Source organism: Vigna radiata, chromosome 11 (assembly GCF_000741045.1).
Source record: "Vigna radiata var. radiata cultivar VC1973A chromosome 11, Vradiata_ver6, whole genome shotgun sequence".
Taxonomy (NCBI): Eukaryota; Viridiplantae; Streptophyta; class Magnoliopsida; order Fabales; family Fabaceae; genus Vigna; species Vigna radiata.
Genome location: NC_028361.1, coordinates 4,117,073 through 4,223,065, shown reverse-complemented (window position 1 = coordinate 4,223,065; position 105,993 = coordinate 4,117,073). Strand labels below are relative to the sequence as shown.

The following is a 105,993-nucleotide window of genomic DNA, read 5'->3' as shown; positions in this document are numbered from 1 at the left end:
AGTTTTATTTTTTAGGATTTGTTTTTATTAGATTTTTATTTTATTAGTTTTATTTTTTAAGATTTGTTTTTATTAGTTTATTTTGTTAATAATGATTATTTTATTAACTAAATTAATTTTAATTTAGATATAATTAAATAATATATTATAAAATTAAATTTAATTTAAATACTTTATAAATTAATTATAAATACAATAAACCAATAAAACAAAAAAATTAAAACAAACGTAACAAAATTAATTGAAAATAAAAAGTTAAAATATAATTACTTATAAAATAAACTAAAAAAATAAAAATAGAAAACGGATGTCGACATCCGTCGACGGATATCAACATCCATTTCAGTGCCTGGACGTCTTCTTCTTCAATGCACACAGCACAGAGATGACACAGAACTCAACAGAACTCAATAGCAGACCAATCTCAACCAGATATCAACAAACAAAGCTACCCAATCCTACACATTACATACGTTTAAAAAAAAAAAGAAGGATTAAGAGGGTGAGAGCATTTCAAAAATGAAAGCTTTGGTGGGGGTGGGGGTGGGAATACGAAGGAGAGGAATCTCTGTGTGTTTTGACTGAGGCAGAGTGTAAAAGAAGTAGGGTAGGTTAACTTTAGTAAATAGGGGTAAAACGGTAAAAATAAAAAATACATAAAGGTTAATTTTGTATTTAAAAAAATATCCAAAAAAATTGGGGGGTGGGGGTTGGAATTGGGGAGGTACAGGGAGTAACCCCCATGTTTTTTTTTTTTCTTTCATATTAATTTTTTCTTAAACAATTGTGTTAAACGGATTCAAAGATCATTCACTTAATTTGATTTATGGTAAAATACATTTTTTGGTTCCAGTTTTGGTTACGAATATTCGAAATGGTCCCCATTTTATTTTTCTGTTCAATATAGTCCTAAAAAACGTAATGATGTTCAATTTAGTCCTTTTTTTGTTCAATGTAATCCTAAAGAACGTAATTTGTGTTCAATTTAGTCCTTTTTACAAACTCCGTGAACCACAAACAAGGACTAAATTGAACACAAATTACGTTGTTTAGGACTACATTGAACATAAAAAGAACTAAATTGAACATAATTACGTTCTTTAGGACTATATTGAACAGAAAAATAAAATGGGGACCAGTTTGAATATTCGTAACCAAAACTGTGACAAAAAAAGGTATTTAACCTTTGATTTATTTAATGAATTGTTGTATATAGGAAGACGAAGACATTATTTTTGTCTTATCAATTGCAATGCATATATTTTGCTTTTAACGATAATTTTATGCATGTCTTAATATAAACTCTTCTTAATCCCTTATTTATGAACAATTTTATTGGTGTCTTTTCTAACATTCTAAAAAATTTCTTCATTAAACCTTCTAATGCAAAATTGAAAAGGAAAATTATATAAGTGAAGTCACTTAAGTAACACTAGTGTAGAAACGATGTTTAACGTCGGCTAATTTGGGCTTTTAACGTCACTTACACAACAGACGTCTATAAGGGTGACGTCCATGGGATGTCAGAAATCCTCTTAACCGATGTCAATATAAACGTCAGTTAACGATATACATCGACGTCCATATAGACGTCTACTTATACCCACACCAAAGTCTAATTTTTCTATATAGACGTCCACCTATGCATAAAACCGACGTTTACATGAATATATAGAGGTTTAAAATGACATTAACCAACGTCTATGTTTTTTATAGATGTCGGACCTGGCACTAATTGACGTCTAACAAAGGCATTGTGTTTTAGTGCAGTTTTGATCTAGACTTTCGGTAGCATAGTGCAACACTCTCCTCTCACTAGTTTCCCCACAAAAAAAGCTTGCGTCTTTTGAATCTTCTATGACATTTCAACCCAAAACCGAACCTTGGTCCATGACTACTTCCCATTATTCAACCGCAAAAGAAAAAAATTACGATGACACGAGAACTAGACAAGGACCCAAGTTCCATTTTGGGTCGAGAAGCCATAGAAAACTCAAAAGATCGTCACTCTTCTTGTGAGGAAACCAGCAAAGGGAGAATGTTGTATTATGTTACCCAAAGAGAGGATCAAAACTGCACTAAAACACAATACAAAGAAAGCAAATTTTAATCAGTTCAACCACAAGATAATAGATGAAAGACTAAATAAAGTTTAAATTGTAAGCATAAAAAAAACCACGCACCTGAGAAGCAAGAGAGAAAAAGGAGAGGAGGAAGATGAGAAACAACAATAGAATGCCGAAAAAAGAAAAAAAGAAGAGGTGTGGCAAGAGAAAAAGGAGAAGAGGAAGACGATCGATATCAGAAAATGAATGTCGCGAAGAGTTGCAGTGTATTTAAAATGGAATTGGGCGTCGGTTATTCTCCAGAAACCGACGTCGATAGACGTCGGTTTTCGTACTAATGTGACGTCCAAGTGAACATTTAAAATTGACTTTTTGAATACCCATTAGACGTCAGTTTCTGTCAGGGGAAACTGTCGTCTAGGAAGCTGAACCGATTGACGTTTGATATCCTATCAGGGATGTTCACAACTATTGGTATGAGCCACCGACGCCTATAATAACATACACGTCGGGGCCCTAAATAGCCGACGTATCGAGTTTTGTAAACATAATCGTTACAGGTATTATAGACGTCGCGTAGTCCGAAACGCCGACGTCGAAATTGAAGATTTTTTTGTCTTTCCCGCCTTCCATACATGCCTTAGATGTCGGATTTGGACTACGTGACGTCTAAGCATTTGAGAATTAGGTGAAAAACATTAAATGCAGCCGAGTAGACGTTGGGGTGCTGCAGTGCTGACATCTTGAAATTAGTAGACGTCTGTTTTTGGATAAAACCGATGTCTAGCTTACCAGGCTATTTACGATAATGCCACCGTCCGTTCCTATACGTTGGATTACACGTAAACCGACGTGATGTTAAATATCATTTTTGTACTAATGTAAACTTGAGAGATTTTAAGAATAAAATTCTTTTTACAGCAACTAAAATCTTGGCTCATTGAAATATATATTTTTTTAATATCTTAATTGATTATTCTATGATAGTTAGAGGTGGTTAAATATTTTTTACTCGCAAACATGATGTTCAAAATAAAGATGTTTTTTTTTTTATTATTATTATCAACATATTTTAAATGTTTTGGGTGTTAATATGTTTTAGCATGTTATAATTCCTATTGAATTATGAAAAACATTTGAATTAAAATATAAATACGTTGATAAAAGGTTTATCTATATATTAATGAGAAATGAAAGAATTTCAAAAAATTAATAACATATTTATTTTTTATGATTGTGATTTTTATTATTTCAAAGTTATCTCCTTCACGGATGGTTGTGCTTGAAATTTAAAATACAAGTTCAAAATATCCACTTTTAATTGTAAGCTAACCTATTAATGTTCTATTCTTAATGCGGGGTGTGTGACGATAATAAGATTACAGTTTTATTTACTAAAATTTTATTAAAGAAGACTTAATTGAAAAAAAAAAAATAAAGTCTTGGGTGAAAATTTATATACATTATGTATTACACTCAAACTTAAAGGTGTCCATGCATGATTTTTTTTAAAAAAATATATTCTACAAGTTTTTTCTTAATAATCATATAAATCGCTTGAAGATTTTGTAGAATGCAAATAACCACTAAACTTCGTAATGATAAGAGTCTCAAATGGATGACAAAATTTGGTAAGCCGGATTAGAATGCAAATAACCACTAAACTTTGTAATGATAAGAGTCTCAATTTAGCAATATTTGATGATAAAATTTATTATAAATATAGATTAAATTGATATCATTTTACACACCAATTAATGAACTCATAGTATTATACATACCAAAACCCCTTCAAAGGAAAATATGGGTTAACAACAAAGAAAAACATTACCTAAACTTCAAACAAATTTACTTTGATATATTTGAAATGTTTCGAATAATAAAATAATAGAATATTACTTTTTGTAAATTTATTCATTTTTATTATCAATATAATTATTTCATCATATACTGTAAAACTTTGCGAAGTTTTTATTTTGAAAAATTGTTAAAAAAATAGTTTAAATTTTCATCAATTTTAAATATTTCAACACCGAGAGTAAGGGTTTACTATAAAGAAAAACTTCATCAGCTTTAATTATTTACTATATTTTAATTGTATACTATTGAGTTTTTTTTGTGCATTTCTAAAATTTATTATGAAAAGGTAATAGGATAAATTTTCATTAATTTTATATATTTTGGTATTATTGGAGAATATAATATGAAAATTGACATTATACTCTGTTTAAACAGCAGTTAAGAGAAAAAAAAAAACATTCAAAGAGTGAATTTCTTAAAAAGAAAAACAATAAATAAAATTGTATAGAGATTTGTCATGGCAGGGCAGCAAAAAATCCACTAGAAAACCCACTTAAAATGCTCTTGCCGTAGATGCATAAGAGCCTAAATTTATCTTTCCCTTCACACTGTCCCACGCGACCAAACCGGAGTTGAAATTTTACACTCCTACGGTTCAGCTTTTTTTTTTTTTTGGTTAAGGCAGAATTCACAACTAAAATAAAATAAACTGTTTGTTACGATGTCAAGTTACTCCTAATATCTTCAAAATTTTCTTCAGGTTTCGTTCGATAGTTGTTCTAATTTTTTTTTGTCTTCTTGTCGCTCAAAGATGTTTAAGTCATCGACTGTCCAGTAATAAATGTACAAAAAAATATAAGGAAAATGATATTTTGACACCAATTTTTTTGACACAATTTGGCACTAAAATGTGGTTGGACGATTTCAAATTAAAAAAAAAATGGTTTTTTTCTTCTAAATATGCTCTTGTTTCAATTTTTTTAATTTGAAATCGTCTAACTACGTTTTGACACGTGTGCAGTGTTAAAATAGTGTCAAAAATTGGTATCAAAATATCATTTTCCAAAATATAAACACTTATCTCTTATCTTTAACATGTATTTATACTTTTTGTTATGAACTTTAGATTAATAAAACTTTAATCTAGGCCAATCACTCGTACTCAATATTTACCTTAATGATAGCGAGAAATTTACTTACTGATCGTGACTGGTAGATCATGACATCGTTTATCGTCTTGTCTCTTTGGTTGTTTGTCCTACTTCGTTTACAACTCTTTATTCTTTCTTAACCGTCTGGTTTGCTCGAAAGTTGATTAATATACAATTTGTAATAATATGACTTCATTAAAAATAAAAGTAAAGTATGTATTATTTTTTAATTCTAAAAGAAAAAACATTACCCGCTGATTTATAAATAAGAAAACGAAGTGTTATACTTGCATTAAATTCTTAATCAAAAGAGCGTTCAATCAACGACAATATGTCATATTTGCATTATATCGCATGATAATATAATAAGAGAGAAAAACATTAGTCTTGTTTGTTAACGAGAGATTTGGTAATTATCCAACGTGGAAGAACTTGTCGGCGGCCAATTGAATACTGTTTTAACTGCTGAATGTGGATAGTTAGAAGACGATTAAACTGAAAAAAAAAAAACAATTGGAGTTGAATTGAGTTAGTACTTAGTTCATTGATTGCATCTTTGAATGAACTAAATAGGTCGAAACTTAAGAAGATGGTGATATTTAAAAAGTGTATGGATATGGTTGGTTTCCAAAAGAACAGCCATGGTAATGATAATATTCCAACTTACAAAATTGTCCTTGGTACTCTTATCACTACTTTTTGTTAGTGTATGAGTGTGGGTAATGGTTCTGTTAACAGTTTAAGATAAAACTGAATAATAATGACCAACTAAGCTCCCAGAATTGAAAGGATTGTGACCCTTCACCAAACCACACCACCTAAGATAGGGGAGACTGGGCTCCACTCTTTGACAAAACACCCATATTATTGGAGGACCATCATCTCTCTACTTTTCTGCATTCCAAATCTTTCTTTTAACAGTTTTATCATAAATAATTTTCAGTGTTATACAGTGTAAAAGAAGGATTGGTGAAGAGTTTATATACACATAGATATTTTTAATGGTAAAAAATTTTTTAAAATAGTACTAAAAACAAAACTGTGAAGACTTTCGAACAATGTCTTGTCGATCCTCCCCCAACACTCAGGATTTTTCGGTTATCACAACTTGATTATTTTGATAAGTTAATTTGACTAGATTTACTTATTAATAAGTTTAAAAAATTTGTATTTGATTTAATAAAAATATGATTAATATTTTCCTCTTAAAATTTAGCTTCTTCTTTTTTTTTACACGTAACCTTCCATTTTCACTTCACCCGCATAGACTTTAGCCAGTGTCAATTTTATGAACTATATTAAGTATAACATTTAATGCACATTTTTACTTTTATAATCCAAATTGAGGGGTTGTTCTTTAGTTTTGTTTTCTTTGGCCATGCGTCTATAATTAGCTCCACACCCACTGACATGTATGACGTATCAAAAATTATATCTTCATTTTAATATCCACCGTTTTAGTTCGATGTGTCTATGATGGCCCCTCTTCTTTCAACAATCATTGCAGTTTTAGGGTTTTCATCCCCTGCATCAGATTGCATGTTCTTGGTTAGAATTAAATCTACAAATACACTCCAATTTAGCATAAAAAACCTCTTCATATAACATAAAACAAAAGAAAATTCTAAACTCTTGTTTTTCTTTAAAAAGAAAAATAATGAAAAAAATATAAAATGCTAATAATTTGCAAAAGTAGCCACAGAATTATATGCAGTGTCGATGTACTGTATTATCTATACAAAGTGCATTATATCAACCATAGTAAGGTTTCGCTAGAGATGAACTTAATATAATAATTTAATGAACGAGCATAGACTTAGGTGCTCCTTATGTTTTTTATTTTAATTTAAATCGTCACTTTAGTACGACTCGTTTTAAACTGATATTAAGTTTCCACGTATGTTATAATGTAATTAAAATAAAATCTCAGTTTTGCAACTGAAATTAATACTATAAATACTTACAATGTTCCCGTTACTTTTTAATCATACTATTTTAGAAATTTTTAAAAACTATGTAATTTAAATATTCAAAAACTTGATATATAAATAATAGTATCTCAGTATTAAGTATTATAAAAATAAAAAATTTAAGAATAAGGTACTACACAAGATCTTGAGAGCTTAAGAGTAAAAAATAAACATTTTAATAATTACTTTTCTTTTGGTGTTAAAATTTTGGAACACAAATAAAAAAGAGAAAATATATTTTCGATATCTTACTTTTAATTTCTTAAAAATGTTTGTAATACTTAATTTTTTTATTTGATACTAGTCTTAACTAAATCTATATACTTTGAAGTTAAAATATTAATTAACCAATATTTAACATAAAAATTGCTAAAAAAAACAAAGAATATAAACTAATATATCATCTAATTAAAATTGTAAAATCTCATAAAACCTTGTTATTAAATAAAAATCTATAGAAAAATATAGGATAAATTAGTTAATTGAAGTGAATAAAAAGCTTATAGAAAATTGATAAGAATCTTGCATTATGTGGTTTAATGGAACGGAGAAAGGTGGAAAAGGAAACGTGTTAGACTAAAATATAAGAAGAAAAAGAAAAAGGAGATTGCGGATATCGAGAATGAAGGCGATACAAGAACAAAACGATGCCGCATGGGGGCAGTAGGCTTTACGATAGATAGCGGGAATCGTGGGATATGAATACGAGGGTGTCAGTCTCACCTATCATCACACTATTCTACTCTGCAAATCCCAAACATAACATTAAAGTATTAATATTTTTTAAAACATGTTATCTTTTTCCAGTTAAAAAATAAATGTTAATTACGAAAGATATTATAATTTAAAGCAGATAAAATTACATTAAAAATGATTAAGAAAATGGCAGCATATGAAAACAAGTTATTGCAATGCGATATAGCTGGCAGTGTGGCCCATGACGTTACCTCCCGAACGCTTAATATCATTGACGGTTCCAAACCGGACACAAGAACAGTTTCCAGTTTCCACCAGACAAACCAAACCTCTCTCATACACAGACAACCTCAACAAATAATTGTAGACACACAAACCATAACCACTTCCTCAGATTGAGGCTACTAATCAATCACCTTGCCGGTGCCCTCACTTCTAAAGTCAACTAAATATCTTCATGCATCTGCAAAATTAAATCACTCACTTTCCCATCAAAACCACCCGTATTCTTTTGCTAAATGAGGGAACATTTTATTTTATTTTTACAATTTCCTTTGCTACGCTGAAATGTTTTCAAGAGCTTAAAAGGTCAGATCAACTTATTCAGAAATTTTAAAATGAAACCGTAATAGAAGTATAAGATGGACAATTATCTTAATACTTTTGAAATTGGAATACAATCATTTTGCTAAATAAAAAGAGTATTGACATTTTATATTTAGTATGAATGTTATATTATTAATATACTTTTAAATTTATTTAACATTCATTACAAAAATAAAATTACATTGCATGGTCAGACGGTCATTCCATTAAAAAGGACAATTGATGACGTATGTTTAAACCTTTGACAAAGGTCATATATGGACTGTTCCGGTGTGAAGCCGAGTATCAGACCTACACAATTTCCTCTCCTTAGACCGTCCGTTAATTCTGAAGCCTCCTCCCTAATAGTCTGTTTTCTCTCTTCTCCTATGTCTGATGTGTCCGGAGGATACCTGTCAAAGGTACTCCGATGCTTAAGTTAGTTGAGTTGTTCGATCGGGTATCTGAGCTCAAAAGTAAATGCGTAATAAATGAACCTACTTACTTGGTACTCCTAACATGTATTTATAGTGCTGGGTATGGGCCTAGTATAAAGACAATCTTAATCAAGGCCCAATCACAGCCCAATCACGTCCTAATTACCTTGGCTTCACCTTGACCCTTCAGACTATTCGTACCTTACCGTCTGGTTCCTTTTATTCAAGCTGATCGGACGTCTTCAAGGGACAGTTGACCGCTTCCACTTAGATGTCTTTCACAAGCTGGTTCGTCTTAAGTGACCGGCCGTCCGGATATGTTTCAGACGACCGGCCGGTGATCCCTAGTACATGGACGATGGTCGAAGAGTCAGTCTTTTGACAATAAGACGCTTTTTAAGAAATACTACAAATAAAGGTCAAAAATAAATATCAATTATTGAATAATGAACTCATGTTAGGTTGAGATTAAGATTTCACTAAAACTCATCTCAAAAAGTACAAATAAAAGTTAAAGATAAAAGTCAGATAATCGTATTTATTGTAGATTTAAGATTTGACTTTGACTCCCTCTGAATAAATTGTTAACTTAAGCATTAAAGTACCTTTGGAGACATCCGTTTCAGAGCTTTAACGAAAGAGAACTTGAATTAAGACAAACACAATTAACTGTACAATGAAGAAGTAAAAATATAAAGATATTTTATGTAGAGTTACTTAACACTAGACATGAAACAAAAATAATATAAAAACAATATTTTTATATTTAAAAATAGAAAATAATAATAATATCAAATAAATATAAACAAGTTATATTGTCATATAATCATTTTTCATTAATTATATAATCGGTGTAGAAGTTGTAAACATAGACAGCTGAGACATTATACATATTTTTTAAATTGTTTTAAAAAAAAGTTACAGAAAAAAACTATATTATTTTCTGATATAATAACATATTTAAAAGTTATTTTTGAAACAAAATAATGTTAAATCTAATAGTGCCCTATAACAAGGTAATTGAAATAATTATAAACTTCCAACTTTATCTAATGATATAATTAAATTTAATCGAATAACAACATAAATTCAACCTCTACTGATTAAGGGATTTTAAATCTTATCACTAGCTAATGTTTAATCTCTAAGTAATAAATTTTGAATAATTCTAAATTTTTCATTACGTAATTTATAAGTAAATTAAATAAATTGTACGAAAAGACTTTCGTACAGGAGAAATTACTCTAGTTCTCATTCTTTATGTTACAAAAGGAGCATATTGTTTCCTCATTAAAAAGTAAAAAAAAATGTTTTTTTTATTTTATTTTAGTGTTTCAAAGAAAAAAAAATCAAGAGAAAATTAATTTTTCACTTTTAACATTATCTTCTTTTTTATTTCTAAGAAAAGATGTTATTATTTTGTTCTTCAAATTAGAAAGAAATGAATGTAATTTTCTTTCTCTAAGTAAGATCATATTATTATTTATTGTTTGTTTTGTTCCTCAATCACACCAATTTTTTTAGTTCAAACAATAAATCTAAAGCTATAAGGGAAGGGATGACAATGAGAAACTTAGACACACGATTGAATAGTATTGTTTTCTCTTTCCTTTCCAATGATACTCAAAATGCATTTGAAAAATAATATCAACATCTTAGATAATGACAAGAACAATAACAACTATTCAATCAATAACAAAACGAGACTGCACAACACAAAAATAAAAATCATGATTATATTAATTATTGAAAACTTAAAAAAAATCTGACTTCGTTTTGATTATGTTTAAATATTTTTGTTATATTTGGATTATTTATCTTAACTTTTAAAACTTATATTGTATTTCAATTTGTTTTGCAATTTGAATGGTGTTTTAGTTTAATTTCACTTTGACACATGTTATATTTCGTTTTTGATTTTTGATTATGTTTGGTTTAGATAGTTTTTGAAATTAATTTTAAATTATTTGTTATGATTGAATAGATGTTGTCTTTAACGATGTTTTGATCTTAAAATAAGTGTGGCTCTTAATTCACTATAATAATAACAATCAATACATTGATTTTTTTACGAAAATGAATACTGATTAATTGTAGCTTTAGGCCATGTTCACTTAAATGGATTTGAGGGAGAGTAATTGAGTGAATTTGAAGGTAATTTTTTTTGTTGTTTATTTGAATAAATTTAGAGGTAAACGACAGTGGATTTGGAAGTAAAGTTTGTGAGAATTAGTGTAGGATTTAATTTATGTGACCGATTAAAAAAATTTATTTCCAAACCCACTCTCACTTATGTCCAAATCTATTCAAATAAAAACAAAAAATTTATCTTCAAATCCTCTCAATTACTCTCCCTCGAATCCACTCAAGTGAACAAGACCTTAATGATTTCCTGTTGATACTTTTGGATTGAAATTAATGTGTAATTTTATCAACGGAAAGTTAGTTAAAGGAAATTACCCTTAGAGTAATTTTCTCTAGAGTTTTTTAGTGAAAAATTATGGATGAATGGTGGTTCGTAGGGATGGCAAAACAATTTGCGGGTAAAATCTGCGGCAGATAGCTAATATCTGCGCGGCAGATAGTTACTCGCAAAAAATAACGGTAGCGGATATTTCAATACCTTCTTTTAAACGGATTGGGTACGGTATCTGACTTGTAGATATCCGCTACTCGTTACTCGCAAAAAGTAATAAATTTTTTTAATTTATATATTTTTTAATTAAATTTAATTAAAAATTAAATTAAATTATATTTTATTAGGTTAAATTTAATTGAAATTAAATTTTAATCTAATTTATATTATATTATATATATTTTTTGTAAATTTATTTAAATTTTATTTTAAAATGTATAAAATATATTTTTTTAATTTTTGCAGGTATCCCGGGTTCCCGTAGGTTTTAAAATACCTACAAATATTTTCTAAAAGGGTATCCGACAGGTAGCGGATAGAATTTTATCGGACAGGTCGGGTTGGGGATAGACACTATTCGTGTCCGACCCGACCCATTATCATCCCTAATAGTTTGTATGTATTGATTACGAACATTGATCTATTTATATTACCCATAAATTTATATTTTACATAAAAAAAATTCATCAAAAGTTTCCTTACACCGATATTTACTTAAGATCTTTGTCGCGAATAAATTTAATGTAAATCATTTTCTTTGAGTTTTTAAAAAGATTGTTTTTAAAGATATTTATACATGATGATTTTGTTAAAATCCAACACATTCATTTGGTGAAAAATTTATAATAAACAAGTAAAATGTCTCTAAAGAAAGTATATTTACTTTTATTCGTATACCAATGAAGTTACATTTGTTTTTGCTGAAGAAAAATCTATTAAAACAAAAATTTTGAGTTAAAAAATAGTCTCAAAAATGGATATCGTGTCTTGAATTTTTTAGTGTCACTATCACTTTTCAATTAAAATTGTTTCTTTTCAAATTTATCATAGTGGAAGACTATTTATCTCTAATCATTTATAGATTATTATCATTTCAATTTAAAATATTTTTATCTATTTTTATAAAATAGTTTTATTAGATTTCGCACTTTATCATATAAATATTTATTAAATCGCATGATCATTCTCTCAACCATGTTATATGAATTTACTAAAATATATTAAATTCACTCATTTTAAATGAAACTAAAATTGTATTGAGACATTTCAAGACATCGGACTTACTATAAAAATAAAAAAAGTTTATTTGGTGTATATCGTTTCATCCAAGTATAAACTACATAAGTTGAGATAGACAAAGAGTTAAATATGTTTTTAGTCTTTATATTTTGGGATCATTTTGGTTTTAGTCTATTTTCAAACTATGGTACAATTTAATCCTCTAATTTTAAAAAATTCTGGTTTTAGTCTTTTTTATCAATTTTTTTTAACTTTATTTATTGTTGTTTCAAACACGTTTCTTAATTAACATTGAAACAAAAATGTGTCAAACAGTGTAAAAAAATTCAAATACTATAATAAAAATGATTTTGTATTATTTAACATGGGTGTATTCTCGAAGAAAATGATTTTGAATTTAGGAGGACTAGAAGGTGATTTTGAGTGAGGCATTATTCCTGGATAGGAGAGAGAGAGAGATGAAGGAAGGGTAGTAGTAGTAGTACATGGATGGATACGGATGTGTGTTGAGGGTAATAATAATATATTTTGGGTTTGGGTATGGAAAAGCAGAAGGTATCCGACAATGTTCTCCTTCGCCCTTTTCCCATGGGTTTCTATAATCACCCACTCCTACATTACCATTTAATTAATGTTTATTAGAAGGAAGGGAGGAAGATGAGGGGAAAGTGAGGGAGAGGGTTCCGTACGAGAGTGCAGATGTTGTTTAAAAGGAATGGAAATGTGAGGGAGTGAGTGAGTGAGTGAGTGAGTGAGAGTGAATGAGTAGGGAAATAGAATAGGCCGTTATAGGATGATATGGTGGTGGGGTGGCAGGTATAGAATACAGCCTGGACTGACACAAAAGCAGTAATGATTCGCCTTCTGATTCGGCGATCAATCTTGTCGTTTTTTCCACCTCACCCACAACAGGACGAAACTTCAAAATCCCACACCAAATGCTCTACAGCCTGGACTACTCAGTCAAACTCCCTAACCTTTCATTATTAACTTCTATAATATAACCCTTTTTTTCATAAATTTAATAATATAAACCAAAGGCTCTTCTCCCCAGGAGGCTCAGAGGTGGAAGGTATAATTAAGTGGAGCGTTGAGACTCTAACTTATGTTTTCATCAGACCAAAAAAGAGGTCACTTAGTTCTGTAAATGGGAGCACCTCAGAAGGAGACGCGTGTCCCATGACAGCTGTATCCCAAATCCCAAGCCAACCGCTTCCCTGGAAGAAGCGGTACCGATTGCCCATAACGCTCGCTCACAACTCCAAAACCTAACTTGCCAAACCGGTGTCCTTTCACCCTCTCCCTCTCACATATAAGGAATTCAAGGAAGCAAATACTCCACGCCACAGGAGCCTCTCTTTCTTTTCTCTCACCACCAAAACATATTTATGAACCCAGGCGTTGTTGTATCCAGAAAGGACATGGACCGGATCAAAGGCCCATGGAGCCCCGAGGAGGACGATGCTCTGCAGAATCTCGTCGAGAAGCACGGGCCCAGGAACTGGTCCCTCATCAGTAAGTCTATCCCTGGCCGCTCCGGCAAGTCCTGCAGGCTTCGCTGGTGCAATCAGCTCTCCCCTCAGGTCGAGCACAGGGCCTTCACGCCCGAAGAAGACGACACCATAGTCAGGGCCCATGCTCGCTTCGGCAACAAATGGGCCACCATAGCCCGCTTGCTCCAGGGCAGAACCGACAACGCAATCAAGAACCACTGGAACTCCACCCTGAAGCGCAAGTGCGCCTCATCCATCATGGACGACCATCTTCCACCGCTTAAGAGGTCCGTCAGCGCCGGTGCGGCCATCCCCGTTTCCACCGGACTCTACATCAACCCTCCCACCCCGGGTAGCCCCTCCGGATCCGACGTGAGCGAGTCCAGCGTGCCGGTTGCATCCCCCTCACATGTCTTCCGTCCTGTGCCTAGGACTGCCGTGGTTTTACCGCCAGTAGAAACAACCTCCTCCTCCAATGACCCTCCTACTTCCCTTTCCCTGTCCCTTCCCGGTGTCGACTCTTCTGAGGTCTCCAATCGGGTAACCGAGTCTGCCCACCCTGTACCACCGCCACAGCCGTCGAACACCATCCCTTTGCTGCCAATGATGACTGCTCCGATGTCGGTTGTGCCCCAGTTGAAGCCACCCGGATTGGGGGCTTTCAATCTAAGTGCAGAGTTTTTGGCGGTGATGCAGGAAATGATAAGGAAGGAGGTGAGGAGTTATATGGAGCGGCAGAATCCGAATGGGATGTGTTTCCAGGCAGCCGATGATGGGTTTAGGAATACTTCCGTCAAGCGAATTGGGATTAGCAGGGTGGACTCGTAAATATGATCAGAGCATAGTTGGGATGAGAGAAAATGCTGGTTTGCTCCTCCTCCAAATGGGAAAAAAAAAGAAGAAGCAGCTTTTAATTTTTTTTCCTGTCTTTTTTTTATCATCAAAGTTTCTAGGAAATAATTTTGGTCAATGTACAGTCAGAGAACTCGATCCATAAGCGGAAGAAGCAACGAAGAAGCACGGAGATACATAGATTCTAAACGAGTCTGAGAAATTTCTGTAACTGGTTTTATCGTCTCTTGGTCCTGTTCTCCAGTGAAACAAAAACAAAAAAAACAAGCTTAGAATAAACAAAATCCGTCAAATCTATTTCCTTGCTTGTGGAACATAAATTTCAATCTGGGTTGGTTTCGGATTAAAACAAGTTAGGTTTTGGAAAACTTGAGTAGCCGAACTTTGAAGTAGTTAAATTAGTTTAGCGAGGGGAATATTACTGAATCGATGCTGGTTTCAGTCTGTGTGTAGTTTCTGTGTCGGGACCTAAAATAGACAGATATAATTTTATGGTTTTTATGTATGCATGAATTGAAGGAGCAAATTTGAACAAATATATAAAACTGGGAGAAGACAAGAATAGTGAGAAATCCATAGGCATGCTGATTAAGTTAAAAAGTGATGATCTCAAAGGAACAGTTTAGTAGAGCGTGGCCCCCATGTGTTCTCAGAGATAAGAATGAGTAGCTGGTACAGTAAGAAGAAATCCTTCTCATGCGTCAAGGGTTGAATTGTTCAACTCCGCCATCAAATTGATTATTGCTTTGAAATATAATGCATCAGTTGAAAGAGGGGTTATAAAATTGCAGAAAAAAATAATTTAATAACCGATGATGTGTTAATGCATTTCGTTATAACGGTTTCAAAGAATGTAAAAGCTGAATCGGTATATCCACACTATATTCCAGGTATAAACAATTCCTCACCTGATTCTAAGCCACTACTTTCTTTCATTTCTATTATTATATTTTCGTATCAGTGACATTGATTGCCAATTTAACCCATCATATATTTTTCTCATCTATTGCATGACTCTAATAATTCAATATGACTTTGTTTTCCATTTTTCTATTATTACGCTACTAATAAATGATAAATTATATAAAAATATAAGTATTTATAATAAAAAATATTTTTCTCTGAATAACAATTCTTGTATCTCATGCTTATTTTTTTTTTTTTTTCTTTTGAGCATTAGTTTAAAATGGGTATATTCAATTTTATTGTTCACCCGTCAAAATTGATCTTGATAAAGAGAATAGTGACGTTGACTCTACCAACGGTAAGCAAAGAATAACGTGCCTGATATAACCAACCATTGGTAGTTTAGCTGGCAACTAACGGATTAACAGATAAAATATCTGATTTTCAAGATGTTCCGGTGGCAGTTAATTAACCACTAAAACTTTAGCACAATTTTTATTTAAAGTAAAAAAAATGTAATTAAATTATCTAATGTCAAAAGGGATTCTGTATTGAAATATAAAAATGTTATTTATAAAAATGAAATATTTTAAATTAGGTTATAAATATGGCCTGGGAAAACTGCTTGATTATTATGGGGAGGTAGGTCCATGCTCTTATTACCTTTACAGCAGGCAATTAATGAAGCCAAAATATAGCAGTGAGACATTATATTACAGGTCTGGAAAACGATTACTTTGAAACGGAAGAAAACTGAATTAGGATTTGGTTTATAGATTTTCGTAATAATTAGGTAACTGTCCTATATTGTTGATGATGTTCGCAATAGTCCAAAATGCTGGCCAGTTGATAAAGAAGTACACGAAGGAAAAAGTTCTTTTTAATAATACTTTTTTAATAATTTTTTGACATGATTGTTTGTAATTGGTTTGTTTTAAATATTTTTTAAAACATAAATTTAAATAGGTCAGTAAAGTGATAACACATATACCGTTGTCAAAAAAATTGTCAAAATGTATTGTGAAAATATCATGATCCAAGATAAAAATAAAAAAATAAAACTAATTATGCGTTATGTAACGAACCACTTTCGGTAAGTAGTGGAATTTCGCTCATCATTTACAGTACAATAATAATATGTAAAGCCTATCAAAATTCAATGGATCAGAGACACTGCATAGGAACTTATTATCATCGCCGTTTTCAAATGTCTCTCTAATTCAATTTTATTTCCAATAATAAAATTTTGAGTTTTCATATCAGGAAATGATTAACTTGGATGCAAATGATTAAATATTTCTTCTTTGATGTTCACCTGCCGAAATCTTGCACCGGAGATTTTTTTTTTTTTTTTTTTGAGTTGGATTAAGACACAAGCCAAGATGAATTAGTTATATGTTTAGTTTAGATCTGAAATAAACCAAATTAATAAAATCTTCTCTCTCTTTTTCTTTTTTTGTTGTTGTTGAAGTCTTAGTTTTGGGATATGGTATATGATTATTCTAATTAATCAATATCGTTTTTCTTTTTGTATTTTCTTTCCGGTTACTTCTACGATATTGTGTTACTTCAGTTAAAAATAATTAATGTTTTTAATCAATTGACTATAATATCTTGCGAGTTTATTATATTTTAGATAATAAGTGTATTAACCAGTGTAATAATGTTTTCGGTGCCAACTAGTATATTTTACGAATAAAGATGTACATATACACATTATTTGCTCAGGTAAATGAACGCTATTATTGCAATTATGATATACAAAGAATAAAAAATAGATATGGCGAATATAATAACAATGGTTTATACCTTCCCAAATTAATTTTATTTATATATCTTATCTTAAATGGATTATATATGTTCACGGAATGTAATTGCATGATACGAGTCCAGCCGTTTTAGTGACAAGTGGTTGGATTGATCTTCATACAAGATTATCAAACTCATCCAATAAAGTGATTGTGAGATAAATAAAGTCATATAATTTTATAAAAATAACATAATCAGTACATGAGAATATACATAAATTCGTACATATTAATTAATTAATTGAGGTGATTGTACCATATTTAAGTCAATAGTAAGTAAGTCAATATAGTTGTAATAAATAAGTAGTTTATGTGAAATAATTATGATGATCGATTATTACATTTAATATCAGTTGACTGAATGCTCTCAATCTTAAATATCACATTATCTTTTGTAAGTACCATTGGAGCAATTGTAAATCGAGCGAAGACTGCATCAAATAAAGAAAACAAAAGAAATAGGTGAAGAGCAAGAAGAAAGTTGGGATCAAAACACTTCGAAGTTATTAGCACTCAATCGATTTTGACACCCACCGTGAGACCAAACAAGCACTTATAAACTCACATGGTAATCACAAAAAAATGACGAGCAACATTGTGTTAGAAGAAGCTTCAAACGACTAATTGAACCCAGGAGAGGTGATGAGGAACCTAAATAAAAGAATGAATGAAATGTAGAGCATATTTGAGCAAGAGTTAAAAGCCTTGCATGTGGAAAGCGCAACCATGTGACAGAGTCGGGATATATTGAGAATCTTGTGCCCTCCATACCGACTAGACAACTGCATGATGAACCTGACTATATAGTTCGGGAGAGTAGCAAAGCCATCAAGGATCATAACCCATCAAGATTGTCAAGGTTGAACGTGATGAAAGAAGTCTTCCTCACATGAGTAGTCGATCAAGAAGTCATTCACTATAAAGGAAGGTCGAAAATTTGATCAACATAAGAAATTAGTCTACCGACAAAGTCATAATAGGAGTAGAAGCAAAGATCACCCTTTTGAAATAATCAACGCGAACACTACAAAAAATTTTGGAATTATTAACAAATTTTTTTGGCGAAAATACATCTGTTGATAAATTTGAATTAATATTTTTTTTAAAGGTTTAATTATCATTAATTTTAAGCCACGAATCCATTTTCGTTAGTAAATTTGTCGATACTTACACACTTTAAAATTTGTTGCTAAATTTTGTTAGTAATTTAAGATTCTTATTACGAATAGACTAATCCATTGATAAATTTGTCGTAAAAAATAACAACAATTTTTTTTGCAAAACACATAATTTTCTCTTAATACCCATTTCGTCTCTTTCCCAATTGAATCCTAAGTTTCTTTCTATCATTGTAACACCCGTGATGATAAAAATCTTAAGCCACTTGTGTTTGGATAAATGACTTTTAACTAATGGGTCTACACATTCGTTCCCTTTCCTCCTAGGTAATCTAGACTCGACATGTTCCTCACATGAGTTTTTTTTTTATTCTCTATGATAACTTTCATCACCACCCTTATACCATGGGACAAGGTTGCATTCAATGACATTGACACGTGATTATCAACAATATTGTTACTATTTGAATCCTTTCTACAATTAGAATTTTTGTTTAAACCAATACTAGATATGCCTTTGAACTTATAAGTAGTCGGCCTCCAAAAGTATTCTACCTTTGAAGGGATGAACTATTCTTACTCAGATGGTGACCTTAGCGCAATCTTTTGGAAGTTGGTGGTGAATTAGGTCGAACGAAGCTGTCGTTTATAACAATATGTCTAACGGTTTACCATCCAGCAAAATGGGCCAAACAAATTACATTCATAGGCCAATAGTCATGACTTTTCTACTTCCAAATAGCACATCGTGTCACGTGCAACACATCACTCATGCCCCTGCACCTCCCTCCCCACATTAGCCTTCACATTTAACCGTTGCATCCTCTTCGTTTTTGATATTCCTTATGGGTGGAGGTACTATACCTTTTACTGTTATAACCAAATATACAATTTTTTTTTTTTTAAAATAAACTTTGCAAGACGACTACCAAATATTGACATCATGTTTGACAAGTTAGCTATGGATTGATTACTACTATTTTTTTTGAAGTTCTTTACATATTGTTATCATGTCATGAAAAGACACAGGTTGGTGTACTATAAGACCAAGTACCTAACCACCATAACAATATTAGTCTTGTCTTAGGACGATGTGACACATAACACAATCAAACACGTCCTAAGTGCCTACACTACGTGCAACTCCCACGGTGACTACTACTTAGCGACGTGACTAATTACCTGTCGATTTATTGAAATTAATGTTGCATCGACTACTTTGTAATTTAACATAATATGATCAAACATTGACTCAAACAAGGTAAATGGAGCATCGATTCCAAGCTCTGACCATTCTGGTAAGAGCGCACAAACATAATAAATTATGTTATAAATAATACAATCATCGATATATTTTATTTACGTTCTCATAATTACACACTTTATACTCTGTTAATGTTTGATACCCACTTTAACGTCAGAGCATCTTATGTAAACACAATCATCTTTCATTTGATTGAAGACAAGTATAAAAGAGAAAGAGGCAAACACTATTGACAACCAAAATTGAAGCCGCTTAAAGTTGAAGTCTTTGTAGGATACCGCTTCAACTTTGTAAAAACATTTAAAAAAATTATTTCAAATTATATTTTATGTATTATTGACGTTCAGTTTGTTTTTAAAATTCTATTCCATTATTTTTATTTCGGAAATCATTTTTGAAAAGTTCCTCTTGATTTTGCACATCGTGAGGGTGCTTTTATAAACTAAGGGTGCAGAAAGATAAATCCATATCGTTTTGTTTCTTTTGAGCAGTGCTTGCCCGTATTACAAGAGAAGAGTTATCTGGGAACAATATAAACATAAGAAAAAAACCTATTTGAGGCCCAACGTTATTTTACAAAACAAACTCACGTATGTTGTTCTTGAGTATTCACATTTACAAAAATCTTAGACACATCTTAACTATTTTTTTCAAATATTATTCACATCGTGGTTGATATGAACTGAGATAGAACAACAAGAGAAAATTTAAAAATTTCTAAAATAATTACTTACGTAACATATTTTTCAAATGTTTTAAGAAAATGCATTCGTATAGTTTGTGTATCACAGATTATAAGCACTGTTAGTTTTATAATTAATTTTGTGGTATTCTTATATGAATAATTTAATAATAATAATAAAAATTAAATAAATAAATAGTATTCTAGCTCTTTAGTTGAAGCAATATAAGGTGTTGAGGAAAAATAAATGTAACTTTCGGCGAAGAAAAAAGGCAGATTCGTAAAGGGGAGGCCCTTTCCTTTAATTTTTGAAATACGATTGAGACCACGAATGAGGATTCTGCGTGTCCTGAAATTGGATACACCATTTTGTCGTCCATCAATTGTCGCAAAAGAAATTCAATAAATAACCATACAAACTATAAATTCAAAACAATTTAAATTAATATATCGAATTCGACTAACAACATCCAAAAACAATTTAGATATTTTTATAATTTTATTCGCTTGATGGATTGAATTTTACTATAGAAATGAACCATGTCTAAAAAATAATATCTTTAGTCTAATTTTTCAATTGAAAGGGATTAAAATGTTTGTATAAATGTGCATAAGTAAATAAACTATTTACAAATATTACTTGATTAATTGTATGTATATAATGCGTTTAATTGATAAGTTATAAATAACTCAGTTTGATGAAAAAAATGTGAACTGTTTTTAATAATATGTCGTGAATGAGAATATGTGTAATATTAGTTTAATGTTCACGAATGTCAATAATAACCAAAAAGTTAATATTAAAATGTAGGAGATATCTAATACAAATATTCTAAAGTGTAGAATTGGCTAGTTGCAGTATTCTATTTGATGTAGTTGATAATCCTTTAATAAATTTTGACCAAATATCTATCCTTTAATTTTAAGAAATCAGTTGTAAAATAAAATTTATATTTAATTATATATTATAAATTGATTTTATTTGATGTGATAGTTTTAAATATTATAGAACAATAAAATAATTGATATTTGACAATGATTAAATATTAAAATGCAGGAGAACCAGTGAAATATGATCTTAAAACTGGGCATCCACGTGAGAAAAATAATAGAGAATCTCGCAATCTTTTTGATTGTTAGGGGAATGTGAACCCAAGTACAAATACTCAGTTTACTGCTAGTCGCTAATGACCCTTCCACATTGATTCCACCGTTACTTTTGCATCTGCTACTCACTTTTCCACCCTTAACATTCAAACATTTGCACTCAAATCTTGGAACCAAAGATCCTCTTTGTTTCCCAGCCAAATAGAAATATTCTCTACTCACATTTTACACTGTCAAAGGTTTAAGTCTCCCCACCTTAAATAAAAAAAAATACATCATTAAACCTATCTTTTAATATATGTGTTTCAGATGTAGGTCCCGAGATAAAACTCAAACCGACTACTTTGATTGGACACTCCGATCGATCTTTCTTCACGTCTGAACGGGTGCGACTTGCACGTTAGTACTCCGACGCTCAAGTTAGCGAGATCACAGTAATATCCAAGGTGAAAGTAATTAGATCCAAAGTAGTTTACCTGGTCAACCATTTCTGTATTTATAGGCTTTAGACATAACTCTGAACTGTGAATTACCCGCAACCGTCAACCCATAATCCCGGATATTTCGCCCGCTAAGTGCAACTGCCACGCATGCATCCGAGATTATCGCCCCCAAGATCTGTCTGCTACTCCACGTTGGATTTCTTCCCTTCTCTTTCATGGTCGATGATCTCAGCCTCCCACCCGATCAATCTCCTTACGCCACCGATCGGCTCACTTGACCAACTGATCTTCCCTCCTACCTAATCGATCCTCATACACTACAATATGTATAGTATGATATCTGAGTCGAACGGTTAACATCTAAGACCGATCAGTCTATCCAGGTTAAACGCTCGTCAAACCAGATTAAACGATATTGACTGCAATTGGACCATTATTTAAGCAATTAGGCTAATGGTTCACCAAAAAATAAAATAATTAAGAATATCTAATTAAAAGACATTTATAAAACTATTTACAAATAATCAATTGGATTTTCAGATAAATCTGTTAAAGTAAGTCTGTTTATGTTTTATTAAACTTTCGATAACCTATCAATTAAGAACCAAGGCTAAAATTTAGATTATATTCATACTTCAATCATACTTAAATATATTTTATAATGAGCTGCAATTTCACTGTATTGACTTCCACAACATGAATTTTATTCATTAAAAATATTTGACATTGATTTATTTCCCTTATTTAATGAGTGCTTGTTGATATTTGAAATAGTGAAATATTTTATTTATTTAATTTTTCTTGTTTTCCCATATCTTTAGGAATGTCCATGAATAGTGATTCATTTTGTATTCAGAAACTCTTCATCCACCCAAACATCCCTTGACGGGTCCCACCCAAACAAAGCCCTCCACCGTTCATTAACTTCAAAAGCAAACACCATTGGTTTGGCTCGGTCGTTCAAGATGCCAAAAGTAATATTTTGTGTCCCCCCACGTCTCTTTATTTGGGTATAAACACTCATATGCCACTTACAAAGAGTTTTGAAGCCAACAATTCAGCCAAACACAAGAACATCAATGAGACTCTCTATTTCACTTATGCTACTTCTCACAGTGTTCGTCGTCACAATGCCAACCCTTGTAAATTCTAGACTCCTTCCATCACAACAAAACCTCACTCATCATAAACCTATCAAGGATCAACCACAGTTTACACTTTCACTCACCAAACACAAACCCAACACTATAAGAACCCGTCTTTTGATTCAGACTCAAGTCACCACCATGTCTTCAGGGCCAAGCACCAGAGGTTCCGGTCATTAATCATCACCGCTACCGTCATTTTATTTCTTTACCCGCTTATGTAATACATATAAGTTGTATATATATCAAAATTTCTGTAAACTTTGTCAATATCATATTTAGATGTTCGTGTATATTTTCTCACAACAAAAATATCTTCTTCTTCTGCACATGAAATAACAACTTGGACATTCTTTTAACTTATACCAGCATCCATGGCAATAATGCAGAAACTAAAACTGAGTACGTAAATTCACCAAATCAAGTGATTTCTATGTGACTCGTGCCGAATGCATGTAAGTACGCTATTTAAGCGAATGATATTGTTTAGTTTAATTAATCATTTTGAAATATTTTACAGTGTAAATATTTTCAGTAAATATTAAAATATCGTACTAGTATTCCAGTGCATATATTTATGTTAATCTGATTAAAGGATATATATACTATACTTGACTAATTCAATAAAATTATTATTATTATTATGGTATAAATTAATATGATAAGACTTACGTGTCCTCCATTGGGAGTCGTTTTTTGAAGCCCATTCAAAGCATGCCTACGAAAACGGTGGTTTGATGTTTGAAGGCCCATGGTTTCATCTTTGTGCTGTCGATATCATATAATATTGTTGTGTCACTATCTATCTACATTCAACGTTTTCATTGTCCTTTCTACCCCTACGTTCTCTCTTTAACACGTATATAGCATTCACCACCCGATTCTGTGTTCGTTTTGGTAGAGAAAAATAGCGGAATGACGACGATGGCGGAATTGACGACGACGAAGCCCAGCCGGAGCGACGAGATTTTGGATACGGAAGAGCAATTGAGGATCTCTTATGAGATCAAAGCCCATTTCGATGCCTTGCAACCCGACCGACCCATCAAACCCAACAGAAGCGAACCCGGATCGCCACGCGCCGTTAACCACTCCCTCTCTAAGAACGATATTCCGGAGCTTCATAAATTTCAATCTCTTCAATCTAGCTCTCATGTCTCTAACCTCTCTCTCTCTGTCTCTCTCAACCAATTATCAGAGAAAAATAAGTGTTTTTGGTGTGTTTTTCTGATAACTGCTAAAATTGACAGGATATAATTTCAACAGAGGGGGTGGTGAACGCACAGGATGAGTTTGTGGAGACGAAGTACTATAACGAATTGGCGTCCATTGACAAACAGCATCACACGGTTTGTGAACAATCCCTTTCTGGATCCACAATTAATTAAATCAAACTGAAGCATCTGAGTTTTATTTTTGTGACCTTTTTGAAAATTTTCTATGCGATTCAGTTTCTTGGACTTTTTCTTTTCTTTTTGCTTTCGTTGTTGAACAGACGGGGAGTGGATTCATAAAGGTTGTAGCAGAAGGTGAGGAAAGTGGGTATAAGATTGCGTTACCCGGTAGCCATGTTAATGCAGTTGAAACAGAAATCCAACCCAGAGGATATAAAAGCAACCCTGCCACCAACGACTGGGTTCCTAGCAGTGATGATTATCAGGTAGAGAGAAATAGTGTTTATTATATACACGCGTAATATGTATTATGTTATTTATGTAGGATGTTGAATTGAATAAATAACCTGATGTTCTTTTCATATTGTAAGTTGTAACAGGTTTTCGTCTCCTCAAAGCCAAATAGAAGCGAGTGCTCTTGATCTGCTATTGCTAGGTGAAAATGCTGTATTTTCTACCGGCTTTTTCTATTATATATGTCTATTTCTTTATAAGAGATGAGGTGTGGTGGTACAACTGTTGTTGTATGGGAGAAATATCACTCATATGATTAAAGATTATGAAAATAATCGAAGTAGTTCAAGTGCACTTGCTAGTTCAAATAGACAATCAATCTAATTGCACCCATACATTTGTTCTCATACTTGAATACACATTAAATTTCACTCTCAAGTCCCTTTTATGGAAAGTACAGACATAATAATTATACTTGCATTCTGGATATTTTTCGAAATGATTAATTAATACACACCAATGCATAATTCAACGCGATAATGTGATTGTACATAAATGAACAATCAAGGGAAAAATCAGAATATCTTGCTGATGATTGGACGCGTTTTGCATTTGGCCTCCAATGGAATGGCCTTGGGCACCAGAGTTCCCCGTCCTTCGGTCATGTCAACTTCCTCTTCTCCGATCCTTTCCCATTCAAAGCATTGAATCAACGAACCCAAAGTCAAGTTCAAAGTTTTTTGTGCCATGGCTGCACCGGGACACGCTCTCCTCCCCAACCCAAAAGGCATTAGCTTGTTTTCGTCTATAGGACCATCCTCAAACCTCTCCGGCTTGAAGCTTGTTGGGTCAACCCACAGCTCCGGATCCCTATGTATGGCCCATGCATTCACCATTAATATGGTGTTACCTGGTACATCATACCCTCCCACAGTGCAATCTTCAAAGGAGAAATGAGGCAATAGCATTGGCGCTGGAGGATGCAATCGCAGAGTCTCAGTGATTATATTCTGAAGGTAGTGCAATTTGCTTACATCCTCTTCCTTCATCAAACACTCTTCTCCAATCAGGGTGTCCAATTCAATCCTTGCTTTTTCCAACACTTCCGGATTGTTCAACAAATTCGACATGGCCCACTCCAATGCTATGGCGGAAGTCTCTGTTCCAGCCACAATCAACACCTGCAAAAAAGAGTCTATAAACTACGAATCATGCAAAAAAATCTAAGAGTTATGAAGGTACCATTATAAGGCCTTTGATAATTTGGTCGGTGTAATACTCAGGCTGTGACTCTTGTAAATGCAGCATACGTCCTATCATGGTGTTTGAATCTTGATCTTTGTTCCGATGTTCGTCAATGAGTCCTTGAAACAGGGCGTCCATCTTCTCTCCAACTTTTCGTAACTTCGTGTGGCTACGGCTAAAATCGAACCATCTGAAGATAGGGACAAATTCTCCGAGGTGTGATCCCAACCCGAACTGAGCCATCTCATTCATGAGGTCTCTGAACTTCTTAGCCTCCTCAGCGTTGGTCCCCTCGTATTCGGAGCCGTAGTAGCGTTTTCCACACACCATTCTCATGATTGTGTTGAATGTGAGATCCGCGAACATGGACCTCAACTCCACTCTCGTGAACTCTTCTTTGTTGGAGGTTCGAGCCAGATTTTGGAGCAGCTTCAGAGTCTCGTCGATTCGGATTCCCGAAAAGGAGTTGAGACGGTGAGAGGAGAGGATCTCGAGGGAGCTTATACGTCGCAGGTTCCGCCAGTGGTCGCCGTAGGATGCTGCTAAAAGAATGGTGTTGTCGTAGCCGAGGAACTTGGTCTTGATAGAAGGGAAACGATTCGCGAATATGATGTCGTTTGTGGTGAAACATTCTTCGGCGGCGGATGCAGATGAAACGACGAGGACCGGCTGTGAGCCGAACCGGAAAGAGAAAATAGGTCCGTATTTTTGTGAGAGGACGTGGAAGGTGCGGTGTACCGGCTGTTTCAGCTGGTGAAGGTTGCCTATTACCGGAAGAGAAGGTGGACTTGGTGGTGGGTTTTTTTGTCTTTCTCTGAAGAATACTAATTTTATGCCTATGAAGATAACAAGGAAGGAAATAATCTCGATAAGGTGCTCTTCCATGACTCCGGTTTCTTTAGCAGAATCTCTACCACCTTATCTATGTGTATATATCCATATATAATTAAATCCTTTATTTAATTATTTTAAAAACAAAAATATGTAATAAAAAGTACATGTTTTCGGTATGGATAATGATACTTAGACAATATTTTTTTGACAACATTTGAACATCATCTACGTGTCATTCTATGATTGGTCCATGACAACATTTATGATTATTTAAGGTCAAGTTATATCAAATATTTTTATAATTTTTGTTTTGATTGTGAGCTCGAGTCACTACTACCTTCATAATTTATCTTTTAACCTTGTTCAATTTTGTTTTCTGATCTCCTTCGATATCCTTCAACGTCGTCCAAAGGTACGCTCAGTGTACAGTTTGTACAGTCATTTTGGAACAGTAATAAATGTGTAGTAAAAGTGAACCACTTACTTCATACATTTGACATGTATGTATAGTTTTTGTCATGGGCCTGAGATTAGTGAAATTTTAATCCCGACCCAATAGCTCTAATCACTCCTCACCTTAATCCTGACATAAATCACAGATTTTGACTAATTGTTCGTCTTAAGTTGTCTGGTCATGTCTTTACAAGATGATTCCTTGACCATCCGGTCCCTAAAATTGGAATAATGGAGACTATCCTTAGGTGACGCACCCAAATCGTGATGGTTCAGTGGCCATCGAGCCCATATGGTACAATTTCTATTATGATGCTATCCGGTAACTGATCATTTAGTCTTCGTCTTCACTCTAATGTCCGAAGGTACACTTACCTTTAACCTGTATTTATAGTTTTTGAGATGAACCTGAGATTAGTAACTTCTTAATATCGATCAAATGTTCAATCTCAATCCATTACCATTAATTATTATTTACCTTATAATCCTTGTAAAAAAACTTGTCTATCGAACACAAGCGAACGTCCCTAGTTCTGGACATTCAGTATTACTAGTTGGTCCAGCCATATTCAATGTGGGTTATTTTGTAAGGTTGTCTGACCCCTCCGATACACTATATTTTTGATTAAATGCTACACAAAAGAAGTTAAAATAATAATTGTATGATATACATGACCTAAAGTGAGTGGTTGGAGTACTATGTTGATCAATCCAACGAAGCCTCATGTTTACATTAGGTAGTTAATCGACCTAATAATTTAGCAAGGTAGGACTAGTGGTGTAATTCAACAGGTAATAAAATAATACCTGAAAGATCTAAACAATTCTAACTACGTCTGATTAAAGATATTGATAGACCATTCATCTCGTAAGTTTGTTTTTATTCTATTCGTTAGACACTTATAAATACAATACAAATACTTAAAAAGTCACATTGAACTATATCCAAAACAATCTATTGTGATAGACAAATCATTAATTCCACGCCTAACTAACATGAGAGTATATTTTGTAAGTCCATCCCTTGGTCAAAGTGTGAAGATAGCAAAGAAGTTACGTAGAGAAATGTTAATCCTACGAAACCTTACCAAAACAATAATAATTAGAATTATGATGTAATTGTATTGTAAGAAAAGGAAAGGTCGGCAAGATATAAATGGCAATCTAACTGTATTGTAAGAAAAAGAAAGGTCGGCAAGATATAAATGGCAATTACCCAGCGTCCTTGAAAAAAAAAATTCTCTGCATTACGTCCAACTATTTTTACAGCTATCCGCAGATTTTAAGAAATAACTTTAATTTCATATATTTAAATAAAAATATAAATATATCAAACCAAATGTTAAACAAATTTTATATGATTAATTTTTTATATAAAAATGTATTATTTATCATTAAATTTTGTTAAAAATATTAAAATAAAATTTTGCTAACGACTATTAACAGGTAATATCAAGTTAAATACTATATAACATTACCCACTCTATGAAGTGAATACTTAAAAACTGTACTCCATTACTTTTGGATATCTATTAAATATATAAGTGTCTATTTTTCTCTTCCTAAAGTGTAAAAATATATATGGAGAGGTTGTTGGTTGACAACCGTTTTGATGTTTCAAGTACATTGGCAATTTCGTGTTAATCATAAGTAATTATATTCAATATATGTATAAGTTTAGCAAATTGTGTTTCATAATTTATATTGTTTAGAATAGTAGAATTCGATTATTTTAATATTAAGAATTTAATATAAATAGAGTTTTTATAAATGAGTTTTACTACTTTAAAAACACACTATTTTTTTTTAAATATTTTTTTTAAAGGTCTATTTTCTTTTTAGATTTTCAGTAATCATCTATTTGTTTAAAAATCAAATATCATTAGAGTTATTTATTTAATACAATAAGTTGTTTTTTCTTCTGTTTTTATGGTTAGTTCATTCTTTCTTTGCATTTAGCTTTTAATGGTTCACATGTAATGTTTGAGTTTTCTTTGTTAGTCTATGATAATAAATGAGTCTAATAGTGAGCCTTGGTTGTGTTTGTGTTGTTCCTATGGATAGATTGAACTTCCTTTTAGTTTTAAGGTGTTTTAAGTGTTGTTGATTAGTTTAGTGTGACTCTGGGATAAGCAAAGCTAATTGCACACTCTTAATGTGATTGATACATTGTAATTATTAATTGTTTGCTTGTATGGTGTTTTGCTTGTATGTTTGACATGTATGAATAAAACTTAGAGAGTGAAATTTAAATTAGGGTTATAAATTTATTTACTTGGATTGCGTGATGAAATTAAGAATGTTGCTTGTTTGGTATTGCAAATGTTGTTGTTTTGAATCATTGAATGCAGTGTAATTTCAATTGGGCATTTGTGTTGGTTGTTGGACTAACATAAATTTGCATAATTGTACTATGTAGAGTTATGCTGACTTGTTGGGGAAGAATATACTAATTAGGAGAAATCGAAGTCAAGGAGCTATTAAATTGGTAATCGTTGGATGAAACCAAAGTCATAAAGTTCACTTTATTTGACAATCATTGGTTGAGAATATACTCGTCGTTAGACAAGATTAAGGTCAGATAACTATTGACTTAGTGGTTGTAGAGAGAGAAAATTCTCGTTGAGCGAAACCAAAGTTAGAGAGCTCACTAAATTGAAAATCGTTAAGCGAATAAACTCGTTAAATGAAGACAAAGTCATAGTGCTACTAAAATATTGGTCGTTGAGCGAGACCAAAGTCAAAGGGCTCATTGAGTTGATAAGGATTAGACCATACAAGTATCGCCTGACGAATTTTTGTGATAATTTAAGCTTGTGAGTTCCAATGATAATCTCACTCTGCCAGTTATCTGGTCAATGGGTGATTATGCTTTTAGGCACTACTCATTTAGTGAACAAATAGTCTTGTTAAGTGATATTATTCGAGTCTAATTCTATTTTTATACATTCTGTTATTGTATATTTAATATGTTATTTTGTAAATATTAATTTGATAGTTGATTTATAATATTGTGATTTTGTTAGTATATGACAAATCATAGTTTGGAAATAAGATAACTTTAATAATTATTCACACTCAAATTTAAAAAATTGTAATTCATTTTAATCAAATTATTAATATATATATATATATATATATATATATATATATATATATATATATATATAAGTATCAAAAAATTCAATTTTTGAAATAAATGTCCTAAAATTTAAAAGTATATCATTATATAAATATATTAAAAGTATAATAAATTTAGAAATCCAATTGACCAAATTAATACAAAATAATATAAAATGAAAATAATATATTTGTATATCTTACAATTTTAGAAATTCTGAAAAAAATAAAAAGAAATTTAGGAAAGAGAAGTCGTGCCTCTCTTGTAATATTTCTATATAATTAAAAATTAATAAAGTAATAAAAAATTAATAAAATTGTTTAATAAAATGGGCTTAAGAATTTTGATACAAAAGTTTTGATCAAGTTATGTTACGTTATAGTTTAAATAAATGTGTAATGAAGTTTTATTCTCATTATAGGACTTAAAGTCACGTTTTACCCTCACACTCTATCACTAACATGGAAGTTTTGTTTTGTAAACACAACTTCAATTTCATAAATTAGATATGTTGTGTGATTTGATAGTAACTTTTTTCACAATGAAGTAGTGTCTACATAGCACAACTTGACTCCATCTGTAATTTTTTTTAAAAAAAGTAATTCAAATTAGTGATTTTCAAATCAAATTAATTGAGATCCTTCAATTTATCGATTTTGATAACTAATAACAGAACGATCTCTTATTAATAACTAGTTATACCAAAACATACTATGAAAAACAAATTAATACATGTTAGAATTACATTTTAAATGCTTAGTCATACTTATTTATTTTACCAATAACTGTTTGTAATACATGATCAAATTAACTAAAATACAAATTTAATAATGTTTATGTAAATTTTTTCATTTGGGAACTTTCCAATCATTCTTAATGAAATAATATTCTGTTTAATGAGAGATTATGTAATCACCTTAGAAGTCAACACAATGTATGAATATGATAGAAATCAGTAGACCGTACATGATACAAGTATAAGTATCTATTAGGTTAATTTCTTATTAGGTCATCAAATTTAATTCTAAATATTAGCCTGAATTTTGTTATCTTAAAGTTACGAGAAAAGATGTAAAAATAAAAAAAGAAAAATTGAGAGAAATGTATTTAAGTGTAACGACAAGTTGAGAAAAAATTGTTTTAAGGAGTCTTAAATACTAAGATGTTAAAAACTATATAATGAGAAATAATAGGGAGAGTTGTTATCCTCTTATGCTACAACAGATTCATATAATATTTTAGAAAAATAGTTAACTAATACGTATATGTATTTTTTAATCTTTACAGAAGATTATGTATATTTGTAAAATAATTATAGATAAGATTATTCCAATTTATTTAATTATATTTTCAATACCATAACAGTACATTGTCAATACTTTCGTACCCAGCCAAATCTTATCTTCCTCCTCCCTTAATTTAGTTTTTATTTATACACTTCTCACAGTAGCAATACAAAAGAGTTTTTTATTTATACAGTAATATAAAAAATAAAGACGTAATAACTAATCAGGTTTAAAGTAATTTAAGGGGATTTAAGTGAAAATAAGAAATTGTTGGTGACGATTTGACGAGGTTTGCATTGAAGCTCCAAAGGAATGGCCTTCCGCACTATATTTCCTTCTCCTTCACTCAGCTCAACTTCTTCTTCGCTAATTCTCTTCCATTCAAAGCATTGAATCAATGAGCTTAAAGTTAAGCCCAAAGTTCTTTGGGCCATGGCTGTGCCAGGACACGCCCTTCTTCCCATCCCAAACGGGATCAGCTTGTGACCATCCACTGGCCCATTCTCAAACCTCTCGGGCTTAAAACTCGTTGGGTCAGCCCACAACTCCGGGTCTCTGTGTATGGCCCACGCATTCACCATTAACACGGTATTACGTGGCACGTCATAACCTCCCACGGTGCAGTCTTCCGATGATAAATGAGGTAATAACATAGGAACCGGTGGATTCAATCGCAGAGTTTCTGATACTATATTCTGAAGGTAATGTAATTTGGGAACATCCATTTCCTCCACCAAACGCGCTTCTCCAACGTGCTTTTCCAATTCAAGCCTTGCTTTTTCCAACACCTCTGGATGGTTTGCCAAACGGGACATTGCCCACTCCAATGCTGCAGCAGAAGTCTCTGTTCCAGCCACAATTAACGCCTGCAAAAGCCATAAAACATGCAGAAATGAGTCTTGAACTGTGTTAAAATGAAGTATATGTGAGATGTGGAAATTAACGACTCACCATAATAAGACCCTTGATGATTTGATCAGTGTAATACTCTGGCTGTGACTGCTGTGAGGAGAGTAGATGGTCTAGCATGGTGTCCGAACTTTCTTTCTTCTTCCGATGTTCATCTATGAGACCTTGAAAAAACGCGTCTAGCTTCTCCCCGAACTTTCGTAACTTTTTGTCAACGCTAAAATTGAACAATCTGAAAAAAGGCACAAAATCGCCGAGGTTGGATCCCAATCCGAACTGCGTCAACTCGTCCATAACCTCTCTGAATTTCCTAGCCTCTTCGGCGTTGGTATCATCGTGGTCTTCCACGCCGTAATAACGTTTTCCACACACCATTCTCATCACAGTGTTGAACGTTAGGTCTGCAAACAGTGGTCTTAGTTTCACTTTGGTGAAATCGTCTTGATTAGAAGCATCAGCAAGTTTTTGTAGCAGCCTGATGGTTTCGTCCTTTCGAATTCCCAGAAAGGAATTAAGGCGGTGATTGGAGAGGATCTCCGAGGTGCAGATGCGGCGTAGGTTGCGCCAGTGGTCGCCGTAAGATGAGACTGTGATGAGGGTGTTGTTAAAGGTGAGATACTTGGTCTTTGTAGAGTTGAAACGATTTGCAAAGATGATATCATTTTTGGTGAAACATTCTTCCGCTGCAGATGCGGATGAAACTACAAGAACGGGTTGATACCCAAAGCGAAGAGCGAAGATAGGACCGTATTTTTGTGAGAGGGTGTGGAAGGTGCGATGAATTGGGTGTTTGATCATGTGGAGGTTACCTATCAGAGGAAGACAAGGTGGAGATGGTGGTGAGTTTTTCAACCCTTTTCTGAAGAACAACAGTTTCAAAGTGACGACAAAAATGAAAAGGAAAAACATGTTGATAAGATTGTATTCCATGTTTAGCAGCAAAGTTCGACGGAAGAGTGAATTCGATACAAATGTTATTGTTATCCCTATTCTTTATACACTCTTTTCGGTGTACTTTTCAAGCTATCAATACCTCACAATAGTCTTATTCAAATTTGCATGGTTGCAATACTATTCTAACTCAGAAAAGTAAACAAATAGGGCTCCTCAGAATGAGAAAAAAAATCCAGAAAATTATTTTTTTATACACCCAGGTTTCTAGAAATACCTGTCCTTAGGTATCTTGTGTGAAAGGTCGCAATGATATTATAGCTCCTTTCAATATTTCATCACTTTTTATAACTACGAAGGGAAAAGGAATGTGGTGTCAAAGGTGCACTATATTAAAAGTGAAACTGCGATCACTCAAAACACCAGAAATTTTATTACATATGGTGGACTACCTAATGGTTCATCCTAGAATTTCTCATTTTCTTTACATTATAAATGTATATAGAAACAAAAAATATGTTAGAGGCTACTAATTCAACATGATAGATGATTTGAACATCCACAACAACTTAAATTTAGACAAATTTAGAAGATCTTGCTAACGATTGGACGTGCTTTGCATTGGGCCTCCAATGGAATTGCCTTGGCCACAATAGTTCCTCGTCCTTCAGTGAGGTCAATTTCTTCCTCACCAACTCTTTTCCACTCAAAGCATTGAATCAACAGGCCCAAAGTCAAGCCCATAGTTCTTTGGGCCATGCCAACACCAGGACATGCCCTCCTTCCCAACCCAAAAGGCATTAATTTGTGTGCAGCCACTGGGTCATTCTGAAACCTTTCGGGCTTAAAGCTTGTCGGGTCAGCCCACAGCTTCGGGTCCCTATGTATGGCCCATGCATTCACCATTAACATAGTGTTACGTGGCACGTCATAACCTCCCACGTTGCAATCTTGAGAGGATAAATGGGGCAATAACATGGGCAGTGGTGGATGCAATCGTAGAGTCTCAGATATAACATTCTGAAGGTATGATAATTTGGGAACGTCTTCTTCCTCTATCAGACGCTCTTCTCCAACTTCCATGTCGATTTCAATTCTTAATTTCTCTAATATCTCTGGCTGGTTCAACAAATTAGACATTGCCCACTCCAATGCTACAGCGGAAGTCTCTGTTCCAGCCACATATAATGCCTACCAAATTAAAAAACAACATTACTACAATCATGTTCCAGAAAAATGAATCAACATAACATGGTACAAAGTAAATTAGCAACGTACCATAATAAGTCCCTTGATGATCTGGTCAGTGTAATAGTCAGGTTGTGACTTCTGCGAGGAAAGCAAGTGGTCGATCATGGTATTTGAACTTTCCTTCTTATTCCGATGCTCATCAATGAGTCCTTGGAAGAACGCATCTAGCTTCTCTCCAACCTTTCGTAACTTTTTGTGACTTCGAAAAATTCTGAAAAGCGGCACAAAATCTCCGAGGTTGGACCCCAACCCAAATTGCGATATCTCATTCATGAGCTCTCTGAACTTCTTAGCCTCCTCAGCGGTGGTGCCGTCGTATTCCTCACCGTAGTAGCGTTTTCCACACACCATTCTAATCACTATGTTGAACGTGAGTTCTGCAAACATGGGTCTCAGTTCTACTTTCGCTGATTCTTCTTTACCAGAGATTCTAACCATCTTTCGAAGCAACTTCATGGTCTCGTCCTTTCGTACTCCCAAAAACGAGTTAAGGCGGTGATTAGAGAGGATTTCTAAGGAGCTGATACGACGCAAGTTGCGCCAGTGGTCGCCGTACGATGATGCCGTGATAATGGTGTTGTTGAAGCCAAGATACTTGGACGTGGTGGAGTGAAAACGATTCGCGAAAACGATGTCGTTTTTTGTGAAACATTCTTCCGCAGCAGATGCTGATGAAACGACGAGGATGGGTTGAGATCCGAACCGGAGAGAGAGGATAGGACCGTATTTCTGTGAGAGGTCGTGCAAGGCGCGGTGCAGTGGCTGTTTTTTCAGCTGATATAGGTTGCCGATTATTGGAAGAGACGGTGGAGCCGGTGGTGGGTTTTTCAACCTTCTGGAGAACAACAGTTTCAAAGTGATGACAAAAACGAAAAGGTAAAAGAGGTTGATAAGGTTGTATTCCATGTTTAACAAATTTCGACAATTCGGTTAATTCGATACAAATCTTGCGGCCATTCCAAGTCTTTATACACTCTTTTCAGTATACTTTTCAAATTTTCAATCCCTCGCAGTGGTCTTATCTCCATGCCTGCAATACTATTCCAACCCAGAAAGGTAAACAAATAGCACTCGGCACTTTCAAATAGACTAATTATAATTTCTTTATACTTTCAAATTTTTAGATTGGTATTAATATTCAAAGAACACTTTAACGTTCAAATCACATTACACTGTATTAATGTTACTGAAAAATTTGTTTTAAGAACATTTTTTTAATAACTTTTTAATAAGGCATACAGCGTGTGATTAGTTTATTTTAGACATTTTTTAAAATATAAATTTAAATAAATCAATAAAATGATGATATGTATCGTTGTAAAATAATTGTCGAAAAAGTGTTCTCAAAATCCTAATATTATATAGTGGTATTAGCTTATATGAGTTATATACTTTTTTTTATTCGATTTTGAAATATTTTCGAAGAAATTTATTCAAAAAGGTACTTAGAATAGTTGTGGTGCATCACATTATAAAAGATAGGGACATTTTGAAATTTCAACTCCAGAATTCCAGTCCTAAAAGGCTTTGATATGATGCGTAGGTTTATTAAATGTTGGTGAGAATGTAATCGTAATCTCGAACGCTCGAGAAAATTGACGGAAAAATCGCAGTCAAATTGAATGGTTTTCCACACTCTTCTGGAATGAATCTTTCAATTTGATTTCAATGTTTCTTGCAGAGAAAGAAAGACATTTCACAAACAGGATGAATGAAATTGCAAACTCTGCACTTCAAATAAATTCAACAACCATAAGCTGTGTTAGAAATTGTGACAGTATTGGGCCCGACCTATCTGGAGATAAACCCAAAACTTTCTTGGCTGCTACTTTCTGCACCCCGCTTTTTTCTTTCAGGTTCGCTTTAGCAAACTAAGCCCAAAACTCATAGGAAGTGTATTGTTTAATTGAAGCGAGATATTTCAACAAGTACATATCCAATGTGATATCTAAAATATAACTAAAAAAAAAACTATGAGTTGACAAAAACTTATAACTCACTGCCCGATTTGACTCTAGTTAGCTAAATATGTTAAAACATTTAAAATAAAAAACATTAAATAAATAATTGTTTAAAGAAATAAACAAATAAATAAATATGATTTCTTTGAAGCATTTCGACACCAAGAGATAAAAAAGCATATGCACAATTATTATGAACTATCGATATCAGTCCAAGAAAACATCCTTACTTTATATAGTTTTAGGAAGTTTGGCTCGATCAAATTATAAAATAAAAAAAGTAAAAATGCTCTACGAGAAATAGTAAGAATGGTATCACATTTAAACAAAGCAAATTCGCAAATACTACTCGAATATTTTCAGCATAAGAAACTAATTACATGTATAGAAAAGAAGAAAGAGGTTAACTTTTCACATCACGTTATTGATTGAATATAAATTTTTTGTTGTTTCTTTGAATATAAATTTAGAAAAATTAATATAAAATTTAATCAGTGTAACATATTTAAAAAAATTGTTTAATTAATAAAAATTAAAAATTAACCTATTCTTTCTAATTACATATTGGTTCTGTAATTCAACTAGAATTATATATATATATATATATATATATATATATATATATATATATATGTGTGTGTGTGTATGTATGTATATATATATATATAAAATGTTGAAAGGTTTATAAAATGAAAACTAAAACAATATACATTTTTAGAAGATTTATAAATAATAATACAATTTTGAAATGGCAGGTACTGACGGTTTTTTTTTTTTTTCAAATTATTACAATGTATATTTTATTGCCACTTATCTTTTTTAAGATAATATGCAATTTTGGAAGGAGTATAAGATAAAAATAGAAAAATGTAGCCCTTTATATATATATATTTAACTTTTCAAAATGATATTGGCAATGTTTATATTTTTCTGAATTTGGAAAATAAAAATAATCACGAGGTATCTAACTCAAACAAAATAACAATCAAGTTATACCTATGTCACTTCAAGTGGTTTTCCTTTCTCGATTCTTGATTCTTGGACGTTATTGTCTCAAGTTAGTTATTTTAGTATTTATGAGTAATAAATGTTTTTGAATTCAATTTATATTTATGTAATGTTAGATCGTTATGGGTATAAAGAGGATGATACGAGTTGGTTCGTCCTGTTTGTAAAATGTGGAATTAGTTGGTTCATCATTTATTCAATTAATACACGAATATATCATATTTGATTTTCTTAATTTATTAAATAAATTGACGTATAATAGGTAGTGTATTTTTTATAAAACTTTAATTATATGTAAAGTTATTTAATTTTTCGCAATTATTATTTATTACTCTTTCTAAAAATTGATATTATTTTGAACTTGAATTATTTTCTGATGCTGCATTTTATTTAAAGAAAATTATTCGATAGTACAGATACTCCATAAAAATAAATATAATTTTTTACATAATAAAATTTGCATACCCCCGTGATATCATGGGTGTATTTCTTAATTTTTAAGTAAAACGAGGTTGAGGAAAGGAGTATATATACATTGACAAATTGCGGAAAAGAAAAAAAAAAAGAAAAGAAGCTACTAACTACCCAGACACCGAAGGTTCTGCATTGTCGAGCAGAGAGTAACGTTCCAGTGGCGGGTGCTGTGGTTGCCGCTGTCACGTGGCCGGTGCGTAGCGCTCATTGGCATTTATAATTAAGAAGCTACTCCTTCCTTTGCCGTTCGGTATCCTCTATTCCTTTTTCTCTTGTTCTTGCTTCCGCACACGCTTCCTTGTTGTTTGCGAAACCGTTTCTTCCCGAAGGTCACCGGAGCCGTTTGCTCAGGGAGCAACATGTCCACCATCACCTCCGTTGAACTAAACTATATCGTCTTTCGATACCTTCACGAATCAGGTTTCTTTCATTTCCTCCGTCATTCGTATTTTTTTTCTTTCTACTGTTGTGAATTTCCTTATTATATACTATGCCTTTCGTTTTGCTTCCTCGCCCGCTCTTATTTTTCTCCTTTGCGGTTAGTGAAATGTTGGCGGTACAGATTTTGGGCGAATTTCGAGTTTTGGAATTCTTACTGTTTTGACTGGTTGGTTTGACCAAGCGCTGAAAATGTCGTGGGTAATTGGTTAGGGTTGGCGACAATTGTGGTTCGAAAATGGACCTTTTAATTTTATTTTGGTTTAAGACAGAAGGAGTGAACATTGTTTGTTATGTTGCTGAAAGATTGTTCGCTGGTTTTGAGACTACAATGGAGCTCTGAAGTTTGCTTGGTTAAAACCTTTTCCTCAGAGGTGACCAAACCGTCATTTGCAACCAAATATCACCTTGAGATTGCAGTCTAGTTCCACTGCAATCAGACATTGTTAGGTTTTCAGTCACGATTGTCATCTACTAAAATGCATTCAAAATATCACTCTAGTCCCTTGAATTACATGCAAGAGCAAGGTTTACTGATCTAAGTTATGAAGGAGGAACCAGTAATAATTAACAAATGATATTTTAATCGTTAATATAATGTATCAAACAATATTAAATAAAACTTAAAAGAAACATACTATTCATTATTTTTCCAGATCCAAACCTGTGATCAATAGCTAACAAAGGGCAACTTTACAATTGCATCGGACCAATCCTCATATCTTTCGTGACTTTATTTTATTGAAAAATAAATTTCACCTACAAACCCTTTACTCTCATAGCATAGAATATTCAAATTAATATTAAAACCACGTTAAATTCCCACGTTAAAAATTGTTTCTTTTAATTTTAATGCAGCTTTCTATATTGATGAGAAGGGAATAACGTGCAAGGAAACTGAATTGGATTTTGTCATAACCGCAGGTTTCATACACACTGCTTTTTCGTTTGGAAATGAAGCAGGTATTAGCAAAAGCTCCATTGATGGAACGCTTGTTCCAATAGGTGCTCTTATTAGACTTGTTCAGAAGGGGCTACAGTACTTGGAGATGGAAGCCAACTTGAGTAATGTTAGTATTCTTTATTTTAACTCTAGTTTATACTATCAGCATAACATCCACGTGTTTGAATAGTATTTAAGCTTTTTGTACCCTAGGATACATACTGATCAATGTTCGTTTGCCAGTGTGATATGAGCCTGGATGAAGATTTTTCATTCTTACAACCTTTGGATCTTATCACGAAAGATGTGCAAGAACTTGGGAAAATGGTTAATAATAAAAGGAAAAAATTACACAAGGATAGAAATAAGGAATCTGAAAAGGAGCATGAACGTGGGCGAGGATGGGTAAAAGAAAAAGGAAGACATGAAAAGGCTAATAAAGAATGTGAAAAGGATAGAGATCGGACACAAGATCTTAAAGAGCTAGAACAGAAGCATGGCAATCAGAGTATTAAAGAACTGGTCACAGATCAAGAACACATGGTTACTTCAATGCATGAACAGGATAAAGCTTTGGAAGGTACTCACCTGTATATTTAGCATTTCATGCGGTGTAACTACGCTTTTTTTATTAATGATCTCCCCTGAATGTAAATATTCCTTGTAATCCTATGTTCTTCTGTTATTTTTAACCGTTTTCTGCTCATTTAAACAAATTTTTTGCTAGCTTTAAGGTTTAATCCTAGTAAAATTTGTAGAATTGTAGTATATTGTCTTGCATGTTGTGATTAATCGATCAGCTAATGAATGACGTTGGACCTTGGTGCTATGTTAATGTTACTGCTCTGTGACCTGAAGGTGACAGGTTCAAATCCTGGAAGCTGCCTCTCTGCATAGGGCAGGGGAAATGCTGCACGCATCTTCCCTCCTTATACCCCATCTAGTGGTAGCCTGATGCTCTGTGTCCCTTGTTGTGATCAGTTGATGAATGGAGTAAGGACTGATGATATAATAATTAGCTATATAGATATTGTAGAGAGCTATTAACTCTCCACTTTATTGCCATCCAGTGCTTGTTTTATTATGATTCAGTCTGTATCAGTCACACTTTTAAAATATTGGCTATCTGGTTTGTTTTATAAATCCACTAAAAATCACTCATCTAGGTTGCTGTTATAATGAGTTTCGTTGAATTATTAGTTTATTAGTAGCCAGTTTTTTGGGATTTAGGATTAGAATTGTTCTCTTTGATATCATGTATTTCTACCCTTATGTCCTTATTCTATTTCCTCATTATTTATAGAAGAAGATTATTAACTTTTTATTTGTTTTCTTTATTTTTTCTTTGGGAATATTCCAATGAAATTTGTAATTTAGTTGCATATTTTTACAACAGTGGAACCTGCATGTTTTCTCTCCAATTAATATTTTCTCTTGAACAAATGAATTAAATGTTTTCATTCATTTTTGTAGGACTAGAGCCGATGGACATTTCTACAGTATCAACATCGCAACCATGTGAAATCCGTAGTTCAGACGTGATTGTTTTGGAAGGTCATACTTCCGAGGTGAACTATTTCATCAGTATGTTTTTGTTTTGTTCACTTTTAACATTTGCTTTCATCTGCTGTTTTTACTGTAAAACTCTATTAATGGGCCTGTTTACTGTACACCTAGGTGTGTGCCTGTGCATGGAGTCCTACAGGATCTCTTATAGCATCAGGGTAGGTATCTTCTTTGTGTTTGATTTAGAATTTTGTGTTATATAAACAACTGCATTGAAGGTATCATCGAGTCAGTTATGTCATAAATAGCAATTGCATATAAAGTATCTTGCGGATAAGACACTTTGAATCATCTGCAACTGCATTCATGGTGTCACTAAGGTATTTATGTCATAGATATCAGTTAGATAAGGCAGTATCCACAGGTAAGTTATCTTTCTCATTTTCTGGAGCTTTGGAGAGGTATCTTTGAATGATTTGGGTTTAAATGGCATCCGAGACATTCACCGATCTTAACTGATTTAAATTCCTTTTTGCTTCCATGCTCATTAAACTAACAGTGAAGGGTGTTTCTTTGGGAAGATCTCCATTTTTTCTCAAATTTTCTTTTCTAGCCTCTTTTCTTGCCAATTGATCCTTTACTTCAGTAGTTTATTAGATGCAAAAGCAGGCTTGAACTCTATGTCTGCTTGTCTATCCCCACTTACACAGGTTATGTGTCGCTTCAGTTGAATCATGACAATTGAGTTTCCTGAGTAACATGAAATATTGGAAACTTACAATAGATGGAATCACATTTTCCCCCTTTATTGAATTGATTGCTTTCTGATTTTCATAATGTTATCTCATTCCATTTTGCTAAGCCCATCCCGTCCTATATTATGTAAAACTCTTTTGAAAAAATTTAGTTGTGTACATATTTGTTTTGCTCTAACTTTGAACTTTTTTTAAAAGGACATGGAATAGGGTCAAAGGACCTTAAATTTTGTTCACAGTAAATTTCAAAAGATATGTCATGTTAGTTGGTGGACATGACATTTACTCTATGATATTGAATTCTGATTCTACATGTCCTTGTTATCTATATCTTTAGAAAATGATAAGTGAAAAGATTTACGTAAGGCACTAATCTTTATTTATTTTTTTCTGAAATATGTTTTAAAGAATGCTTTTATTGTTTTCGGAGACAACTTTGAAGACCATAAATTGTTTCAGAAATAGGGACCTGATGAATGGCTTCTTACAATATCTTTTAACTTCTCTATCATCATTTCAACTTAGGTCTGGGGATTCAACAGCTCGTATTTGGTCAATACCAGAAGGGAGATGCAAATCTGCTTTGCTGAATGACCCTCCAAATGTGTTTGTGTTGAAGCATGTTAGGGCTAAACCAAATAGGCAGAGTAATGATGTCACTACACTTGATTGGAATGTGAGTTTGATTGCATATTCTAATTTGAACAAAAGATGATTACTGATTGTGTCTTCACCCTCTCCTGTTCTTTTACTCATTTTTTACGTACATCTCTGTGTTTTTCAAACCTATACCAGCCTCACTAAAGCCGGGAAAGTCTGTGACAAGGAAATTGTACAAGAGGTCATGTTTTATATGTTCCACTTTCAAGGGAGGTTTGTGTGGGTCTGTTGTGTGAAAGTCAAGAAAATAGATAGGAGATTAGCATATTCTTTTTAAGTATTTTCCTCAACTTGTAATGATGCTTAGGTATTTATTTATGCGAGTGTAGTTTTTGTATGTTTAATATGTTAAGCAATAATTATTTTTTATTTCATGAAAAGCTTGACCTTAGTTGCCATTGTGCAGGGGGAGGGGACACTACTTGCAACTGGTTCATATGATGGGCAAGCAAGAATTTGGACCACCAATGGTAGGTCATTTCTTATAATGTTTTTCTTTTAGAGTCTGTCTAATGAATCTCAAAACTAAATGATTCAGATGATAAGGAATATTATACTTTCACAACTTTTATATGCTGACATGCACCAGTTGAATGTGTCAGTCTATCGTGTAAAATCATCACTTTTATGGTTGTTTGCTTTACCTGTTGGAAAGCTGTTGCATATGTTATTGGGGAGGAAATGTGAGTTTAATTTTGAGTTGGGCCAAACGTCCACTGGGATCTGTTGCAACAGAAAATTAAACACTCAATTATTATTTTGAATTTTGATCATGCACTGTTTTTTTTTTACTAGGTGAACTGAGAAGCACTTTAAGCAAACACAAGGGACCCATATTCTCTTTGAAGTGGAATAAGAAAGGTGATTATCTTCTAACGGGAAGTTGTGACCGATCTGCAATTGTATGGGATGTGAAAGCTGTGAGATGGAAACAGCAATTTGAATTTCATTCGGGTAAACTTTTAAATACAACTTTCCTTACAAGGTGGAATTTTATAGTATTAAAAGTACTCTTTGCAATAATATTTTTAACGTTTTTTAAAGATAAGTTTTAAAACTTGGGCTTTCTATTTAGGTTGGACACTTGATGTTGACTGGCGCAACAATGTGTCATTTGCAACAAGCTCAATTGACACTAAAATACATGTGTGCAAGATTGGTGAAAACCTCCCAATTAAAACTTTTGTTGGGCATCAGGTTCGTGCACCTCTCATGTTTTTTTTTTTTTTTTTCTTTTTCCAGATTATGCTATGCACTATTACTTCTGATACTGATATTACCTATGGGAGGGAGAGGTTAAAAGTGTGAAGTATGGTAAATTGTACCCATTGATGGATGATCCCGGGTAGTGCTTTGAAAATGAATCCATTCCCTACTTTATTGATAAGACGTTAAAAAGGCCTCGCCTGGTTAACCACCCTTGGGGTGGTGTTTTGAAGATAAATCCTGATAAAAAACAAGGACTGTCTTATATAAATCTAAGAAATTGCAATGCAACGGGATCTATTTTCACACTTATAAGCATTCCCTGCACACCCTCTTTTCCAGCTGGCTAGTTTGAGGCCTTCTCTAACGTGTAGCTTCTAGAATATATTTTCGGTGAACCTGGGGATATCGAATATGGCTCGACATGCTGGACTGGGAGAACCCAGTCTGATTCTAATATATTGTAGTGCTAACAAAACCTGATTTTCTAAGTTGTCACGTTACCTAGGTGATCTTCTTGTAAAAGTCTGCAGCTCCACCTGAATTATTTGGACAGCGAAGTCAGTAGTTAATGACCTGTTTGATTGTTGAATTCTGTGTAACTAGCTTTATAGGCCCTTCATTAAGTTGGCATATTTCATTAAAATGCAATATAGTGCTTGGATAAGCTTTTGATGTCTAATGACGGCCTTTCACCATTTCAGAGTGAAGTTAATTGTATCAAGTGGGACCCCACTGGTTCATTATTGGCCTCTTGTTCCGATGATATGACTGCAAAGGTAAATATCACTCACTGTTATGGTTTAACTTATCATCACATAATAGTTTCTTTTGTTGGTACTGGATTTTGCAGTCAGACCTTTTATGGAATTTCTTTTATCAGGTAAACATGTATTCTTGCTGAACTAATTGTGAAATTGTTGTCTTTGTGCTCTGTATGTTTGCCATTTATTGTTTTGTAGATATGGAGTATGAAACACGATAAATATCTTCATGATTTTAGGGAGCATTCCAAGGTACCATTTATGAATATTTCTTTTAGTGTATTTATATTTCTTTTTGAATTTTTCATGTACTATGCAGATAGTTGGAACAACTGAATAATTATTTTGTAGGAGATATATACTATCAGATGGAGCCCAACTGGTCCTGGTACAAATAACCCTAACAAAAATTTGGTTTTGGCTAGGTATGTTAGTTGCTTGAAGTTAGATATATTTCTTTTGAGCTTTTAAAATGCATTTGTTAAGAGCATAACATCATGTTTGGTGCTCTAAATAGCCTTGTGCGGTGCTTACTATAGAATATATGCCACCTTTATAATGTTACCGATTCCTGTTGATGTGTACATAATGCTTGTATTTGTTTGATGACGGGACATTTGTGATTATCTGAATATAAATTGTGTCAGATCACACAAAAATATAGCATTTTATCTTGCTGTGCCAGTTTCAGAAACTCCTGCAGAAGATTGTGATGCAGCATGTGACCACTAATTTCCTACTTTCCTATAATTAGTTTATATTTTTTATTCTGTTTCTAATGAGTTTCCTAATTTCCTTTTTCAAGTTAAGTTTCTTAGTTTCCTTACTTTGATGCATTCTATTTAAAGCCTGAGGTGTAATTAATTGAGATTGAGACAATCTTCTGGTTTATTATCAAATCTCTGCGTGTTTGGAGTCACATTCTTGAAACAATCTTCCACTAAATCAAAATAGACATCAGAGTTTGGACTAAATCAAGATCTGATGGCTATGAAATAGTGAAAGAGATGAGGGGAAATCTCCCTTGTGTTGAATATACACATAGGGTCCTTTATTTATAATAGAAGAAATATGGGCTAAAGCCCAAAATACAAATAAAAAAATATAAACAAACTAAATAAGAAATATAAACAAACTAACTAAAGATAAGAGATAAATATAAACTAAATATAATATATCTAACACTCCCCCTGAGCATACAGATTGTATGTACCAAGCTTGTTACTAAAATAATCCATAAAGACTTGGTGAAAATATCTGCTTCTGCACTCAAGAGACACCAAATTGCTAATGATTTGCAAGACGACATAGAAGACAAAATACCAACCCAAAAGACTTGCCCTGAGCAACAAATATGGGAGGTTGCTCCATGTAAATCTCTTCTTGCAAATCGCCCTTGAAGAATGCCGCCATTGGATAAAGAGGTAATTGTTGGAGAGCCACCACGGCTATAAATAAACTAACAACAAACCATCTTTTCCATGAAAAAAGCATATATGGACGGGTCAAACGCAACGGTGAAAAGAGAGGTCAAAAGAGACCGCAACGGAAGAAGCCATGGATAAACAGGAGAGAGAAAGAAACCCTAAAAATTCAACATGCTCCGATTGCCTCAACGACCACAAGAGGCGATTCGGATGGAGCGGTCGTCAGTTGATTCTGGAACTCCGGCGAGATTCCGGCGAGATTCCGGCATCGATCCAGTGGCTGAGTACCAGATTGAAAGGGTTGAACAACAACTCAATGGCCCCAGTGATGCTCCTCGTAATCTAACACAGATGATGGTTGTATTTATTGTCACTCACACAAGTTACACGTTATATTCTGTGTACACCATACGTAACTGCCTACTCCTTCAACGTCTACAAAGACATTATTTTTTAAATACATAATTGCCTACTCCTGTAACTGCTACATGACAGATTTTGTTCATAGGGCATCTATCTTCAACGCAAGAATTGATTTGAGTTTTTAATTCTCGACAAATAAGATTTAAGACGACTAACTATTTTTTTTATGTCTCGTTTCATCTCGTTACTCCCATAATAATTCTCATTTTAAAATGGATTTAGTAGTTAAGCATCTTTAGTGTTAGACTACAGTTGCTTATATAAACAGCTTTTATAATACTCTATCAGAACCCATTTATTCCAATGGTATTTTCAATTCCTTAATTTTAAGAATCAATACGTACTACTCCAACGGAGTTGCATTGGTACAACAACCTATGATACAGGTGCTTTGTTTGGTCCTAGGACTGGAGGGCCTTACCCAGTAATTGCCCCTCTAACATGTTTAACTATTTAAAGAGTTAAACCCAATTTGCATACTGTATGTGGCAAAGTTTCTAATAAATTGACGCTGTTTGTCTTTCCTAAAATGTTGCTGCCTTGCAGTTTGCTTATGTTGATCAATGAATGTGCAGGTGCATATATACATGCAATCATGTTTGCTTGCGTTTTTTTTTATAATTTTTTTCAATACTAGACGAAAATTTTGTTTCTTTATAACGACCTAGTCATCTTTATGTGCAGTGCATCATTTGATTCAACGGTAAAGCTTTGGGATGTGGAACTTGGGAAACTTGTCTACAGCCTGAATGGACACAGGTATAGTTTCTTTAGCTTTGCTTTATTTATGTATGGGATAAAAACCATTAAATTCCTCCTTCCAGCCTATTTCCTTTTGTTTGAAAATGATCAATTTGATATGCGGACTCATAAACTTGAAGCTTGCAGCTTCCATTTTAGTTTCCACCGAGCTCAATTGAATTTTCTTACAATCCAAACTTCTTGTTTATCTGGTGATAATTCTACATCCTAGGTCCTGCAAAATAAATTCTTTTGGTAAAAAAATTTCAAATTTAGTAGAGAATATTACCTCTTCCATTAAAGTCCTCCTCCCAGCCTCTTTGAATATTACCAATCCCTTTGATTCCACTTTATTTATTTGTTTCTACAGAGGTCATGTATATTCTGTTGCATTCAGTCCCAATGGTGAGTATTTAGCCAGTGGGTCTCCTGACAAATCGATGCTCATATGGTCCTTGAAGGAAGGCAAGATCGTTAAAACCTACTCTGGTAATGGAGGCATTTTCGAGGTGTGTTGGAATAAGGAGGGTGACAAGATCGCTGCATGTTTATCCAATAATACAGTATGCGTTTTGGATTTCAGAATGTAGATCCTGCGAAGCACCAAGTTAATTTGCCTAGTTAACTTTTTTTCTCTCCTTACTTTTGAAGAGATCTATGGAAGTGTACTACGCCTATTTTTGGTGGATAGGTTTCCCGTCTTAACCATATTTGTAGGCATAGCTTATGGTTCTGAGATCCTGTAACTGTATTTTTCCACAGAACTTCAGTAAGAAAAAAATGTATAGATTGAGTTGGAGACATCGTGTTTGGTGTGCAATTCAAAGTTAAAAGCATACTACAGATATTTGTGTTACACCTGGAAGTATTCGTTTGACACGATAAAGGAGTTTGACTTTCGTTTTTCCTCAAATTATTTGATAAATTTCATGGTAAAATTTATCAAACATAAATTTACAAAACTTTGGCAGAAACGAATTACAGATTAGACGAGAGTCACCAATAAACTGTACCACATCACATTAGTTGAAATTTATACAGGTCTTATAGTCTTACTAATTAAGGTTGTGTAACATGATGAATTAGACTTGTTAACAGAATTTCATGAATTTTATGTAAGGAAAGAAAAATTAAGAGAAGGCTTATTAACAAAGTGATTAATTTACATTGGAGCCTATTTTGTACCCTCTTTAGTTCAACCAGAGGGTTTATGCTGGGACCCCTTATTCTCACTCGTTTTATTTCTCACACTTCAACGTTTCTTTTGGGAATGATAGTTAAAAAGAAATACGCTTTTGAAGTGCTTATAACACAATGAAAACTAGTTGAACAAACTCTCAGTTGTGTTGAACAGACTCAACTTTATTTTAGAAAGTCAGAAATCCTATTAAAATAATACAACTTTTTTCCAATGGAATTATACCACGCTAGTATAGCTTTCCCACATAAATAATTATTTTAAAAAGTTGTCCATTTCATTAATTTTCAAGTAAAATTATACCACATTGATAAATTGGCTGTGACGGGTCTGTATATATTAGTTATAAAAATTTAATGTTTTTTACAAAGTAAGTTTGATATTTTATCATAAACAAGTTTATAAGAATGTGTTTATTTTTTTTATGATGATAAAAAATACAATTTAAAAATTAATGAATATAATCAAGCTAATTAAATATATTACTAAAATTTATATTCGTTATAAAAAATGTCTATGCACGAAAAATAAGAAAGTTCTTTTTATTAGTTTTTATAATGTCATAATCATATAATGGGAATATATAATTTAATATATATTTTATAAATGTGTTTTGAAATATATATTTCGAAACATTTTTCTAAAAATAGTTTTCAAGCATAGTGGAGATGCAGAATAACTTCTATTATAATTTTAACTAGGAATAATCTAGAGTTTAGATTTTATGGGATGAAAAAAAAAATAGTGCGGAAAAAAAAAAACAGCTGTTCCTATTAGTATGAAACCCCCCAACTTGCCAGCGATTTCAAGGCGCAATTGATCAAAGAATAATTCTTCCTATACCGCATCAAATTTCTCATCCGCTCCATCAAGAAGCTTTCCCAAAAAAAAACAAAATTGTAATAGAAGAGGAAAATTACTTTAAAAAAAATCCCAAATTGTTTATTGTATTTAGAAAAATAATTTTCAGAAGTGATAGGGTGCTGGAAGAAATCTGACGAGGTACATGAAATAATAGCCATCTTTCTGGGCCACAGTCCAGTTCAATTTGGGCTTGGTGCTCTGACAACAACCACACTAGGGTTAGTTTGTTCCTTACGCCTTGCCTAAACCCAATCTCAGGTGTCATTTCCGCACAGAGCAAAATCAAAGAAATGGCGTGGCGCGGTGGCTCTCTCTCGAGGTCGTTACTCTCCGCCGCAAGAACCACACCAAGTCGTTGCTCCGTGACTCGCCTCCAACGTTCTTCTTCCCCTTCACTTCGCTCCCACCTTCTTCACCCTCGCCGCCCTCTCTTTACACTCCCCAGGTAAGGTAACTTGTGGTTATTTTACTTATGACCTGTTTTGGTTGTTGTAATTATTCAACATTTTTTCTTCTAAACAATAGCTTTTTCTCTGCAGGACAATTGGAATTCTCGGGTGCACGCAATCGCTGATGCCTCTGCACAGCACTGATGCCGCCGCTCGTCTGACTTCTCACATCTCCGTCGAATCGCGCGCTTGCTGCGAATTGTCCCAGGGTACTCTTTCCCTCCGAAGTCGTATTTCCTATATTAATGTTTCATGCTTCTCTCTGTGCTTTTAATTTCTCTGTATATTCTACACTACGGTTACTCGTTGATTTCCGAAAAAAGTTTACTAAAACTAATTTGAAATGCCTACGAGAAAAAAACAATTCAATATTGTATTTATTTAAATGTCTTTGTTTCCAACAGGTACTTGAACAGACTTTGGAAAATGTATCAGTTGTGATTATACGTTTGACTGAACGTGAAATGGTGGCTAATGCTGTGAGGGAGGAAGCTTGTTGGAGGTTTGGGTTGTTCGATTGAGAAATATTATCATTTGTACGAAATAAATAAAGTATACAGCGTATCCTTCTAATTGAAACTTTTCAGGTTAAATTGATCGGCATCGACATTGTTTGGGAATGGAGTTATACTGAACATAAGTTTTTTGTAGATGTTAATTGGTATATTGGCTTCTCATCACTGGATAAAGTAGTTGCAACGATTTCACTTCATGCTTACATAAAATTAGAAAGTTGTATACTGTTGGTGATATGTGTTTCTGCTTAATATTATCATCAGGCAGGTAATATAGAACGCAAACGCTACTAAGAATTCGCAGCTATACTCTTCCGTATTATTTTGGATTCCATGCATGACTAGTGGAGGTCTCACCTTTGCTATAACTACATGGCTTCTCCAGGCAGGGTTTAATACAATGCATACTTAAGTACTACAACTTTGTCCCATTTTGTGCAACACCTAGTTATTATCTTCATTGGATGATAGGACTAACTAATCTCAATCTGTGCTCGATTATTTAACAAAAGTGATTGGGTTAGTTTTATCTAAATGATCTCTTGGTTAGAGACAATTTCTCAGCACCTAGTTTGGGTGGTTTTGGAATGAGTACATAGTTAGCTATACTTGAATACTATCTATACATGTACGTATGATTCACATTAACTGTAGCTATATGACTCTTAAGATACATATATAGATATGTACAGAAATTCATAAAAGAATTAGTATATTACTACAATTCTGCATATTCAAATGCAGAACACAATTTTTTGACATTTCTTTTAAAATTTATAAATATTTGTTATCAAAGCTAGAATTGTATCGATTTCATTCCTTTGTTGGAGTCATTCCTAAAGAGGGTAATTTTCATTTTTGGTTTACCAGAGGACAATGCTTCTATGTTTTATATTATAGATAGATGAATGCTTGACTGTTTCATAGTAGCAGCTATATAGGATTTTACTTATGTAAAGAGGGATTTTTACAATTTTGTCATAGGTCTATATACTTCATAGATAACTATTGGTGAAATAAGAGAGTATTGGTTTTTGATATTGGATAGGTATAGTACAGCTAATTGAACCGCAGTATTGGATAAGTATTGAAGAATTGGTTTTGGATGACATATTACCAGTATTGGATAAGTATAGTACAGAAAATTGAAGTATTGGTTTTGGATGACCGATTATCAGTAATGGATGAGTATAGTGCAGAAAATTGAAGTATTGACGATAAGATACGATGTTAAGACAATTTTGGTTTTTGGTTACTGGTTTTTGTCAATTTGTTCTTGTCTTTTATTAAAGTCCATTGGGTCATCAAGACTCATGAGTGACATTAATTTGAATACTAGTGAAACAATACCGTGCTCTTTTTTTTTTACACACTAGCACGCATGTTAGAGCTGTTAAAAAAAATTGAACTGCCCAGTGGTTGACTGCATGCACCGCAACGAGAGACAAGCAACGAGGAACAAAAATCTATGTAAGGATTTTTAAACAAAGAAATACGTTGTACTGGTTCTCTTTGTTTTCTTATCCAAACAATTTTTAGAATTTTGGTACATACATTATAATAACTGAATCATTTAACAGATGCTACAAAAACTCAAGTTAACAAATTAAAATCCAAAATGCTGGTTCACTTTTCACCAGTCCTAATATTCTTACTGATAAACAATGTACAAGGTAGCGATCTAGAAATATAATTACAAAACTAATTTTTCAAATTCTAATTTAAGGTCTTTAAATTTTTTTGAAGTTTTCAATTCTAAAGAAATGTATTTTTAGGAAATACTGGAAGTGTAATTGTTTGTTTTTTTATCGTCCAAATAACATTTTATCAGAACATCTTCATTTCTTTAAAAATTGAACTACTTCATGTTTCTACTCGATGATAATTTTTAAAATTTTAGAAAATTTGAAATGCTAGAATTTTTTTTTTTTCATTTTATACATATTTTATCCTCAATTTTAAGTTGCTTAAGTCGTTGTTAATTTGAACAAGGTAGTTTAATTTTTACCGTCTATTAAACTTCATTTTTGTAGTTTGTGTGTATGTTTATGTATTTAAAAATTGAAATCTGATTAATTATAAAGGAATATATTGATTACACACAATTTTGATAGATATAGAAAGGAGCTGTCAAGGGAAAATTGAGAGGGAACAAGATAGGAATAGAGTCGAGATAAAGAGAGATGAAGAATATGATAAGAAACATATGAGTATATTTCAGATGTTTACTTCTTAGATCTAAGATTTTATAATTTTAAATAATTAAAATATTTTCTAAAATTACCAAAATATCATTTCTTTTTTCTTAACACTATATATCGTTACAAAATCATTTCAGATTATCTTAAAAAATAACGATTCTTACAATTCTTCATGTAAACTAACTACCTTACTAATAATAATATGTTTATTTTCATATATTGAAGTTTAAAAAACAAATGCATACTCTACTCAATCAGTATATTCTTCATCATTGTTTCAGAAGGAAAAAACTTATATTTATATATATATATATATTTTTGCTTTCGCTGTTAATGCATTTAAAGTTATCTTAATAATATGTAATGGTAAATGTAAAATATAAAAATAAAGTAGAAATGTAATTGAGGAATACAACAGTAAAGTTTTATCCTATTCAGAACTGGTCATTGTTGCTTGTACATGTTTGATTATTATTAGTCCTCATGACTTGTTAGGTTCGCCGACGGGTTTGAATCTTTGATTTGAAGTTGGAAGTTTGAACCAATTGTGGAATAATATAGAATTTCTGTTCTTTTCGAATCTTAAAACATGGTTTGATTCGAAAAGTTTTCAACGATCATGTTTTCCCACAAACACAATTGATTATTGTACAACTTTTTTACTTGTGGGCATCAATCAATTAAAGTTCTCACTATTTCCCCAAAAACATTTTTTTTAAAAGTTCAAACTCAGTATATTGAATATTCTTTTTAAAATACGCAATTTATCTATAGAATTAAGTACACTAAAAACGTTTTCAATTTTGGGTGAATATAAAGGAGATTAAAATCACTTGTCTCCATTTTGTGTTTGATTTTCTTATTTTTTGTCTCAATTAATATAACAAACGACCAATAAATAAAATCAACAGTGTTGATGGACGTGACAATGAACACATCACATGAGCACTAAATAGAATTAATAGTGTTAATGAATGACAAAGAATTACTAAACGAACAAGAAAAGATACACAAAAAGGGAAATACGAGTTTAATCAGACAAAAATAATCTCAAATATAGAACACTAAAAACCATGAGACAACAGCTAAAATAGTTTTAATGGATCAAGGAAGAACAAATAAAAAATCTTAAATTAGTTACTCAAAGACACTGCAAAAATCTATTTAAAAGCATAAATAAAACAATATACGTGTGTGTGAAATTGGCTAGATGAATAAATAATAATGAAAATATCCTGAAATACTAAAAAGCATAATAAAACATTAAATTTAATACGTGTTTTGAACCTTAATGAGAGTTTTGGGACAAAGAATCAACCTCATATTTCACAGTCAAGTAAAAACTACAGTTTTATTAAGATATAAACAAAACTTTTATATTGAATAAAATAAGAGATAACATGAATTTGCATATCTATGAGACATATTAATTAATAAGAGATCTTCTAAAATGATATCAAAAATAAATTTGTAAAGACTTGATCCAAACTCACCATATCCCTAGCAATTGCAACCTATTTTCCTGCCAATTTATTGTAGGGTTGACTAATGGAGAATGTCAGAAGTTGTAAGAGGAATAGGCTGCGGTTCCCCAAGCAACCGCAACCTCTTCTCTTAGCAATTTATTATTTTTCTGATGTGGCGTGAAAGGCAGAAATTAAATAGGCCGCGGTTCTCAGAGCAACCGCGGCTTATAAGTTCGATTTATTTTTCAAAAATGTCACTGCGCATTATTATGCTGCGGTTTCTGGTGAACCGTGATATAATGTGCGTTGTAAAAACTCAATTTTTACTAGTGAAACAACTTTTTGTAAATAAAAAGTAGTTCAATTGAAACTAAAACAGATGAAACTAATATTTAAGTATGACTAGATTGATTATATATGAGATTTATCAATAGTTGAAGAATAAGTGGTTTTTCGTAAAACAATTCTGCCTGTTGGACCCCTAGAAGGAACTTTAAGGAGCAATACCATATTTTTCTCTTAGTTTATTGTTAATGTTTAAACACTAAAATGGTTTGGAATCAAAATAACATTAATAATGTTTTGTTTTATTGTACTATAGTCCACAATATTGGGATAACATGTATGCTAAATATTTTAAGTTTTAGCGGCTTCTAATCATTGATTTTTCTAATTACTATTAAATTCTGATTCCGGATAAGCTCTCGTATCCAAATCACCTAAGATTTCCAAAACCCCTTTAGATCTATTGCATTATAAAAATATAAACGAAAGAGACAATTACATTTTCTTTCTTTACATTATGTTTTATATTCCTTTCGTTTAGATTTACTATCATGTAGCATGGTGGCTTATGTAAGAGATATGATATTACATTATATATATATATATATATATATATATATATATATATATATATATATATATATNATTATATATATATATATATATATATATATATATATATATATATATATATGTATGTATATATATATATATATGTATATAAAATCTTAAGATTTTATGTGTTATTTAATTTTTTCCTTTAATTTTAATTTAATATACAATTTTCAATTCATATTTAAATCTAATTGTCTCTCTGCTGAAAGTAAAACTTTATAACAAGATAACATATTTATACCCTACTCGTTAATCTCAACAATAGTTTTTTTATACTTAGCCTATTGTGCAAGTAATACCTAGCAGACGTCACGGGTATAATTAACAAGCCCATTTCATTTAATTTAAGTTCGTCTTGTGTTGTGTTGCATGTGACGCATCTATACTAATAGTTTAAGAGTGGAGAGAGGCATTAATTTTAATTTATTAAACGTAGTTCAAATGTGAGTTTAAATTAATTTGATGTGAGATTTTTAGGGAAAATACGAAGGATAATGATACTTTGACAATATTTTGTTGACAACATTTTAACATTATTTATGTGTCATTATGTCATTGTTCTATGATGATGTTTATGATTATTATTATTATAGACTGTGGAGTAATTTTGGATCAGATGATATTAAAATGTTGTCAAAATATCATTATCCTATTATGAATCACTTAGTGGTAAACAAATTCATATAAGATATCAAGATATTATTTTTAATTCAAAACATAGAAAAAATAACTTAATGAATTTTTCTTTTAATTTTGTAAAAATTGTTTGAAGTGTAAGCTTCTTTACATTGAAGCACCTCTCTCTCAAGCATGTCTAAGTTGAACCAAAATGAAACACAAATTAGTGTGTGATTTATTCGAACGAGAGACATAAGAATGTTTGAAAAGGTTTATACAATAAATAAAGGAAAATATTACTTTCAATCCAAAACCTCAAATTACTACATAAAAAATCGTTTTTTTTTTCAATTTTATCTAAAAATATCGAACTCCCAACCCTGAAATTTGAATAAAATGTCAAAGTTTTACTTTAAAATATTTTGCGATGAAAATAAAGAGTAAAATAAAGAGAAGGAATATCCAAACATGGCTTAAGATTTAAAAATAGTGAAAGTGATTCGGAGTGTGTAGCACTTAGGAAAGAATGACCGATTAAAAAAACATAAATGATTTTGCCAAGTGACAAGGTGAGAAAATTCTACACTCATGTTTCATGCATCATACTTTTACAACTCTACAATTCTCGTGCTCCATTTTTTTATTACTTTTACCAAACCACATGGATTTGATTCTTCACGGAATTTCTTTTGGATATCTCATTAAACCAAGCCCAATAATACTTTAAATTCTCTTAATCAAACTGACCTTAATTACTTCTTATTCACTTAAAATTAAACTAATGACATTGACGTCTACTTTTTTTTAAAAAAAATATATAAATATAAAGTAAAGTAAAAAAATAAATGATTGTATTTATTATAAATTTAAGATTTTATTGTAATAACATTATTACGTGAAAGAGTGTTTTGATTGTGATAATCGATTTTACACCCAAAACATTCAATAAATTGCATGCAATAAAAAGAAAAAAAATTATGACTAGCTAATATATTAACTAATTAATGAAATTCTATAAATGTCAGTATTCTGATTAAACAACGTACTCCCTACAGTTTTTTTTTTTTGTTTCCACTGCAAAGAACCTAATTTACCTTCTATCTGAGATTATGTTATCGGAATTCATAATATATTAATTCTCTATTTATCATTCTGTACAGTATAAAAACCACACAGTCTGCTATCTATCTGGAAAAATTGTCCTGAATACAAGTTTATTTATTTATCTTAGAAAATTAATAGCGTAATATTTTAATTTTTGAAATATTGTATTAGACTGATTAGTAAGTAATATGGAGACATATGTATGAAGGAAAACTTTGAAGATAAGAATATGAATACATAAACACTAGACTTAACAAGAAATCTGAAGAAAGTTGTTTGAATGAGTATAGATTAAAGTAGTGAAAAGGGAAGTTGGCAACGCAGAAGGAACTGAGTATCTTTTCTGTCAATTCTTAACTAAAAAGAAAAATAGCACGGCCATCATCACGCGTGAAATCTGTCATTGCTTCACTAATTCAAACCCTAGTCTTTTAACCTACATGTATAAGCCTCGTAGAGATTGACATCTTTGGCAAAACATACATTAGTTGTCATGACCGACATAAAAACGTGTTGCTGGTTTCCACTCTCACCACTTTAACGCAGGACCACGCCACTCTCACCTTTAACACACTTACTTCCTTCACCTTGCTTCAAACCCACAATCTCTACTCAACCAATTATATCAATATTATTATATTACACTCCAGATCTATATCAACCAGTAATAACATTAGTTTACATACTATTTATCATCTTAAAGTCAATTGCATGATTCACATAATCAATCATTCATTTCATACCCACATCACTTTTCTTCATGTCGCATATTTAATACTATTCATGCACATTTCTTCCACGCACTTGCACTTGCACTTGCAAGCTGAACGCTCTATTTGCATTTTTTTCGGCTTTTTTAATTGCATGAGCAATACTGTCACGACATTTAGCCCACATCAGATTCGATTCCAAAGTCTTGAGACTGGACTGCGAGTCTGCAACAGTTGAAAGTGTGTGAAGGAAGCCTCCAGGAACCTAACAACTCATCATCGTAGACACAACGAGGTTACGGAAATGGTCGTGTGGAAGAACTGGTCCAATTAATGTATTTTACGATGCATATTCAAACTAGGTTTCTTGACGGCACCACACTCTATAGTACCACGCAATGTTGCTAGAAAAAGATGCAGTTAACAATATTATAGAGCCATTTGGGTTTGACCATTTCTTTTTATATATTGAACCATGTTTCTTTTGTTGCACAAGAGGAAGTTAAGCCAGATTACTGTTATGACATTGTTGGACATGATGTTTCCCGGGTGGATACTTGCTGGGATTAATTAATTAATTACTTAATTATTTATTATATATCAGTTGAGTTTTTTTGGTGGCTGTTTTTTTTAACATTGCAACTCAAAATTTCTCTTATTGTGACTGCGGACCATTGCACGCAATCTGTTGTCTATGACACTGAGAATGATTACGTTATGCTAAGTGATGTTTTCTTTAAGGAAAATGATACTTTGACACTAATTTTTGACACTATTTTGACACTGTACACGTGTCAAAACGTGGTTGGATAATTTCAAATTAAAAAAAACTGAGATAAGAGCATATTTGAAAGAAAAAAATCAAAATTTTTTCTAAAATTAAAAATCGTCCAATCACATTTTGACACGTGTGCAGTGTTAAAATGGTGTCAAAAAATTAGTATCAAAATATCATTTTTCTTTAAGAAACTTTGGAAATCAATGTTGGAAAATGCAGCAGTGCATTCATTGTTATTCCCAAGAATCTTTCGGCGAAGTTTCTCACAGACTTGAAGTTGTGGTGACTAATTTGGTGAGAGTTAAGTTAGGGTTATGAGATGTAATTTAACTGTTATTTCTTATTCTGTGTGCAAACATTCAAACATGTACGAATGCAAAGTATTTGTGTGGTCAATGTCGTAGAACTTTTCTTCCTCTTAATGCCTAATCATTGTGACACGCACTAGGAGATATTTTTTTATCAGAAAATGTAGGGCATTTCTCACTCTTTGAAGGCATGCTAAATTAGCCATGTTTGGAATAAACGTACTGGTAATCCTTATAATCTTGAACATAACATAGTTTGAAAAGACCACTTATCTCTGCATAAAAGGCAAAAACCACAAAAAAAGAAAACATTTCCTTTAAATTAAGCAAATTTCTTGAAGTGATTCTGTGGTAAAAATTTCTTACAAACATTTCAAAAAACAACAGTAAAAAATAATTATTATTTTTTTAAATATTGATATAGTTATATTTTAAACATTATTTGTATTATGGCATTTTAGTTATTATGTGAAAAAGTCTCTTATTCAAGAACTACACAACTAATATTCAATTTTGTATATTTTTTTAGGAATAAAGAATATTTTATAATTATAAATTTTTACCTGTTTACATTACATGCAAACATATAATCTTAAAATGTTGAATATGTGGTCCTTGGAGTGATTAGATAGCTCTGACATTAAGATTTTCTTGTGTGCTTTCAGCCCAGAAAGACAGCAACTACACATAATATGTGACAAAAATCAGAATTCTGCTATGCTGCATTCACCGCCAGTCATGTGGTCCATTCCCAGAATCCATAGAATCATTTCCACATCAAGTTCAGCAATATGTAAGCGATTCTATCTTCTTCTACAAAAACAAATGTTCCACCTTTTTCTGCGTAATTAAAGGTTAGCCAATTTCGTATAATACAAAGTTATAATTCATCAAAACTATAATCTTCATATAAAGTAAAACCAAAAGTCCAAAGTGACATATTTATCTCCCCTCCCCCACTTTTAGGACATATCCAAAAAAATTCTATAAATTACAATTAATTTTATTTACTTTTTATTTTTTATTTTATGTTACTTTTCATACGTTAATTATTATATTTTTACTACTAAAAAAATAGTATTTTAAGTTTATTCGTAAAAAATATTACTCATATGTGAACCACACTGTGCATTTAAGTTCCTATTTTTCAGATCTTGATTCAATTACACTGACAAAAACATTTGAGGATTAATAATAATTGCACTGAATATCATTGTCAACTCACTCAGTGATTACTAATTACATTATATAAGTGAGTTCCACAAAACTTTAATTCATACGTAGACTTGCATTAGTGTTACAGACTCGCAGAATCTAACAGTTATAATATATATATATATATATATATATATATATATATATATATATATATATATATTACAACATTTTAATATAGTATATATTAAATTTAAAATATATTAGTATAATTATAAAGAAATAAATAAGAAATCAATTGAGTTATATGTTAAAACGTTGTAAAAAAATCTGGTTTAAAAATATCTTTTTCTTGTCAGAAAAAGCTTATCAGTGTGTTGGGAGAGAAGAAAAAGAGAACCGAAAAGCAAAGTTTGGTGGTGAATCGTGATGTGCAAAAGACAAATTTTGAGAGGAAAGATAAGTAATAAAAAAATATTGGGAAAATGAAAGTTATGCGTATTTACTGACAACATTTCCTTTATATAATTAAACAGATTAGTTTTAAAAGATGTTCTAAAATTTTGTGTTTGACCCAACTCATTTTTCAATATAACTGTCTTTTAGAAAATAAAGAAAAACTGAAACTCAACTAAGTGACACACTACATTAATCAAAATCATTTATTATTCGTGAAAAAACTATTTATTAATAGACAAAACAAAATTAATAAGTACATTACAAAAATAATTACCAATGCATAACAATTAAAATTATAATATATATATATATATATATATATATATATATATATATATATTTAGAGATTATTTGTAACGCTTAAACCATTAATTGATTATCAGGTCATCTTTCGGTTATCAATTGTTTGTTTAATGCAGTGGTTTAGCAATGAATTGGAATTGGAAATTTGTATTCAACTTCAAAATCCTAGTTAAGAAATTTGAAAATATTTTTAAAATTGGAATCACAATTTTAAAATGGAACATTGATGAAATCTGAAGTCAATTTGTGTCTCTCATTTTACCTTACTCATATGACTCATTAAATAGCATAATAAACTTATGGATCCCACACCATAGTGCAATCCGTAAATAAAAATTTTATAATGATATTTTAACGAGTAAGTAATGGAGTAAAGAGTTCTTAACTACTAATGTTGATTATCAGCAGTATAGTATTTCTACGTACTTCTTGCGTGTCATTCTCGTTGTCCTATAATATAGTCACCATCACTAATCAATTACATGCTAATACATAAAAATAAAAATAAAAAAATCTATACAGTAATTTATAGTGTCAAAAGGAAGCTAGTTTTATTTATTGTATTTATTTAAAAATAATAATTTTTTTTGTCTTGGATATACCATGTATTATTTTTATTTTCAAGAGTTTTAAATGAAAAATGAAACACAAAGTTGGTAATTTTATTATTAAATATTTAATTTCTAATCTTAAATTATATTATCATTACTATTATTATTTTACTTCATTTTCTAAGCCGAAAGCCATGCCAAATATTACATTAGTAAACAAAATTTATAGAAATGATAAAAATGTAATTATTTATAACTCAATTATGGGAGAAGATTTATATTTTAATATGATGAGTTAAAACAGAGGTTAGGTGAATGGTTTGGATTATTTCCCTTTTTAATTTCCATGACACGTGATGACGTTGTTCTCTTCGCCATCTTTGAGGAATCATTAATTAAATACCATAATAGTATTATATGAGTTATATATCTTACAATGACGATGGATATAAAACGAAGGCAATCTAATATTGTATATGTCGTTATCCAAAGAATCCTAAACCTTTTAGTGCGACCATACTCACTGCTACACTGTAAATGAACCTATTAAAAGTATGAGCAGTAGTAGAATCTGTGATTAGAATTCACATATAGTTTGTATAAATGAAAAGATTGCGATTTAATCTTTGATCAGCATCCAAATTCCCATGCTGTAAATTGTAATTTAGTGTGATAATTGTGCAGTTGAAGAGGTGTGAGAAGTGTCGAGTTTGTGAGGTAAATGAGTTTTGGCTGTCTCTTAGTGAAAGAAATGGGTTAGAAGAGGGTTGAAGCCGGCACCCATCGCTTTCGGAGGCCAACAAACCCTGCAAAGAAATGGTCGCGTGGTTTGGCTGACGCGTAAGCTCGCCCAACTTTTTCTGATGACGTGGCGATACATGTCGGCCATGAACCCCTCATTCCTACGTGTTCCCTGGCCCACATGTCCACCAGCCAGGTGTACAACAAAACTTGGTTTCGTCTTTTGTCCCCCAGCTCCGGCATCAGCCCCTCCCATACAACTATTTGGCCCGCCTTGCCTACGTGGCTATCCCTTACCTGAACATGACTAACCCTTATTCGAACATGACGTCACTCAAACCCCTATAAATACCGTCCCCCTCTCCTTTCCCTGCACCGTCTCTCACCCTCATCACCTTACCCAAAACCTTCTTCTTCTCTGTCTCTCTCTCTCATTCTTTCCCTCTGTTACTCCTCAAAACTCACCATGGCCGTTCAATCCGATTTCCTCTCCTTACCTCGTGACCAGAATGGCCAAGATGCTCTTCAGCTCATCGAGCACTTAACCAAAAACACTGATCCTTTCCAGGAGGAAGTCCTTCGCCAGATTCTCTTCCAAAACGCCGACACGGAGTACCTCAAACGCTTCCGACTCAACGGTGCCACCGACCGTGACACGTTCAAGTCCAAGGTTCCTGTCGTCTCATACGAGGATCTGCGGCCTGATATAGAGCGCATTGCCAACGGTGACCGCTCTCCCATCTTGTGCGCTCACCCCATCTCTGAGTTCCTCACAAGGTACACGCTTGTTATCTCTCTCTTTCGAAATTTAAGGATGCTTTGATATCTGTCATTTGAGAATATTCATGGTTTGTATCATGTGGATCGTGCTGTTGATGAATACATAGTGACATGTTGTGCAATGAAAATATTTTTACAGTTCTGGAACGTCTGCTGGCGAGAGAAAGTTGATGCCAACCATCGATGAAGACATGGACCGTCGTCAGTTCCTGTACAGCTTGCAGATGCCAGTGATGAACCAGTAAGTTAACTGTTAACGTTAATGCTAACGTATTTTCTTCATTGATTGCTAAACTCATATTCATTGCATTGCAGTTATAGTAATTACTGTTACTACTACCTTTAATTTATTGACTAATTAACTTGGTTTGTTTGTTTGTTGAAGATACGTGTCCGATTTGGACAAAGGGAAGGCGCTTCATTTTCTGTTCATCAAGGCAGAGAGCAAGACACCCGGCGGGTTACTGGCTCGTCCGGTGCTGACCAGCTACTACAAGAGCGAGCAATTCAGGAAAAGACCATTTGACCCTTACAACGTCCTCACCAGCCCCAACGCCGCCATCCTTTGCCCTGATTCCTTCCAAAGCATGTACACTCAGATGCTGTGTGGCCTTATCATGCGCCATGAAGTTCTCCGTGTCGGAGCTGTTTTCGCCTCTGGCCTTCTCCGGGCCATAAGATTCCTGCAGCTCAATTGGGACCAATTGGTTCATGATATCCAGACCGGAACCCTAAACCCCAAGGTCACAGACCCTTCCATCAGGGAATGCATGTCCAAGATCTTAAAACCCGACCCCGAACTCGCAACTTTCATAAAAAACGAATGCTCCGGAGAAAACTGGGAACGTATAATCGTGAGGATTTGGCCCAACACAAAGTACCTTGACGTCATAGTCACGGGAGCCATGGCTCAATACATTCCAACTCTTGATTACTACAGTGGAGGCCTACCCAAACCTTGTACCATGTACGCTTCCTCCGAGTGCTTTTTCGGCCTTAACCTTAAACCCATGTCCGAACCCTCCGATGTCTCCTACACCATACTGCCAAACATGGGTTACTTCGAGTTCTTACCCCATGATGATGAATCTCCTGTGACTCTCTCCAGGGACTCGCCTCCTCGCTTGGTGGATCTAGCAGACGTGGAACTTGGTAAATTCTATGAACTCATTATCACCACCTATTCAGGTCTTTGCCGTTACAGAGTGGGTGACATCCTTCAAGTAACCGGGTTCCATAATTCGGACCCCCAATTCCGCTTCGTGAGGCGTAAGAACGTTTTGCTGAGCATTGATTCCGACAAAACAGACGAGGCGGAGCTGCAGAAGGCCATCGAGAATGCCTCGGAGCTGTTGAAGGAGTTCAACACCAGCGTGGTGGAGTACACGAGCTTCGCTGACACCAAATCAATTCCGGGGCATTACGTGATTTATTGGGAGCTGTTCATGAAGGACTCCTCTCACTCTCCCACGAGCGAAGTGCTGAACAAGTGCTGCTTGGCGATGGAAGAGTCGCTGAATTCAGTCTACCGACAAGGGAGGGTTGCGGATAACTCCATTGGACCGTTGGAGATACGAGTGGTGAAAAATGGAACCTTTGAGGAGTTGATGGACTACGCCATCTCGCGTGGAGCATCGATTAACCAGTACAAAGTGCCCAGATGCGTGAACTTCGCGCCCATAATGGAACTACTCGATTCCAGGGTGGTTTCTTCTCATTTTAGTCCTGCTGCACCGCACTGGACCCCAGAACGTCGTATTTGATGCAATTGTATAACGTAGCATGTAGTCGTCATGCATAGGATCTTTAATAAGGAGAAGAAAAAAAAAGTAAGAACAAGATGGATGACAGAAAAGGGTTGTTAATGGTTGTTGTTGTCATCACTTGCCAAACCCAAAACTGTCTGTATTTGTTGATTTGATATTTCCAAAGTAGTTGTTTTCTCTGCTTTTCTTTCTGGCCGTGGCTTTGTTAAACAGTGATGCGCTTTTTAACTTTTCTTGTCTGTGAAATATAAGATAAATTTCAAATGGGTGAGCCGTGTAATTAATAGTGTAAAGAAACTAAGGGTTGTTTTATCCCAGTGTGGAAACCATGTGTTTCAGTTTCACCCTGTATTTTGACGATTTGAAAAGACGTGGAAAGGTGAGTGATGGAAACAGTTGATTTTTGTTTAGGGTAGGTTGATTTGGTAAGAATTGAGCTTGTGATGTGATGAGTGATCCAAGTAATAGCTTGAAGTTATCTCTTTCAATAGGCACTATGCGGATGTACTTTTGTGCACGTGCTACATATTCTGTCCGCGACACTAGGTTGGTTTATAATTCGCAGGTAGATTATGAAATGTGTCAAGTGCGAACCCTGGTTTCGGCTTTAACCTTTTAATAAATAAAAATGTTTTATTGAGGCATTATGTTCTTGGAAGCATCAGAAGACCCTTTATACCGCACTGTTGTTGAGTGCGTGGCTGCGTGAGGGACCTTATTACTTACTGTCTGTCACAATCGACAGCCTTAAATATAAAACACATTCCATAATTTTCAATTATATTTAATTACTTTTAGATTAAATTTGGTAGCCTTTCTAACTAACATCTTTGACTATCTTTACCCCATCTCATCTCATTGAACAAGGGTAAACAAAGGAAGGTGGAACGCACTCCATCTCTGCATTCTACGGAATTTGAATTTCTCCAACTCTTTTAAAAATGAATACAAGAGTATAAAATTCCTCATCATTTCGATGGTTAGTTAACATATTTGACCGTCCTTAACGTATTTGACTTACACAACTTGTGTTACTGTGAATATTGCTTCGAAAGTGGCAGTTATATGATTCAATGTTGTACTTGAATGAATGCCCATTAAAGCAACTAAAAGATGAGGGAATAAAAGAATAACTATATTTAAATATTAAAATCTTTAGTGGGGATTAAGTTATTTGAAGAAATAATTCTGACTATGTAGAGAGGTACAAGACTCATCGATTCAAGTCAGAGGAATAATAAGCTTCAACAAAAATAGTGGAAAATGTGATGCATGAGATCACACTTCAGCATTTTTTTATACTATTATCACGATATATTAAATAATGTTATTCTAAGAGTTGATATTTTTGTACTTGTTTCCTTTCACCCACATGAAAGTGTATTAGTATTAATCGAATATTCCAACATTGTCTATGTGTTGGGATTGGTTTCTACGTTGTGTTTTGGTATGGATGTGAAATGGTCAAATGGTTTCTGATGTGGGTTGGTTGGTTCGCTTAGTTTGATAAATCATTTGGATTGAATTATGAAAATTTAAATGAAAGAATCCAAATTTTTAATGGTTCGGGATAATTTAGTAAGTTCCTTAGCCTATATATATATTTTTTATTTTAATTGATAAAAATTTATATTACATATATTGTTAATGCATATTTGAAGATTAACATGTTACGCATATTGGCTATTGCATTAAAATTCAGGGTACGTAGATATAACTTCGGTTTCTCAAGTTAAATAAAAAAAATAGAATTTTAGTCACCAAGATCCAAAATTCCAAAATTAAAAAATATTTTAAAACCATTTTTAATATCACTAAAGGAATTTTGTCTTAATTTGAGAAAGAATGGATCGAACTAATCGGAATTAACAACGCCATCATTTTGCCCACGGATTACTTTCAGCATAGAGGGTTGTTGAGAAGGAAAAAGTAAAACAAAGTCCATGTTACTTTGATATGTGATATGATTTGAACTTTGAACACTATAGTTGAAGAGAAATAATATTATATTACGAAAGACCTTTGAGATGCATGTCTCGTTGATTTGACAAGTGTGAAGGCAAATTAAGACTTTGAAAACTATAGTTGAAGGCAAATTAAGACTTCCGTTGCTTGGTGGCTTTAAGTTAAGGTTGAGGGAGCACATATATAACTTTAGTTATGTTTCCATTTTATTTTTTATCTGAATATTCAAACATAATTATATATCTATAATTCAAATTTAATATCATTAATTAAATCAAAATATTTAATCATCCCACTAAATATTCTTGAAAGACGACACTTGACTTTTGCCAATACGTTTCACACTCACACACAATTATTAACATATATATCTAGAACAGAATTTGCATACTATGGTTAGATGCTATATATTCTGTAAGTTTTAACTAAGCAATATTTTTTATAAAAAGACAATATACTAAATATAAATAAATGTGATGTAACCCTTTTTTAAGCTATGTTGTCTCACCCTTAATTGGGGAAAACATATATAGGTTGTGCGAAAGTGAGGCAAAAAAATGTGACAAAATGGTTGCTTTTTTAAGTTAATTGAATGTAAACATAACCACCCTCAATGTAGTTGGTGGTGGTCGGAATAAGGTTTTAAAGTGGTAGGACGCTGTTAAAGTAAAACCTTTGGTTGTCTTCCTGTCTGATGAAGCTCATCACTATTCTCTGCTTATTTTTAATCATAGGTTTGAATGTACAACCAGGAAAAAGCTCTCAATTTTTGTTTTTTTTTTTAAAGTAAACAATCATAGCACCATAAATTATGTGTTTAGTTTTGGTTTATTAGCAAGGAGCTGATAACCAATAAATACATTACGACATTATAGTTCAGCAATCACAAAATGAAAATTCATGACATTTCAAACTTCATCACTTCTGCCACATATATACATGCAAATAAATGGAAAAGTATTGTTTGAGATCTCACAGTGATAAACTTTTTTTGCAAATCAATTCGTAAGATTAAATTAGAATTAAATTCACTTTTTATGATAATATTAAAATTATTTATAATTTTATCTTAAGAAAGTTTATTATTTGTAAAGCTGAAATTCACTGTGAACATGGCCGATAAAGAAAGGACAATGATATTTTAATAACTTTTTTTTAACAATCTTTTGACAACAGGACACGTGTCACTATTTTATTGGTATGTTTGAATTTATTCTAAAAAAATATTTGAAAAAGACCAATTACAAATTGCCACGTATGCGTTGTCAAAAAATTGTTAAAGAGACTTTTTCCATAAAGAAAAGTTACGTGAACATGAATACTAAGTAATGAATTTGATAAAATTTACTTGGTTTTCTGAGCAATGAAAAATTTAATTTGCTTTGTAAAGTTAATCACTCTTTCCATTCTAAAGTGACTTCAATTTTTTTCATATATAAAAAAAACTGATTCATATTTTTACCTTTTAACATGATACTCCTTTTTACACTTGTATCGAATTGAAGATTAACATGTTATTGAAATAAGTTAAACAAAACTTAAATAATTATAGTGTTTGAGAAATGAAAATATTTTTTGTTAGAAGTGGACTTTAAAAGTAACTTAACACTGTGTTAGAAATGAATTTTATATTTAACTCAATTCTATAAAATCTACTTATAAAATGAAATATACATCTATTTATATAATATAAATTGATCTTATCAAAATTTTTACTTTAGGGTTGTGTGTGATGGACATTAAATAATGATGAATGAAGTTTTTGGGCTTTAAGGAGGAATAACATGAACGATAATGCTGGGGAGATTGTTTCGTAGGTTGCATGGTTAAAGGTGGAGGGTTAGTGGAGGTGCAACTGTGTAGTGATAAAGTAAGAAGATTAGGTTAGATTCCAGGTCGATCACGTGCATTGTTGTCTTCTTCTTCGACAGTTCAACATATCTCTCTCTCTCTCTTCTTCTGTGCTTTTGCTTTTCCTTTGAGCATTTGTCCCTTCTTTCACTCCCATGATAACTAGTAGAAGCATTGAAAGAATGCTGCTCTTTATATTATTTCTCATCACTCACTTTTCTATCTTGAACCACGATACATATCATCAAAGTTTCTGCCAACCTTTATGCTTGTGCTTTGTCTTCTAGTGCTCCAATATACTTCATTTCTTTCTCTATATTCCTACCATTCAACACACAAACTATTATTATTTTGTACAAAGAAAAATATACTTTTATATACATTATTCTTTTTATAGCTCACCCTGTTCTTTCTTATTTTTTTACTTTTTTTTTAAATATAAAAATTCACTTTTTTGTTATTATTTTATTTTTATAACATGTATCTAATGAATATAAAAGTATGTTCTTCTATCATTATTCTTATACAAAAACTTAAATGATCATTTCTTTTACATATAAGGGTAAGTCTGATAACAAAATTACAATTTCAAATCTTTCTTTAATGTTTTTTTATAAATTTTCAAACCAATTTTAATTTACTCAATTTCATCAAACTGACTTAATAAAAAGATATTTGTCTTGATTTAGTAAAATGAGATTTTTCTCTAGTTATACATTATATTCTGATTTTGTATTTAATCAATGTGAAATTTTAAATAGTTTTTTTCATAAGGCTTTTGTGTGTGGAAAAGAGTATATGTTTTATGGAGTTGATGTATTAATTAATGCTAACATTAGAAGAAGAGTATCAATACAAAATTAGGAGAAGAATTTGAATTCTTTCTCTTTTAGAATGATTGGAAACTTTAGGTTTTAAAAGACTTCTTTTGTATGAGAGGATTCATGTTTTATAGACCTCTTATATTACTTAATGCTAATACTAAAGGGAAAATTACCGATAACTTCTAATCAATGAACTACAAAATTATTACTAATAAAGTTTACGTTACATTAAATCTAAAATTTGAATATCTTAAATTTAACCGTTATTCTCATAAATATATAATATTTTATTTGTTTTTGTTCAATGTAAAAGGTTACGTTTACTTTCAAACATTGGAAAGATATTTTTAATTTTACGATGATATTATATATATATATATATATATATATATATATATATATATATATATATATATATATATATATATATATTATGATCGTTAAATTACACTGTATTTCGTTTTTTTTTCTTGCTTGAAAATATTTGTTCCTTTTATTTCTATTAAAAGAACAATGTTCTGCAAGAGTTTAATTTCATGTAAAAATATGGAGAATTTTTTTTCGTAAAGTAATTTTCGACGTGTCTAATTGTCAGTTTTTATTAGCATTTACAAATTATCTCTTATAATATAAAAAATGGACGAGTTTTCAAAAGCAATAATAAAAAATATATATTTTATTTTCCAAGAGTTTTCAAAAATAGTATTTGGACAAAAAATTATAGAAAAGTATGGTATTCGGAGATGTTTTCATAATTCATCACTGTTTTTATTGTTAAAGAAATTTATTTATGTTGACGAATTTTAAAATGCACTCTTCAATATATATTCCCACGTGTCATAAGCTTTAATCCTCTGAATCTATATTGAAATATGTAGTTTGATTATTCCTCTTAATAAAGGAGAGGGGAAAAAAAGTAGATAAAAAAAGTAAAAATTTAAAAAAAAAATTAAAATTGTTTGTTCAAGCTAGATAGAAAATAAAATTTATTACAGATTGTATATAGAAAAATATATTACAAATTTATATCCTAAAATACAATAAAAAAATATAAAAGAACAAGTTAAAATTATAGAAGTACAAAAATAATAATGGTGACTGCCATATTATAAGCAAAACTAGAAGCATAAGACTCTGCTTTAAAATACTCTTTATATCAAATTAACGAAAACACATACGTGTATACATGTCATTTTTTTTATACTATAGATAGTTAATTTAATTTTAAAAAACTGAATTTAAATAAATATGATTTAAAAGAAAAAAAAAAGTAGTAAGATAATTATTTAAATATAAAAATAATTGAACTTAAACTAACATTTATTTAAAGAATAAAATCATAAATGTAACGAGTTTAATTTTAAACTAAGAAAAATCGCAATTTATCTATTACTAAAATCTGTAAATATCGATAAGTAATTCGAATTTTCTTGTAATGAAATAACAAACAGTTTAAAAAATAAAATTAAAAAAAAAATGTGTATACAAAATGGTTAATCTTTGTCTTCTTTATATCAATTTTTTATATCAAATTAGGAAAAACACATGCGTTGTACTGTATATATTGTCATTTTTTTTATTATAGATAGTTAATTTAACTTTTGAATAATACAACTGAATTTAAATAAATAGTGACTTATAAGGGTAAAAAATAGTAAGACAATCATTTTAATTTAAAAATAATTATTTTTAAACTAATATTTATTTAAAGGGTAAAGATATAAATATAATTATATTAGTTTAAATAACGATTATTTAAAGGATAAAAAAATTGTGTACACAAAAGTAATCGTCTTTATATATTACTACGGTCAGTTTTTTTATAATAATAAAATTATAATTACAAATAATATTTACAATTTATTATTAATGGTTTTTATTTATTTTATAAATAATTTATTTATTTTATAAATAATTTATTTATTTATTTAAATTTAAAAAATGGTGAAATTTAAAAGAAAAACAGTCAAATCGAAAAAACAATTAAATTTTAAAAAAATAATTAATTAAAAGATAAAATCAATAAAATAATTATTTTAATTTTAAAAAAGGTTATTTAAAGAATAAAATAGAAAAACTAATATGTACACAAAAAAGGAATCCCTTATAGGTTATAGATTATATCAAATTTTTAGTTATGAAAACTGCAAAAATACCGTTACTCTAACTCTGATAAATAAACAATTGTAACATATGTCAAGTTGGTCACATCTTTACTCTATTCAGATGGTAATATGTAGATGTTTATCTTAGATTCTCTAATATAAAAATATTTATTATCAAAAACTATGTATAAGTTGTCTCAATGAAAAAACAAAAAAATTGAAAAAAGAAGAAATTTAGTCTATACTTTTGTAAAAAAAAATAAATATCAAAAGATTGTATTATAGAAGATGTCAACCTTATCAGCCCATCTTAAACTCATATTGGGCCTGACAAAACTCATATTAGGCCCGACTCCTGAAGTATTTTTCCCACACTGATATACGAAATTAATAAGGCTCTTTGTTACTTCAACTTCGTAATTTTCTGCAGTTTCATGTAAAGTAAGAAGTTATAAATATCTGTTGTAAGGAAATTCTAGACTGAATTATTGAAGCAGTTTTCACACTGGAACTTTTAAAATTTAAAAGTATAAGTATTAATTAATTTTAAATTGTTTTTTAATAATATTTAAGATGCTTTGAAAATACACAGCGAATTATATAATCTAAAATATATTTTCAAATGTCGAATCCAAAAACACATTTTGAATAGCCTATGAATTACTAACTAATATTATAAAGAGGCTTTCATGTTGACACTTTTGTTAGTGATGAGCATGATGAATATATATATTTATATATTGCAATTTATCATATCCAAGTTCTGTTTTCTTTGCATAATCAGTCAATTGCAATTTCAATTTCCAGTTTTGAGCATCTTAGGTAATATCCAGTTAGTTACTTTAGGTTTTGCATGTAGCCAAGTTATTTTTAGTGCATTAGCTGGCCATGAACATCATTTCCAAAATAATTAAGCAGTGTTTTTGCATTTCATCTTCTTAGGAGTTGCATCTATCATCACCTCAGAAATTGAATCCAACATTATGCATTCATAACCATTTTCATATCCTTCCACTTAGGTTTTTTCTACTTATGCATTTCAATTTCCTTCTTTCTTTAAAAAGTAAAACTAGACTAGTCACATTCATAGCATCTACAAATTGCGAAAACAGGTGCTGGTTTCATTAAAACTTTGTAAAACATAAAAATACATCTCCCTCCTAGGCATTCTCTTCCATTATTTGCATATGCTTTCATAAATTAGACCATTCCATGCTTACTACTCATGCATCCATTGAGCATAGCATATCATCATCCATATCTTGCATCTGTTTCAGGCATTATTTTTCCTTCCTTACATCATTCTCATTTTCATGCATACATTAGGGTCATTTAGATAGAACCATGCATTTATAATTAGCTATTTTTATTTCATTTTTTTTCATCACTTTGTTTCGATATAGTTCTTAGATTAGTTATACACTTTCATAACTTAATAAGGATCGAGTCCTTGGATTCAATACCTGAAGTTTTTTCCTATCCTACATTAACGAGAAAACTTAGATTTTGTTAACTTTTTAGGCGACAAAAAAGTTCATTTTCAACACTCCACACTTAAGACATTGCCCTCTAGGGTAGGAGAATGGTACTCGAATGCTTTCGCTGGAAGGGAGGGAAAGAGACCTATTAACTTACTGCCTTGATGTTTTGGATTGAAAATGATGTCAATTTCTTATGTAGTTGGGCTCAGGTCTCATTAGTATTGTATCTTTCCAATGAATCTCCTAAACAAAAGATACTTGAATGCTTTCACTGGAGGGGAAGGAAGAGACCTATTAACTTACTTCCTTAAGGTTTTAGGTTGAGATTAATCTCAATTTCTTATCTGGTTGGTTTCAAATCTCATCAGTTTTGTATCTTCATAATATTTAAAATTAAATATGCTTTTAATATTTAAATTTAAATACAAAATTGTAATTCAATTTTATTCTAAATTTTGATATCTTTGAATATCAAAATTAAAAATAGATAAATATAATGTTTTAAATTAACCTAACTTTAACACTTTTTACACATAAAACGGTATTTTAAAGTCATATTTGAGACATTTCATTTATTTCTTAATTATAGAATTAAAATGTATTGAAATTTGAATCATAAATGAAATTAAGATTGTATCTTTATGATTTTAGTATGCTAGCTTTGAAAGAGTATGTCATTTTTTTGTTTTTTTCCAAAATTTTCTTCTCTAACCTTAAGAAGATGGAATTATTTATGTCATGTCTCCTAATGTTAATAGTGTTTATTGATAAAATGAATATAAGCAATGATGACAAACATTATGTTCATTATACTAAGAAAATAAAATTAAAATAAGTTATGTAAAACTAAAAAAAAAATTAGAAGTGATAATGGTTTAAAATTGTGAAACATTAACTATTTTAATATTAGCTTACCGTTTCTTTTTGTGTTCGTATATGTTTCTTCTTGTTCTTAATGATCATCTTAATGGTGTAAGTAAATGAAGATGTTTCTTTTGATTCGATACAAGGTGAGGAAGATGCAACAACATAGTTAGGATTTGTTCTATTATGTATAAGTCTTTTTCTTTTGAAAATTCCAACTTTATGTTAATGTGTATATATATAACTTGATATACTCAATACACGTTTTATGGATAATATATGTTAACTCATTAGCAAGTGAACCAATTCGTTACAAGTAGTAACATGAAAGTTTATGTATCGTTTTTCTCAAGGAATTTGTGTTTGTTTGTCTAATTACGATTATTTACTAATTACAACTTTGATAAAAGTTATGGTTTGATTCATAGTAAGAGATACTCATTTAAACAACAAAATTATAAGAGTTATAAAGTGATTCAGTAAAACTTCATCGAGATTAGATTTTAAGAACCAAAATAATGAGATAATCTATATATAATATATCTCTATCTCCTTCAAACATTCACATTAAAATCATATTAGTCCTAATTCCTTTAGAGCAGGGTCTAAATATATATGTTAAATTATTAATTCTTTAGCAAAGTTATCATACAATTCATATTAAGATTAGATGTCTAGAATAACCAAGTTATTGAGTCTATTCCTAGATCCAAACCAATTGGTTGTTCCATTTATGTCCAAGTTCCAATTCATTTTCCAATGATTAAATACTTTCATATAGCATGATATTCCATCATATACATAAATAATCTAGATAGAACATATGAATAAAAAAGAGATTATATTGCATCAGAAAATTTACATTAGTATGAATTTATTACATCCAATCCTAATGAAATAAGAGTTTAACTACTCATATGCATTTAGAATATACTAGTTGAATGAAAAAATGGACTTAACGGGTCTTAATGTCCTAGATTGTCTTTGACTGAAATTTTGAGTTTCTTTATGTTTCTACATAATAGAACTATCTTTTCCCATTCAATCACAACATAGTAACTACTTTTTGAAATTAACCTCTCATTAGACGAGCTTAAACATTCGTTGGAGCGAGAAATAACTTTTGTTTCACTTTTGAGTGTTCTATCTCGTTAAGTGAGACAACATACTCTCTATTCTTGGACGCTAAGCGATTGAGTTGTGAGTGATAAAAAAGGTTTTGACAAACAATCCTCCAATCTTCTTCACATGTCCATTTTTCTACACAATAATTTAAACGAAAAACACATTATAAAAAAACACATTATAGTGAGGTTAAAAATAAACATGAATAATATGTATTTATCACACCTATTATATTTATATTTTATTTGTTTGTTGGTTATCATTTATATAACTTTTATTCAGTAATTTTTCGTTATTAAATTGGAATTTTCGATATGCAAGAAAATATAAATATAATTTTGTTAATTTAATGTTAATTTTAAATTAAATATAAAAGTTTTACTTCAATACATAATACTGGAGACATTCAATAAATAGTTTATTATAAATATTACTCCGATAGAAATTTAATTTCAATTAGAAATAATATTACTATTATATATGTTATAATAAGTATCGTTTAATAAAATTATTTGTATTAATGTTTTAATATAAAAATTTGTATTTCATATTTTATTTTTCATCGACTTTTATTTTCTGTCATTTTTTTCTATTCTAAAGAAAGTTGATCTGTGTATTCTCGCCACTAATATATTAAATGGTATCATGCAAAATTTATGTTGGTACATTGTGAATTTTATTGAATTGTACTCTAACTATAGTTAAAATATTTAAAAAATTTATTTGTTTTTAAAATACTATTGTCGTTCCTTTTATCTTGTATTCATACTTTAAAAAAAATAAAGAATAAAGTATGACACCATGTTTAGCTTGAAACTTCAAATATAAGATTTCATCATTATATTTAATAATTTTTATTAAATAATATTTTATCTCATTTTCAACAATTTTTGTTTTTATGGAGTTTTCATCCAAAATTCATAATAAAAGTTATGACAAAACTTTATTAACTCAATGTTAAATTAAAAATACAAAAATACAACTTTTATGACTCACAACAATTATTAGTGAATAAAAATATTAATCTTAATGCGAAATACAATTGGAGAAAATGAAAGTTTAATCTATATTTGTACAAAAAAAAACAAAATTGAGTGAAATGAGTAGAAAAACTTATCTCAATTGACATTATTATTGTATTTTGATTGAAAGTTTTTTGCAAACGTGAAAAATAATAATGTAACTGTAGTTAATGGTTCATAAATTTTAAAAGACAAATGAACTTTTTTAATAAATAGATCCCACATCAATTCAACTAAAATATCTACAGAAATATCACAATGTATTTTTAATGTCAAAATTTTATACTTTCGATACAGACATGATAACATTATAAGTCCCTTCTACATAAGTGAAATTCTATTAATTTCTTATGAATTACAATCTTAAAAAAACTAACATATTTATGATAAATACAAACATTTTGTAATTAATAAATAATTTTTTGAATAATACCATCAAAAATTTAGAATCTTAATTTTATTCATATTCAAGTATTATTCATAATCGTTATAATAAAATTTTAAAAAGCATATATACTACTACTAGTTGAATTCATCATGCTATTTATATGTTGAATAACTAAATTAAACCACATTTGAAATAGTGGTTTAAGTGGATCATTCTAATTGATCGAGATTACTATAATTAGAAGATACGAGGAGATATCGTTATAATTTACTCAAAAATAATATTTTAACACCAATTTTTTATCATTATTTAACACTGTTTTGATATATATACTGTGTCAAAATATCATTTTCTTAATTTTCTAAAAAAACATATGAAATGGAATTATAAATATTTCACGTGAGTATCTTTTACTGACATTGCATGTGATTAAGTATCGCATCTTATTTTTCGATGAGAATAACATGTCGGTCAGTACTAGTTGCACGCATTTCAATGATGAAAAGTAATAAATATCAGACAAAAAAAACGGCTGGTTGATGTAGGCCAGAGCATAATAAAGTCCTACTAAACTATATATAAAAATAAATAATTAGTGTCTGTTTAATTTATTCAAATAAAAAAAAACCATTTTTTATCTACTATAAGTTAAACTTGAATATATTATCTGTCAAAATTAATTCATGATACAAACGATCTATATTCAACTAATGCGATTTGATATAAACTTTAAATATTAAATTTAAATTATACTAAAGTGGATGGGTTAAGCTCAACCTAAATCGACATATTAAATTTTTACAAAATACGGCAGGTTAATTATTTTGTGGACATTTAATTTTTTTATTCAAATCAATAATATATATATATATATATATATATATATATATATATATAATTTTTTAACTTTAAATAAAAATTGAAATTAATTTCTTAAACTAATTGAGTTATTTATTTTAAAATTGTGTGAATTTAATTATTTTAATCAAATTTTGTTAATAAATTTATTTAAAATTTTAAATGTGTGTTTTTAATTAATATTTAATAAAAAATATATTAAACCATGTAAAAAAACTTAAACATTATTATAAAATATGACTGAAATGAAAAAAATATTTAATAAAATTTAATTAAAAAAAAACATAAATGTTAAGAGACATTTTATCAAAATTTTGAAAATAAACTAATTTTAATTTTTGTTAAAAATAAAAATATATTTAAAACTTTTAAGTTAATCTATTATAATTATTTTAATGTTCCTATTTGATATATATATACTTATCATTTATTATAACTTTTTTCTTTTGTTGTAATTAAATAAAAAAATTTGTTGTTTTAAATTTAAGAAAACAAAACAAATTATGTTAAAAGTTTTATATCTAGTAAAAATAAAGTTAATTTATAATATATAAATAAATATAAATCTGTCTTTATAAATTAATTTTATAAAATTAAATTACAATAATTTTTAATATATTTTACAAAATGAAATTATACTTAAAATCTATTTCAAGTTGAAGTCATGTTATATATAAGTGGATTCGTTTAAAGCATAGAGTAGAAACATCTAAGTGCAAACCACGAATTAAAAGTGTCGTAATTGTGATGACATATCGACATGCATAAAAAATATAAAAATTGCAGTCTTTTCAAGAGGAATAACTAGAGAATGTGTGTTTATAGTTTTTAAAGTTTGGTCTGATTTTGTTTTGGGACTTAGTATAATCTATTTATACTTTTTATGATTGATTTCTACTCAGAACATGTTTTAACTTATGGGTCACTCAATCCAGTTGCATACTTTCCTATGTGCAATTTTTATATACTAAAAAGCACTAATTATACTACATGACATCAATTTTAACGGATCAGTTGATTTTTTAAACGCATCAACTTCATTAATAGTAAATAAATTTACATGTTTAATTATAAAGGCTTAAACATGTTTCCACTCGTTTTCGAAATTTTTGATTGAATATTTATTAAATTTTAGTGATTTATTAAGTCTTTCGAATTTTAAAATTTTTTAACTGATTTTATATTATTAGAATTTTTTTACTATATGATGTGACTATAAAATTTAATCACAGATATCTAATTGAAAAATTTTAAAATTGTGAAAAATCAATGAATCACAAAAAATTAATTAAAATTCAATTAGATGTTTTTAAATTTATCAACGGCTAAAAACATAATTAAAAAATCATAAAATATATTATTGATAAAATGATATGATCATATTTTATTTTAAGCATTTTAAATTTTATATTTAAAAATAATGGAAAACTACCATTCCCAACTGCCTTAAAACACATAAAATAGTTTTTTACTTCAATTTTTGTGTGTTAATAAGAGTGGTTCTGGAGGAGCCACGCGAGTTCGAGTTTGTGTTAGTTAATACGTGGATGTGACAGAGAAAAAAAAATACATTTTTGTTTTTAAAGTTTAATTTTAGGAAATAAAATCTTAATCTTTTGTTCACGTTTGCTTTCGCATTCGAAAAATAGGTTATGAACCTTCCTAAAAGGCATTTTTTTCGGGTACAGTTTTAAATATATACTTATTTTTTGGTACATTATTAAATAATGTTTTACTTTAAATTTCTAAATACAATCTGGAGAGAGTGGAATCTAAATTAAAATGATATCGAGTTATTTAAAACATGTGTTACATTTTTTTATAAAGAATAATGTATTTTTAGTTGGTTAAAAAAATATCTATAAAAAAACTACTTTTTAGATTTGATCGCCTTTCATAAATATCGAAAGTTGTGTCTCCTGTGCTTCCGTTCTCATCCATGAAGTTTTTCTTTTTCCTATTTAATATAACAGTTATTTAAAAAATAGAAAGCACAAAAAAAAATATAAAAACAGCGGAGAGAAAAAAAAAAAAAAAAAGGAAGATATCTTCTTTACTTTGGCGCCTGAGATGTCATGTCACTATACGTATTGTCACAAGAAACCTTATTCTATTGGGAAAATAAATAGATATAGATCAGTGTGTGAGAAAAAATGCGAAAAAAGATAAACGAGAGCAACGGAATTTCCTTTCCGGAAAACGAAAGGGTTGTTTTCAATTGGATTCTTATTTTCGTACGATAAATACTAAATCAGACTGTTCTGGTTCTCGCCGCCGAGACAGTAGCGAGTGACCACGCTGGCTTAACACCAACGCCACTCACTTCTTCGTTCTTTAGTTCCCTCACTCAGCGATGCCTCCACAAGACCACCACCAGCCGCTGTTAGCGGAGGAGCAGCAAGAGACTGCGTACGATTCCGCGGAGAAGGTCGTGGTTGTCGGAATCGACGAGCAGGACGGCGACGTGGAGGCGCCGCCGTTCTCGTGGCGGAAACTATGGCTGTTCACGGGGCCGGGGTTTCTGATGAGCATCGCGTTTCTGGATCCCGGGAATCTGGAGGGGGATCTTCAGTCTGGTGCCATTGCTGGGTACTCGCTCTTGTGGCTCCTCATGTGGGCCACTGCTATGGGCCTCATTATCCAGCTTCTCTCGGCTCGCCTCGGCGTTGCCACTGGGAGACACTTAGCGGAACTGTGCAGGGAAGAGTATCCTGCATGGGCTAGGATTGTTCTCTGGCTTATGACTGAAATTGCTCTTATTGGCGCTGACATTCAGGAGGTTATTGGGAGCGCTATTGCTATTAGGATTCTCAGTAACGGCGTCGTTCCCCTTTGGGCTGGGGTCGTCGTTACAGCTTTAGATTGGTAGCTAACCTTTTTCTCCCTTTCTTTCTTAAACCATATTTAGATATTTTAAATGGAGCAATTAGTTAATTAATTAGCTTCTCTTTTAATTGTCTTTGTTTTTTTTTTTTTTTTACAGTTTCATTTTTCTCTTTCTTGAGAACTATGGTGTGAGGAAGCTGGAGGCATTTTTCGCTGTTCTGATTGCTGTAATGGCTCTCTCGTTTGCGTGGATGTTTGGTGAAGCAAAGCCAAACGGTGTTGGTGTTCTTGTTGGTAAGGTTGTTTTTGGTTTTTACTTTCAACCATTCACTTTCTCTCTGTACTCATCCATGTTTTTGATAGTCTCTATAAAAAACTGTCTTTTTTAGTTTCTATACAGTTTTTTTTTTAATGGTTTATAAACGTTAGAAAGCTTTTGTAATGGTTTTACAGTGCTTAAAATTCTTTTTTAATGCTGGCGTCGAGGACCAAAATTAACTATTATGTACGAGTAGGGACTAAAGCTTACAACTTAAAACGAAGACATCATATGAACCAAATTTAATGTTTCGTTTAGTTGATTTGGGCGAGTGGAGTTTTACTTTGTCTTAGAGTAAATTCTTAGGTGTGCTCTTCCGACATATCTGATAAACACTTCAATCTTATATTTGTAGGTATTTTGGTTCCTAAACTTAGCTCCAGAACTATACAACAAGCTGTTGGAGTTGTGGGTTGCATTATTATGCCTCACAATGTGTTTTTGCATTCTGCGCTTGTTCAATCTAGGCAGGTTGACCCCAGCAAGAAAGGCCGTGTTCAGGAAGCTCTTAATTACTACTCGATAGAGTCCACCATCGCCCTTGCGGTGTCCTTTGTCATTAATATATTTGTTACAACTGTGTTTGCCAAGGGCTTTTATGGTACTGAAATAGCAAACAACATTGGTCTTGTAAACGCAGGTCAGTACCTTCAGGAGAAGTACGGGGGTGGACTTTTCCCAATCCTGTATATATGGGGTATTGGGTTGTTAGCAGCCGGCCAGAGTAGCACAATTACTGGTACATATGCGGGACAATTTATCATGGGGGGTTTTCTGAATTTAAGGTTGAAAAAGTGGGTGAGGGCATTGATTACTCGAAGTTTTGCAATCATCCCAACAATGATAGTTGCTCTTATATTCGATACCTCGGAGGAGTCATTAGATGTTCTGAACGAATGGCTTAATATTCTCCAGTCAGTTCAAATCCCATTTGCACTCATTCCCTTGCTTTGCTTGGTGTCCAAAGAACAGATAATGGGCAGTTTCAGAATTGGCCCTGTCCTTAAGGTATATATTATCACTTTCTCTGCGTTTTTGTCAGACTTTGCCCGTTTTCAGTGCATTAATTTGATGGAAGGCTTTGAAATGTCATATTATTTCATTTGATATGAAATTGCCATCTTTACCTTCCTTTATGGGTAATCAATTAAATGAAACCTAGGAAGAGATAATTCGGAAATGTCCCAGGGTAGTAGTCCTTTATGTCTTGCTTTTCTGGCAAGAGATAATTCAGAATTGACTTAAGGCATACCTGGTTTCTCCTACAATTCAAAATTAGATTTTAAGAAGGAAAACGGGTAGCTTGATTTTACTGTCCTGTCTAGAGTTGAAAGGAGGTGAGATAGTCGACTGTCCATTATCTAGTTTCACAAATTATTCACCCCAGGACCTTGATCTTCTTAACAACTATTCCAAAGCCATACATTCTTCTATTCTTATCTATGTATATTATTATATTATCATCATGAGATTATGTTTTCATCTTTTTTTCCACTGTGACCATGGGCACATATTAAGAAGAGAAAAATAGAAAGTTTTTATTGAAATTGTAAAACATTTGCTATATTAAAAACATAAAAGTCATTTGATACATGTTTTTTTTTTATGTAATTATAAGGATTTAGTGCTTCCTGCCCATGGGCTCAAAACTGTATTTTCAATATCCTATATCATGCAGTATATTTTGCTGCAGTTGGAGAGTATGTGAATCAGCATTGTCTTGAAACGTCAAGAAAATGACATATGTAGATTACATGTGATAAAATAATGCCACCATTGAGATTTTTGATAATTTCTCTACCTAGGTTAACGAGAGCGACTTATGCTTTCCGGAGTCAGTAGTTTCAAGGATTCCTTTTTTGTACCCCTACCTGTCTTTTTTTCCTTTACAAGTTTCTTCTGGGGCGTTGGTTCTGCTTAATATTATTTATGTCGGACATGCTAAAACAGTATTATTTATATGATGCTTCGACTTTCTGTCAAGGTGTTCTTCAATTGTAGCTTCTGTGGACATTGGTTGTATTTAGACCAACACCCCTTTACCCGATTCTATGCTTTGTTCTCTTGAACTAATTGTGTTATAGTCATGAATCATTATTGTCTTTCGATGATATGGATACAGATTATTTCCTGGCTTGTGGCTGCTCTGGTGATAGTGATAAACGGCTATCTTTTGGTGGAATTCTTCTCCTCTGAAGTGAATGGAGCAGTGTTTTCCGCTATAGTGTTTGTATTAACAGCTGCATATGTTGCATTCGTACTTTACCTTATTTCACGAGCCATTACCTATACACCATGGCAAAGTTTAACCGGATCTAAGACAGTTGCTACCGCAGAGAATTGAGCAGTCGTTCAAGTTTCACAAGTAATTTTCCTCTATTCTTTTAGGCTCACTCGTGCTTGTTATTTGTAAAAGAACTTGCAACTGGATGCACGGGGCACAGGAACCTTGGTTGTCCTACTTCAACAAAACAAAACAAGTCGGAGTTTATGTATCTGTAATTCTGTCAGAACTCTATGTATAAATGCGGTCGTAAGCATACCTTGGACGTTGAGACACTGTAGTTGAGACAGTTTGTAGAACTTTGATGTTCAAGTAAATAGTTCCCTTTATTGTTATCTCTGCCTGACCCTATCCACTTGACTGGCATTGCTTTTTAGGCTGTGGCTAGAATATGACGATGTATATATACCCTTATGATACCCTCATAAGTCCATGTCAATTGCAGCAATAACATTTCTTTCAAAATATAGGCAAGAAAAAGGGTAACCCAAAGGAAACTGTCTTGCGATAACGGATCTTCATTCATCTGTGACTGAGTAAACAATGTTTGTAACATTGATATTTTTGATACATTCTTATATTTGAAGTCATTCAACAATCCTAACAAATATCCCAATCAAATATTCAAAAACCAATGTTTTTCCCACACAATTGTAGCTCACATTTTAAAACGCCTATACTCTATACTTTTCATACGGTATCTTTTCTCCGTGCACATACCAATACTGAGTTTTTTTCTTCTTTTTTTTGATGGGGTTATCAGGTGTATATTATATATGTTTGTGATGTTGAGTCTTACTTATCAGGTGCATATACTCTTTTTATAATTTTAGTTTAATTTTTCTTAGAAAGCGTGAAATATTTATCATTTTTTTTCAATTCTAAATTTAAATTTATTATTGTTAGGTAAATGTTATTTACTATAATTAAAATTTAATTTTTTAGGTATATTTTTTAATGTTAGAGTGTTCCTTCTAATTTATAGTAATATTATATATTTTTTATTAAAATATTTAATTATATTATTCTACAACCATTAAGCTTTCAAACTCAGTATCAAAAAATTGAACTCTAAAAAAATCTGACAGTTTGATAAAAAAAATAAAAATCCGACAACCATACTTAGAATGTATGTCTGATATTGAGAATATGTTTTTGTTTTTCTTAAAATAGAGGTGATGGTGGTGACACAATTGGTAAAACAGTCAAGTTGGGTAACTAGAAATTAAATAAGCGAAAATGGATATTTTTGGTTTCAGGCACAGCAGAGAATAGTTTGACTTTTCTCCTTTCTTCTTTGTGTAAATTGAGACTCCTTTTTCTCGGTGGAGTCTTTAGTCTTCAGTCTTCAGTTCCTGTTTGGTTTTGATCTACGCCGTCGCTTGAAGAAGTTTGACTCATGGCTTTGCAACGGACGCAACTCATCTCCGTCGTGTTCCTTATTCTATCCCTGGCGCAGTGGGTCGTTGTCTCAGGGGACTACGGCAGAGTGTTACTCTTACCAAACGAGGGTTCTCGTACTGCTATGATTCTTCCTCTACAACACTCTGTTCCCGATTCTTACGTCTCCGACTTTAGCCCCCGTCGTCAACTTCAGAGATCGCAGTCCCAACACCACCCTAACGCTCGCATGAGGCTCCACGACGATCTCCTCCGGAACGGGTTCGTCTCTTTCGCTACATCGCTTCCTTTCCTCTTTCTCAAAATAGTTTCTCACTTTTTTTTTAATTGTGTGTGTTTTGGAATATGGGATGAGTAGGTACTACACGACACGGCTTTGGATCGGTACTCCTCCGCAGAGTTTTGCTCTAATTGTTGATACGGGGAGCACTGTGACCTATGTACCATGTTCTACTTGCCAACACTGTGGTAAACACCAGGTAGTGTTACTATTCATATATGGATCAATAAATTAATGCTTATTTTGATTGATTGTTAAATTTGTGTAAAAAAGGTGCTATTTGCTTATGGATATAACTCGAGATTATGAAAATTATTGAGTGGCCAACTTGACGATCTACATATGTTCCTTGTTATAAGAACTGACTTCGCTTTTCAAGGCCATAAGCCATATTTTAAGATGATATCAGAGTCTATTCTAGATTGATTATTGAGTCACATTTATTTGTGCTCAAGATGTCTATTCTTAAGGTGAAGGGGGTTGTTGGTCTGCATTGGTCCATGCCCTGGATGTCTAGTAAAAGGTGAGTGACCTAAAGTGGTGTGTGTTGAGATCTGAAGTTCTTGGAAGGCTTGATGAGTTTTGGGGGAGTTGAGTGAGGTCCTAAGGTGAGTTTGTGATAAAAATACACATTGAAGGGGTTATATGATTTTTTTTGTTTGTTAATTTATACACTCCCGGGTGTGCTTTGTATATTTGTGAAAATAGAAAAACGGAGGATTGAATTCATAACTCCCTCAGATACCAGATAAGTCTAGACTCCAGATACTGAATTTCATTCTCATTCCTCCAATTTTCACTTCTACCAACTACCAACACTCCTTTAAAGTTGCGTGGTAGACTGCTTATGCCTCTGGCGCGTTCAGTTTGTTTTTGAATGCCACTTATTTCAACTTTAAAAAGATGTTGACAGAATATTTTTTGGTTAGAAATTGTAGTGCCCATACACCTGTATCTCACCTGATTTATCTGAAGTGGATTGGATTTGTGTGCCCAATTTTTTTTAACAGGATCCAAAGTTCCAGCCAGAAGACTCAGAAACCTATCAACCTGTAAAATGCACATGGCAGTGCAACTGTGATGCAGACAGGAAGCAGTGCACGTATGAGAGACGGTATGCAGAAATGAGTACTAGCAGTGGGGTCCTTGGTGAGGATGTTGTATCCTTTGGAAATCAAAGTGAGCTTTCCCCTCAACGTGCTACTTTTGGCTGTGAAAATGATGAGACTGGGGATCTTTATACTCAACATGCTGATGGAATCATGGGTTTGGGCCGTGGAGATCTAAGTATCATGGACCAACTGGTTGAGAAAAAAGTTATAAGTGATTCATTCTCACTGTGCTATGGTGGAATGGGTGTTGGTGGGGGTGCTATGGTTCTTGGTAGCATATCTCCCCCAGCTGACATGATTTTTACACATTCAGATCCTGGTCGAAGGTGTGTTTCAAATTCCTTACTTTACAGATATGAGATGTCATGCATTTTCTTAACAAATGCATTTTATTAATCTCACGCATTTACTCTAGTTTTGGATGCCAACAGTCCATATTACAATATAAATTTGAAGGAGGTACATGTTGCGGGTAAGCGACTGAATTTAAACCCAAAGGTTTTTGATGGGAAGCATGGAACTGTCTTGGATAGTGGCACGACTTATGCATACCTTCCAGAATCAGCATTTATTGCATTTAAACATGCTGTAAGTTCTTTCTCGTAAACATCACTGTATAAGTGCTTGAGTTACAATTTTAATCTCACATATTTTCTGAAACTTTGACTTGTTTTCAAATCAGTGAGACGTGTCATTCCTGTGTTATGAGGTGAGATAGAATAAAATTGTCTATGGAATCAAGGTATTCTTTGTAAGAAAATATTTCAATTTTAAAGATTACCAGGAAGGCCTTGAATACCCCCTATTGCACATGTGGGAGGCACCTCTTAGAGCTGTTGTGGGTGAATCATCCCCATTATACAAATATTGCTGCCTGATATATTCTTCTTTCATAATCATGATCCTGGTCTTCCCTTAGTTTTAAGTGACTTGAGTTATTTATTGGATTTATTTTAACTTACTGAATATTTATGCAATGCACTTTGCCACTTTGGTAAAGAAACTATGTTTTTATAAGAGCTTGAATTTTTCAGTATAAATTTAAAATTCATTGGATGGATGTTTGTTCTTTACTTGAATAGGCAGTATATTTTTGCCATACCGGTTATTGTTCTTCTATGATATTTGAATAGAAGTTTAAAGATGCTTCAATTCTCATGTCAATTTTTATGGTTCTTTACTTTTTCAAATTCTGGATAAGTTTTCTAGTCAACATATGATGCAATATTAGCAGTCATTACTAGCTATTAGTTTTTGGAGCAGCACTTAAGTGACAATGCTTATGACTAATTATGCTTTATTTCGGTATTCATTTCTTTGGAATGTTCTCCCTTAACAGCTCAGACATTTAGATAATTCAATCGGTTAGTGAAATGAATGTGCTATGTATTGTGGATTCCTGGAGAGTCCTTTTTAACCTCTCATCATTATTTTGGTATCATAAATCAATTTTCCTGTTTGCAATATAAAATAAAGTATTCTGTATACCATATATTTTATCTTTTATGACTGATGACTCAGATTATGCATTTATCTGATTTCAGATTATGAAGGAAACTCACTCATTGAAGCAAATAAGTGGTCCAGATCCACGTTATAATGATATATGTTTTTCTGGTGCAGGAAGGTAAGTGGCACTTTTAAGGAGTGAATGTACACACTGATGCTGCTTAATTAACGGTTTTGAGTTTACTTGTATTTCAGTGATGTCTCTCAACTCTCTAAAAGCTTTCCGGCAGTTGACATGGTATTTGAAAATGGTCACAAGTTGTCACTGTCACCTGAAAATTACCTGTTTCGGGTTAGTTGTGCAATAAAATCATTAATATCCTTAGTCGTGTTTCTTGGTTGATTGCTTTTCTTATCCCTATTTTTCTGTGGTTGTCTTTTATCAAGCATTTAAAAGTGCGAGGTGCATATTGTCTTGGGGTTTTTTCAAATGGCAATGATCCAACTACTCTTTTAGGAGGTATACCTTATTTAGTATGGATAATTGCATGCCATTTCATACTTCCCTCACTTTTAAATATTATTTAGTATGCGTTTGTCTTATAGTGATCATTCTTTTGTTTGTGTAGGTATTGTTGTTCGTAACACTCTTGTGATGTATGATCGTGAGCATACAAAAATTGGTTTCTGGAAGACTAATTGTTCTGAGTTATGGGAAAGACTACATGTCTTAGACGCACCATCACCCATGTCACCAAAATCTGAAGGAACAAATTTGACCAAAGCATTTGAGCCCTCTGTTGCTCCATCCCCCTCCCCATCACAGTATAATTTAGAGCTAGGTATTATGAGCTGCTGTTTTTTATTTTATGCTCAGAGACCATGTTCAAGCATGGATAAGGTGTTAGTAATTGATAAAAGAGTTCACTGTTTTAGTTTAAATGCTTATTTTTCGGAAATTTCTGCCAACTCTTTGTGATTTAGCTCACTGATGACTAATCTGTTTTCATCAACTTAATTGTGCAGGTGAACTCCAAATTGCTCAAATAATAATTGTAATTTCATTTAACGTCAGCTACATGGAAATAAAGCCTCACATTACAGAACTGACTGGACTCATTGCTAACGAGTTAAATGTTAATACTTCACAGGTTAGAAAATGGTCACTGAAGTGCAGAAAATTTGGTTGAATACTTGCATCTTTAGTTATAAGTAACAGTTTTGATGCAGTATAAACGTTTAACTAATAATATTTATAATATAACCTTCGCAATCTCATTTGGAATTTGGGTAGAGGTCGTAGATGTTTTACTTTTAGTTAATGTGACAATTTTCCAAAATAGTGATAAAACAATATGCATTTTTGGGTAATTTTTCCCTGTCGATGTGTACTTTTACTTTATAATGACAACAAAATTGCTGGAATGCTCACAGGTTCACTTGTTGAATGTTTCTTCTCTTGGAAATGGTTCTCTCTCTAAATGGCTCATAACACCGAGGCCATATGCTGATTTCTTTACAAATGCCACCGCAATGGTAAGTGGACATTTATGATATGCATTTTGGTAAAGATTGCCTGTTTGATTGTGATTTTCATTGTTACAGAGTATGATTACCCGGCTTTCTGAGCATCGAATGCAGATTCCTGACTCACTCGGAAGTTATAAGTTGCTTGATTGGAATGCCAAGCCTCCATTGAAACGGTAAATATTTTCTTGAAAGAAGTCAGATGATTATCTTTCCTGCCATCATGTACTTGTGCGTGCATAACTTAAAATTTTATTATTCATAATGCATGTAATACTGAGGTTAGCTAGTTTAACTGATGCAGATTGTTTGGAAAGTGTAATTCACTATTCTGTTAAAATTCATGCTTAAGGTTATTTGTGTTGCTTTCCTCATCTGATATCTGTGAGAACATATGCAGGCCTTTTTCATACTTATAGATACTAATATTCACGTAGACTTAAATTGGTTTTTGATTCTTGAGAAATTACCTAGTTTTATTTTTGGTCCCTAATAATTTCTTTTAACTTTTTCATACCATTTTAATGTTACAGTGCCATCTAGGCAAGTTTAGTCATAAAAACAAAGTAATAAATTCATTTGGTACAAAAAAGTCAAACAATACCGGGGACCAAAAACAAAATTTGATAATTTCTTGGATCTAAATATATAAGCCATTCATGTATTTATATAACTATTCTACATAAGCGTGTGCATTTGTAGAGCTTATTAGGTGAAAATGAAAGGGTGCTAATCTTGCTTGACAAAACATTACAAAGATTAAATTTTAATACAACCAATATTAAATATCTATATATGATTGTATAGTTATTAGAGTCTTTCTTTCACAAATTGAGTTGTACGATTCTCTTCGACTTGAGTAGCTATTGATACATATCATATATGAATTTCAAATGACATTGGATCTTATGAATCAGCACAATTCCGTATCATCCATACAATCACATGATTGAACAACAATTCATTGTTTTATCATTACATCTTTTTCACCAATTCGTATGAAAGGGATTGAAGATTCATACTAGCTTAAATTGTTAGATAAAGGGGAGTTGATGGAGCAACTTTTGAACTTATCCTATTTGATTATTCTACTACTTAATTTGTTACTCACTTGTTCAATGCTTGCACTTTAGTTGACTGTTTCCTTCTTCAACAGTAGAGGCTTCCAAAACTTAATTAACATTAGTACATTGAACGCTATTATTTATGGTGTATATGATTTTGGAGTTATTTTTCATAGTCTCTAAATCATATAATTCAATTTATGACCGACTTCAAGAGTTGCTGAAGATTAGGTTTTAATCATTTTTCACGTTCTCACATACTATGCTCCTTGTGTAGATGTGGGTGCAGTATATTGAATCCTTATATTTTTCACTTTACTGCGTAGAAGCCTGTGGCATGTTTTCTGCCTAAGTGAATAGTTCGATGGTAAAATGAATTGTAATTATTTGGAAATATTAATTTAAGATTAATTCTATTTAGAACCACAAAATTTTAATACTTCACTTCTATTTTTACCTGTTTTTCATGCAAATATATCTTGTCATAAGTAAACTTTTGGGACAAGTGGGAAAACAACCTCTACAATGGTTGTTGAATCAAAATTCTGTTTCTTATTTAAAGTACATAGATTAAGTATTTTTCTGTATCCATTAAACACATTTTTCTGAAATTATGCAGGACTTGGTGGCAGCAATATTATTTGGTTGTGGCTTTAGCTGTTTTGTTTACATTGATTCTAGGACTAGCAGCCTTTGGAATATTCTTAATTTGGAAAAACAGACAGCAAACTGAGCACTCATACGAGCCAGTTGATGTAGCTGTTAAAGAGCAGGAACTTCAGCCACTATGAGCGTGTTTGAACCACTATTGCTTAGTGGTTTGCCTTGTTAATTGGCTGGCATATTCGAGTCCATCAATGCAAAAACAATCTATACAGTCATATAGTAGTAATACAAACGATCAAGATTTTGGTCTAAGAATTAAGAAATCGAGCTGTATATAAAGAATTCTTCATCTGCAAACACAATTGTGTTTGTGATAATTGCAATATAACAGTGAATCAAAGGGTGGTGGTAGCTTTAGGTTAAACTAAAATTTCGTTATAGGGAGATACTTATATATATTTATTTAGTTATTACCTTTTACTTTGTTATTATTCTTATTTTTCTGTTCTCATCTTCTTTCTTATATATATTTATTTTGTTATCATTCTATTTACTAGTCAATTAGTAATTAGTAACCATAAGATTATATGGTGTGGTTATAATTGAAGGTATAATGATGATGATGATAGGCACCCACATATAAACTAGTTGATAATTCAGTCAACAAAATCGATAATGTAACTGTTTATAACTTTTTTAACTGTTGGTGATTCTACTAACCATCATCTTTCAGGATTTGTAATAATGGGAACACTGCTGAAGCATTTGCATTATTGAAGCTGAAGCATAGGGATACACTATTAAGTAAACAAGGCTCCCTTTCTGACTAAATTTATTTACACCATTAAGCCAATTTATTTATTATTTATGTGGCAATTTTTATTTATAGAGTTCATTATCTATAAATTATATATATATATATATATATATATATATATATATATATATACACATATATATATATATAATATAGATCAGTCCTCCATTAACTAACTGATTTAATAAGTGACCTATTAATTTTCTATATTAATCAAATTATTGACTCATACGAGTTTTATAATACTAATATTTTTAGTTGTGATAATTAATACAAACGACGCCTTGATTTATTGCGTTTGATTCAAAAATAAATTGGATTAAGTTAACAATTGAATTCCTTAAATAATGAATTGAAGTTGAGTTAGGTACAATGGGACTTTTTTTTTATCACATTTACTAAATAATTACGTATATATATATTTATATTAATTTTATTTTCACAACATAAATATAACAAAAATACTTAAAATAATCATTTTTCTAATCTAGCTAAACTGAATTATTTGAATTGAACATAATTTAAGCTAACTCAATCATGATTTTATGTGACAACATTCTATCATTCAACTTGTTTCCAATTTTACTTATCGTGAACATCCAAAATACGTTGATATACATCAACATTTTATTTTATTGTGAGCTGAGATTAAGTTGATTTACGTTAAGAGTCAACATCAAATTGCAATTATTTATATAGAAATTGTAGCCCTGTTTTTTTACAAGTAAATTGAAAACCACAAACACTTATTTTTAATTGAGATGGGGTATTAGTAAATATTTTAACCTGACAGTTAATAGGTTTTTATTTTGTTACTTTTTACAGTTGTAAAATTGTATATAAATTTTCTCCCTTTATTTGTTCAATTTTTCAATATTATAAAAATTCATTTTCTTCATTTTTAATATCGTGTCACCATATATTTTCTTTTTAAGTACATTGATTTTTTCTTCTCTCAATTAGTGAACCTTATTTTATTCTTCCATGACTTTTACGATGCTTCCAACCCTTTCACCCTTATCTCCAATGACTACGCTCTTCTCACCATTTAACTTGAGATAACCAAAGAATCAAGTTTCAATCAGAAAAAAAAAAAAAAGTATCAAATTCAAAATAAAACTACGATTACACAAACAACAAATTTTCAAATTGACTCAAATAATTTAAAAGTCAAGCCACTACTAATATCGTTAATTTATTCTAATAATTACAGTATAAGTTAATCATTTGTACACACTGTTCTGTAGAGAGATGTTTCACACTCTATAAGTTTGATTGTATATACCAATCAAATAACTAGATATTTAACGTTTTCTGATATTTAAACTTTAGTTTAAAAATGAAGAAATATTTTAATATTTGATAACTTAATATGAAACCATTAATTTAAGTAATAAAGTTCAGAGGAATTTTTTTCACATCTTACTGTTGCCTTTGTTGGCTAAAAAGTAAATTCGTTGAGTGTGATTCTGGCATTGAACATTTCGTCCCAGTGAAGGAAACTCAGAAAGGAAAAAATGTGAGTTTCAATATCTCTGTGCTTAAAGAAAACGTACAACACCCTTTCAGTCTTCACCATAGCTGAAATGAAAAAGACGTTCGTGGTCACTAGCCAGCACAAAAACAAACTCATATGGGTGCAGTGCAGGTAAAGAAAATAGCAGAGAAAATTTCCGTATGACACGAGAAAAATATGTGACAGTGAAAGATGCATGTTATATCTTAGAAGAAGACTTTAAACCTAATTCAACTATACAAAATTAGCTTGTGACATGAGATTTACACTCCACTTATATGATTTTTATACTCAGGTAAAAGTCGACTTTAAACCTAACTGGATTATATCCACTTAATACTATGAATTTGTCTTATTTGATCGATGTAGGAATTTCATGCTTTTAATTCTTATAAGCCATGTCTACACGTGCAAGTAAAATCAGAAGCTGCAGTAGCCATTAAAAGAAACTTCTATACTAATATAAGGCCTTTTGGGTCACTGCAATTTTCTGTGGCACGCGACAAGTAGATAAAAGCACAAAGCTTTGTCAATTATCATCTATGAATGACCCGAGAAGATCTCAGAATTTGGAGGCAAATCTGTAGAACTTTCAGGGTTTCATCAGATTTGGCTCACTTCAATTGGAAGGAAGAGAAATTAGAACTTAATATTACTGAATCTGCAAGCTGGCGCCTGTAAAGTTAGTTGAAGCTTAATTGCAGATCATAAAAATTGCTCTTTATATGATAAAGTTAGGTCTACCATCTACCAGAAGAAAACAAGAACAAATTGTGGAATAAAGTTATATTTGGGCTAATGGAAAAGAGAGCACTAAATTTCATTAAGTATCATCTACTGCATTCATAACTTGTTGCCTATACTTTTAGTTGATCCAATACCACTCATTAAATAAGCTAGTTGTCTTGTTCTCTGAATGATATGAAGATGGATATAAATAATATAGCTTGAAAAAAAGCATTGATTTTTATCTATATGGTGAAAACTTTTCAATTTTTGGAGAATGATATTAAAATGTTTCTCAATTTTTGTTTACAGTCTAGAATATTATATTTTCAATATATACAATGTTTTCGTGAATAATTTCCATTATGTTTTGTAAGAAAATATTTGTATGAAAAAGGTGACAATCTAACTTTTGAACAAAAATAAAGATAAATAACTGATTCAGTATAATAAACATTGATATATTTTTTATAATAATAAAAAATTAGTAATAGTATAAAATTTTTAATTTCATTAGTTTTGTTAATAATTAAAGTAATTGAATATATATTTATTTTTTAACAATTATAATGTATATTTATTATAGCCAAAATAAAGATTATTATATGTTTATTAATTTTAAATTTTTTCTTTAATTAAGATTAGTGTATGTTTATTAATTTTAATTTTTTTTAAAAAAAAAATTGAAGGTTATAACCTTTGTGAATTTTTTTACGAGTTTTCTATAAATAATGAAGTAATCATTTTTTTTCAATAAAAATGGTGGAAAAAAGTTGATAATTTATTGATATTATGTTGTAAGAAAAATGTAAAAATTGTATATTTTGAAACTAGTGATAAAAATTGGAATATAAATAGTTAAATTATAAAAGTATAAATAATAAAAATTAAAAAATTAGAGAATTATACAATATAAAATTTAACAAAGTTTTTTAATATGTGACAACAACTATGGGATTGAACTACAATAACTAAAATGAGAATTTTTTAATATACTCAATAACAAAGTTTTTTAATATACTACAATAACAAAATTTTTAATAAAAACTCAACTAAATATACTCAATTTTATCAAAAAATAAAATTAAATATGTATTAAAATAATAATTAGCTTCCTAAGAAATGAAGGTATAACAATAAAATTCCAAGATTGATGAAGCGATAATTCTAAATTAGCATAATAAATCAGAATGATAAATATAAAAAGTTAATCATATTTAAATTGTTAAAATTATATTTAAATGTATGTTTTAAAATAGCCACGTGACTATTAATTATTAATATATAGCTGAATGTCTTGGATTATTAATTATTTCCGATATGGAACTTAAGTATGCAAATAACTAATAATTATTTTTTTACTTGTAAAAAGAATTGTATACTTACTTTATTGGAGAAATCAGTTTAAACTAACATAAATTACTTTATAGATCTGCTATATCTATAAATACTTTTTATTGCATATAAATTTCTATCAATATGTACAGTAACATTGAAAAAGAATAATATATTTATAAGCTATATAATAACATCAATTATATAATACTATATCAATAAAATAAAAATTAACAATGTATAGGAAACCCCAGAATCACCCTTGAAATAATCATAGCCGTAAACAATGCATGGCTGCATGCTACCGTTTATAATACGTGAGATAAAATTTAAAACAAGAATACTGTGATTCTTAGCTTAATACGTTGTTAATCCAGGAATAGAAAGTTTAACAGAAACTCAAATTATAAAAATAAAAATAGAAAGAAGTTGAAGTGTCGGTGACAACTCCTTAAAGCAATCCCGAGATAGAAAAACACAACAAAAAAAAGACAAGACAAGGAGCTGAAGAATATAAAAATAAAAGTTATGTCAAACAGCATCATCAATTATATTTATTTATATATATAAAAAGTAACAAGAAATTGAAGAAAACAATAGCAAATAAATTTAATGTTGGCCCGACAGGGCCAAAAAAGACAATAAATGGTACAATAATATGTAACAACTGCCATGAAGTCTGAGCCTCTTCTCTAGAAAATCAAAACAAGGGTAGCCCAGCTCAATGCTAAGCATCCTATCACCTTCTTCAAGCACCTCATGGTTTCAGCTCCACTCTGCAATTTACAAACCGTCTTCAGAACATTAACATTTTACATATGTGCTACAGTATGTGACGCATACATGAACACATAATCAATAAATACCACGACCAATGCATAGTACATTATTCCGACAGCGATTGAACTCTTTGATTTTATTAACAATTCATGACTTCGCCATGTCTGTTCAGTTACCAAGTTCAGGATTCTACAAGAAGAGTTTAAAAGAAGGGACTAACAACAAAACGAAATCAACCTCAACATTGACGCGTGGACACATAAGACATGAGTTTTATGATTGAAGTCAACAAAGAGTTTAAAAGTCAACAAAGCATATCAATGTCTGGTCTCACTCCGCAGATCTGAACTACATTTGTAAAATGCAGATCTGATCCAAATTGCACAAACAGTAAAAGTTAAATACACACACAAAACTTAACAGTGAAAGTTTGAAGCCTAACACAAGGATGAAGGTCAAACCAAAGACAAAACAGGACTAATCTTAAGTGTAAAATTTTTAAGAATTGACATTTGTTTATGAATAGTCTAATAATTGCTGCACATATGATTTATTTCTAGTTATATGCATTGTTGTATAAAAAAAATGTCTGTGTTTATTATACATATATATTGTTTTCATAGCATGAATAGTGAATGTTAGTTTTTCTTTTAACTTAACACGTACCACGTCGTCAGACGAGGCTGGACCAGGAGACAACGCATCCTGGCTGGTTGCCGGAGCTCCGACCGGCGGAGAGGGAGGTCCGAGCAATGTTGGCGACGGTGCTGGGGCAGTGTGCTTCTTACTCTTCTTGGTCGTCTTCTTCTTCGACTTCGGAGCTGGAGCGGGAACCTCAGCACTCGGTGCTACCACGGGTACCGGAACTGTCGGTGCCAGTGCAGGGGGAGAGCTCACGGGAACAGCCACAGGTGCAGAACTCACCGGAACTGGCGCCGGCGGCGAGCTCACTGGGGTCACAGCAGGAGGAGTGGCTGCCGGAGGCGTAGCTGCCGGAGGTGTGGCCGCAGGAGGTGTGGCTGCCGGAGGTGTGGCAGCAGGAGGCGTGGCTGCTGGAGGTGTGGCTGCAGGAGGTGTGGCAGCGGGAGGTGTGGCTGCTGGAGGTGTGGCTGCAGGAGGTGTAGCAACCGGGGGTGTAGCTGCAGGAGGTGTAGCAACCGGGGGTGTGGCTGAAGGAGGTGTAGCAACCGGGGGTGTGGCTGAAGGTGGTGTAGCAACCGGGGGTGTGGCGGCCGGGGGGTTGGTTGCCGGAGCTGGTGCAGCGGTTTTTGATGGAGGCGAAGTAGTGGGAGATGATGCGGGCGTTGCGGTTGCAGCATTGGGGGAGGAAGATGGTGGAGATGATGTGGGAGAGGCAACCGGCGCCGGTGATTTAGGCTTAGAAGGGGTGGTGACTGGAGATGCAGAGGGAGTGGTGGTGACGGCCGGAGGGGTCGTGGTGGGCGCCGCCGATGGAGACTGGCCTCCGACGGCTGCGACGACAACGGCGATGAGTGCGAGAGAGAGGAAGCTTTTCCGATCCATTTGAGTTGTGCTGGGTCTTTTGAGAAAGAGAGTTAGATAGGAGCACAGTGAGAAGTGTGGGAGAAGGTTTATAAATAGAGAGGAGAGTACGCTCTGTGACTGAGGAAAACGGAAATGGTGGTGTTGGGGAAGTGGGTCCCAACGAGATGGGCCCCCACTAGCCGTTGGATCAACGATTTTTGGGGTTAGGGTTCAGAAGCTTCACATTTGGGGGCCCACCCAAATAAGTTTCTCTTCTTGTGTTACCATTCTTCCAGTCTGGCCCTGTCCTGTTAGCTACGACCGTTAACACCAATGGGGTTGGGTAATTAAGGAATTACTCTTTTTATAACGTCACACATTCAAGGTTAAATTAAATTTATAATCTTCAATTATAATTTCAACAAGATTTTCCGCAAAAAATTTATGTGTAAAAAATATAAAACCAGAGCAGACATTAACACACGTGGATCATTATTCCTTCGTCAAGGACTGAAATAAATCATGAAAACCAAACTCTGAAAAGTTATTTGTAATAATCAAATTGAAAAATAAAAAATTAGTCGCTAATATAAAGTTTTACGCAGTCGGTGACATTATGAAAAAGGACTTATTTTATTGGTAATTAATAATCAGAGTTAATACATTTTAATAAAGAAAACAACAGAATGCATAACTAACTAATAAGTAATATTTTAATGAGCGTATAATAAAACTGAATCGAATGGTATCTACGACACATGTTAAATGCCCTTGTTGGTAATTGGCATATATGCAGGTATGTATGATAGTTGTATGTATGATACAGCTGGGAAGTTATGGTGGAGCCATGCATACATTGATGATGTAGGATTGTATAATGAACCAATGAGATTGAGCCAGAAAGGATGTTGGTCAATAATTGCGCCAGAGATTATTAGAAGAAGGAGCCGGTGACATCACCGACACAACTATAACACCTTCCAACATTTTTTCAAAATTCTCTTCTCACATCTTTATGAAATTAAGCAAGAAATGTAGGTTTACTTCTTCATCAAGTTTAGTGACTCAATTACATGAATTAGAATTTTACTGTTGTTTAGAACTTTAATTTAAAAGTCTACTTTTATAAAAGTGTAATAACTAAATTAATGTTTATCAATGTGTAACTTTAGTTGTAAGTTTTATTCTTTTAATATTTTATTTATTTTTGTGTTTTTTATCATCTTTTCATCTCCTTGTTACATCCATTGATCCATCCACCCTCACAGTTATCATGTTATCACTGTTAGTTAATGTTGTCGATGTTATATATACATTATCATAATTTTGTTATTTTTATCAATATGATGACACTGTTTTATTGTTTATATAGTGAATAATTTCTATACCATAATTTCATATGATTGTTGTTGATTATATGTTTCAAAATAAGAGTTGATGATAATCCTTTGAAGATTCAAATATGTAATTATACCTTTTTTGAAAAATATCTCATCGAATTATCTTAAAAGTTGTTAAACAAAAACAAAGTACAGCCTGGATGTCATTTAATACAACCCTTATTATTTCGCTTAAAGTTTTACTTAAATAATCATAACTCAGTGATAAGTTCTTTTAACGTATAACGAACCATATTTATATTTATTTCATAATTGACTTTAATGAGATACTCAATGATTATTTTATTATGCTATGGTGTACTTAATAGCTAAAACGGGTTTCTCTCTAATACACACAAATAAATATATTTAAAAGAATTGTAGGTAGTAATTATTCTATTTTTGACTGAAGGTTTAAATACCCAATAAAAGGACATATATATAAAGTAAATATACGAAACTTGGTAAGAGTATTTTTTTTTTCTTTTAAAAATAAGTAGTTATTAGATAACAGTTTTTGGTAGTAGAAGATAACAGTTTTTCTCTTTACATATTTGGGAAAAATGTATGGAAATGAGGTGAGAATATTACTCATTGCTTATGCTGTATTCCTCTTTGAACAAAAATATAAAAATTTAGATAAAAATATATTCTATTACTATGAAAACATTTTTTTTCTGCAATTTACTATTGGTCATCAAATTGTGAAAGTAACCAATCTTATTTAATATTTTTATTCTTGATATAACGGATATAAAAAGTTTGATAGTGTACATTTTCATGTAATTTCGTTTCTCACATTCGTATCATTAGAACTTTCTCATACTATTTGTTTCGGTTAGGAATATCTCCAAGTCTTCCTACACACTTTCCTTGCGAACCGTCCGTACTCCTCCTTTTCGTCAACTTAGCTCGATAACTACCTTGGTTGAACCGGCCGGGTACCTGTTAAATATATTCCGAAGCTCAAGTCAGTGCTGGTTTAAAAGGATAGAGATAGAGAGAGAGTGAAATAAATATGCATTCAATGTAACCTACTACCTTTTACCTTTGACTTGTATTTATAGTATTCATTGTGGGCTTTTAATTATCCATTCCTTAATCAAGGCCCAATCCTTCTAATTGTGTTTTGTTATACTCTAATTATCTCGTCTCTCAATACCCAATCTCTGCTGACGGCCGTCCTGTAACTCTCGCGGAGCGTCCGTCTTTCGCCGCTGCTATGGAGACGGCAACCCTCTGTGAACCCTAGCTCTTGACTGTCGTCCCATGACTCCGGCGGAGCGTCCGTCCGTCGCCGCTGCTATGAGACGGCAACCCTCTGTGAACCCTAGCTCTTGACTGTCGTCCCATGACTCCGGCGGAGCGTCCGTCCGTCGCCGCTGCTATGAGACGGCAACCCTCTGTGAACCCTAGCTCCTGACAGGTGCCGTGACTCTCGCGGAACGTCCGTCCGTCCCTGCTGCCATGCAGATGTCGACCGAGCTCTATTTCCTAGCCTTCGGCCGGTTGTGTGATGGCGGTTGACTAGCCTTTGACTGGACCGCTGGTATGTAGGTAGATCTCACGGTGCTATCCGATCCCTACTGTACACTATTCAAATCTCAAACTTCACATGCATGTTTATCAATATGGTTGTTATGTACAAATCAAAGAAAACCCATTATGGACTAAAGGACTTTTCCTTTTTAATTTTAATTTTAGAACTAATAATATTAGTATTCGCATTACTCACTTGTAGCAAAAACAAATCATAAAAGAAATTGAAAAAAAAAATGATTTGGTGTAGAATCCAATGTATACTTAGAACAATTTTTTTATTGTTTTTCAATGTTGTCATTTTATACTAAGATAATATGTTCATCAACCAATTAGAGATATTTATTAAAGATGTTCTTATGTTAAAATCAGATTTGATCGGTTAAAAAAAGTTAATGTTACAATAATACATTATAAAAGTCTTAATAACAATATTTTTAACTTATATTTATAATTATTTTATGAATTTTTTATTATAATTAATTTAATTATGACTTAATTCTTTTTAAATTTGATTACTAATATGTTTATATTAATTAAATTTTTAACTTATTTTATTCATGAATGTTCATTATTACAGTCAACATGTATATATATCGATACATATAAAAAAATTAAAGATAATAATAATAAATAAATATAAATCATTAAAGCATCCTCATCAAAACTAGAAAACAAATCATAGAACTTCAAGTAATGAAATTTTTAAAAGAACATTATTAAAATAGTGGTAACATAAAAAGATGGGAGAGTAAATATATTGTTATTGTGATGAAATAAAAAAATAGATGAAATATAATAAGTATTGATAAGGTAAATTGGTATTAATATAATAAGTCATATGACAATAACTACGTGTTGATTCAAATTAATATATATATATATATATATATATATATATATATATATTAACTTTAAAATACTAAGATGTTTTTTTTCCATCTAATTTGATTTTCTAGTACAAGAAAAGTATATCCGGAGGAAATTTAAGATGACATTATTTAACGAAAATTTTTTATCAGAAAAAATATGGAAATAAATATACAACAATATACAAATAAATTTAAGATGGCCTTTAACGAAACAATTTCATTGCATGTGTCTAAGCATAGGAATAGCCAACTAAACCAAATTTAAAACTTCTGTATTTGTTGATGGTTTTGAAGACAAAAATCTTCATGCACAAAGTGAATGGTTGATAAGAACCACAGAAAAAAGTTTGAAAATTAAACTGATGAGAGAAACAATGATTAAAATTAAAGAAAGCAACACGATTTTTTTTAAGACTCTGCAAACCAATAACAGGAAAAAAAATGTTTTAATGCAAACAATGAAGACATTGAGATTAAATTTCAAAGCTCGATCAAGGAACGCTTGCCACTTTTCTGAAATTTTATTATAATTATGAGACGAAAACAATAGCAAGGAAAAATGTGGTCAAATCTCGGAAAAGAGTAAGAAAAATGGATAGTGTAATATTACGAATGTGCGGTAGAATTTATACGGTTTTATTATTTATATTATTAAAATAAAATTACTGTACGGCATATATAAATTATTTGGTAAGTTGTATAGATTATCCGGTAATGTAAGTAAAGTATCTAAAATTATAATCGAATATTTGGATTGTTATATTTTTAAATAGAAGAAAATATACTTTGATCATAGACTATAACTTTTGATCAAATAAGAAATGTTTGATTCAAAAATTGGTTTTAGAATATATGTCATTCGTTTAAGTTTGATTATGATAATTATTTCTTGTTAAAGACTTGAGAACAAATAAGTCCTTGGACATAACTTTTTTAATACTTTCTTTACATTGAAAATCTTAAATCGATGTGAGTAGTAATAAATGATAGACTCAAATATTTTTTGAATTACTCAGATTTGATAAACGTCCGTGTAAATGCTTTAACACTGTAAGATGAAAAGAACATATATTTTTGTATTTTTAATAAAGGGTAAAATGTAACTTATGGGAGTGTAGGAAGAGAAACGGGAAGGTGTAGGAAGTAGTAGCCGGATTTCGATAGCCCCACTCCGAGGACCAAAACGCAAACGAGGTGGAAGACAGAAAAAAAAATTAGTAATGGGCTTTCTTGGCATACTGGGCACGTTTAAGAAAAACCAAAGGAATGGGGTTTTGGGCATTTCCTACACCCCCATATTTTCTTCCTGAATCCCCTTTATTGAGAAAATACCAACTTTGGCCTCAGTCAAAGTCAAGACTCTAGACAAAGGTGGGATGATGACTAAGATTGAAAGAAGTATAAAGAGACACATGATATGAAGATGCAGTCTGGTGCAAGAAGACGCAAAAGATAGACATTTAAAATACGAGGGGACCGTGATAGGTAAAGTGTAAAGAGAGAGATACCTAGGGTTTTAACTTTGACCGAGGGTTAAAGTTGGTAATTTTTAATTTAAAAGGTGCATGAAGAAAAAATGGGAGTGCATGAAAAAAAAAGCCCCGGGGTTTCCCTATTCAGTGGATGAAAGCTAACTGCTTGAATCAAAAGAAAATTCCTTGTTTATATGATATTTGTGCTTTCAACAATATTTTTGACGATATTTAATTTTTCCCTAATCGTTCTTCAAGTTTGAACAGTTTCTTATGTTTCATATAACCTATTATGGAATAAACCGAGTCAAGAAACAAAACATAAATAAATAAATAAATTATCATAGCTCGCACCAGCATCCTTCCTTTTTAATTCACTTAAATAACAATAAAGTAAAATGACAAAAATTCCACAAATTTTCTTTCTTTTGCACGCCACTCAAGTTCTGAATCTGAAAATAGGGATTTCTTGAAACCCGTAGAGCTGGCAGTGTTATAGATAACGTGGCCACAAAATCTATGTTGTGCACGCCTAGCAATAAACTCAACTCAAACTCAACTTGGACATTCTCTTCATCATTCCCTATGTTCGACATCCTTTTTAATTTTCAACTAACATTTTGTTTTTATTTTTCTCTCTAGTTTTTTTTTAACATCATTTTAAGTTAATATATCTACGAAAAAATAAGTTAAGAAAAAAATTATAATGCCAAAATAAAACTTGAATGGGTACACCTAGTAATAATATCATGTTGTTTAGGAATTGAGGACCTTAGAAATCGAAATCAACGAAAATTTAAATACTTTGTCTTCCTTTATTCCTTCTATATACTTTATATGTTTTCAAAAACAAAACCGAAATTCTAAGTCTCAAGATAAATAACAGTTCAAATGGATTGATCTTAAGACATGAAAATATTTCCGTGTACAATGCTAATTAACGAACTTATATTGTGGTGTAGTTTTTCTACAGCCTTAACTCCACGATTAAAAGATGTTTGAAATAGAGTTTGTTTAATTTAAGGCAAAGTTGAATAGAGTTAGGTTAAAAACTTGAAAGCCCTAACACATGCATTATTTATAGATTATGTCTTCGATAGCCGCATTTTCTTGAGACCACCCCACTTGTACTTGCATGTATTATTTATCCGAGTTGGTCACTTTTTGAGTTGGAAAAGGAATGACTCCATCATACATTCAGCAGGGTTTTGAATACATTAGGCACATTGATTGGCTTCTTACGGAGGGGACCAGACTCATAAACTCTTATGCTTAATTCCCAAGAGATCTTCTCTTTTCCTTTTTAAAACTATCAATCTTCTGCCCATTTTTATTGCATGTTCCGAATACCAGATTTCATTAATTAGGTCAACAGGTAAAGAACTGAAAAACTTTTTAATTAAATGAAAGGATTTTTGTTGTATTCTTGCTTGATATATACAAAATGACAAGGAAAATCATGATTTTTACGTACTAATTTTATGACAGAGGAATCTGATATACAAATATAACGTGGGATGATTTCATATTCCTTCCCTTTTTTTTCTTCTATGTTTTAAATTACATGATTATCCAACTAGAAGTAAACATGTAGGATTTGCGTAATTTTTAACGAAAGGTGTTTTTGGTAATGAAGAAGTAATTGTTGAAAACCAACCATCCATTTAACCACTCCACGAAAGTAGCAGCAAAATAGCAATATTGGAAGGCAAATAATGAAAAAAAAAGGGTAAAGTTTCTTCAAGTTCTCATTCATTTGATCTAAGTTTGAAGTTTGAAGCAATCATGGTTCCCATGTATGTGAAGAAAGGCATTTTAGGGAAGAGGGTGGTGCATATGATACTCACTGTCTGTACTGTGTTACATGTGCAACGCAGCTTATTATCGTGTCACGAGCAGCAAGGTGCGCCACAACTAACTACAACAATTATATAATTAATCAATCCTTCAATTCGATGTGCATGTCCCTTTCACATAACACCAAACCAAGGCCTATCCTAAAACTTCATTTCTTTCCATTAACCATGGATTACCAGCTCTCACAAAATGCACCCACCAAGGCCAAAAATCATAATTTGAGGCCTAATATGCCAACATACACTAACAACTGCTCTTGTTTTTTCTGCATCATGTCTGAAACAATTCCTCCCCTCAGAAGAGCGAAAATCGCTCGCTACTTCAAACAAATGCCTCTCAGAGACCACCAAGAACACATCCTCGCGTTAAGTGGGTGGTGGAAAATCGCCATAACCAACCCCAACGATCCAGAATTTCCTTCCCTTGGCATCTTCAGATGCATGGCCAAGTTAATTCAAAAGGGAGTCACTCACAGAGATTGGCTCCTTAGGTGTCAGAACATATACATCCCTTATTATGCGGCACATGTCATCGGTTCTTACACCATGAACAAACCCAAGTTTGCTTATAAAGCTGTTAAGTCCAACGTGGTTCGGCCACTGATAGAACTATTACGGGGCAAGATTAGTTGGGTTGAGAAAAGAGTTGCACTTCGCGCACTGGGTCATTTAGCCAGCCATGAAGCAACTTTTGAAGCCGTCGCTGAGCATGAAGCTGAGGTGGTAGAAGCAGCCATTGACATAGCGTCCACGGGCCTAGCAGAGGTGTATGAAAAGTTCGTTGGGTTGAAGGAATCGGAGAGGTTGCAGTACCATCGGAACTTGCTGACAAGAGGGCATGGAGACTTGGAATTAGAGAACAGAAAGGCAGAAGAATGGGCCAGCCAGCTTCAGTGTTGGTCTCTCTATCTCCTTGATTGCTTTGCATGTAGAGAAAGATCTCTGAGAATAATCTGCAAAAAGAGATTCTTGAAGGACTTGTGTGGAATGTGGGGTGGTTTGGTAAACCCAACATCACCTTCGGGAATAGGGCTTCTAAAAACTCTTTGTAACACCCAGATGGGGAGAGAAAGTGTTGCAGATTTAGAAGAAGTGGTAGTGAATCTTTGTAATGTGTCAAGATCCTCAGATGACAGGCAACACATGGCAATTGATAGTCTTTTGCAACTTCTCAGAGATCCAGTTACAAGATATAAAGTGATAGATACTACTGCTCCAGTTCTTGCTGATTTGGTTGAGCTCAGAAGCATGGGAGGGAAACCCAAAGTGGGGCAAGAAATCATGCAGACCCTCTTGCAGGATTACCACAAAATCAAGTTTTGTGAGTTGAATTTGAAGAGTGAGAGAACAAAGAGAGCATTGACAGAATTATGGGAGATGAAGGTGGAAAGAGTAAAAAGAGAAAGCCTAATGAATGAGGAAGAAATAAGAGAAAAAGAAGTGTTGGCTGGTATTTTGAAACGAGAAGGGAATCAAGAATTTGGATCAGGGAACATAGAAAAAGCTGTGGTGAAGTACACAGAGGCTTTGGATCTGTGCCCATTAAAAACTAAGAAAGAGAGAATTGTGCTTCATAGCAATAGAGCACGGTGTCACTTGCTTCTTAGAGATCCAGAAGCTGCACTCAGCGATACCACGAGAGCTCTATGCTTATCTGATGCGGCGAGAGCGTGTGTTCACAGCAAGAGTCTGTGGAGAAGATCACAGGCTTATGACATGAAAGGGTTAGCCAAGGAGAGTTTGATGGATTGTTTAACGTTCATTAGCGTCCGATTCCGGTCTCGAAAGAGAAGGGGATTCAAGATCCCACACTACGCGGCACAAATGGTAAACAAACAGATGAACGCCACGTGGCTCTTTGCTTCAGCTAAGTCAAGTTGGAATTATGCACGCCAAGAACTGAATGAATTCGTGGTCCAAAATAAAATTGATGCTCTCATGGTGAGGAAGAAGATGAGGATGAGGATGAGAAGATGGTAACAAAATTTTGTTGTCTGAAAAACTGGAAATTTATGTTGTTTAATTTCTTGTCTGTGTTTTTGGACAGTGATGGTGTGAAAAGTTCATGCATGGTACTGTTGAATAGTTATTGTACCGAGACTGGTAGGTATTCGGTACACTTCTTAGACAGACGTGTATTCATGTAGGAAAAGTAATCCTTTCACACTTCCATGATAATCAAGATATATAAAAAAAGAAAATTTAACGTTTATTTTTTCTTACTTTTTTTTATGTCCGAGAATAAGTTAATATATTAATATTTCAGTTATAATTTTATATTTAAATATAAATTTTTAATATATATTATTATATTTTTAAAATAGGTTGTAAAGTAAATATTTTTTATATAATATTAAAATATTAATATATTGAATCGTGAATTAGTTTTAAGGAGGATCCCTCGTTTTATGTTGTTTTCATTATTATCCATTTCTATTTAATTTTGTATTTCAATATTATCCTTTTCTATGTATCTCTTACCTTTTGTTTTTCCACTTTATTTCGCACAACATACATCAAGTTCGACATAATAGTATAAAGATGTAAAAATTATGTTCTTTAATAATAAAAAATCACTTTTATCATGTTAAACTTTGAAAAATATACATAAAGAGTTCTTTTTAATATTAAAGAAATAACAAAGTTCATTTAAATATTTAGGTGCTTACGCATTCAACTTAATATTCGTAAACACATGATGCGCTGATTTATCACTTTATCATTAACTCACAAAATATAAAATTCCAAAAAAGAGAAAAAAGAGAAAAAAAAAAGGAACAAGTAGTAAATATTTTATAAAATATGTAAAAATTAGAAGACAGTGTTTAATAATACTTTATTGGGTATGCCTCTCAATATATGGCTTCCCTTAATGTACATCTCTTATGATTCTCGTT

The 105,993-nt window shown here is 31.9% G+C and overlaps 12 protein-coding genes across 18 annotated transcripts; 8 read left to right on the top strand and 4 right to left on the bottom strand.

Annotated features, from left to right (window-relative positions):
* The first annotated feature begins 13,501 nt into the window (after positions 1–13,501).
* LOC106778107 (transcription factor MYB44) lies at positions 13,502–15,002 on the top strand. The gene has a single exon (XM_014666022.2). The coding sequence runs from the start codon at positions 13,749–13,751 to the stop codon at positions 14,679–14,681; it is 933 nt and encodes a 310-aa protein (XP_014521508.1). The 5' UTR covers positions 13,502–13,748; the 3' UTR covers positions 14,682–15,002.
* Positions 15,003–24,015: 9,013 nt separating this feature from the next.
* On the top strand, positions 24,016–30,247 carry LOC106778043. 4 transcript variants are annotated; one of them, XM_022787434.1, is made up of 5 exons: positions 24,016–24,333; positions 24,429–24,527; positions 24,674–24,838; positions 24,953–25,008; positions 29,758–30,247. In XM_022787434.1, exons 1-4 carry the CDS (start codon positions 24,094–24,096, stop codon positions 24,992–24,994), a joined length of 546 nt encoding a protein of 181 aa, XP_022643155.1. In that variant the 5' UTR covers positions 24,016–24,093; the 3' UTR covers positions 24,995–25,008; positions 29,758–30,247. The 4 variants fall into 4 exon arrangements, with proteins under 4 accessions (XP_022643155.1, XP_022643156.1, XP_022643157.1 ...); XM_022787435.1 differs by lacking the exon at positions 29,758–30,247 and adding an exon at positions 25,451–25,587; XM_022787436.1 differs by lacking the exon at positions 29,758–30,247 and having other exon boundaries at positions 24,017–24,333; positions 24,944–25,244.
* Positions 25,270–27,072, bottom strand: LOC106778042 (cytochrome P450 81E8-like). The gene is made up of 2 exons (XM_014665929.2): positions 26,049–27,072; positions 25,270–25,987 (listed from the first exon to the last, which is right to left on the bottom strand). The coding sequence occupies exons 1-2, from the start codon at positions 26,934–26,936 to the stop codon at positions 25,382–25,384; spliced, it is 1,494 nt and encodes a 497-aa protein (XP_014521415.1). The 5' UTR covers positions 26,937–27,072; the 3' UTR covers positions 25,270–25,381.
* Positions 30,248–31,828: 1,581 nt separating the features above from the next.
* Positions 31,829–33,811, bottom strand: LOC106776630 (cytochrome P450 81E8). The gene is made up of 2 exons (XM_014664113.2): positions 32,697–33,811; positions 31,829–32,611 (listed from the first exon to the last, which is right to left on the bottom strand). The coding sequence occupies exons 1-2, from the start codon at positions 33,582–33,584 to the stop codon at positions 31,985–31,987; spliced, it is 1,515 nt and encodes a 504-aa protein (XP_014519599.1). The 5' UTR covers positions 33,585–33,811; the 3' UTR covers positions 31,829–31,984.
* Positions 33,812–33,948: 137 nt separating this feature from the next.
* On the bottom strand, positions 33,949–35,834 carry LOC106777449 (cytochrome P450 81E8-like). Its single transcript, XM_014665030.2, has 2 exons — positions 34,824–35,834; positions 33,949–34,736 (listed from the first exon to the last, which is right to left on the bottom strand). The coding sequence occupies exons 1-2, from the start codon at positions 35,700–35,702 to the stop codon at positions 34,131–34,133; spliced, it is 1,485 nt and encodes a 494-aa protein (XP_014520516.1). The 5' UTR covers positions 35,703–35,834; the 3' UTR covers positions 33,949–34,130.
* A 2,448-nt stretch (positions 35,835–38,282) lies between these two features.
* On the top strand, positions 38,283–47,901 carry LOC106776478 (WD40 repeat-containing protein HOS15). 3 transcript variants are annotated; one of them, XM_022775662.1, is made up of 15 exons: positions 38,283–38,489; positions 38,569–38,659; positions 39,536–39,747; positions 39,864–40,200; positions 41,094–41,188; positions 41,298–41,344; positions 42,407–42,557; positions 42,948–43,011; positions 43,337–43,495; positions 43,617–43,738; positions 44,452–44,526; positions 44,710–44,763; positions 44,863–44,936; positions 47,046–47,120; positions 47,473–47,901. In XM_022775662.1, exons 2-15 carry the CDS (start codon positions 38,599–38,601, stop codon positions 47,690–47,692), a joined length of 1,746 nt encoding a protein of 581 aa, XP_022631383.1. In that variant the 5' UTR covers positions 38,283–38,489; positions 38,569–38,598; the 3' UTR covers positions 47,693–47,901. The 3 variants fall into 3 exon arrangements, with proteins under 3 accessions (XP_022631383.1, XP_022631382.1, XP_014519436.1); XM_022775661.1 differs by having other exon boundaries at positions 38,284–38,659; XM_014663950.2 differs by having other exon boundaries at positions 38,285–38,659; positions 39,602–39,747.
* A 1,506-nt stretch (positions 47,902–49,407) lies between these two features.
* LOC106777275 lies at positions 49,408–50,363 on the top strand. 2 transcript variants are annotated; one of them, XR_002666010.1, is made up of 4 exons: positions 49,408–49,609; positions 49,704–49,822; positions 50,018–50,115; positions 50,201–50,363. XR_002666010.1 is itself a non-coding variant. In XM_014664844.2 (3 exons), exons 1-3 carry the CDS (start codon positions 49,455–49,457, stop codon positions 50,023–50,025), a joined length of 282 nt encoding a protein of 93 aa, XP_014520330.1. In that variant the 5' UTR covers positions 49,409–49,454; the 3' UTR covers positions 50,026–50,363. The 2 variants fall into 2 exon arrangements, 1 of the variants encoding a protein (XP_014520330.1); XM_014664844.2 differs by having other exon boundaries at positions 49,409–49,609; positions 50,018–50,363.
* Positions 50,364–61,515: 11,152 nt separating this feature from the next.
* LOC106777251 (probable indole-3-acetic acid-amido synthetase GH3.1) lies at positions 61,516–64,154 on the top strand. The gene is made up of 3 exons (XM_014664814.2): positions 61,516–62,199; positions 62,342–62,443; positions 62,588–64,154. The coding sequence occupies exons 1-3, from the start codon at positions 61,889–61,891 to the stop codon at positions 63,963–63,965; spliced, it is 1,791 nt and encodes a 596-aa protein (XP_014520300.1). The 5' UTR covers positions 61,516–61,888; the 3' UTR covers positions 63,966–64,154.
* A 14,421-nt stretch (positions 64,155–78,575) lies between these two features.
* Positions 78,576–82,391, top strand: LOC106777902 (metal transporter Nramp3). The gene is made up of 4 exons (XM_014665721.2): positions 78,576–79,316; positions 79,435–79,571; positions 79,952–80,604; positions 81,719–82,391. The coding sequence occupies exons 1-4, from the start codon at positions 78,805–78,807 to the stop codon at positions 81,938–81,940; spliced, it is 1,524 nt and encodes a 507-aa protein (XP_014521207.1). The 5' UTR covers positions 78,576–78,804; the 3' UTR covers positions 81,941–82,391.
* A 669-nt stretch (positions 82,392–83,060) lies between these two features.
* Positions 83,061–89,799, top strand: LOC106777958 (protein ASPARTIC PROTEASE IN GUARD CELL 1). Its single transcript, XM_014665801.2, has 12 exons — positions 83,061–83,542; positions 83,640–83,760; positions 84,572–84,999; positions 85,105–85,261; positions 86,218–86,300; positions 86,378–86,474; positions 86,570–86,642; positions 86,752–86,964; positions 87,149–87,273; positions 87,557–87,658; positions 87,728–87,825; positions 89,333–89,799. The coding sequence occupies exons 1-12, from the start codon at positions 83,280–83,282 to the stop codon at positions 89,502–89,504; spliced, it is 1,932 nt and encodes a 643-aa protein (XP_014521287.1). The 5' UTR covers positions 83,061–83,279; the 3' UTR covers positions 89,505–89,799.
* Positions 89,800–94,235: 4,436 nt separating this feature from the next.
* LOC106776975 (classical arabinogalactan protein 9) lies at positions 94,236–96,073 on the bottom strand. The gene is made up of 2 exons (XM_014664462.2): positions 95,160–96,073; positions 94,236–94,489 (listed from the first exon to the last, which is right to left on the bottom strand). The coding sequence occupies exons 1-2, from the start codon at positions 96,015–96,017 to the stop codon at positions 94,406–94,408; spliced, it is 942 nt and encodes a 313-aa protein (XP_014519948.1). The 5' UTR covers positions 96,018–96,073; the 3' UTR covers positions 94,236–94,405.
* A 7,182-nt stretch (positions 96,074–103,255) lies between these two features.
* On the top strand, positions 103,256–105,076 carry LOC106776629. The gene has a single exon (XM_022775647.1). The coding sequence runs from the start codon at positions 103,265–103,267 to the stop codon at positions 105,074–105,076; it is 1,812 nt and encodes a 603-aa protein (XP_022631368.1). The 5' UTR covers positions 103,256–103,264.
* The last annotated feature ends 917 nt before the right edge of the window (positions 105,077–105,993 follow it).

Coding starts and splice junctions, on each gene's coding strand:
- LOC106778042 (XM_014665929.2), bottom strand. CDS start 26,936: ATGGAAGAGCACCTTATCGAGATTATTTCCTTCCTTGTTATCTTCATA. Junction 25,988..26,048: donor TTATCAAAGGCCTTATAATG/GTACCTTCATAA, acceptor TCTTTTTTGCAG/GTGTTGATTGTGGCTGGAAC.
- LOC106778107 (XM_014666022.2), top strand. CDS start 13,749: ATGAACCCAGGCGTTGTTGTATCCAGAAAGGACATGGACCGGATCAAA.
- LOC106776975 (XM_014664462.2), bottom strand. CDS start 96,017: ATGGATCGGAAAAGCTTCCTCTCTCTCGCACTCATCGCCGTTGTCGTC. Junction 94,490..95,159: donor CAGCCTCGTCTGACGACGTG/GTACGTGTTAAG, acceptor TGTAAATTGCAG/AGTGGAGCTGAAACCATGAG.
- LOC106776629 (XM_022775647.1), top strand. CDS start 103,265: ATGGATTACCAGCTCTCACAAAATGCACCCACCAAGGCCAAAAATCAT.
- LOC106777958 (XM_014665801.2), top strand. CDS start 83,280: ATGGCTTTGCAACGGACGCAACTCATCTCCGTCGTGTTCCTTATTCTA. Junction 83,543..83,639: donor GACGATCTCCTCCGGAACGG/GTTCGTCTCTTT, acceptor TGGGATGAGTAG/GTACTACACGACACGGCTTT. Junction 85,262..86,217: donor TTATTGCATTTAAACATGCT/GTAAGTTCTTTC, acceptor ATCTGATTTCAG/ATTATGAAGGAAACTCACTC.
- LOC106777251 (XM_014664814.2), top strand. CDS start 61,889: ATGGCCGTTCAATCCGATTTCCTCTCCTTACCTCGTGACCAGAATGGC. Junction 62,200..62,341: donor ATCTCTGAGTTCCTCACAAG/GTACACGCTTGT, acceptor ATATTTTTACAG/TTCTGGAACGTCTGCTGGCG. Junction 62,444..62,587: donor CAGATGCCAGTGATGAACCA/GTAAGTTAACTG, acceptor TGTTTGTTGAAG/ATACGTGTCCGATTTGGACA.
- LOC106777275 (XM_014664844.2), top strand. CDS start 49,455: ATGGCGTGGCGCGGTGGCTCTCTCTCGAGGTCGTTACTCTCCGCCGCA. Junction 49,610..49,703: donor CCTCTCTTTACACTCCCCAG/GTAAGGTAACTT, acceptor TTTTCTCTGCAG/GACAATTGGAATTCTCGGGT.
- LOC106778043 (XM_022787434.1), top strand. CDS start 24,094: ATGACGACGATGGCGGAATTGACGACGACGAAGCCCAGCCGGAGCGAC. Junction 24,528..24,673: donor TTGACAAACAGCATCACACG/GTTTGTGAACAA, acceptor GTTGTTGAACAG/ACGGGGAGTGGATTCATAAA. Junction 24,839..24,952: donor CTAGCAGTGATGATTATCAG/GTAGAGAGAAAT, acceptor AAGTTGTAACAG/GTTTTCGTCTCCTCAAAGCC.
- LOC106777449 (XM_014665030.2), bottom strand. CDS start 35,702: ATGGAATACAACCTTATCAACCTCTTTTACCTTTTCGTTTTTGTCATC. Junction 34,737..34,823: donor TCATCAAGGGACTTATTATG/GTACGTTGCTAA, acceptor TTAATTTGGTAG/GCATTATATGTGGCTGGAAC.
- LOC106777902 (XM_014665721.2), top strand. CDS start 78,805: ATGCCTCCACAAGACCACCACCAGCCGCTGTTAGCGGAGGAGCAGCAA. Junction 79,317..79,434: donor GTCGTTACAGCTTTAGATTG/GTAGCTAACCTT, acceptor TTTTTTTTACAG/TTTCATTTTTCTCTTTCTTG. Junction 79,572..79,951: donor CGGTGTTGGTGTTCTTGTTG/GTAAGGTTGTTT, acceptor TTATATTTGTAG/GTATTTTGGTTCCTAAACTT.
- LOC106776478 (XM_022775662.1), top strand. CDS start 38,599: ATGTCCACCATCACCTCCGTTGAACTAAACTATATCGTCTTTCGATAC. Junction 40,201..41,093: donor ACAGGATAAAGCTTTGGAAG/GTACTCACCTGT, acceptor TCATTTTTGTAG/GACTAGAGCCGATGGACATT. Junction 41,345..42,406: donor GGATCTCTTATAGCATCAGG/GTAGGTATCTTC, acceptor ATTTCAACTTAG/GTCTGGGGATTCAACAGCTC.
- LOC106776630 (XM_014664113.2), bottom strand. CDS start 33,584: ATGGAATACAATCTTATCAACATGTTTTTCCTTTTCATTTTTGTCGTC. Junction 32,612..32,696: donor TCATCAAGGGTCTTATTATG/GTGAGTCGTTAA, acceptor TGGCTTTTGCAG/GCGTTAATTGTGGCTGGAAC.